Genomic DNA, 144,179 nt, shown 5'->3' on the forward strand with positions numbered 1-144,179 from the left:
AGATGATCGTCGATTGCTGCCCGTTGAAGGTGACCAAATCATCTGTCTCAGGCTTAACCCTTTTCGGCCCGAGGCTATAGACAATAGGTTCGTATACGATCTCTCTTTGAATTTACACGAATTCTGCACTACGACGCAATACTGACACGTCCCGAAAACGCCTCACAAAAGCTTAAGCAAAAACTAATAGTAAGTATAATCGTGTCTATAAGTTACCTAGGTCGACATCTAGCGTGTCCTGTATAAAGTCAGCTGCTTACAGACCTGGTTCGGTTAGCTATCGATCAGTTGTAAGCTTTAAATATTTTCCTATTAGTTGCTTTGATCCGACGGAATTGAAGGCAGCTGACGAGTATAGATATCTCGAACACAGCGAGAAGCAATGCATCTGCAGTGATTGACACTAAAATTACGGAGTCTTTTTAGATACGTATTTTAATTGTACCCGACCAGAATAGGCGATCCTTGCAAAAGTTATCACTTTTTTTAATTACGTATAGATTTTGCGTAGCGAAAATTTCGCTGATAATGTTTAGGTGGGACGACCAAATCGACTGCTGATAGTAACTTCAGTGGCGAAATTTTACGTTCGACATTTTTGCTAGATCTAGTTTTAAGAGTCTCGAGGTGAAAATCCGCTAGAAGCCTTACCGGAAACTGTCTAATCTAACCTTTCGTCTGATAATTTTGCATATTAGAAAGCGGAAATATTCTTCGTCACACTATTCTGAAAAAGAACTTGTCAACCCAACCATTATCGCAAAATTACATTATGACTATGGGAAGTTTTACTGGTTTCAACAAGGAAATTTAGTCAAACCTACCAAAACTATTATGGATTGATGTCGCACTTGGATTTCTATTTCGTTCGAAACACTTTAGTTGCCTGAGCATGGCTAGTAGTCAATAGTACTTCCATCGAGATCTTACTTTCATTTCTCTTGCAGTATCTGACCAAGCATTGTAAGACCAGCATAAATCAATTAGGTAAACATTCAATAGCCGCGATCTGGAAGACTTTTGACGGTGTTAAGCAGCGGCCCCTGTACAGTGTTAAGCAAAGCGATGTTTGGATTCCGCTAACTTAGATGCAACCATCTACTTGTCTCTCTCAGTTTCCGGCTTCCGGTCTTCGGCGCATCGTCTGCCGCCGCCGCCGCCAATGGCTAGCAATGCCGCCATATATTGAGATGCAGAAATCTACGCCTCAGTGTACGTCTGTTTATTCCATTATTTCTGCTATTGCTATCTTTTCCACCAGCGCCACGCAGCGAACATTGCGCCAACCCAGGTCAGGGCAGAGCGTAAATAGCCCGCTGCTAATAGAATCAGTAACATTCTGCAATCAATGACATATTATCGCCTTATACAGGCGTTGTATTCTATGTGCGTGTGATGTCGAACACAGGAGCATATTGTGAGGATCTGAGACTTTGCCGTCACGCAATAGACGGAAACTAATTTGGAAAGCATTGATAATACGGCATAGCTACGCTGAATGGACAGTAATGAAATTCCACGCAGCGGGTGGTACATCTAGCCAGGCAATACCAAGTGCATTTGTGACCTGGTAATCAGCCTTAGTGTAGATATAGCAAGAGTGAAGGGAGAGTTTCGCGAGCTGGATATCTTTCCTGTAAACAGTCATTTGTGGTCGATCTACTTACTGTAGATAGCTACACAAATATACTAATGTTTTAACTGAACGATAACGTTAGGCAAGGCTATCTCTAAGTAGATGCCTACCTTCATTTATATACTAGGTACGCTTGAAAATCGTTTTTATACATCTATTGTTATCTGTGTGTCAAGTTGTACGGAGTGTTGGTTGAAGTTTTATTGATGCGCATAATATAAAGCCTTTTTAACTCAAATACTCTTTCTAATCATAGCTTCAGTTTATGTCTGGACTCGACCACCATATTGTGTCTTTCACTTAGCTGCACTAGCCAGAGGCACGATTAAAAACCATAAACCGATGGGTTTCTATTTCTTCGTAGTCTAATTCTATTAGGCCACAAATTCACACAGAACCAAGTCGGCCACGGTATGAAGAGAACACCAGATAAGACCCTTACGGTTATCTGTAAACAGCCTTGGATTCAAATCCTTTTCAACCTTACAAATGTAACGTTACCAAGTAACTTCTAATCAACCAGATACGAAGCCTCGTCTACAAACAGATTAATATTGTTAACCTAATATGCAACTCCTGACGGCTCTATATGATCGATAGAAAGCAGCAAATAAATCTATCAAACAGTGCCTAGATTCCTCGTATGTCAACTATCGGCTTCCGGCAGGCCGTCTCACTTCGCGCGCACACAGTTCTTCGTGGCAGGAAACACCCACAAAGGAGGTCCTGCAGAAGGTCGCTCTTAATAAAACAGTAAAATGGTAAGTTGGTGGAAGGCCGGTCACGTTCTAGGTATAGTCCTTTCTTGACGTCTTTGCTGCTGTTCATCCTCCGAGAAGCTCGCACACTTTCCCATTTGCCTGTAACCCTTTTAGATCAGCGAACCTGCCGAGGCCAAGAGTTGAGGAGGCCTGGCCTGTGAACTGGGCGTAAAGGTTGCGAATTACTGGTTTCGCAAGCACGCCAGTGGGTATCTTGCTCTCTCCTTCGAGAGCAGGCTAAGCACGTGGGGCGGGGGAGAAGGATGAGGAAGAGTATACGCTCCTCATTTCTAGCCTTGCGGCGTCGAGGTGTCTCTGGTCGTCTCTGCGTCTGCCGTCCTGATGTTCGAGCAGTCAGCTCCTGTGCCTTTCCCAAACCTCCTACGTTCCGCTTCGATTTCTCCCCTGGCTGAATTCGAGAGCTGTGCACTATCTATCTTCTGTACCTATTCCGACTACTCGACTGTCACTGTGCCACCCTACGATACCGGATGTCTATAACTTAAGCTATCCTTGTATATACAGTGATTCTACATAGGCTAGGGTAGAGGTAGCTGCCCACACTACAATGCTAGCTATACGTGACTGTACTGGAAGAGACGAGACGAAAACCCACTACACCAAACGGGTCTAGCCTTCTTGTCTAGTTATGCTGTCAATTTCAGCGCTTCAACTGTAAAACGTCATCATCCATTCATCTACGCGGTTCGCTTCATCAGCCACGGTGGGATTTTCAGCGCCTTCGGAACAACCGGCCTCGACCGCCATCTATCATTAGCTTTACAGACGATCTCTGACTAGCTAAAATAAAACCGAAAGAACGAGCTGGTTATCAGCCGCCAATGAATAAGTGCAACTCTTTTTGCCACTTCGAATCCCTTCCCAAAACCAGCCGCTCTTTATTCTACATATAGTACAGGCCCGAGCAAATTTTTTACTATTTGTAAGTAGCCACGTAAACCGGTATACAAAAGAAACGTAACTAAAATGTAACTGCTATTTCCAGTACTCAGCTTTCTTTTACCATACTTTTGATTGGACTGCAATCTGCTGTGTACATCTCAATGAATTATATGCAATATGGGCTAGAAACTATATACACACACCCTCACACCCCCTCACACACAAGATTTTATCATCACAGGAATAAAAAAAAGCCCAATTGATGGGATCGTGCAGCTAACTTCGACCTGATCATTTGTCCGTTACTTGTCAACCCCGCCTGAAGTCTCTGTGCAGCGTAGGCCGATCTATTAGTAGGACACTGACTCTAGGGGCAAGTGCGGCTTACGAAGAAGTTATTTAAATTGGTGTAACTTTAAGTCCTACTTTAGTTCTGCCTCCCAATCCGCATGGTACCGCCAGTCATTATGTTCTTTGTCGAACAATACTGTTGATCGGCTATCAGGCGTTGAGGTCTCTGCAGCATTATGCAGCTCTAACAGAATGATACACGCATTGAAATGCTACAAAAACGAGTCGGTAACTGTGGAACAATAAAGGTACAATAGAACGAATGTTATATTATCGCACTGGATGTATCGGATACTAGATAAGTTGTAAGAGTTATCAAAATTCCTCCATACAGCACAGGAAGCTAAAATTGCATGCAGGCTCTTTTTGTTGGCAGCTTGTCGTCGATCCGGCCACAAGTATTTTCAAGTTAAAATGGTTTTAAATCGATGAGTAAATTCGCCTTTGTAAAGGGCTACTGCATAAAAAGCATACACCATATTATTTGAATGTCGCGGCCAATTCGTCAAGCGTACGTACATACTTTCGGACATATCGTAAAGTCTATATGTGCATAGGTAGTCGATGTAAATGCCTCTATTAACAGGGCGTATAATCATCGTATCGGAAGTCTAACATCCCTATTTGTCGCGCTCCATATACGTGAAGATAAGCACATGCTCTTATCCTCAGCAGATTCACACACTTATCGACGGCCCTTTATTCATGTTTAGGTAAACATTAAGGTAATCAGTGCCCTAATTGCCATAAGCCTAAGTTACGATAAGCTTTTTAAAAATCTGTAATATTTTTAGACTTTAGCTTCTTCCCTTTAGATGCTATTGCGATGACAATGCCATGTTTACAATAAAAGAACCAGTAATCACATTAACGCTGAAAATTTAGGAACGGGGCATATATGTAGCTCCCTAAAGCTCTCACCAAATATCACATTTTGCTAGAAGCATAAAAGACTCTACGGGGCGGGATAGTCTTCTGTGTGGCAAGCCAGCCGAACTCACGAGCATGGCCAGCAGGCGCCCGCTAGTTGAGTTGAAACGAGTGAGGAGTTTAGTTAAATTGATAGTATAGGGAAAATACGTATTATAGAAAGTGAATCTGCGTTGAGAAAAGGTAAGACCTTTGTAGTACTCGCTCAAACGATTCACAGATAGACGCTCAGTTTGACTTCTGCTGCAGACACACCATGTGTTGCTAAGTTACTGCGTCACTTCGTCGCCATACAATTGAGAATTACCCGTGTTTTACCAGCATCTCGTGTGCTCTTTGTTATAGTTTACTTTTAGCATTGCATCTGCTCCAGCACGAAGGGGCAGCAGAAATAAAACTCGAAAATCATGTCAACCATACTCACAACCTTAGCGGCTTTCCAGACTGCGCCGTGTTCCTCTTTCTTTCGACTTTCTGGATTTTGTATTTCCCGGCTAGTCTCGCCTGCCGGCCTCCCTTTATGCTTGCTAGCTGTCGTCTCAGATAAGAAAAATACTATCACGCCCATTGTCCTGTTGATTCGTCACCTCACGGTTTGTGGGCCAGCGCCTGATCGCGGCACTTGCTCCAACGCCCAACACTGCTCTCCATTCGTGCTGCATTTGAAAGCAGGTTGAACAGTCAGACGCTCGCTCACCGACTCGTTCCCCTAAACAACAAGTGAAACTTATGGCCAGCGTCTATCCATTGCAGAGTCGGTATACTCAATGCCTATTACGCTGTTCATCTCTCGTTCTAGTTCGTCCACCAACACGTTTCTGCACAGGAGGCAGTGGCAGCGGTTGTCTTTCCTATCTGCTACTCTTTTTATTCATTTTCCAAAAAATGGCGGTTGACATAATAACAAACGCTTTTCCCTGTTTGCCCCCCGCTGCTTTGCCCTCAGTCGCGTGAGTAAACGCCCGCTCACCTTTATATACATTTTGCACAAGCAAGCCGATTTGCTTGATTGTATCACCACGGAGCCCACTAACTTAACTAGCTTCCTCCGGCAACGTACACGCATCCAGCTGTGCGGCTTTGGAGAAATGTCCAAATGAAAAAATCCAAGGCTCAGGTACTCCTCAGGCTCTCCGGGTCGCCTGGGCGGGATCGAGCGACCATCTAAAATCACGGAACTAAGGTCGATTGCAGTCATAATCCGAACGGCTGCTAAATCGTCATTCGGACGATGCCTTTCGCCGGTTTCGCAACACCTCGGGACATATAGCCTCATGATAATATTTTTTATCTCGTCACTTTCCTTCTATTCCAATACGGGTTAAGGTTCGGTTGTCTCTTTTTTGGGTAGTGGGTTAGTCCCGGACTGTGTAGAGCTTCAACAAGCATACCGAATGAGATGGTATATTGGAGCCTTTCTTGCGGATATATAACAGGTAGCTGTTCTTTTCCGGATTTGTTTATGGTTTACAATATGATGGACTTATAAATGCATAATCAGTCAAATCTGGATTTTTTCCTTTAATTGTGTTCCATAGAATTTCAGTAAGGACCTGTAGGTGCACAAACTGAGTACAGGCATTTGTCGCTGCTACGCTCCGCTACGAACGGTAAATAATGAACGACATTGGTAATGTTCTATAGCAGAAGAAATTCACAGAAAATTATAAAGCAGACTGGAACGGCAATAATATAGACGAGAATGATATAATTGTACGTTAACTAATTAATTATCGTTAATAAAGTACGCTAAACTATAATAACCATAACTTATAAAGGGAAAGAAAAGACGCAAACTGGAAATTGTTGAAAACATCTGTTGAGGCGATAACCTTTCATCACGACTATATGTGCCTTGCTCGACATTTCCCAATACGAACGACGGTATTACTCACAGAGTAGGCTAAAAGTCTCCGGACAGCTAGAATCTTCATTTTCTTCGGCAAAACTAGCAAGAGCAAGTTGTTGAGGTGGAAATACGCTCATAATAGTGGCGTCCTTTTTAGATTGTTCAAACGCTTCTAGTCCATTTGGTATTAGTATATACGTATACATCGCACAAGTGGCAGGGGGCTCGGAAGCGAGATGACCAGCGAAGCAATCAGCGTTTGCGAACCCTGTGTTTCTGGGGGTTGCGACCGCCGCTGCGTCCGCGACCGAAAACAACTGTACGACTATTGCGTTGCCTTAAACAAAGGCACATGGTTGGTTAAACAAAAATCGATTTATGAGTCCAGGGAGTACCGAATCAGTTCTCCCAAACAAACTAAGAGCTTTTTTCAAACAAAACACAGCTGTTTCAGCCCATAGATAAAAGGAAATGTACAATTACCTACAAGAAGTATAGACAAGCTCGTTGCCCAGTGTGTGATATCCGAAGAGTAGAAAAGGTTCGTAAGCATATAGAGATATATATACGTTATTTGCTAAGGCAAGCGGAGCGCGGATTGGGTCAGGGTATTGTATTAGAACAAAAAGACAATCAAAGCTCTTTTTGGTCGGTGCGTAAGGCAAGCGTTGATCGAGATCAAATGATGAAAGTTGACGAGCACTAACCTGAATCTAGACAATCAAGACTAGCTCCAGTTAACAATGGCATAGTTGTTGATTCCAGCTGTAGTCTCTAGCTTTTTTTCTGGTCGATACGTGCATGTTATATATATATAGCATGTGAGACAGTTACGGGCAACATCGACTCAAGCACATCACGGTAAGATTGCAAGTTCAAGTTCCGTCAGCGTCACAAAAAATAATAGTTTATGCTAATAGAAGATATTTTTATATCCATATATACCGGTAAATAAACAAAGCTATCTATATCTAGAAACGGTTCCAACCTGCTCCCATATGGCAATTCTTCTAGTCTCTACAACGTACAGTCGCGGGTCACTATACCTTACAACCATCTTTCTTGCTACAACCTTGGAATCCCAAGTGACGTTAATGTGATTTACGTCGTTTTCTTTTTTCTGTTCAAAGGCGCTTCAACCATGCGACTGCCTATGTGAAAGTGGGCCCACAGGAAGGGCACCAAGAAAGCAAGGGGCTAACCCTCCGCCATGAGAGGCTCCAGCTGGCAAAATTACGCTGAGAACACCCAGTATATGTGAAGAATGCGGCCTATAGCAATGTTCCATTGCCCTTCTACGGAACTGAGTGAGGTATTTGAGAGAATCCGGACTCGCAGTTGTGTTTCGGGAATCTACGTCGAGACCAACACTCATGAGCTTTTTTTCTATACCGAAAGGGGCGGCCCGTATCCGGCATCGAGAAGCAGGACCGTTGGGGCTGAAAACATAAAGAACTGTTAGATGCTATGAGGAATGCATCGTGCGTCGTAGCGACTTAGTTCGGTTATCCCATCTGTTCACGTCTTCTGTTACCTCTATGTTACTAGTACGTCCCACTGCGTGGTACGTAAAGATGACACCGCTCGCCGGAACATTCCGTGCGGAAGGGCCGGGGTGAATAATATTTCAAAGTCCTAAATGCTTTCCATGGGACTCACTTGTTGTCGTAGGCTTCACGCGCTACAGGAAGACGGCACACCCCTGTTCGTACTTCTTTGTCTCTGTTTTCTCTCAGGAATATATCATTTTCGCTACCCTTCCGTATTCAGACTGAAACAAATAGGAATGCCTGCTGCTCTGTCCAGTTTTCTAGGGGCTGACTTCGGCAGTCCACAAGCCCATTCACTTGTAATGTTAGGAAGCCCCGTTTTACATCGGGCGTCTGCGTGTACCCTTTTTAGAAACCGCTTTTAGTCGCTCAAACATAGCTACGCCGGCCACTCATTCATTAACACACATTTACATCCAGGAGAAGCCAGGTATGGGAAGACACACTAGAATTTGCATGTTAGGGCTGTTTAATCAATAGAGGAGGAAGTAACTGGGAATTGGATCAAGGGAAAGCTGGCGTGCTTGCGCCCGACTCTAGATAACTATAGTCCCTATATGAACCCATTATCTGCACTAGTTAGCCCTTAACAAACCGAGTGCCAACCCTTCGTGTCAGTCGCACAGAAGCCGTCGAGTGGGAGTGCCGGGTCGGCATGCCCAGCAACGAAGTCCCAACGACACACTTTACCTTTCGCGCACTCCGCTAGCTGCCACCCGGGCGGACAGCGTAATAAATGATTCCTGTAGAGCGAAAATCGCCCAGGGAGCGTGTAAACACCAAAACCGCTTACTATGGTTGTTGGCGGGGGCACAGCAAACAGCTGTATAGCGACGATACGGTGACGGTATTGTGGAGCGACGAGCAAACGATTAATCATATGACAACGTTGACCGTACTGACAATGCAAAGGATATGTCATAATTAGCGATGATTTAGGTCTGCAGGTTACGCACATTGCTGCAAGTACATAATTTGTCCCAGAACAAAGACGGAAATGGACGTTTGTATAATTTTGACGGTGTCGATGGGTGGCTATAGGGACGACGCTGGAACGTCCCAGGTTCAAATATCGTTTGCGTCAATTTTCTAGTTTCTAGTTTTCCAGCTATGGTATACAGGATTGCTTAAGCTTTCGTCTGTATGACACGATAACATAGCTTAATAAGACGGTTAATGTTATAATTATACGTAAATTAGTGATATAATTATATGCTACAACTCTGGAACGTGCGACTCAGCCTGGAGACAACAATGATGACATATTTGCGCCAGTATTACTCCGCCATGTAAACGTCAAATATTACTAAATAATTATATTCAGGCTAGAAAATAGCAACGACAACTTCATGAAATACACTTCTTGGGAGTAACTAATATCTATCGAAAGCTATTATACTACCATTGATTATTGGGTGACACTTGTACCCAGTAAGCAAGGTTATTATACAATCACTTTGGAAACCCATACGTTTCTTTTAATCATGGTGATCTTTACTTCATTTGAAAGTTTTTTTTCTAGGTTCTTTTAAGTTTTAAGACGGTCACAATCACTTGGAGTCACACTGGCGGAAATCTGTCTTCTAGATATTGAAAGGGCTATAAAGGACCTTCTGCGTCATTCTAACGTCTGCCCAAAGGTTGAGTTGTCTACTAGTTAGAATTTTTCTAGCAGTTACAGCATATTCTATACTGTAATCTAAGCACGGACTATATTCATGTTAAAAGTTCTAATCAGCTTTTTGCCATGTCAAAAGACTGAGTGAAGCCATTAAATGAATCGATTTTGCTCGACCTCTACATTATACAGTGCCTGTCAGAACAATTCGAAGTGCTTATGATGAATAATTACTTATGACAAATGGCCGTAGAAGGTATCTTAGCTATCTCGCAACTAAAGTCCCTATAAAAATCCTTAGGAGTTTGTAGGAAAACTATAGTTTTGTAGGTTTTATCATTGTTAAATTGGTAGGTGTTCGCCTGTAGACAGAGGACACGGTGTCCATATTGCTTTCTATACCGCAAACATTTTAGCGGTCAACAACAAATTCATTATTAGGTTACAACTATTAATTTGCAAATCTTGGAGTACTCGCTAACACAAATTAATATTTAAATTTTTCTGACGTATCTCACGTATCTTACTATACGTTAAAGCGGTCACCGCTGCTATTGTCGCTAGTTGTCAAAACACCCTGACCCTAAATGGTTTAGGGAATCCGCTATGACGCTGGAGAAATTAAACTGAATAGACGTCAATTTAAAGGACAACGCTACATGCGCTTTGTGCGCGAGAATTTGAGGACAATATACAATTTTCTGACGTTGCATAAGTTACATAAAATTAAATAACTGAACATACTATAGTCGTTGCTTCACGAGGATGTAAGCTGTTCAACTTCGGTCTTCAGCAGAAACGAAGCAAAAGGATGCTCTTTTGTGCTCATTCTTTATCTACATTCGAAACAGCTATACCTCTATACCGCTTCGTATCTACTGAACTACTTAAAGTCCTTCAGCCCGTTAATCTCTCCAGGTCCCTGGAGAGGAGCTAATTAGCTCAATGGGTACAAGTATGCAAAATGTTTATATTATCATATGTAGTTTTAAAATTAGGCAGGTAAGTGATGTTTATTACCTAAAAGGAGATTACTAAGTAGAAAAGTCAAAGATTTGATTTAAATTATTAAATAGTTTTTGTTTTTTTTTTTTTTTCGCAAATCGCGCAATAAGCTAATACTAGAAGAGTAAAACAAATTCAGTCAGTCCCAGTTAATGTCGTATATTGGCCTCTGGCTAACGTTCTCATCAATGAGCACTGAGTCATCTAAATCGAATATTTCTGGTCTATAAATCTAGACAACCCCTCCTAACGCGTTTATTCGGAACGGATTGGTCTATTCCTCGTTCGTGATCGTTACATGTTTTGCTAGTAAAACATGTTGAAATTGCCTTTAGTCCAAGGCTAGTATCATCTACGGTGAGGGACTGGGATGGCATGGATGACTGATAAGCAAGCTTTTGTAGCTTTCCTCTGAAGATTTCTACGCTTACTGTATCGAACTAGTCTTAGGGGATTTCTTGAGCTTCGCGGAGTAGATATCCTCGTCCTTGATTCTCTTCTTTATCTCACCGCGTTGTTTCGAAGGGTGTACCTTGACAGCGCCAACGTTTATCTTAAGGTTATATCTTTGAAGATGCTTAAATGAATCTAACCAGGCAAAACTCTTCGGGCCTTGAAAATTCGCAGCGATAGCTCAGTTTAGGGCAGCTTCTGCTTCGATACATAGGTGAGACATCAGCAGTATGAGAAAAATAGGTTTGGCCAATTGTAGGTTTAGCAAAATAATGCAAACAATTTTGAGTCAACGACGAATTAGACGTTACAGTCTATCCTGTGTAAAATTTTTACACCGTAGCTTGGCGGCCTTTGTGCTTGTTTTTAGCTTAGTGGTGAAAGGCGAGCAACAGTGTAGATGACCTGACTTCGTGAAATGTAAAAAAAAAAAACTACACGCCCGAGTCAGATCGGTTTCCAGGTCTTACGAACACGATCGTTTCGATGCTAGGCGGCCTCTGTCAAAAGTGTGCATGGCATAGACATTTTTATAGCTGACTCAGCGCTTATGCGACAAAATTGAGGACTCTGAAAACCAAACACTTTGAACCGTGCGTGACGAAATAGTCGCGTTCTAATTCTATCCAGGTGAAATGTGATATTACGCTTATGTTCAGGGTCCATGGGACGGCTAGGGTTGGCCGAGCTGTTGATTGAAGTTGTCGTAAACGACAACAACGACGCCTACGAACATCCGGAAAACAATGGACACGTTCGCCCTCTAAAAATTGACCGGAAAACTAAAGGTCAACTTTGGAAGTATGCCTTGAACGCACGGCAGGGCATTTTCGACCAGTTTACCCTATTTTAAATAAATAAGGAATGTGCTATAAATTAAAAAAAAAAATGACGAACCTGCTTCCTTGTTGTCATAACAACCGATTCGTGTTGTGATGTCGGGGCAGTTTTCCCGACTCGTGCTCTGTCTTCTGCAGTGCACTTATATACATATCTGCATAGCGAAATACCACAGTGAAATTGAGTAACGTCTTGTATAACAAATGGTTGTTGCACTAACCCGAAAAACCTAAAGATGAAACAGGTTCAGTGGACTCTTTAAGCGATGAGACGATGGAGACTCGCGGCTGTCATATGAAACAAGCGTGTGCTGTGGTGCACTTTATTAACTCGATTCGTAAAAGCTCGTCGCAGATTAGACGAAACATCTTCTAAATAGAGAAAATCCTTGATTTTTTTTTATGCAGGGCGATTCCGAGTAGTAGATACATGAAATAACTCATTTAGAGCGCCACCTGGAATTCAAATGTATAGTAGGTGAGCGGCTTTTGCTATCTATATAAAAATTATTGTTGTAGAAAAAGAGTATATAATTGAATTCATAAGTCACACACTGAAATCGGAAAGCACACATTGAGGGATCCTAATCTTATACTTTAAACAAGGTTAACAAATGAGCATACCAGTTATTTTCCTCTCCCTCTCCCTCCCTCCCTCTCTCTCTCACTCTATGTATATATATATATATATATATATATATATATATATATATGAGCCATGGTTGATACTTATTGGCATCCACACAATCCTAAACCCTTCTCGTTTAATATCATTCGTACATGGCATCCGTACACGTAGGCATTAATATACTTGCCTGCTTTACACCATCAGCAGGCCATATAGGGCCCGCTCATTGCGGCGGCGGTCCTTTGTAGTTCTGAGGGCAAGTAGTCTTCTTAGGTGCTTCCTCTTTCCCTCAGCTTAACTTTGGTTGTTTCTCGAGTGAAGGGCCCTCGAAAAGACCCTTGACGCGAAGAAGCCTCTCTTTTGAAAGCGAAAGAAAATGTATCCGTTTGGTGCTCCGTTCAGCAATTTCATTAACTCAGCCCGCTGCCACTAATGGTACTGCCGCTCGAGGCGGGCTTGTTATCGCTGTTGTCCTGGGGTAAGGCCGGCACGCCCAAAACATGGTACCTCGCCGAGCGTAAGCAGCTGGTGGTTGAAAAGGGTGAACAAGACAGGGTCTAACGAGGACTAGAAGACGAAACTAATGGATGGGCGGCTCCCTTAACCCGTTCGCAGGAACACCTAGGTAGACAAATAGGTCCAAGAGGTGGCGCAGGGATAAGCCAAAACCAAATAGGAATTAAAATTGTAATTGCAGAGGTCTTAGTAGAATAAAAATAGCCAGTAGTTTAATAGTACTGAGATGTCGCAGTTACATCACCGTGCAACCGCACTTTGTGTTGTCCATTTGGGCTTGTGGAGAAGTAAATGGTACTATAAATGTAATAGGTTCGCCTGCATCTAACAAATATACATACACGTAAAGCGAAGTAGTACGAAAGTTGTGCCAACGAACAGTTTTCGAAATTTAAGCGATAGGTTGGATCCTTAGACATCGAGTGAGGGTAAATCCAATACCGCCAAAAACAGTTGTAGACAGCTATTAACTAATGAATGTATAGTTGAACCTCTTTGAAGACCTTATAAAAGCTTCGAACTTGCTTAAGTTTGAAAAGCATCTGAAACACATTAACTCTCCCATTTCATGGACAGATCCACAATGCGTGAACAGAAAAGCTAAAGAAAAAATATACCATTATAGCAGGCCTTGCGTAAGTCTTCAACGTAATGCCGAACCGGTCAGAGCAAGTCTTTGTTTGAGAAGAAGTATAGCTGAGAGTCAACGAAGTGTCTAGCGATCTGTACACACAAATTTGGTCTAGCTATTTTTATGTTGTACCATATATTTCTAAGTAATTTAAGGTTAACCAACCCGTATATCTCTCATAGAATTATTAGCGCTGTCTTACATAACGCACTGTGATGGACGCATACGTATAGAGCAACGCACGGCCTGAGATGAAACAGTGCCGATCCGAAGAAGCTTCATCGCGTTTTGTTCAGAGACGACAATGCCGGTTCACGTATACGCGTGCTGCGCAAAACTTTATGAAACTTGCCGTCTAAGTAATATTTACGCGTACCGCCTTTATTCAGTTTATGCAAGTTCAACGAAGGGCATTCCGTAGCCCATGCATCCTTGCCTAGCCATAGCATTTAGTGCTTGCACTATAAGCGTTTGAAACCGCGAAGTTTAAATCATCGATAAGAAACCCCAATGGAAGACATCCAGTATACCCGTAACGACAAATGTAAACATGAAGAGCTTGAATCCGACTTTGTATGTACGAATATTCTTGCATAGCTAAATCATACAGCAAGCGAAATTATATGGTATTTTCAGATTACTTTAGCTAGCCAATCGACGTTATAATAGTAAGAATAGTAACGTTCGTTATTTACCTATAGACTGTGTCATTGACGGGACGTCCTAGTCTCCTTCAAGGCCTGGCCGTTTAAGTCATGGCGTCGTTGAAGTTAGGATCGTCGTCTTGTTTTGCAACATGTTGTAGCAATACGTATGTATAATAAAGACTACCTTTATTTTGCTGCCATAATTCCAATGCAGAGCCGGTGTGATCGATAACAGGATGAATCTCTATGGGCGATTCTTCTATTATGAATAGTAATAATAGGGGTGATTTATATTTTTCGGTTTAATTAAGAACGACAGCTAAGATTTTTCAGTTCATTGCTACAACGTATACTCTGCATCTATCAAAATAGAGGTAAAACTCATTCAGTGACATAACTGAATAGCTCATTTCAGCCAATAGCACAATTTTTCTAATAAATTTAAATAAATCCCGCGCATCCTAAAAAAAAAACTCTAACTGATGAGTGAGCGCGAACACCTGTACGAGTTGTTTTGAAAATGTATATACGACCTTGAGGTTATGATTTACCTTCGCTCTACTCTACAAACGAAAATTTAATTTGATAATGGAATGGAATTGATTTAAGGTTTCATCAATTGTCTCAATGATGTCGTAGCTTGTTTCTAGCATCCAGTTACTGTCCGCAGCCAAAGCTTACTTAAAAGAATCAAATCATCTTTTGTGATCTTTTTTTTCGTCCACGTAAAAGTTCCAGTTACTGCAGGAGTGACGATCCCTTCAACAAATGTTGGGGGTTTGGATGTGTGCAAATGAGGAGTGGAACTAGTCGTTGAGTATCTCGATGTATATGACTAACGCAGTCATTCGAGACCTTAACTCTATCATTTCATTTCATTCACTTTAGGTTCGGTTCTGACCCCGGCATTCCAGCTATACCCCCCGAATAGTATTACAGAATGCCCCTGGGTACTGTCTTTCTCCGCTTCACTCCCATTCGTTGGCGGTACAGAGAGATAATTTGACCCGCTTGAAGTATATTCAGCCTCTCGTGTGATGAGCAGATCGACGGCTGTTCTCCCATTCGAGTGGTACCCTGTCTATAGAGAATACTGTTGAAAACCTGTTCTCTTTCAACCGCTAGTGTGTCCATAATACAATAGATCTTTCCAGCTAAACCTCTGAATGGTTAGACGGCTCGGCAACTTGCCTGACCTCATTAGCCGTCGGCCTTTTTTAAGGTCAGCAGAGAATAGAGAGTGGATAGACCTGCTAAACGAGTTTAATCATTACTGGCAGACTTTCGTGAGGCTGCCTCGCATCAGGGACTTTCGAACCGAGTACGCCAACAGACTTACGTGACGAGTGGAGCGCGCTGTTCGTCATTGAGAGACTCTGAGCCGGGCTTTATCAATTTGATGTATACGATATTCGTCCGTGTTCCATGACGTTATCTTTGATGACTTTGATGCAATTAACAGCTTTTCTATTTTTACTTAATTTTATTTATACCTAAAATTGGTACTCTATTCGATGCAATCTACATATATATCTCGTTATAAACCTCAATTACGTGTGCAGGTTGTCAGGGAAGAAGGAATAGAGCGAGAGTCGTGATTCGTATCGATAGCCTTTGTCGTGTCCTATTTATTTGATCCTAGCAATATGGTACGTAGAATAGGACGGGTGGTTAACAAAATAGTTAGTTGCAGAATGGTCTGACGGCTATTGCGAGTTTGGCATATTTGAGTGGGACAACTAGGAAATGGTTTTAAATAGACGAGCAATTTTTCGACTTTTTTTTGTCACGTTTAGATCGCGTTGATTGCTCAAAGTCTCTCTAACAGCCATGAGCTTATGACTACATAATACGCCCGTCTTATCTCTTCGAAACTTTTTATGACAAAAGGTCAGAAACAATGTGAGGACTATTCAACGAGATGTTAATACGAAGTCTCTGTAATTATCTAATCTGCGGCGAAAACGTTATAAACAAGTAAGTACTTCAACAATTCGGGGGGTGGTAGCACTAGTGCTAATCCGAACACTTTTTTCTTAACTCTTTTCTAATATGGCTTATAGATGCTTCCTCTCGACAAATCTAGAAAGAGAGATGACTTTAGCTTCTAATGGCTTTTCTAATATTGAATTGAGAATTATTCAGAAGCCGAACCAGCACTCATCTTGAATAGAGTTTCCGGAAAAAATAATCTCAAGGCTATCTATGATGGAAAAGACAATCCAAGAAGTGGCTTGCTAATTATATTTAGCAGCGTAATTATGAGGTATCTACTGTATGAAGTTCTGCAGATTCGAATCTCACTAGGTGATACGATTATCAGTGATGTTTGCAGTAAATAAAGGACAACATCCCAATATAAATTGCCTCTGTGTCAGAAATGTCTGCCTTCTAAGTCGTCAAATGTATCACCCTTTCCTCCGAATCGCGGGTCACAAATTATAATATTTTATTTTGCCTTGTTACTATCGCCGTCGTAGCTATGGGCTGCAAATCGTCTTAGCTTTTTATTTTCGCTAATAGATCTTGACCCAGATATAGCTGATATTTTTCAATAAACTATCCGTGTTTAGGTGCATTTCAGGTCCAGCTGTGCCAATAAACTTACTCATCACGTTCATTTAGTGTTAACGAAGTACACGGACAGCTAATAAATAAAAAACGACAAATAACACTCGTTTGTGCAAAGTAAGTTTGGTACAAAGGCGCTTCGTTCGTATGAAAAGCATAGAATACGCGTTAAACAGTGATACCATCGGCAAGATAGTTATGCGGTCAACCACCAGCCACACAGCGCTTGAAGGTCTTAATAAACAAACTACTTTATTTGAAAGCTATTTTTTTTTGGTTCTCTTTGGTCAACTGATAGTTACCGAAAAGTTATCGCAAGGTAACTACATGACGAGGAGCTTAGTCTCGAGCCTTGGTCCTACAAAGGCTAGGGGCTCGCGAAACTGGTTTGTTTAAGTGTTTAGTTTACCTTATGCTCCGAAAGGATCGCTCGCAGTATCACAACAGCAAATCTGCAGGACGTAGCGGTATTTGAGGCAGCTCAGCCTCGAGCATTACAGACAGCTCAAAGAGAAGGCATCTAACTTCACTTCTTCTTTTTCTTTACACATGTGCGCTATGTCCTGTTCTTCTATTGCTTTAACCGAACGTTCCTATAGCGTTACATGTAACAGGGTCGCATGTAAGCAAAGGGGCATTCAAATCCAGCAAAAATCTGACCCAGCGTTAGGGGGCTCATACATAGATACCCAGTTGCCCGTTTAAGAGAAATGTGCTCAGCTTATTGGACTCGATAACTGATTGCGTAGCCTGATAGTTCGGTACGAACGGCTCGACTGGTCAGGTGCAGCGTGTCAACCTTTACGTGAATATATTGTGCAATGAGATAAAAAGACCTATTAATTAATGCCATAATCTGCCTATGTTCTATCCAAGTTGATGCTTTTCCAAATTCGACAAAGAAAGAACAGTACTCCTTTCAAAAAGTAACAGGTAGTTTCTGTTTTTCAGGAGGCAACAGTGAGACGACCGACACATCACGATATATCTGTTAGTACAGGGTTCCAATCAGACTGTCCGACATCGATCAAATGCTTCGTACGCGATACGATACTGCCACCCGGAAGTTCCCCGTGGAGAAGTCGAACGTAACTAGCGCTTCAACAAACCAAAAACCTATAATAGGTGAAAGAAAGTGTTTTTCTTTTTGTCTCGTCCGACTCATAAAAGAAAATCCGCCAGATCAGTTCAATTCTACGGATAACATTTGTGTACGTCTATCGGAATCCACACGCTATCTGCAATGCCCCGTCATAAGACGTGTAGTGAGTTCAATACTTTCTATCTACATTATATATATGCAAATAGATATAACGCAACATGCGTCAAGAAAGCAATATTATCTATAGTGCATGTTTATTTTTTTCGACTTTTTCAGGCTTAGATATAATGAAAATTTCATTAGAACCTTCTGTAGATTCTACAAGCCTCCTTTTTTGCTGTTGCTACGCTTCAGCAGTTGATTCTTTGAGGAAATGTACTTTACCACGTACCAATCTACACGGAGGAACTGCTCAGCCTCCTTAGCGAATCTATATCAGTGAATCGGTACTTTATTCGTAAGCATCAGCCGCCTGCGATCAGCGGTTTCGCGACCAATGCGTTAGGTGCTTCCCGTCATGCCTTCGTTCCGGCTGACTTATTTCCGACCCTTTCCTTACGGACCCTTGTCAAACTACAGGCAGCAGAATTTTCTGTGCAGTTGAGTGCAGAAGATCGTTTTACACACGGAGCTGATTTTCTTCATACCCTTCTCTACCACGTCCCTTATTCCTGGTCCCGTATTTGTCGCACTTATTCCTGGTCCCGTATTTGTAACCTCTCGTTTCCTGGTGACATCTCGCTACCTCTATTCCACAATCTCCACTGGCGTGCTTTCTTTTGGGTCCTGTTCGGACCATCGTACTCTTTTTTGTCCACTAAGGTGGATTTTCTCCGTCTGTAACTCACCTTGACAGCCAGCCAGACTACTCAGGCCCGTCTCAGCGAGCGAAAACCTTCAAGCGGCTATGTCGCCGCGAGATAGATGCAAAAGAGTGAAGTCGCCTGAAAGAAACAAAGAAAGCGCTAGGCTGTGCAGTTCTGTCAGAAATAGGACGTTTCATTCTGCATTAACAAAATGTACCTAGGCATGGCTGTGACCATCACGATTTAACTGACACGTGTAATTTGTGATGGCCAATCGTCAAACTATTCGCGCTGACTTAGTTTGCAATGCTTATAGCGAGTGAAGCGAAGGCCATTACATTGGTCCTGTTATCACATGCATTCTAGTGACTGATACGAAATCATTAGATGAATCTGAACAAACTGCCTGGTTACGGTAACTGGTATAGCGGTAGAATTACAGATGTCGTTTAACTGCCGATACACCTGCAGGTACTGAAAAACCATTAAATAGGATTATAGCATTATTTTTAGATTAATCTTAACAAATACAAAGGGAGGGACAAATGTATACAGAAGATGACTTTTTTAATATAATGTTCTACGAAGCGTTTCACGTTTAGCTTCGAAGATTATTGAACGGTACTAAAAGCAATTGAATTCGCAGTGAAAACAAAATCCGAAACAGGTTTTCTGATATAAACACTTGCTTAATGTATATATAACAGGCCGTGTGACTCTAAAGATCGAAATATATTAATTTCAACAAAAAATCTGCATATAAAGTAGAATAATAAATAGATAAACATAAATTTAAAAGAAAAATAAATAGAATAGGGTAAAAAAGTGGGCGCTCATCATAAAACGGGTAATCAGTGCAATACTAATTATAATCGAAAGTCTTCAACTTTCGTCTAGCTGACTCTAAACGCGAACTGGCAGTGTCCTTCGATTTTCCAGGATTGTGTAATTTCTATAGGTCGGAAGAAACAGGTTAAGAAAAACAGCTTTTCTTCACAATATTCTCAACCCCCTCCTTCCCATGCTGACTTCCAGTCTACGGCTTGCTCCGCTCGTAGACACTCAGATGGCTAGAACGAGACCACTTATCAAGCAATCGCTTTAGTCGTGGCTAGCGAAAAACGTGGCGTCACACTACCGCACCACCGTCAACCGCATGATGTGCCCTAACCCCACGTTGCGAGACCGATGGGCATTATTAATGGAATCGAATTTAATTTTATGACATGCGAATGTTATAAGATTAACGGCTTGAACCCGTTGAAAAACTTTGCTGAGGCAGTTGAGTCTCTAAACAATTGAGCTTCTACCAAGCCCGCGCGGTTTTTTCTGGTAACCTGCGAAAGCTCTTTGCCGGATCGTTTTCAACTGCAATGGCCCGTGACCGAAAGAAAAAGCAACCTAGCCACTATCGCTGTGGCTCCAACTCGACTTGTCGTAGTGCATGAGAAGGCAACTCCGTTTATCAACCGGCTTTGTAGAACTAACCGACTCCCTTCAACCTCTAGAAGCGTCCCAGTATATCTGAAAGTTAGATACATTCACCAGCTCTTACAGTTAACTAGCAATGGCACTTTCAACAGCGAAACTTCCGCGCGAGCTCTTCTGACGAGCCAGTATACCGCTGATCCGGTTTTAGCTTAAAAAAATGCCCCCTCCGAAGCGGCGCTCCATCTAAAACAGAGGGAAGGCAGTCTCAAAAGGGCGTTTAGAGCCGCGTGGCTGCAGCTAAAATAGGGTTGCAGGACGAGGCTTCTGTAGAACAGCATAGAACAAGTAGATGACAGGAGAGCGACAATAGATTAAGTGTTCGAGAAGGGGCGTTGACTAGCGTCAAGGACTAATTCACGTCGATCTGTCGGCTGGTCTACTCCTTCTAGAGTCTAGTTCCTAGAGGGATTCTCACACTGAGATTCTAGTCGCTTGCTCACAACTATAACAACCTCTGTATTCTATGCGCGGACTATATCTATCTATAGTAAGAACCCGGCGTTTCGAACCCTCTGAATTCTGTACAACATGACTCGCTAGGTAGACAACGATAGGACAGTTAACATTCGTAAAGAAAACAAGCTGGGCTACACAGGAAACTCTGGCTAGCGCCCGCCCAGATGAATGCGCCCACGTGAGACCGAGAGTCTCTGTGAACAGTTGAACATGTTTCGGAGCGAAGTTCGTTTGACGTAGCTTTATCTTGCGTTCCTGCTCGTCGTGGCACGCCTGTAGCGTTTCAAGAGCTATTGAAGCCTTTTCTGTCGACTTGCCGACATTCGTTGTCGGCGCTGATGACAGTGGCGCTATGAGCGAACGACATCAGCTCCGGCCGCGGCTGATGTTGGTACTGCGTCAAATTTTCTGCTGCATAGTGCCTCCGGGCCATGCAGTGTTTACAGAGTCTCTAGTTGAACTGATGTTTTCTAGTAGAGTAAGGCGCAAATCTATTACACCGTACATCTGCTCTGCAATGTTGTCTTAGGTGAAACATAGGAGTAGTCGTTGATCGAAATTGAAATTGTGTTTGTTCTGTTTTATAGTGCTCCGTAATAGTTGTATGGTATTGATAACATGATTGTAGTCTCTGATACGAGGGATGATGTCATCACTTTCCTTGGTTTGATCATTACGAAAGAAAGTATTGCTGTCGCTTTTGGAAATCGCTTGTACTGAATAATTGGTATACGATCTTTTTGAGTTACTGATTACTGCTAAATAGCTGGTTAAACCGTACATTTCAGATCTTCGCTTTTTGAAAAATAAGACCTTTTTTAACGAACGGTTGTAGCTGATTAGGCGAAGTTACTAAGTTCCCGTGATAACTTGGAGGTATTAGCATAGTAATCAAAGGAACACATTGTGCTCTATGTTTGATCCACTGCATTTCGTGACGAGAGCTAGCCGTCTGATGAAACGCGTAGCGGTGATACTGAACTTGAGACTCAAAACATGGAAGCAGGTAAGTATTTTAGGAAAATCCAGAGTAGGACAGAGAAACCGGGCCTTAAACTTCTCTATTTCGTATGCCAATTCTCAATATTTAAGTGTGGTTTTTTCAGGTGTGCAAGATCCGCCATATCCAATTGTGAGTAGCCGGTGAAAGAGTTAGCAAAGGCTGAAATCGCCTGACCTTGCTAGATATAAAAGGGAAGAGCACTTCCCACGGCTTATTTAGAATATATACTACTAGCTTAGTCTGAAGAAATAATATTATGTAAGAAAACTAGATTGAATACAACTTGCGAAAAAAATCGTCATGATGTTTTATAAGAAGTATCTTAATTAAAGTTTAAAGTACGGATAAGGCAGAGACTTTCCCTTACAATTGTAAGCTTTGTCAATCTAAGTAACTTTTTCGGAAGAAGGTGAAAATTCGCAAAGTTACCTGTTAGTCCAATTTGGCAAGGCCGAACGCTGTCGCTCAGCTGATGGTCGACAAACATTAGGGTAGCAAGTGTATTATTTGTGGACGACCATTTAATGATAACTACAACAAATGGTGAAGCCTAGTTTCCCGAGGGAAAACTGCTCTCTGAATGTGCGTATGACACACGGAACTCAGCGAATGTAGATTACAGCGCAAAATTACTGATTCTGAGTATGGAATAGTAGTAAAGACTGTCACTTGGACTGTTATTTCTAGTCTATTAATAGAGGAGAGTTGCGTTATGAGCTCCAAAATAAACGCTACGTTACTTCTACAGGTCACTCTTTATAGTATCTTATTTCGTTCAGCTTGTCGCCCGTACTAGATAACAAAGGTTGTATCATCCTTCTAATCAGGTTTTTTTTTGAGACTCCTTTTTTTTACAGACCCCTTATTTTCCATTGTAATAAGAGCGAACAGATGTCAATCAATAACTAGGATTAACGTACTTTCGAATTTTTTTGCATTTAAGTGTTTGACCACCTGTTCTGTAGCAAACGAGCCGTGGTGGACGTAGAAGCAAGTTAGTGTACGTTAGATAATTATGTAGGCATTTGTCAATACGCCATCCGGTTGTCGACTCCCAGACCAATCCAAACCCCCAAGGCTCAAATATCTAAGGCGCTTTTGCTTTCCGAATAATTGCATTTAATTCTGTATGTCTCTCCGCCGTGCGCGGACTTTTAAAGGACAAAGGTATACACCGTCAATGGCACCACATTTACGCATAGCGGTGCTGCCAACCTTAACGAGGAAGGCACGCGACATTTATTGGAATCCAAATCAGAGAGAGTTCCCGGAACCAGCCATTACAAGAAGCACCGCTTTGATGTTGAAAACAATCTTACATTTTCACAGCTGCTTGTTTGATTTCCATGCCTTCATCGATAACTAATAATAATAGGTGAGAGATCAACGTAGAGTGCTTTGATTCGTTTCAGATCACTTATATAGTCGAGGGCCTGCGTAATGCGCAGATAGAGTAATTTAAACGAGCCTAACTTGTCTTCATCTCCAGGTGCTGAGGTTGACAACGATGGCGGTTCGTAACGGTTAAGCGTACGTATATGCAGCAACGCCTCACGTTGTTTGTAATTAATCGTCCAGAAAATTCACTGAAAATTTAAATAGGTGTCCCTGGAACTTCTAGGTCCACCCCCTAGAAACAACCTATTATAGGGTCATCTGCTATAGACTTCTACTTACTCTTGACTGGCGTTAAGGACTGGTCCATCACATCTCTAAACTGAATCACAATTAATATATGCTACTCGAAATGTTTCGAGTGACAAGAATAACTTGTTAGAAAGGGAGAAAGTAACACGGATGAACTTTCGCTTATACAAATATAGGTATAATTTGATGGTTTATTTTATAAACAGATAGTGGTTACGATTCACCAAATACTGACACGCTACTAGTTCAAGATCAACAGTAACGTATTTTTTCAAAGTGTAGATTTAAAAAAAGTTTCCAAGTCTAGCCAGCTTCAAACAAATGATACATTTTTGTAAGGCTGTCTACCGGTATTACGTTTAAATAATAATGCGACCGCATGAACACTGTAGATTGCTTTCATATCCAACCCTTCATATATACGTATACGTATATATATAGATATATGGCTTTAATGTGCGTGTTTACGTAACTATACGATGCTTCCATTCCTAAGTGGATTATGTAAAAAAAAAAGTAAATTCATTGCCCATACAAGCAAAGTTGACCCATGTGATAATCTATATGCACTAAAACGACTGACGGACACGTCGTATCGTTTCTTACTAGATACGTACACTTTGCTACTCTACTGTATAACTTTTTGTTATAATTTCTCTTGGCACGAGCACAGGTTAAGGTGTATTCAGCTGTATATAGAATACACTGTATTCTTTGTCATTTTTCCTGGTCTCGCTTTTTTTTTTATAGGAAAACTCACCGTGGAAAGGTGCACGGAAAATATCGACGTATGAGTCGCATAGTTAAAAACGTGGCAGGCCAACAATATCGTGTACCCTGCGGATTACGGCTGTTGGACAATTGCTACTGAAAATAAGTGTTGCACTACTGGGAACCGGAAGTGGAGTCATCTATGAGAGTTGCACAAGTTACTGCCACGACTACTGGCTTCTGCAAGCAAACGAACGTCTTTCGGGGGAAGGCGGCAAGCGTATGCGTAACCAACGAAAGGCTGTGCGCAGTACATACGGTACCTGAGAAAGCGACTCTGTCGAGGTGTTGGGAAGTAAGCGGTAGGCACTAGACTTCACTAAGATGCGGCCAGAGTATCTCCATTCCCTCTATTGACCGCTTCTTTCCTTTGGCCTAGCTGTGTATAACCAAGATCGAGGGTGCCGAGACCTACTACTACTACTACTGCTACTACTACTATTGTTGGATGACAGCTATGGTTTTAGTGGTAGTCGAGCAGTGGGCTACTGCGATAAGTTAAGGGTCTTCGGGCACCTCTTCCCCCTTTTCTTCCACCACCTGAAGATGATGTGGGTTGAGACGAGAAGCACAGAACGAGCAAGAAGGCAACGTAAGTAAGAAAGAAACTAAGCCGATGACCCGGCGGCGTCTCAAATGAGGGTTTTCGGAATGATTAAAACTTTTCGACTCAAGGACGCTATCATCTTCATCACTGTTGCACCACGGACTTGCTGGATCTATGGATCCCGCGTTATTCCGCACAAACAAAGAATAGCGCTAACTGCCGAATGCCGTGGTTGTTCCTCGCCAGATCGGGACACGCAGCGACATCGTTATAGAGAGCCAGCTCCTTTTAAAAAGTTTTCCTACAGGCGGAAGAGTCTTGCTCGCCTGCCAACATGCGACCATATAGTTCCATCATCCTCACATACGGCGTCTTCCCGAAGTGTGAACAGCGCGTCCATTCTCTTCCCTGTGTGCCTAATCTATTGCCATCTATCTGCCCAGCCGCTGCAAGGCCTAGCACAGCATTATACGAGGCAGCTAAAGATCTGAAGTATGGCCCCAACTCCATGTGGGTCCAGTTCCTGAACCTTTTGGGTCCAGCACAAGCAAAAGCCGCGGGTCTAAAACCTTTCTTCAGCTACGCTTTTCTGTTGCTATTACCCAAGCCGCTCATGCTTTGTAGTAAGGAAACGCAAAAGGATAAAAACTGCGAAAAATAAAGAACATCTCAAAATGGGAAAACGCTTATGACCTAACCAACATTTCTCGAAAGCCTTCAAGGAAGGTTCCTGTGACCTTCTCCAGCCGGCTGTCTACAAGCAAAAAATAGTCACCAACCCCCGCAGCGGTGCCAACCATCTACAGATTCAACATGCCCCAACGTACATAGTTCTGGCAGTGACTAAAGGATATGCTAAGTAACCGTTAGTCTTTTCGCTGAGTGGAGCCTCTATTCGACAATGAAAGAACAATGGTAAGCAGTGATAGAACGGAGAGCCGTTTATAACTCCAATGATTCAGGCAGAGGTTGTTGTTGTGGTTCAGGAGGCGAAGGCAAGGATTTGAGGCCGTGAGATGTCGCCACCAAAACGGCGGCAATACTCCCACATTTACTAACATATATGATTCAATTGCTCGCGTGTAAGCTTGAGTATCCGCTACCAGAGGTGCTTTTGTAGTTTTAGTAGCTCATGTTGTCGTTGCTCTTATCGACGGTGGCAGAAAACACTTGGAATTAGGAAAAAAACACAATCCTTCGTGGAAACAGAACTTCCGTCGACGAAATGGAGCGGTGTGTTTGACCAGAGACAGCTTCCGTGATGGCGTATTGTCAGCGTGTCTCTCTATGAATTTAATGACACTTCGTGAGATGGAACCCAGGTTCGAAACCGGGCGCGAACAGACACGCAACTTGTTTCGCGCTGGAAATAGACGCCAATCGTATAAAGTAATGATTAACTAAGGTATTGCAGGGCGTACAACTGTACAACTATTAACTTTTTTTTTACTGTTCATCTACTTACCTGTTTCTTATTGGTGATCATCTTCTCTCATGGTTTATATCAAAAGCACCTTCCTCCATAGATGTGCCATACGATTTACGATAAAATGTCTACATTCGTTGACGGAAAAATCTTGGTGAAAACGCATCTGGTCGCGTTAACTAAAGCAGTTCCTTCCACGAACATCTTAGTGATAAACTACTTTGGCGGATTACGTCTAATCATATGGCACATTATGAAGCGAAGAAACTGCGAGGGGATCAGTCGCTCGTACCTAGCCAATAAACTAGTTCACAATTTATATTATCCGTGTAATCGATTCTTGGTGTACATCCCTATATAAACTTAATTCGTACTCAACATACGCCTTAGAAGCAACCGTAGCTCTCATGCCAAGTTTCATACCATCTCAAAATACCATATAAAGCCACACTGTTACCAGGCCACGCATGCATCTTACATAGGTTGAATGTCGAAAGGGGTTTTTGTCATTCTTCAAAGCTCGTTCGCGTTGGAAGCGACAGTGACTTCTTCATTGTGTAGCTCTCAGGTCTGAGGCAAATCTGCACCAGCTAAATAACTCACTAATGAGGACATACGTAACGTGTGGAGAGGCTGACGCAGTGCTAAGTCGGGAGCCGGGCGCGGGGATGGCCCGAGAAGTTTGCAATGATACAAGAAACGCTTCTCGTACTAGCCGCAACCATACCGTAGCTCCTGTGGAGACTTTAAAACAAGCCTGTTTCGTTACACCTGCCTCTAGCCCTTGCCCACACTCTCCATTTACCTTTATGGATGGTCACTTCGAAGCATCTTACGAGCCTATTCTTCAAACACTTGCGTTAGTACAAGCTTACAGGTATTAGTAATATTTAGAAATAGGAGTCGCCTCCACTTACGGTGCCTGTCAGATAATGAATATGCTGTGTGCAGCTGGAAGCGTAAAGCCTGGCTTATATTTTGATTCTTGCTGTTTGTTCATGTCGACATCGGAAGCGATGGCTAAAAAGGATCTAGCCCTAACTGGTACTAGATAAAGAGATTAGACGAGCATATTAATAACAAAATATTTTGAAATTTTTCAAAACAGACGAAATATGCCTAGGCATCCTTAATATTGACATAGTTTGAAGTGAACGACAGATCTCATTTAGTTGGCTTATTGCCCTTCAGAAGTTTGGTAGGTTGTACGCTCTGCGCATTTCCCCATATAGATAGGATGTGTTCAGGGTGTGAAATTACTATACTTTTACCGGTTCCATTGAGCTAGTAAAGCACGTCTTTTTCTCTTAAACAGGCTACATCTATTGAAGACTCTTTTCAATTTACCAAATTTCACCCACTAGACTCTATATTTTACCTACGATAACTAAATGCTATGCCATAATGAAATATTTGTTAACGTATAGACATGGTAGACAGATTCGTTTAGTCTTCTCTGTCCAACAACTGATATACTTCACCATTTTCGCTGCAAACCTTCTACCTAATTAGGGTATCGACAACCCTTCGGCAGCCATCTCGCCTGTCGTACGTTGTCCTTGTAGGACAACAAGGGTCTACGCTTGCTTCACTGAATGAACTACGAGATACTCTCCGTTTTTTCTATGCCGATGCTTCCAAAACGGGGTGAGTTTATTTCGTAGAGTTATGGCAGCACTAGAGGAACTTGGCAGCGTACACCCCGGACCGCGAATACCAGCGCCATTTCCTTTAGCAGAAACTTCACGTGTCTCGTCTCATTGGAACGCGTCCGCGAAAATGTCCTGCCGACCTAAATAGTCGCTGAAGGTCCTGGTGTACCCGTGTGGTAATCCCTGTGTGGTAATATCGTACGACCGTATCTGGAAGGAGTGAGCAGACCCCCTAAAACTCAGAAATAATAAAAATAGTTTAGCCCACTTGGGATCGCAGGTCATTTGAGATTCATGCGCCTAACGTCTGGCCATCTAGCGTTACGCTTGCTCCCTTTGGCTCATAAATGGACAGATAGTCTCGGGGCCAAAGTTCGCGCATGCGTTCAGACGTATGCACTTTTTATCGAGTCTAACCCCCCAAGGAAGAAAATTTCTCTAAATGATCCGTTCATATAGGACAGTTTCAAAAGCGAAACCGATGACAGGGTCACGGAGGAATAAATAAGCCAGTTCGGTACAAGAGAGAATGGCATATATTGAAAAAATTTAGCTATCTACTTACCTCCGTTGACAGGTGGAATAGACAAATTTGAGAGGTCTCTATTTTCTATAAAAAAAAAAAGATGTGCAAATCTTACTTGTAAAGACACGATTATACTAAGTTGAGTACCTTGGACCGGCGAAAATGAGGTGGAAAGGCCATAAAAATATATATCCTTTAATACTCTGTTGTTTTGTATAGTGACAATAGCAAAGGAATCGTTGCGCATTTATAAAAATATATCCTTCTGACTGAATGATTCTTAAATAATGATTCTGAAATAGCCATGTATTTCTGCAGGAGTTTTTCACGGAACTACACTCGAATATAATGTCATTTGTCCAGATTTCTCAAATCTGTCAGGAACTAAGGTGTTATAATATAGGCTCAAGTTATTCGCACTTCAAAAAGCTTTTAAAGAGTAAAACTGGTCACACGAAAACCCTAAGTTGTACTCTAAAATTATTTCTCCTTGATGTAGAACTTCATATGCCTGTACTTAATTCATTTACGCATTTGCACATGTCTCTTTATGAATCGCTCACATAACTCTAAGTTATTTTCACCGATTGAATATTATTATTGAACAGTACTAATCGTAGCGCTTCACTGGCCGTTAACTTGTACCACAGCATAGATCAACTGCCCCCAGTGGTTGGCAGCCATTCACCACTCGACTAACTTGATTACCCCGAGCGTTGGTTTTATTTATGGCTGTTCCATGCCTATTTCAATAACTTCAATGTCATACGCACATAAATTTACACATATGTCTAGATACGTAAGTTTATTATAAATAAACGTCTCTATCGCACTTACAATCGTATGTACAAAGCAGGTCGGAAATAACGCCTATATTTGGCTTGAAGCAGTCTTTTTGTCTGCGAGGCAAGCATCTTTAGAGGCAACATGGTGAGCTCTCTTTCAGTCTCAATCACTACCAGAGCTCATGACGAGCTCTACAAGCTGAAAATGGATGGTGTATTCTCGTTTGCCCGTTGCAGTCCGTTCTTCTTCATTTTTCGTTCATGAATTCCTTTGCAGGTCCCGCCGGTAACGGCGTCCGCTGCAGACTACACTCTTGTAACCAAGCGCGGAGTGCTTTCGTCGGAAAACTCTGCGAAAAAGGAACCCACTCATGTAGCGCTTTTACAGCTCCTGCAAGTCAGGACCGACGCATACGTGTCGAAGTTTTTGTGCCGTATAAGATTTGTAGTAGATCTTGCGATGTACATATATATATATATATATATGTACATCAGCGTTACGATTTATTACAAAAATAAATAACAACCTGGACAAAAAAACAGTATTCGTGCATTATAGTTTAGCAACACAAGCGATAAGGTGAGTTAGGTTCAGTTAAACACTGCTTGTAAGCTTTTTTATTTTTAAGGCCGGTAGACTACCCAACGACGGCGAAGGCCAACGGATGATGGCCAACGGGCCAAAATGATGCAGTTTCCGATATGCTACGCAGTGCCTCCCTGTTGACAAACTGATTCCCTCTGTCAGCCGTAGACTCACTATTACGAGGCTACGATTTTGACGATTTATACGGCAATCTCATATATCTCGAACAATGGGCATGCCCGTATGATTACGGGTGAGTACGCGTGACAGATTTTATGCCAGGAACGTCTTTGACTAACCTGCCAGTTTAACTGAACGCTGCTGTTCTACACAGTGAAAATTACAGACGTCTGGGCTATTTTGCTATTGATTTGGGGGTGAGCTACTATCCGACGGCAAAGAAGATTTTCGTAGTAGGCTAAAGTGCCTTCTAATTTTTGACTGACTTCCACGTGGCGTATTCGAGCGGTTCGCAAACGTAGAAATTTACGTAAAATGATATTTTTTTACATGATATATACCTGAGTCAGTATTTGGTTTGCTTCCATAATAGTTGTTAAAGCCCTGGCTGAAACACCAGCAAGGATCTCACTGCTTCAAGGTCCGCCAACGGCGTAAACTACACGACAGGTATGCGACCGAGGAACGTTGTGGCCTTTGTTAGCTTTTAGCTGGAACGAAACGTTTTCTGAAAGATTCAAACCAAGTGCACTGTAAGAAAAGCGTGTATTTATTTGCAGCATCAAAACCAACCTTCTACCTTTGCCTATACAGGTCGTTTAAGGTTTATTGCAGGTGAGTCCAATGAATGCATCTAATGTTACCTATGACCACGCTAGCCTTCTCATTTAAGCGTGAAGTTCGAGTGAGTCGCTGCGACAATATGGGATATATTATGATGATTCACACAAGTACTACATCTTGATGCGTTACGTAATCCCTAAAACAACCGAACTTCCTTCAGTATCAATTCAGCAAATCCCGCAAGGCATTATCTTCTTAGCTTTGGGAAATCATACATATCTATAGCTCGACTTGACATATTTACTGTTCATTACGGCGTAATTCGAATGAACAAAGAAAAAAATTATTATTTGATTCAGTGGTGTAGACGGCCTCGACTTTGTGTGAGAGCTTTATACGTGCTAGTCGGCAAAGTTGCCACCACCGAAATCGATTGTAAACTCCAAAGATCTTTTAGTTGAAAAATGCTTAATTAAAAACTACACATTTATGGAGACGTATGAATTCTGCACATTCGAATATGGCGGCTTGAGGGCAGTGGCAAACCTGTTAGCTAACTTACTACTTACATGTATTCTGGCTAGACGGTTTGCCATTATCTAGCCCTCGGGAAAACTGGAACACTTCTGCGGGAAAACAAAGTGACTCTGAAAAGCGAAGTTACCTTTGAAAAGGTTTAAAGAAGTTGGCATTATAATTCCAAGTTACTTCTCAATATGTCGAAAGTGACTTAAATCGTCACCAATGTAAGGAATCACAAGTTTACGTGATAAAGACACCGGGTCGTTAAAGAACATTTTATAATAAAACAAACTTTACACGCAATTTGATGTTGGAAGAAAACATATGCTGTTATAGTAATATAGAGGTACATTAAGACAACAGTGAAAGGCGTTTTCGGTGTAATAAATTGTTTATCATGCTTACAAGTGTTTCCATTCGGTTCTTATGGCAATGGTTTGATTTACCATGTAACTAAAGCGACAGTGCTCGGGGTATATTTATCTATTAAAACACATGCAACTGAAGTATCCTGGCCATATTTGGTGGACTTCGTCTAAGGTTCCGCTGGGAATAAGGATGCTGAAGATTAACTGCTAATATGATGGCATATCGAAAAATATTGCTTCATGATTTCCTTAAATTTAAACTAACCCAGGTCCTTCATTGTAGTTAGAAGGCATGCCTTCACCTGCTGACTATTTATACTCGATACCTTAGATTATATGCTTAATATGTCTTTGGCAGGTATTACGAAATACATGTCTTGCTGTTCTATTGATTTTAGCGCCAGGTTAGAATTGTCGTTCAATTAAATCCGAACCGTTTCAGTGTGTCAATTTCTATACCGATTTAACGGTTGCTACTGACCACCGTAAAGTAACATGCAATGGACGCAGCACATCTTTAAGTGGCATGCAAGCACGACTCTCCCTCTATAAAACGTTTTAACGGCAAGCGTTTGCTCACTTAGGACACCATCTGCTGACGTGGTCTTTATATTCGAAGTCTTTTTAAAACAAATTAGAAGTTCTCAAATAACGCTGCTGAGATTTACCACGGCAAAGCCTACCCTATGAGCAAAGGCAAACACCAGACCAGAAAAAGAAGGCAACCAATTGCCAGGCCGTTCTTTCGATAGACACGTCCACACTTCTAGAGTGTCGCTCAAATCCAAAAGACCTTCAAAATTATGACCACAAGAGATTAGCAAGAATGAAACATCGACGATAATCTTTCTTTCTAACGTAGCACGAGTGTCGAAAGGATACCGTGAAATGGAAATCAACGCCAATTTGATTTTACGTCAACTGGGATTCAGTTTCTTTAGCGAAATTTAAAGCTGAAATACTCTGAAATATGCGGCCCAAGTAAAACCTTAACACGCCTATAGGGAAGTTACACGTATATCGATCCGCTTTCGACGCGTCGTAATGGTAGAGGATTTAAGCATCGACAACGGACTGTCTTGTATACATTTATATTTCTTAGTTGAAGATTGGCACTTTTGTAGTTTATCGTCGTTTCCCATGATACACACATGCGACACATGATCAAACGGATCAGCATGCCTGAACTTTAAAAGTTAAATGAACTCGGTAACACGTAATTAAGTAGGACGAATTCGGCTGCCAACCAACGCTGAAGCCGACTGACCACAATAACGTGGTACTGAAGGCTGCATAAAACGAAACTTCGATGCAATCCATTAATAAGAAGAAGAAGAAAATAAGATAGCAGGCAGAACACGTTTTTCGCTTTCCTTTGCCATGATCGTTTCACGTTTTGAATTGGAATGTCATTGAATAACGTAATGAATTTACATACTATTGTTGTTCTCAATGTACATTCAGTCTGGATAGTACAATGCACAAAGCTCGGGAGACGCCATTGTATACGCACGTTACCTCCCAACTCTGAACGATATCCACCTGTTATCGGCTTGAGTCATTGATATTAGTATGCTTAATACAGTTGTGTCCACTGTTTTCTGTATTAAGATTTAAAGTCTCTAGGAGTCTCTTACCATACCACAACAACTTAACATTTAAACTTGTACAGCTGTTATATATTTCCGTTATGCCATCTTAACCCTATGTATATTTTTTTTTTTTCGTATAGAAATCGTAGTTTTCTGCAGTTTCGCCAGTCTATTATTCTTTATTAGTTTCTACCCACGTAACGCCACATACGTGGCAGACCGCAGTTTTCCTTCACGTGCAATCTTCTACTTTCTCTCTTCCAGGCGGTCTTTCCTTTCAGGCGATTGGTAGACTACTGAAAGGAAACTGACGGAACACTGCCCTGGAAAAGCGCACCCCTTTCGTTTTCGTAGTCGGCTTGCTGTAGATAAACTGGATAACCCGAGCCCCTGTATTATAGTCCCAACAAGCGGGTTCAACTCACCACCTTTTTTTGCCTGTAGCATGATCAGGTGCCGCAGGAACATGCTTGGAAAACAAGATGCGTTTCGTTTTCTGCTGCCGGCAATGCTGCAGCCTATTGTAGCATCTTTCGTTTTTGTGACCCGTTGCGTAACGGCACTGGCGTACCTATATGGAGCGCGTTCAAGTTCATCGTGTCAATTAGAGTCGAGATCGGACGCTAACGGGTCCTCTGCAAGGTGGCTAGCAGCTTAATCATTGCCTACTATAGATTATGGCTCATAAACTTATGCTTTCTAGTTCTGTGGGTGTTTCCTGAGGCGCGCGATGGCCTGCTTGATCCCTTCGAGCAGGGCAGCTTGCGTGAAGCCAGCCGAATGCATCGCACCTTCTGCCAACTGCGCTTAGTGACGTATCCCATTTGCATCTCGCTATTGCGACAGATGGCACATTCAGCAGGGAAAGCCTGCAAAGGTATCAGACCGACGCTACTAAAGAGAGAGAGAGAGAGAGCGTTTGAACAGGTATCCACCGCTATAACCTTGTGAACTTGACATACGAGCAGTATAGGGGGGGTAGAATTATTCAAAACATCCGTTTCTTCAAAATCGAACGAAGGTGATAATAGAGAAAAGGAGCTGTGCTATTCCATAGCTTATCCACTACGACGGCCCGGTTGCACATCGCCCCTTAACGCCTCATGGTACACTTAGAATGCCACTACGAACCGCTCGGAGCACGCAGTGAGCCGGCGGCAGCCAGCAGAACCGGAAGAGTTCGTTTGCCGGAGCACTTCCTCCCTCCGTCTATGTGTTTTGCCGTTTAATCAGTTGCGCTGCAATTTTGCCACGACGAACACTGCATTGCGAGGACGCATACGTCGCCGTGTATAGATACGTGACGTGTCTGTAGTGGAAAATCGTTCCCGAAAAAATCGTATGGTGATTCCCGCTGCCGGGAGATCACAGATGCGGAACAATAGGCCCAATTGTAGTAGTTATAGTAATAACAATCACTGCTAGAGTAAGACAGAAAGATGAATCAGAGATGCACGTGTGGGGGTGGATTTGAATTTTTAGCTGTAGTCGTGCCGTCGTCAGCATGTTTAAAAGTGGAAGATCTGTCCATACGTAGAATACGTTAGAATGTACCAGTACGCAAATGGTGCGAACTTGGAAGCGAAATTATATTTAACAGTAGCTAAAAAAGAAAACTTTTATGTCCCGTAGTGTCATAGTTTACTATACTTATTCATACTCGTTCTGTTAATTCTTTCGACCATTTGTACAAAACCTAAACATTTTTTATACGAAGGATTATATATATATATTTTCACAATCAGCAGCGAGAAATCGATGCCCTTGCTTCGCGTCCAAATACGCCTACGTTTCTTTAATAGTTGTTACGAAACAGGTCATACTGAAAATATTAGGGCGTCCGGAACTATTTAGCGTGTCGAAAAACTCAAATAACACTTAAAGCAGCCAGAGGAGAACGGCGATACCTTGGAATATATTAACGGTACTCTCCTTGCTTATTTCCACATTAAAGCCAGCACTTCAACAGTTTTTCAGGATTGTGTATTTGTTATTTGCATTATTATACCTAATCCCGTTGTCGATTACCTGTGTGGAAAAAGGACGATCAGATATTCTACTCACATTTTCACGTTGAAACAATTGGAATTGCATAGGCTTGTGTCTGGCGAGTACAGGAATTGAAAACACCACTCGATTTGCTTTTGTTTTTTTTTTACTACACTGAATCGAAGCACCCATTGTGTCTAAGCAGTCGTATCGTATACTGTCGATTGCTGAGCCACCAATCTATAAAGTTCTTTAAGGGCTGCTCAGGATATCTGGTAGCGCTGATCTTTTCAAGCAATCTCTCTGCATAACACGTGTCTCTGATATTTATTGCGAGTATAAACGTTACGTTGAGCCAAATTCTATTTCATACTACTATCGATGTCGCTTTCTTGCCCGCGAGACGTCATTCTCAAAAACTACAGGCTGATTTATATATCGTCCATGGCAACGATGTGTTCCAGCAGATTATCTCGAAGGTACATCACGTATGCGTTTATCTATCTTGAACCCAGTTTAAGTAACCCAGTAAGAAATATATTCTGTTTTTTCTTGATCATCTGTACCACCACGGCAACACTATAATACGTGCTTCGGGCAGTCCCATATCGAGCCGGCGGAGAGCGCGTGGTCTGCGTTCTATTGTTCTCAAATGTTACCATGATCATAGCAGGCTTGTTTTCTTCTTGCAGTCTTGATGTGCAGCTTCTTTCTCGGTGGTCTCTCGGCCTAGAATAGGTCAGCCCGCATTTCCACTTTAGAGAATTAAGGGCTACCTGTTGATTTTCAACACTAAATTACAATACGATAATTAGGATACGAAACGAAAATAAATCTTCGAATAACACTTGACCAGCGTATAGGGATAGATAGTCAAAGATTTGATGTAATATTTATCAAATTTGTTCCGTTATTGGTGTATGATCGAAAATTTCGGCCCACAAAATAGCTCCGAACATAATAACAGACAAAGAAGATATTAAAAGAGGTGTTGAACCTAAGAGATAGTCTAGGTTTATAGAAACACTAACTACTGCAAGTGCTTGATATGTCACCACAAATCATGTAACGGAAAGCTAACAGAAGCCCGAATAGTTTCTAGCCGATCAGAATGTTTCAAAATATCTTATTAGAAGTAAACAGTGAATGTATAACAGTAATCACAATCGAAGTACAGATGCAAGCTTATTTCAATCTTGCACGGCTCCTGAATATCGGATTAGTATCAAAGTTGTCGCTATAGCAGGTGTAGATAAAGCCTATCGTAGGACACCAGCAATTAGCACCAAAGTGACACATCGATTCCTTCAAAGCACACACTGACTCTGTAGAGTGTTAATAACAGCCTAAAGTCTTAAAAACAGCCGAAATGTATAACGGAAACCGCCGTCGAGGACTGGGGCCATAACGTGGCGCTCGCTTTAGGACGAGCGGTATGGAAGTATTTTCATGTCAACAAAGAATGTCGAGCGTACTTCGACGACCTTCAAGAAGGTTCATGCAAAAATTGCGCATGACACGCGCATAACCAAAGGTAGATCTGGTCTAAATTCACTTGAAAACACCTATTAGGAACGGGCGCGTAAAAAACATTCGTGAAACTAAATCGACATGATACAACAATGAAAAATATGCTCAAACGGGTTTTTCGTGCTCATATTTTATCGACGAACTTACAACGCAGTAGTCGAGCGGAGAAATGGCTTCTACATAGGAACTAAATAACTTTAGCCACTCGTACAGCGCTGGACGGACGCGTGAACGTTTTTGCGAGCTATCACCAGCAAGAATGTTTACTAATCATATAGCTTTCTTGCTTGATTTGATTTCGCCCAGCCTTGCGTTTGCTTTCCCTGGCCCTGCCTGAATTATACGACGGAAATCGACTAACCTTCTATAAACAAAATGGTTTTTATATTTCTTTAATGGGTAGCGTCGGCTATCCTTGTTTTATGGGTGTGTTAGACAGACGGCTCAATACGAGCAATTTCGAAGACCTAAACACGAGAAAACATTATGAAGTCATTATCCCTTCTACTGTTTGTATTTTTTGAAGGACCAAAATGGTCCTAGTCTGAAATTCGTACCTAAATAACCTTTGTATCTCTATAATTATCGGGCAAACACGTTACCACCTCGCCATTAACAGGCACAGTTCCCCCCAGGGTCTGGCAATTAGGCATGAGGGGGATACTAGATACAGCTGATGTGTCATAAAACCTATCCCGTACTGCTAAGCGTGCCCATTACGACGCATTATTGAATGAGAAATTGATTAACATATTGTATTACAAATATATATGCTTATGTGGAAAATATTATTTACATAATAGATATTTCAGTTCCCATTTATAAATATAGTAGATCTATATATATAGTAAATAGAAGTATGTATAAACTGATCTGAAATGTATATCATGATATACGCTGACGATTCAATTCCTGTTTGATTTCCGGTTTTCGCGAACGTTTGATCGTCATATAATAACTGTATCAGTTGTTGCGATATCTCTAACAGCCTGCAAATCTTAGCCAGATTTCTCATTTTGAACCTCCTAGACGTTACGATATGCAGTAATAATAGCAAGTAACCTTCTTAGAAGGTTCGTTTATTAATACTATTTAAAAACAGCAAAAAAAAAAACAAGTCCTGCTGCTTCCGGACTAACGGTGACGCGGTTTTTTAAATATCCTATATTTCAGGTAGGCAGACTGCTGGCACAGTTCGAACCAGTCGTTTCAATGTCGCTTTCGGCTGTGAAGCACCTGTATCCAGTTGCCTTTGCGCGAGGCTCGACCTGCACGCTGTGAATTGGGCCTATTCGTTTAGACCTTTCGAAAGCAGTTCTATGCCTACTCTAGCAGCACCCGGTGGAGTAGCCACTTATCGGAATCGTCAAAACTCATACGGGAGATTTGCATCAATCGCTTTTGGGTGAAATCAAAGGCCATAAAACATCAATTGCAGGTAGAATCGACCTTATTTGAGCTCTTCAGGCTGCATCCTTTCAAGTTGGTGGAAAGTAGTTGTCAGACGGCAAATGAGGGTCCTTCGCATTTTTTTGTCTATTTTTTTAGGTCAAAAGATTACATTGTGTTTCGCTTCTCACAGTCACCGCATGATGTTTTGAGGAGCAGACCTTATCGGGCCAGCGCACTTAAAGGCATATTATAATAGATATAGTTAGTGACGGTAACAATTGGGGATCTGAAGCATTGGACTAGCAGTTAGGCAGTGAGATAAAAGCTAATTTAAAAGCGAAAACAAAGAAATTTATTTTTGATGAACCGTACAATTTGTCAAATATACGTAATTTCATAATAATATTGTAAACAACAATGCGATTATTGTCTTTCAAATTTTACATCACCGTTTTGGTGTGTCTTCACAAACTCATAACGAAACATCACATTTTTTCAAATTTCGTTTATATAAGTTGGTCATAAATACTAAGATTTCATGTGGAATGCACGTTTTTAGCTCCCTAATATAGGAAGACTAGTTATGTAAACCTTGCTTTTCTAAACTTTTCCACAAACCTAGCGGCGGTAAGTTAAATAAACAGGGCGATTACGGACGGGACACTAATTCACTTGACTTCCCATTCAATAATTTCAATTATTTGAATACGCAATGGCAGGTGTAATTAGAGCCGCATATAGTCTCTATCCAATTTTGCAAACAGAAAATGTGTTTCAAGATGCCTCTGAAAGAAGAACTCTTGATAGTTCAATAAAATTAAAAAAAAAACATCCAAAGACACCTTTTACCTAGGGTCTCCGTCAAACGGCTTTCTGCGCTCTATAAAAAAACTGTTTTTTTAATGGCGTTAGGAATCGAAGATCATATGAGGCAGTTTGTCTTTACCGGTCCCGTCAGAAGGAAATGCGAATTAACTGGGGGGATAACTTGCCCTTAGTTAGGATTGCGATCCAGCTGCTCTTCGGTCCAAGAATCGAATGCGGGAGGCTTGAGCTACATCAGACTTTTTCTAAGAAAAAGTATTTTTTAAGAAAGAAAAATGCTTTTTTTGGCCATGAAAAATGGCCATGGAAAATTAGATCTTCACAACATTGACTCCAATACGTTCTACATAGAAAACATCAGTTTCTGTGTGTAACTCTTGTCTACGTGTAGTCAAGTACGATTGTTTCGCTCTATATTGTGTTAGCGTTCTTTCCTCTTTTTTTCTGAATCCGATTGTTGTCTTCCTGACGGCAATCGAATAGAAAACGCTTCGTGTATTGCTGATTATTAGGAAAAGCCTGTTTTTGAGGCACAAAAACAAATAAAGGTCATTGCTGTCTCGCCAACAAATTTCCAGTCTGACATTGCAATAAAAGCGGCCCATAAATTAATTCTTGAAAACATTTTTCCACGACGACGACAGCGATAACGCAAGGACGAGGTGAGTAAACCAACGTATCGCATTGAACAGCGACGACGATATCATCCTTTTTCGGCTAAAGTCCCTAATCCGTCCATGCGGAGAAACAAGCGGAAGCAATAGGCTCGCCTCTGCAGAACGCAACAAACGTATACGTCTTCAAGTCTTAAAATCCAGGAACTGCTACGGCTGACGCTATTGTGATGCACCAAAATCGTCGGTAAAGCCCCAATTAAGTGGTCGATATGAGAAGATTGCTTTGAATCAGCCGTATCATTGGCTGCGTTCACGGTGAAAGATATCAGAAGACAGAATACGGTTTCTCTCGAGAGATAATGAAGCCGGTGCCCTTGCCACACCCACAACGGACGCACTCGACAACAAACCTGATTTGCAACTCGACGGAATATTTCAAAATTGGCGGGCAAACATGTTATGTTTGTGACATTGTAAAGTGGTCTATATCTAACGAAGCTTTCTGCACTTATATTGAGCAATCGTTGGCACTGCAATCGACGGTGGCTGAAGAGTGAGTCTGTTGTCAGTACGTTGTTATGGTATTGTTTGCGCACTATGTGTTTTAGAAAATTTCTGAAAAGCACCGTAAATACCAAAACGGTTTTAGATGGACACTACGATAACAAATGTCGACACCATTCCAAATAATCGAGTGTGGTATACGACGTCAATTGTTGTTGTTGTTGTTGTCATAATCGTCATCAGGACTATTATATGGTGCTTGCTTTTACTGGCTTCTCTGTGTTATAAGGGATTTACGGGCTAAAAGATTTCTGAACAGCCCGGTTTGTTAGACCAGCAAAAGTACCACTGAATGAATTAGATTTACAATCGCAGCGCATTGTTGCCGAGTACGAGCGTATCGGCTAGGAGAAGTTCCTTTAATCGTTTGTTTGAAGTTTATTGAAGAGAAAGAAAGCCGGTCAGGCCAGATCCTAATAGGCGGAATTTTGGCACGAATTTTGAATAAATATAGAATAATCTTGGAAATGTCGTTTTTAACCCCATTGCTTCATGCTGTACTAAGGTAGGATCCAACTAGATGACATTACTCGGACGATTAATTCCAACAATGTAGCGAGTCGAATTTCCGAAGGTAGCTTGTACTTTTAAATGTGTGCAGCAGAAGATCTACCTGACTGCTCTAGATAGAGTAAGATCCTTAGCCATCATAGCTTTTTTAGTTTGTGTCTACAGTTAAAAAAAATGACCGAAACACGGAAACCTGGCGTAATGGGAAAGAAGATATATAATAGCAAAATTACAAGTAGGGCTGCGCCATCTTTCATATCCTAATCAGCCTTCCAGAAGCTTTTGCAGAGCTTCGCCTCGAGATTTTTAGCATTGGCTCAGTTCTTATTATAAAGGACAGAAGATATTTGCGAAAAGGTAAAAGATAGTGCGTTTGAATAGCTATCACAAGAGCCTTGCTAGCGCGCCGTAATGACTATTGCCAATGCTCCATCTAGAAAATAACACCGCGTGAAACATCGAAATATACTCCAGGGCCCAACGCAAACCTTGTGTATATTTTTTAAACACATAAGGTAGCCCGCAAAGAAGCGTTGTGGTTTTAGTAAACAATAGAATATTGGATATCTAATTTTAGATATCTCTCTACCTCTAACAGCAGCGGCTGCAATAGCAATCCAGTCGGAAGCTGGCCTGTGTAATGTAGTCTAGGCCATTGATCAAACCAATCGACATTAATTCTACGCGATCACCTAAAAATTAACTCTACCAGAACTACTACGGCACACACCGAGTATATTTATGAGATAGGCTACCACATTTGTACCAAATTGGTGCTGTAATAGAAAACTAGTGATTACCTATGCATAGGGCCAAATTAAATTGGATGCAATAGAAATCGAAAGGGTTATAACAATGTTGACGTGATACGTGATGCGTTTATCCGCCGTGTGCAAAAACACGGTAACTGCCTTCGAAAGGCATAAAATGTATGCAGATAGTCTACGTGCAATGTCTGCAGGCAGAAAAATACACAAGCGCAGATAAAATTACCATCAAATGCTTCTCTCAGGCATAAGTCAAAAACTACAAAACGCTTGTCAGGAAGTTTCAGAAGAAGAAGCTTTAGCATAAAAGTCACTAGCTCGTTCTAACGTTTACAAAACGTCTACATCATTTATGGTTTTGACAAGCCGACCTGTTATACCGGACCTACATTTTGAGACTTTGCAGTGAATAGTTAACACTGTGCTTTTGTCGGTATATTATTGGAAAACGCATATGTCTCAAAGATTGAAAAGCAAGAATTTTCTAAAGGCACTGTAGAATTCGCTGGTGACTCGAGTCGGAATATTTTAGGATTAGTATTCGACAGAAAGGGTTATAAGGTGAACGAAACGTTTCTGCTAATCTGGATCAATCGACTCGTACAAAAACCTGCAAAGGGACTAGAGCAATATAAGTATTGTCGTCTCATATACAAAAGACAATTTTATCTAGTTATGTCTGTGAATATGTCCGCTCTAATGTGATGCTTCCTATAACAATGAGAACCTCGTGAGAATTCTACTCAACGTTTTTTGCTTTATGGCGCAACTTACGTAAGTGGTACAAGTAAAAGTTATCTGAGTTATGGTGACAAAGCCGAAAGTTAACAGATTCAATCTATTCATTTAATTACCCTCACAGTAAACGAAGGCGAAATACAATTGTCTAAAAGTTATGCGACTGAGTTTTCGCTAGGACTGATTACGAACGCGGAAAATAAAAACAACCAGGATAAGGGCTCCATGGTGCTTCCCGGTTTATTGTAGCGTCTACTGCTGATTAATCCTAGAGCCGCCACAGTTACTTGATAACTAAATCAATTTCAATAACATAATCGTTGTCAATTTTCCTGGCAGCAACGTTCAGTTACGAAAAACGCTTCATGATCTCGCGTCATTGATTTTGAAATAAAAAATAAAGCATATACAAAGGGTCGCGATTGTAATAGAAAGCCTCCTAAGTCGCAAAACCGCGCAGAAATCTCAAAACCCAACTCAAAGTTATCACTCGGCGCTAATTATTCAAGGACAACTTCACGGCACCTCATTCCCGCTAATCTGACCCCATCATGTTCAGCACATACTGAGTCATCATCTAATCTGAAGCGAACCACTACCTGTCAGTAGCCTCTGCCCGCATTTTCTGGTACGTCATAGAGAGCATTTCTTTTTACTATCATCAAGCTTCCACGCTAATTCGACTATTATCATCATGCTGAACATACCATAGCAGCTCCTTACTACTATTTGATTTGCACTCAAAAATTGCAACTTGCTTTTTGAATAACGTTGACGTTTAAGTTGACACGCACCCGAATGCCGCTACCGCTGTATGGCTTCTCAAGCCATTTGCCACTTGGTTTCTTCAGGAAAGTAGCGGAGCATCGAGGTGCAAATGGTAGATGCTTCGGAACCCCGTCGAGGCACAAGGTAGAAAAGCACCAGCTAGCATGATCTCATGAATATGTGCCGTTCGGCCAAACGCAGGTTAAAACGGAGGCTGTTGGAACAAGCCCGGAAGCTATACGCCGTATTGGCGTATCGCGACAGGGTGCACGATGGACAAAAAACATGTTATCGCAGACGATCATTTGGACCCACAGTTGGAGAGATTGGCAAAAATACCTGCGATAATGGCGACGGGCTACGGGGAAACTCGACGAGTCGGCAAATAGCGTTCGCGAACGAAATTGTGAGGCTACCGCCTGGGAGAATCTTGTAGGGCGTGCGATAAGGCGGGAAATCCGCCCCGGGCGTCGAGAGCTGTCGCAATAAGAGAAGCATTCGGTACGCAAACAACAGCAGCAAACATCTGTCTTATCTAATCTTGAGGAGCTATAGTGGAGACTTTCGTTCGCGCTCACTGCGGTCAGCTCGGTCAGAAAGATAGGGACTATAACGCTCGTTTGGCGTGCTCCCTGTCGCAATGGTTCATAAACCATAGGGACAACATGAAGCTAAGCAAGGAGCAAGTTTATCGCTCGCGGGTTCTGCTATTAGGGAACTAAGGAATCGTAGTAGATAGTTGTAGAGAAGTTGTTTTTATTAGAGGTCGCATAACGCGAAATGGATCCAACGATGGTTAGGTTGAATCTAATTACGTTCAGTGCTCTTTTATCAGAAATAAGCATATACATACAGAACTGTATAATGGGCATTTACCTAGCCACGCAACACTAATAAACGCATGTTCCTAATCAGTTTATATGCATAATGCAATCGGCGTGATGCACCGCTCAGCCCGTCACAGATATACAACATATATCACTATGTTATCAATAACTTAAGTACTTATGTGTTAATAGTGAGGTTCACCGACATATTGGACGTATTGTACAATGCCCAAAGTATTAGTCACTTAGCATCAACAAGGTACTAATGTACTGCGTCGATGAACTGAGCGGCAAGTTCTCGACCCAGAAATAACAGGTTAATTTACCAATTGAAACATAGTGATTTTTAACATTGTTTCAATGTTCGGAGCACAGTTTTGTGTAGAACAAATATGAACATGTCTGTATTGCAACCCCTATTCCAGTGATTACCACCGCACCATAGGTGGTGTTCTTCACTAGAAGTACCAATGCTGAGGCCTTAGCGACGTATGCAAAAAACAATGTAGTCATTTATATGAAGCAATCACTTTACTGAAGATAATCGACAGTAAGTTTTCTGTCATATCAAAACTATAAATGCATTCTCAATTAAACCTTTGAATTGGTACCGAGATGTAACGAGCCTTTTCGCTTCATAGAGCTCAAGAATGAGTGTATTTAAACTGACCCTACAATGATATACACAAAAAAATCGCAAATGAAGATGTCGACGTAAACATGTGCAGCCTACAGGATCTAGTCGACTTAGAATGGTTTACAAAGGGCATTCGTTTTCCATTAATCTTCGTGTACCGCGTTGAACTGGAAAATTCCAGCAAGGTTCCCATTGAAGGCTCGGAACTTGATGAATTGAATGAACCCCTTGATGAATCCTTCATTTGTCATGAGCCTTCTCGACTCGTATACGAATAGGCCGAGGTCGGCGTAAAAGCGGATAAAGCGTCATGGAAAAACCGTCTAGTCAAGGGGCAGGGGCAGTGAATCATAACGAAAAGCTATTTTCCGCAATCCAGCCATTCAAGTGCCAAATCATGCTTTTACCCTCTCATTAGCCGTCTAAAATGAATTACGAACATGAAGCAAAATTAATTTAATTAGATCAGAAATCGGATCATGGGCGTTGCACTAATTTCATTGCTAAATCTATTATTGTGTACATATGTGTTTAATAATATTTGACACCTATTTAAAAAAGCACAGGGCAAATGATGATCGATTGCAAAAACGTCTCAGATCAATTCGAGTCTACATATTTAAAGTAACATTTTTTTGTTCTCTGTCAAATGCAGCTAAAATGAACTAGCTAGAAGCTAGAAGAACTGAACCGTACATATGGTTTTCTTATTCGTTGATGCAAACGATAGGAGATGTATTTGAAAGGAGAATGCACGTAGCTTACAATTTTATATTCAGGCCCATTTTAACAGCCTGTATATTTTATGCACAGATAAATTACATAATATGTTCAGCTTGTAGGCCGTCGTAGCAAACATATCTGGTTATATCTTTTCAGACAATTTTATCCCATAAGCAGTAGTACCTCGAGCTTTTCATACACACAATATCGCGAATATATATCTTACTCCCATATCATATTGATTTTATATTAGCGCGCTCACTCATTTATGAGAAGAAGCTTACCCTATAGCAAAACGGTACGTATATGGATATTATTCGGAGAGCTGAATTAACCTGTTTGATTTAGACAAATAAAGCGGCACCTGGGCGGCAATAACTGAGCTGGACCCTTATTTATACGATGCAGTCCCATAGATTGAATGAACCTTACCTTTCTACGTGTGCATCAGCCTTAATCAAGAAACGCCACCAGAAGGCACTGTGGTCGTTAAAAGCACGTCCATACGCAGAACTTAGATCAGCAGACACCTGAAACTGCTACAAAACCCTTGTTCCTATGACCACGTGGTGCAGGCCGATTTGCATTAAACGATTGTAAGCACAAGCAATAAGCATTGTGAAACACAAAATACCAGAACATCGTACAGGTTTCACTAAAAATAAGCACAGGTTTTTTGGGTGGAACGAAATATCAGATACATTTATTCATTAATACTCGATATGCTGTTCGGTATGCGTGATCTTACTTTTCCCTCTATTGATTCTCTTCAGATGTCCTTCTATGTGTTAATGCTGATAACGAAATTGTTAATTGCTCGCTGATGTTGGTTTATTTGTTTATTTAGTTATTATATCGAACAATACGTTCTTCTTAATTCTCCATTTATAGGTGTTTCTTTTCGTTAATTAGTCAGTGTTTTCATGTTAATGAAGGAATTAAACCATTGATGTACCTAGTATTATATGAGCGACCATGGCATTTAGTATCGATGAAAATGGGGGGAATCCTCTCGGATGCGATTCGGACCAGATTTCGCCTTTAAGCCTATGACGTTGAGCGTATACTCCGTAGAAAATTCATGCTGACTTGTTGCAGCAATAAATGAAATTCTACGGAAGCATTGCCTGAATAGCGTCTTCGATAGCTTATGAGCCCTATTTGGTGGCCACTAAGTCACGAAACCAAGGTTCACTGAGCGCAGGTGAACCTTAGATAGATGTCTTGCCGGACAACTGTGTATCTCGCGACATGTAGGCAGTCTTAAGAGGTAACCGTCAGGGCCAGGTCATAGACTCTTTGCAGACGTGGTCCAGTGTTAGTGCCGTAAAGTGGATTGACCACACTCTCCTTGATTGACTACAAACAGTACAGCCCAAATAAAGACCGCCGGAATTGCAACAAATTCAACTGTTATCGCGTTGTCAGTTAAATCCTAGTAGCTTATGTCGCTCTCTCATCGTTTCGACAATTCCATAGTCTATTGCCAAACTCATAATGTTCCTCGATATTGCGTCTGTCAGATGACGGTAGAGTGGCATTGATTACTGCTAATCTTTCTTTCATCTTTCGATATCAGCATCAACCCATGGGTTTTATTGTTTCAATACATACGAAACTCTATCAAATAACGAACATACTCGACCATGATGTGGTGTGTAATGTTATGACCTTTCGTTACTGAATTTTTTGGCTTACTATCAAAGCTTCATCCATATTTACGATAATCTAAATATTGATGCAGATTTAGCATCATTCTCATCACCAATTATGGGATTGTTTTCTTATACACAGCAATAGGCGCTCGCATACGTCGAGCTTTTCTACATGTTTTTCTATTTAGATAGGACTTTTATTATAGTTCTTGATGGGAGACAAACTATAATATTCGTCGGTCATCAATAGCGCGCCCTGATCGTTGGCGTCCGTTTGCAACATACCACGGGACATCTTTAACTGACTTGATGATTTCCCAAAATGTGGAACCTGTTACGTTTGTCAACATCATTTTCGGCGGTTGGGTTTGTTAACGACTTAATTCTAGCATTTCTTTCATATTTATTACACAGTATACGTGCGTCGTTTCCTCTGTATCCAGAGTTTAGCTATTCTTGTCATGTCCGTGTTGTTCTGTCGACGCCTTTTTTTTGTCAAATTTCTCCTTCGCCCCCTTGTGTATTATAGAATCATTATTTTTCTCTATCTTGCGTCTTATATTTTCGCTATCTAAACAATTCTATACGGCGCTCCTACAAAGTAGATGCTAGAAGGGACTGAACTGGGTGATGGCTGAATGTGGACAGACCTTTTGGAAGAAAAATTCTTTTGGGCTTAATATTTATCAACAATCATACAGCAGACGAAATAGGTGTTGAATCTCGCCTGCTACACTAATGACTTTGACTTGAACACGTCACCTTAATCCGTAAATGATTTTCTTGGAGGTATAATTACCCTCGTCAATATTTTGTTCGGTAATACAGCTGGGGGGTGCACGCACGAACACACTAGTTTTACATGTTATGCATATATGTATATATCCATCTAACTAATATCATCATCATCGATCCTGAAATCACTTTTACTGCAATTAACGCCACGGCTTTTGCACTGGTTGCCATGGATACCATCTTATTTTGTTTACAAACATGAACAATATCATGTTATCGTCTGCTAGCCGCCGATCATAAGATTCGCAATATTTTTTTTAATAGTGCTTTGTATCCGCAATGACATAGTTGTATAACTATATAGTATATAAATCATACAATTATTACGGTATTAATAGTTAGTAGAGAATCTTACTCATATTATTAATACTAACAATAATCAAAGTGGTGTGTCGAAAATGCCTAACGCTTGAGGGCACTCTTCGTATCTCTTGCGGCTGTCTTATTATATTTTTTCCATGTAGGGAAAAAACGGAGATTTACATGAAAGCACATATGCCGTCTGCAGGCCATATAGATGTTTGTGTAACTAGGGAGGACATCCTTTAATATATAGATATAAGCTATTGTTATATATTGTTTTTTTTTGGCCTTCTAACTATAGACAGACGACGGTATCGACTATTTGTTATTATCAATGATTAACATAGATTAGAATTGAACTTCATAACTAATAATATTACCAATATTATACTATGCCTCGACGCCGTATTTTCTGCGTCCTTTGGCTTAGTATCGTCATTGTTTTATTATATTAAGCCACTAAAGCTAATGATTGGTCATAGTGCACTCCATTTCTTATCTCTACTGTCTATTTCTTACCTACGCATTGTTCGATGCATTTATGATAGACATCTGCGTTATCTCTATGTGTAGTTTTCTTTTGGCTGTGAAGATTAGCTCCGTCTTAGAAGCCAAATCTACTATATGTTGTTTTGCTCTGTATACTAATAATAATAGTAATGCGTACCGTGTTGGTTGTCATGGAAACATGTACGTGACATTTGACAACAGATATTTTTTCAAGGTCTACGATTTCAAGGTTGTATTCACAACCTCGGTATAGGACTGAAGTAATATGTATATATATATATATATATATATATATATATATTTTTTGTTTAATTTTGCTCCATGGCTTTTAATGAGGACAGTTATTGATTCATCACTATTTTAATGTGATCAATAATTTTTGTTGTTTCAGCCCTTGTTACAATTCAATATCCATTCATTTATGCTTAATATACTTCGTTAACGTCATCATTGAACTCATAAGCTTATAGGTCGATTTATTTATCATGTATTTTATAATAAGTTTATATTATAGCCTATGACAATTAGGTCATCTCATGACAGTTTACAGTATGCTTTTTCAGTCCGTAAGTGACCGTCGTTATTTCTTAGTATCTCTCTCCATCTCTCTTTCTATATATATATATATTATATATAGCGCGCCAACCTCTATGTGAGCCGTAAGGTCACGTAACAGGCTTTGGCTCGTGCTGAAAAGTCGCCATATAAAGTACCTACTAAAGTAATACATACTACCATTACGATGGGAAATGTCTGGGATACGGATCGGGAGATGGCACAAAGGAGAGGAGATCTGCTTGTCTTCAGTTTTCAGGGCTGTTTAGTTATGTACTATTGGGATAACATCAGGACGGGCATTAGGCTTGGATCTGGATGATAATTGGATACAGAACAAACCAGTAGCAGCATCAGCGGAACAGTTGTTTATAGACAGGGAACAATTAATTAAACATCGTTCGATTTTCAATGTGTGTATATATGTCTATGTATGTATGTATGTATGTATGTACGTGTAAATGTCTTGCGACGTGTATCATGGTATCCGCGTCGTCCTCTCACATTCATTTCTCAACTTTGTGTGCAGATGAGTCCATGGACCCCACTACGACGTCCTATTGGTTCATACATCCATATACTAGTTGTCTCGCATGCGGTTAGTACTACATATAATGAAATATTCCTGTCTTCTATCCCTAATATGGATGCCTAGCTGACCGTTCTGTCCGTGAATGTGCAGAGTACCCTGTCGTCGTGACTCACGTCCTAAGACCTTCGTCTGCTAACGCAGGCCTATATGTTTCGTACCCTTTGTCTCCATGGCGGTTCAAAGCCACAATTAATTCCAACTTATTAGTGTTCCCGATATCAATAGCAATTCTATACCGCCAGCTTGTCGTAAAGCCCTTGACCAGTTAGATGCCTCCCTACTGTTTTGCAATCAATGAACGGTTCTAGAAGTTGTCGAACTATCAGAAACTGCGAAAGGTAGACTAATCATTATGATTTGTTTGTCGATCTCTTCTATCTTTTTCAGAAATGTTCCCCTAACCTACACGGCCATTCATCTGCTGCCTGTTGCTTTAGTTAGCCACAAGTGTAAACTTGTGGCTAACTAAAGTAACGTCAGAAATGTTGGCGGCTGTGAATGAATGACAATCATTATGTGACTCTTTTTTTCTTTGCCTTTTTACTTTTATTTTGCTCTACGGAATGCTTTCTGCGTATAAAGGGTGGTGTTTTTACATTGGCCACCCATGAAAGTTGCAGAAATGCTCCAAAATAAAGCCGAAGCACTACTTCATCCTACACAACCCTTTAATTCGCTCGCGCTCAGCCAGAGTCAATGCTTTGCTTTTCTTATGCAAAACAAAAGCTGGCATTGTTGTTAAGGTCATTGTTGTTGATAAACGGGGTTCCTGTTATGTCGGGCTTCTTGTGTCGATTTCGTTGCTTATTCTCAAAGCTGCAAGTAGTGTTTTGCTTTAGAGGGACCTGTTTTTCGTGTCTGCTTTGTCCTAGTCGCATCGGACCGTTGCCATGAGCTCGTACTGCGTCCGCCTCGGTTATCGGCTTGTTCGACTGGTCGCTGTCAGCAGCTTTGTCCGAGCTATCGTATTGTCTCGCTGTGGTGTCGCATAAAGTAAAAGCTATTGACAGAGAATCACGAGTGACAGGAGCAAAACAACAAACAAAGTCTGCACTGTCTTCTGGCCGTGTATAGGGAGCAGCTGTCAGAATCTAGGTCCGTTTATGTCCCATTAATCAACATTACTTACTACAGCTTTTCGATGCAACATACGTCACCACCAGAGCTATTCCAGTAGCCGCATATAATGCGAGCTGGCACTTGACCTTCCATAAGAACTGGCACAGATTTTTTTTGAAAGCCGAGCTTTTAGGTACTCACGTCGGCCATATTAGATCCCAATCGAATTGTCACACTCTATTAATTATTAAGTTAACCAACGCAGCAAGCGAGCACAGTGTTAATACCCTCTCGCCCGATAAATTTATTTTTCCATCGAAAGGGCTCGTGCCTGGTTACGCGAAAAAAACTCAACCTAAAGAACCCATTTTATTGGGTTCGCCCATCACCCTGGTAGATGCCCGAATGAATGCGACAGTCAGCTGGGTTTCATAATTGCTGTTGTACGCTAGACTTGATTGGAAATGCGGGTGCTAGTGTGTTTATTCTAAATTAGCATAGTTTATAGATAGGAAGGTGCATCGATAGCAGACTTGTTGACGGATCGTAGTTGCTTCTTCGTTTAATTGATGAGTCACTAACTGGCCTCTGATCTGGTTACGTGTTAGAGTCACTCTAGTCTGACTCTTTGTTTTGCCATGACATATAGGGGTCCACAGGGCTGAATTGAGAGGCCGTTAATACGTTCAATGCCTGTATGTACGTCTGTTAATGAGTGAGTGTGATATTCTTATATCTGCTGAAAATTGCCGTTTTTGATTAGTGTTGTGAACGGGTATCCATGCTTGTTTGGCCTGTGGCCTTATTTGCAAGTTTCTAAGTCTATTCGCTTGCCATTCTGTGTCGATCTTCAATTGGGTCGAAAACTGTTTGGTAGGAACTGTCATTTGTTATTGTAGTTCATTCTTAATGTTGTGGTTTCTTCAACCCATTTGAATATGCGTTTCAGCTGTTGTGGGACGATGCGCAATGAAGTGGACCCACGAAAATCGCGATGCTCGATGTTCCACCTATTCTTAATCATCTCAATAATGCGTGCTAGGGTTGTTCTCAAGTCTATATTTGGTAGGTGGCATGATTTCTAGGTAGCTGTCTTTAGACATCCCATTGTTGTCCTTGTTTCTCGTTTTTTGCGTAGGATTGCGATGTACCTAAGATTCATCAATGTTTATGTTACTGAGATCCAGTAACGCTGGTCATAGACTCCTAGTAAGTGGTGAAATGATCAAGTTATATAACCGTCTTGATAGTGTGTGGATACGTTACTGAGCATCTTCCTTACTGGGTGGTATTGGCATATTCCATTGTTCTGATAAGCCCATTGATCTACTTCGAAGATCGGCACCTCTTAGGCGTCCTTCGGTGACGACAGATTCCTCACACGAAAGAACTCCCTCAACAGCCTTCGGGCTGTTGAGGGAGCGAGCATTTCCCAGTTAGCTTTGGCGAGTGTCTGTCGTACAAATAAGCCTCGATGGACTTGAGGCGACAAGAGAACGTAATCCCAAGACTGGCGAAGAGCTTCGAATCTCGCGCCCTCTCAAACGGTGTCGCTTCTTGACGGTAACGTGTTAAACATGCCCAGACAAGTGTCACCTTAGCATGTCACACCATTGTAATTGCCAATTGCAAATGTCACAATCCTACAGTGATGCTGGTTGACAGCCTAACAACAAGTATTGTGCTTTTAGATCGATCATTCGCTTTTCGAAGAGGAAGATGCCGCATGTTGTTGTTGTTGTTGTTGTTGTTGCTGATAGGCTGCCGTACAAAATAAATTGAAAAAGTTTTTGTTTACTTGCTTTTTCTTATGGAAGTGCCTTGTCGGTGTATTTTTGATAATTATTTCAACTTTTTTTTTTCTATGAAATGTACTTCCATTTTACGGTTTAAAAGTGGTTGCTTTGTCTTTTTAGCAGTATTCTTGTGTATACCTGCTATCATCAGCGACACTTTTCAGCATATTTATTTTTAATTTTTCTCCTATTTTTGTTTTTTTTTTTCATTTGAATTTTTTAACACGTTCCACTGTTCGTATGCTTTGTATGTAATTATTGGCTTTTATTCTTTTTTTTGTTTGTTGAAATTGCCTCCGAAAGGATCGCCGACTTAACAACGTTCACCTGCGTCTGTATGTTTTCGAGACCGCTTTTTTCATCTTTTTTTTTTTATGCATTTTTGGGCGAGCTGCTCTACATTGGCGTCCTTCGGTGTTTTCAAGTTTGAAGCAGACGACCGCGCGCCCTGTTGCGAAGGGTCGCGGTCTTGGTGTCCATGGTTCATGATTTCAGCGTATTTGAACACTGTAGCGCGCTGTGACAGGTTTATGACTATTCATAACAAGTGTGATAATAGACGAAATCTAAGATAAGGGAACAATTAGGGAGCTGGTGGAGTGAATCAAAATGTAGTGGTCGAAAGTGAAGTCTATTGATTTCACGGAGCGTGAGGTGGGAAAGGTATCATTTCATTGTCTATTAAATTACAAATGGGACCCAAGATGCTGGAGAGTTGACTATGTAGTTCATGTTATCAACTTGTCCAAAAGGGTGAAGGAACGGAGGTGGTCAGGGAATATCATTAGGAAGGTATAAACGATTGCTTCTGTCCCGGATACTTTATGCGGGAGTTTTGAGCGACATCCCTGATATAACACGGCTTTGCACGTAGCAGAAATATCTCGTAGGGTCGGCGTCAGGGTAAGTGAATGGGATTCGAAGTTGGACGAGGCGATGTTACGTAGAAATTTACTCATTCATTATTAATCGTGTAGTTCAGCTTTAACTGAATTAAGTTACAATGCCGTTGGCTACATTTGTTATACATATATTACAGATGTTGCTATACACTGATGACAGCACTAATTATTCTAAGAGGGTTAGCCCATTTTATTCAGGTTATGCCTTATTAATTCTGTTGTTATCTCTGAATTTTAGCTCGTGCCGGAGACTAATTAACTGATTCTTTGATTGGCATGGCAGTAAATTATACGGAGTATTTGACAATTAGTTTATATCATACAAGACTAGTGGGTAAAACGTAACGCTCTTAGACAAATGTATTAGACAATTTAAATATTTGTTGTCTTCTTCAAAACAAATCCTTCTCGAGAGGCTCGATCAAAACAAGGCGAGACATTTAGGAAGTTGTCAAACAAGAAGCAGACTTCAATCGAGTTCCAAATACGTATGATGTTAACGAAAAAACGAAAAAGAATTAGGAGAGAATTTAAAATGTAGGGAAACATAGATTTCTAGGCATAACATACCAAACGTTTCGTGTGTCTTAATTACCCCCTACTAATTAGGATGATAGTATAGCCTCACCATTAGGTGTTTCTGAGAAAAGATGCACAACAAGCCTGGCAAAATGTCGACAGTGGTAAAAAAAGTGCCAATTAAAATAGCTAAGTAGTATTGAAAAAATCATCACCCTGATCATTGTTCTTCAGAGGGAAAGATAATAGTTAAGTAATCATTTCAAGTCACAGTGTGTATATATATATATATATATATATGAATGGGTGTGGCATAGCATTGATGACCTGCCATTTTCTTTGAAGGCTTGATTTGTATTAGTAGTTACCATTGTCGACGTTATCCCGCATGTACCATTTTATAAGTATACTGGATCATTTATATACAATGTGTTATGGCAGTTATATATATATAACCGGCAACTAGCAAGTGTAATCTGCAATATTTTTTTTATAGGTGGTATCCACTGAGCGTCCGTATGCCCTTTTGGTGTTAACACCATAGTCATAACTACTAATATATAGACGTCAGTGTTCATCACGTCAATGTATCGATTTTGCAAGTAACCTGTCATCAATCCCAGCATACGTTCCGGGTCGAAAACGGTAATTACTCCTGTCTTCTAATCAGGATTATTTTTTCTCCATTGATTTTTCGTATCTAAGCGATATTACCGGCTGTCCTCGTTGATGAAGATAGTAGTGCGGGAAGTTGCTCCGCAGTATTGGACATATGCACACAGCAAAGAAGTTCATTGACGCAGTAGCATATGTAGTGCTATTTTTAGATAGAAAGACGAAATAGCAGGGATTTTTTCTATTGGGTAATATTTTTGGTCGATGTAGCAGATGTTACTCAAGACCGACTGTGCAAATATCTATAGGAAATGTTATCCGTTATATCTATTATATATTATCTATTATATAGTATCTAGCTCTTTGTGAGCGTGTGTGCAACTGGAAATCATTTCATTTGCGCCATAGGTCTGCCCACATCACGGTTACCCTTAAAACAATCGTAATCGTGTATAAATTGTCGTATATAACTAAGTGAAGATCTGTTATTATACTTACTACTGATGCTGCTCTGATTATTATTATTATTATTATTAGATATTGTGTGTGTATGTATATATGTTATAACTATGATTTGTCAGCATGTAAGTTATCGTAATGCTAATAGCGAGAAAAAAAGCAGCCCGCGGATCACAGCGATGATTTGACAAAATTAAGTGGCCACTGAATCGTTTTTTCTGCCCCGATTTAATCGCATCAAAGTAATAGGATAATGCATATCCTTAGTTCAAACCGGTGTCTTCGTGCAGACGATCACCATTCTATTACTGGGCTTCTGTGTCAATGCCAACATTTTCCAGGGCGGATCAACGTAAGTTGATAGATTTCAACCCCTACCTTAAAAACTAATTTGACCTTAATACTATTAAGCTGATCTTGAATCGTCGACGCATGGTATAGTCATAGTCGCTTCGTCCCATTTGTAACTGCTGGTACATTGTCTTGAACCTATTGCCTATCCCTATGTCTATGGTTTTGTTCAGTGATTTATCTGGCTTGTTATTATTTGCCAATAACGTCTTCATCTGCTCTCCAAGGCCTCTTTGTCATGCTTGCTTGCATTGCTCCGAATCACACAGTCCGAGCTTATACTTGGATGTCCATCTATTTGTATATACAGCGTTTGTACATCGAGTTTTCCGCCAAATAGGCCATCATGCCTTTATGTTGGTATTATCATTGCCCTAAGTGGGTGCGCCCTTGATGAGAATACATTCAGAAACATGGGTGTGCTGTCCAATTTAAGGGATGAACTTCGATTCCAATATGTTTATCAAATGCCTAACACTTTTCTGGGTATTGGTAACCAGCGGGTTTTATTCCCTAGCGTCTTTTGGGAGATTTATGGCTGCCGGCATCGTACTTCACATGTTTGCTGGACGATGAATGGCAATTGCTGATTGAGACGAAATGGCTGTTGTCGATTGCGAAGCCGCTACTTGTTGCTGACGTTGTTGTACGGGAAGGTTGATACATTGTCGGTGTTTATTGTTGGAAAGCGGACACAGTCGTGCTAAAATGAGGTGAAATCTTTATTGCGTAAGCACATAAACTTGCAAAGTTGCAAACAAAAAGTTGTATATGTATATGTGGGGCTGTCGAAAAACTATTGACCGTTTTGAAGCTAGAGAGCTCAGGTAATGTAAGTCGTGTAGTGTGGTTTGAAATCTGAGACTGAAGGTAGCAGGTGTTCTAACACTGTTAAGACAGTGCATCTTGAAATGAACGAGCGAAATTTCTGTAAAATTTTTCGGTGCCTTACAGTTTATCACAACAAATGCTACCTAGGCTCATAAAAAAATGGGTCGTTTACGGGCCAGGCGCGTTATTAGTAGAAAAAAACCTAAAAATAGCTATATCGGTCTTTCGCTTCTAAAAACCTCTATGTGGAACATGTTCCTCGTTGTGGTCGACCACTTACGAAAGAAATTAGTGAAACAAATAGCAGAGGTGAGCAAGACCGACATGGGCAACCATGACAGCGATAGGAAATTTAAAAACGTTTACCGTTAAGCTATTTGAAAACATTCGAAGGAAACTGGGTGCAAAAGAAGTTCAATGCTTGACTGCCGCTCAAAGTAATGTAAAAGAATTAATTTGATTGTATTGCCTTCTTCGAAACGGAACATAATAGAGCCATTTTTAAAGTGCTTGATTACGGGTGATCATAAATAGATCGCATACAGTAACAATGTGCAGAAATGGCAATGCCCAGATTGACGCCAGAAAAATGTGTTGCTACGTGTTTAGTTGGATTGGAAAGGAACTTCAGATTATGAGCGCTGCCGCCTGGCAAAACGACTGTTTCGGATCTCTGTTGTTTGCAATTAGTAAGATTATAATAGACGACTGAGAACGAGCGGCCGGAACTAGTAAAGCTATTTACCAAAAAAGGCGTCGTTTTCCATTATAGACTATATGTTGCAGTAAAATTTGGGAAAGATGGAACCTTTCAATGCATCTGCTGTATGGTCCGGATCGTGCGCTATCCGATTGTCATCTGTTTCAGTCTCTGCAGAAATCCCTAAGTGGTGTTAATTCAGCTTCTGATTTGTCACAATCTGTCGCTCGGAAACCATTTAAAAAGTTATACTGTGATGAGGTTATGGTGTTACCAGACGGTTATCGATCGAAATGGCGCATATTTAGTCTCGCAAGATTATTGTAAATTATAAAAAAATGTTTGCTTCGATCTTGGCTCAAAAAAGGTCAATACTTTTTGGACAACTTAATACATACTTTAGCTATCTCATTAGTTTAGCCCTGTTTTAAATTTAAATTCTATTTAATATTCGAAAATCTAGATATATTTTAAACGAATTCTCAAGAAGTCAAGTTCAACTGAATTGACTTGCTCTGAATTTGTAGGTAATTCCTAAGTAAGCGATTCCTAATTAATCGGTACATACAAATGAGATTTTTCACGACAATATGAAATCTTTCTGTTTCCAATAACTTTCAGGTGGTATTACTTACATGACATATTTGATACAGCTTCGCGGTCGAGATTCGTAACTTACCACTTCCCGCGCCACTTCACCCTGTAAAAAGGGAAACGCGTTAGACATGAGTCGAATTTATTGTTTATTTATCGAAATTTCATTAAATTCAAGTAGTGGCGACAGATGCAGACAAGTTAGCACCGTTTAATCGATTATCACGAACACATCTGAAGTGTGCTTCACATGAATTCCTTTTTACGTGATAAGGAGTTTTCATTTTTATGCACAATAAACACTTCGCGGTATATTATTGATTGTAACGGTTGACTGAGACAGGCGTCTTTTCTTACAGGCCAGCCGGCTCGAAATAGTAGCAAACTGTCACGTCGAGCTGGGGCGTTACACTGGTAATGTAAATGAGGGCGGGGCGTAATGGATGGCCTGTTCCTGCGTGTACTGGGCTCCGAATATAGGTATGAGGTAGCCTTCCGAATTTGCGTAAACGTTCGCTAATGACCTTATACATCAATCGACGTTGTCGCAGTCGTGTAAATCACACATTGTCCTTTGGAGATACCTTTCGCTTGAGACAATTCACGTCTATTCCTTAGTATATATATATATATATACTAATCTCTACAAGTGGTAGTCACTATGTCGCTTTGAACGAAACATGAGGGTAATTGTGACAGCAGTAAGTGGAAAGTAAACTGTGACGTGCAGTTAGGTCAATGCGATTCGTTAGAGATTATTTTAGCCTACGAAGCAGACGACAGTTTGGCGGCGGGTGTCGTGGAAGCCTAGTGAAATTGAGACGCTTCTGCACCATATGCTTTGAAACAGAAGTTCCAGTAAGAAGTGCCCATTTTCGTCATAAATGATAAAACCTTGAGCATTTTCACAACTATCATTCGCGAGATTATACCAAAGAGGTAGGTTGAGAGATAGATTCCAGCGGAGTTTGAACCTGCGATCCTTTGTCAACATAACAGAAATTGTGTCATTTGCAGGAGTTAACTTAATATTTACGTAGCAGGATAGGAAGTTGGGGTAAACTCGTAGCAGCTAGGTAAATCAAGTAACAAATCTGAGCGACTGACGTTTACGCATGCCTTGTCTTCTTCAAATTCTCATCGATACTTGCTCGTAATAGTAATAACAATTATAGTCTAGGCGCTAAACTTATTTCCATTTACGTACATGTTTACAGATGATATATACAGCTAACGTTGCGTATAAATAATATCAGCTAATGAAAAGATTTGAATGTCAACAACCTAGCTATTGCAGTCTATATTATAACCTTATAGCGCCATTGTCTCACACATAGACAGTAAAGGTAGCCTGGTAGGGTCTATTAATGGCTTTTATCCGAAGCACCGCAGAGCATCAAACTGTCTCGCGGTTGGCCATAGCCACCCTGTCCAGTACCCATTATGCTTGACTTTTTTCAGTTGTTTACGCATTGTATGCGTCACCCCTTCGAAGGTAGCCTGCTTCCGGAAACAATCGATTTCGACTACTGAACGTAGCGACGTTATCCTAACTACGTTTGTGCTATCGATTTGCCATTCCTGAATCCTTTCAAACACTTCCTTCTTCCCGTCACTTAGAGTCCACGTCGTCGGCACAGTTTTCTTTCTCCAGTCAACCAGGATCAGTGGGCGGTCCTGGCTAAATAGACTGATTGCGATTCAAATATCCCTTAAGTAACACGGCGCAAGCGGGCAGGCGTTGTCAAGGCGGGTGCGGGCCCTCGATGACCCGCCCCTTGCAGAGTCCAGCGACTCTGTGTAGCGGCTCATCAGTGAGTGTTGCCAGCGTCCATAGACCTCAAGAATCGGCTTAGAATCTGGCAGCTAGCTGGAGGCGTTGAAAATTTAACGGATATGGCCCTGTCCTAGGGGGAATAGAAATCGGCGACTTCCCAAGTCTGTTCTATGCCAGGCTTCATGTACACACAGGCAGAGTCATAGGATGGATTTGCTGTCATATTCTTCTTGGATCGGGAAGTCGACATTCGCGTAGGTGTACACATATAATAATAATAATATAATACACAAAATATGAGATTAGTTAAAACAACGTCTAGGGCTTCCAGTGCGTTAAAAACGACTTCGACTGGGTCCGATCCTATTCGATTCGAAATCCTGTCGTCGAAACTAAAGATATACAATGGTTCTCCATCTCCGTGCTCCGGCGTCTTTCAGCCGGACGAGATTTCAGCAGAGATGCCGATATTTGCTCTATCCCTCAAAAGGACTGCGGTCAAGAATTGGCTTAGCATGATCCAGTGGCGATTCACTTCACGACAAACAACGGTTGACAATGAGTAGTTGCTATGCTTTCTGTCCAGTCTGGGGTTCGGGATTCCTTCCAGCCCCATGATTGGGTCACAAATGTCTTTCGGCCTTGGTAAATTATCTCGCAGACGGCCAGTCTATGCAAGTAGAAATGCTTGTATTGCAACACGCAATGCTCGACATGCAGCCCACACAAACATAGATAAACTGGCGGAGCACACGGCCTTTGAGGAGTAAGACATTGCAATTGAGCAAGGTTTAGTGGTCATAGCGGTGCCGATCGTGAAGTTCTAGCATGTTGTTCAAAGGTTAATTAAAAGGTGAGCAATGTAGTTATACCCTGAGGCATGCTTATATATTCAATATAGCTCAATGCCGTCGATTGAGTGGTCAAGGACAGCCAGGTCAATTTACCGTCCTAGTACCTACATTTAAAATTCTTTATGAAGAGGAGAGCTAGCCGACCGCTTGTTGTGCTCGAAACTGGAGAAACTCAATATAAACATTATCGTTTTGCAAACCAGTCGTCAGGAATGGTTCAGTGATGAGCTAGAGCCTATCTGGTCTAATGGCAATTAATCTGCTTATGGGCCAATGCACAGCCTTAGAAAATAGGAGAAGTAACCCCCTTGTCATCTTTGGGAGCCTGCAAGGCGTGGAATCAACCTGTAAAACTTTCTCAATACCTACTGAGAGCATGCGCTTTCTTTTCTTTTGCCACTCTTGTCTAAATCTTCAGGAAAATGCTTCCGAAAAAAGATGTTGTAATCTCTATAACGAACTTCCACTAGCTCTCAGATCAATTGTCTAGGATACAGTTGAGAGTAATGGGTCGTTCAGCTAGAATAGATTCTTAAGGGCTACTATATACAATACAAAAATGTGGTTTGATAATTACTCGAATATATTCACAGGGCCGAGCGGAATGGCGTAATCGATAGCCTATTCTGTACACTGCGTCAGTCTAACGTTAGCATAGGCTTAATACGGCCCAACGTCAAAGAGATCGTTAAGATAAAAAATGTAATTACTTCCTACGGCGGTAGCAGCATCTGTAATTGTGTGTAAATAATATCGACTCTTGGACATAAAACATCATTACATGGTCACGACGGCGCCCGTAACCATAGCAACAAGACGCGGGTAGTAGCAATGGTCGTAACTAATGTAAGAAACAACACATTTGGCACAGCTCCTGGTTCCTAAAGAAGCACAGACAACTTGGGTCCATATGTCACAAATGTAAGAACCCACAACCGACGGAAAAACAAGGGCAAATAGTGCTCCACATTGAAGCTCATGTTCTGTAATAGAAGCCTGCTCTTTGCGGGTTTTGGCGTGCGATTGGAGTGGGCTCCTTTTTGATGTGGGCTTTCTTCTGAATCAGACCTACGATAAAGTTTTACGACTCGAATTCGGGATGATCCAATATACAAGGAGAAGTATTAGCCGCGGGTTACAATCTTTTTTCTTTCACAGAATTAGGCAATTGGTAACGACTGTTGTATGCTTCCAGTGACTGCTTCAAATTTAAGGCACAAAATTCTTTATCTATGAGTGCAGACTAGATGTACAAAGGGATTTCCTACTTTGCTTAATCGATGAGCCCTTGCTTCCGGTCTCGCATTCCGCTACAGGTAATAAAGAAAATCTTAAAAAGTCTAATTAGGCCCAAGTATCTGTAGATAGGGTAACTACAATATTACAAATCAATATATTATCTGGGAATGTTTAGTGTGATCTCGTCTTAAAATAGAATGGTCGACTGGAGAATTAATCGTATTTTTTTCTTATGTGCAATATGTGCACAAAAAGGTACGACTATTGTGAATCTGATTTTGAACTCAAGCTCTGATATGAATAGCAAAATAATATAATGGTCTCCATCTATGATCATATTTATATTCGTTAGCGTTTTAGCTGAACTGCGTTTTCTAACATTTTGTTTGTAACAAAGAGCATCTGCTGCTTTATTATACCCATACTGATATATTCGATCTGAAACAACCTCTGGCCACAGCCCACTGTCGGATCGAACGTTGCATCCTGTTGGGACTAAATTGGGTCAGTATCATTGTTTGTGTCTGTTACTGCCTTCGATCGCCGCTTCACGATCAATCGGTCGCTCTTTATGCACCCGTCAAATGGAACAGAGAGTCCTGCTTCAAACGTCAAATAGGTTTCACTTTAGTCGTAAATGGCTATTGTCAGGTCGTCGGATGCTAGTCATCAATTGAACAGGCGATATCCACAGACAGATTATTAAACTCGCCGTTGTATTTTGGCGGGCCCGCCTTATATGCCTTGGGTATGATTTGCACATACGGACAAATCCGGCTGATTAAGGTTCGATTGCCTCGATCAAAAAAAGCTAAGTTATAAAACAAAAATTGTTATTGGCTTAATTTACGGGCCTTCAAATATGCATAAATGTCAAATATAAACGTTTGAGTACGATTTTTAACGGTTGGTTCTCAGAATAATCATTGGCGTATGGATAAAGATATGGCATTTGCCCATTTACTAAGCAAATAACGTCCTTTGGCTAAAACGGAAATTATTCATATTACGAAGTATTAGGTAGGCATGTCTTACAACTGACGTGGGAAACTCTTATCGTCTGTAGGGAGGTTCCCCTCCACATTCATTTGTTGCCTCGGAACACAAGCAAGCAGACGCCATCTTCTGATCATTCTGTTGCAAACCACTTTCTAGTAGACGTGTCATATCTTTGTTAAGTTGTTTACTCAGGTTGACAGTAAGCGAAGTCCGAATCCAGTTTGTAAGGAACATAAATAAACAATTCATAATTAATAATAATACACTTCATTATACTGACTGAGTTTTTTTTTACTTTTACCAAACAAAAAAGGAACAACGCTTGTACTAAAAGTCGCTTCCAAACGAACCAAACTTAGATTATTTAAGTATACATGGTGTGCTTGCTTACCGAACTTGAATGTGGTCGTGGTACGAGAAGTTGGGTAATAGGCATGATCGCCGCTGTTTACACCGGTATTTCAGGGTAAGATGCTTCTCAAGGCTAAGATTAAACTAACTCTTGTAGCCATACTCAACGTTCGCCATTACCTAGGCGTATTATGAATATAAGTGTGCTTGAAAAGATTAGTCTTTGACTTGAAGTACAAATAACCCGTTTTGTAGACTAACCAGTTGCTATGACGGGAATCAATCGCCAGCAGGTGGTGTCCATATAAAGGCGAGATAAATGGGTAAAATTCTATATATATAATCCATTTCCGATGTACCGTATCACATACAATGACAACCTTCTGTAGTGTATTCACAAACTTGTCCCATATTAGCGCTAATATGGCGACGGTTTGCGCTTCGCAAGTGAATAGTCATTATCTAACGGGGTGAACCGACCCGCACCTCAGATTAAATTGTTCGTTTAAAAAAAAAGTTAGCGCGTTGTAACTAGAAAACCGACTCTGTCTAATACTAAATAAAGTAGGATCAACGTAGCCGTTTGCAACTTGGCCTAACATCGGAGTCGAACGCTATAAGGATGTTAAAAAAGCAAGAAAAAAGTTACTTCACTTCAACTGAGGCTGTGCGTATTTGTGCGGAGTACGTTATACGAGCTATACGAAGCCCGCTAACAGTAGGCACTTGCTACCGGTCATATTGGGTTTCGGTTTTTGATTTTTTTCTCCTTTTTCTTATAGTTGCTAGTATGTTCTTTCGTAGAAGAAAAAACGATCCATGGAACAGCTTCACAGATACGTTCGGGCGCACAGATATATTAACGCGAATATCTTAGACAACCTTCAGTTTGGTGCACACAGAAGCTTTTAGGCGCCGTCACTAGCCTGGGAAGCAGTCCGTCTCATCCCCAATTCGGCTGACACCGCAGACGCACAACATCAATAAGGAACACACCTGTCGCAGAGAGCCTGTCTTCGCCTCACTGGTCGGAGTCGTTACAACTCCGACCAGTGAGGCCATACGTGTGACAAGTATCGGAATATAGCCGCAGTATTAATGGCAGCTGAATGAAAGGAGCATCTTTGGAAAGGATCATCATCTAAGGAAAACCCTGCGCTGTGAACGACTACCTTCGTTTGGCTGCCGGAAAATGACTGAAAGGTGGAAACGAAGGCACGTCGTATGGACGCGCACGCAAACATAGAAAACAGGGAATAGCTGAACGAACCGAACGTGGCACAACAGCTGGAGACGAGGATTGCCATTTCGTTCCCCCATGATCCCTTTCGACCCCAAGGGTTTTGTCGGACCGTCTATTTATAAATGCGCTCAGATTTACGTACGCATATTGGTATACCACACAGATATACGTACTACCCAACGGGTAAAAGTGTAGCATGAAGCTGCCCAAGCAGGAAGGGAATGCGGACGAAATGGTCGGAAGTAATTTTCAGTACTATTCGTAGCGTCTCTTCCTCTGTCTCCTCAAGCTGCCAACGCGGGCAGTAGAAGCATTCGTAGATTTGGCAGATCTACAATGGCCGATCTGTTACAGCCGCAGGTGACGTCCGTTTCCATTAGAAGATAGAAACCTGTCCCTTCTCAGCTGCTGGTCGACTACGGCGTAGTTCAACGGGTCCCGATGACAATTTCATCCATCGAAGTCGAGAGGTGAAAGAGCGTCGCGATGTCTGTCGGCACCTATCAAACGGAAGAAAACGAAGCCGGCTTGAATCGCAGAAGACTTTCTGTTTGAGTTCTGAGTGTAGAGACGCAGACTATGCTGAGTGGAGCGCTAGTCGACTGTAGTCTCAAGTCGTAAATTGGATTGGTACGCGACGTGGCAAGAACGTACTGCAAAAGCGTAGATTGGAGGAATAGAGCAAAGCAGTGGGGAAAAAAAGGATAGAGGGGGAGAGGGGTGGGGACAAGGGCAAAAAAGCAGAAAATGGGATTTTATGCGTGAAAAGAAGAAGCTATGGAGAAGGACGGTGTCGAAAGGAGAGCGGTGGGATATATAGCGATATTTCGAGGTGGCAATAACGCTGTAGGCTGTGAAGTCCTGAGAGTAGCACAAACAAAAAAAAAGTTAACTGCTGATCTTGCATCAAGGAGAGAAATATGACTACAGAAAGTACGGACTGATAAGTACTGAGAAAGAAGGGATTTGTATAGCAATAAGCCCATATTCGTTTTTTGCGACCAATGTCCGAACCGTCATTGAGGTTTGATTCCTCTTAAACTTAGTATTATATGTGAAAATGTGCTAATAGTGTAAATATGTATACGTATATACAGATAAAAATACTGATTTTTTAAGAGAAATGTCCGCCTCGCAATTGGATGACACGCCTACTTATACAGTAAAACTCGATCTCATTTTAGCTAATTTTAATTGTTTTATATACTTGTCATACTGACCAAGCTGTATCTAAGAGATGTCATCTCACTGAAGATTAACTATTTTGCACAAAGTAATCAAGCTTTATGTCGTTCGTTATGTGATTGGACTCGAGAAGTAGATCAACAGGGTTCATAAAAGCTGTCTACGAAGCGGATACATGTTTTCAGCTAAAACAATACTTTAATTAAGACTATTTCATTACTATAAACAAGTTAAATTTTTTTGCGAAGATACTTTCGCCGCGCTAACTCTCTCTACGTATGTGTACGCGTCGTCATAGACGATTATTAAGTGACATCTTAATATTTTTTTCGACGTCTACCTTTTCGACAGACGTCTGATGGTGCTTTGCTGATGAGATTTGCTACTGTGAATGAACTCGGCAAAGGATCTTCATTCAATAGGCTCGTGGTGCCAAAGAGGATCGCTACTTCTGCCAAATGAATAAAATTTAGATTACTCTCGTATAAACAAAGAGAACAACTCATAATTTTATTAAATATTTTACCGATACATTGATATATAGACGCATGCACTCCTCGAAAGTGTGCAGGCAGCTTTTACTAACACTATTAGTTTAAATGAATTCTGATGATTTGACTCCTATAAAAATGCCTATATATACACATCAAGTAGCAATTTTCCTACATTTATATAGATTTTTTTCTCTTTAAACAGAGAGCAATAGAGTTGCTCCTTATTTCAAGTTGCGTATTGCCATAGACTTAGACACGATACCGCACAAACAATGAAATGTCAATAGACCCCGACATTACACACCACATGCTTACCATACCCATTTCAGGTTTATCTCACACATAGTCATCAATCTAAAAAGTTCATTTGAACCGACGTCAATGAACAATAATAATAAGCAAACGGAGTGAGCAACTGATCCACCGTTGCTTTGATACCGCATGGTGTGATTACGGTCCGGGTCTACGAGAGGGAAAAGATAGCGAATTAGCTAGAGTGGGACAGAGACCTGCTGGCGGTAGGACCGCCGATGGCATCAACCTAGCTACGTGTATCCCTACCCGCTGGCCACGTATGCAGGCTCCGCCGTACCTGTCCTAAGCATTACTTTGTCTGTAACCGAAGCAAAAACGTACTAAAAGTGGTCGAGATATAACAAGCTGTAGAATGCGCTACGTGCCCACGGCAGTGCCCTCGTAGTGAGCAAACGATTACCCAGGACAGATGAGGGTTGTGAGCTAAATAAGAAAACAAAAGATGAAGATACACAACATGGAGCTCACGACAAACGAAACAAACTATACCGAGATTTCTCGGTTTGGTTTTAGTAGGTTGTCCCTTTCCCTTAGCCCTGCAGGACTTTCAGGTCTTTTGCTGTACACTGTAGACATTGTTGGTCCGGTTAGGTAGAAGAACGCCGTGGTAGTAACCTTCAGCTGGGCAAAATTGGGTTTCGTTTAGAACCTTCCAGCCCACGGCTCAGCTAGGGTCATAAGCAATAATAATAGCAACTTCGGTGCCTTAACAGATGAAAGAAAAAGACGAAAGAACAAGAAACTTAAAAACGGGGTAAGAAAATATGGCAACTAGGTATGGCAAGGAGTCACTAAGGTGAAAAGAGTACAAATAGGTTCTACTTAGATGGACCTGTTTGACTAAGTTCTTGCTATGTACTGTTGCTACAAGGACATCGTACCTGTCACGGAACACTGACCGAGTTAAAATTTGCATGACATGGGGATGTCGGTCCCCGTAGCATGAGCCATCATCAGCGATGTGTCTGCTTCACGGCTAACAGAGACGCTAGATCATCACCGACTTTTGTTCTGCCATCGCACAGTGCAGCAGTATAAGATCGCAGCACATCTGTAAAGATTTATGAAAAAAAAGTGTTGCAGACAAGTTGACAGAAAGAAAAAGGGCCTGGCCTTGTGGTCGCTTGATGCACGCTAAGATCCCAAAGCAATAACCTACCAGCACCTATCCACCCACCCATATGTCATACGAACCTGCAATATTAGATGTAAAAATTTTTTTCTAGCGAAATTTTTTAGCAAGGACATTAGATAATTCTATAGCCAATCAGGCTCGCGGTAAACGATCTCCGACGCAAAGCGCAGCCTGCAAACAAATCATGTCATGTACAATATATAAATAACCCATGGGATTAGGTCACTATTTTTACAAGCATAGATACATACAACTCTACCGAATTAACCCCGATGTTCGCACCTTCCGATACGGGCAAATGCCTACCTGAAACTAGCGTACGCTTTACGTTGCTTTTAATAGGAAATGTTCTTTTAATATCACGACTCTGTAATACTACGGGCGTTCAGGTAAAATCCGATATATAACAAGAAAATAATAGCCTTATACAATTTGATCCTTAGCTGTTGTTGACTGTCGAAGACATTCTGTCTAAAAGAGACGAATGGCAACGCGTACAGGGCGATGTGTCAGGCCAGGAACTTTTGTTTGCGTGTCTGAGTGATCTGCTGTGTTGATTGTATAAGGCCAAAGATAACATTCAGTATTCGTCACGCTGGCTCGTCACTGGGCAACTCCCCATCGCGCAGTAATAATTTTAATCGTAATAGCAACGTCTTTAAATAGATCTTTATGGATATTTCAATTCCAGCCTTGACACAGTGGACTAGTGTAAGAGATAGAAACAGTGATATGCATCAATGCGTTCTACTATGACCACGTATTATATCATACTAGATTGTGTTCTTTTTTTGCATGCTTCGTATAGTAGATGAGCCTTGGCGACAACTATCATTGACCCTGAAGATGTTTTACTCTCGCAGTGTTAATAATAAAGACGTTTTTGTCTATTGACACAAGCTGCCTAGCATTCAGATTGTCTCCCTATCTAGGCCTTTTTGCCTATTTCGTCCTATGTCGAAAGCATTCCCACATGCGGACTTTAATTCAGAATAGCATTGCATTGTGTTGCAGATTTAAGGTCGTTCAAGCTATTTCCATAAAATCTATGGCTTTCTGAAAAATGAATCCGTTTAACGCATAGTATCATTATATATTTCAACATGATTTACACCTTTCAAACCCAGTCTGTATGCGTACGCGAATTGTTTATATTAACTATAGATTTCCAGAGATAAGATTATCTTATCTTAAAATATCATATCGATACGAATCGTTGTTATCGGTGTCGTGAAAAACTGGTATTTCGGGACGAGAAGCACGAGAGTACGCGAAATTAAGGTACGGAAAGGCAAATAGTCGCATCTGAAACCGATAGTTTTTCCTCAGGGATATGTGTAGATCAGGCTCGAAATATAGTTTGAAATAGACTGACGACGTTTATGCCGAAAAGACCTATTGTTTTCGATACGGCCCCTGCTTCACCTCAACATGACTGTATCACCATCTGGAAGCAGTAGGCGCAGTAGCTTCCCGTTCGATCGCGGTTGGGGAGGACGCTGGCGATATTTACTGCGAATAATGTAGATCTACCAGCCTGGCCTCCCTGCGGCTATAGCTGCGACCGCTACTCTAGGTGTAGGGAAACTCGAAAAACAAATTTATGAGCAAAGCAAGAAGGTTTTTTAAATTCGAGAACTATATGTCTTTATTACTGGTTACGGATCAATAACAGGGTGTTCGGAAATGTACGCAATCCTGTCAGAAGTTAATCCAAGGTTCCAATAGGATTCAATACTAAAAAATAGGAAGCTATTTAAAAATATTCATTCTAGAGAACATTAGGTGTTCTGAAATAAACATTACGGTTCGACCACATGGTTGATAAAAGGAATAAAAATTATGTTATTAAAATAATGATTAAAAAAACCGTCGTTAGCCTTCTGTTAGCTTGATATAAGGTTACCTTCTGAATCTATATATTTATTTGTACTTATCTGATACACTTGTCTCATATTACTATAAGTATTATTAAGTGTGTTCAATTTCCGTCTCGTGAAAATTTTATGAGATCTTATATATCATGAGAGATAACCGATTGAATACAAAAAGTACGCGTATATTTAATATTCATTTAAAAATGTATCTATCTCTAACTGATAAGCGTGTAATCAATTTCGTGCTTTACTAGCTATAATACTGAAAACTGGCCATCGTCGCTAGCTTGTGTAGTAAATGTCTAACATTATATCCCATTGTAAATGTGATCTTGATTACGAAGTGGTATAGTCACGATCATTAAAGATCCCACAGTAGCTAATAATAGAAGGAAGGGCCGTCAACCACCTTTTATTAATCCTACGATTAGAGGTGTCAACCAAGTGTCTAACGTTTTGGCCCCTCATTTTCGCATATGGTTCGTAATATCAATGAAAAAACACTGCCTATTGTACAGTTCCATGGCTTCATTCAGTGTCTATACGACTGCTACTTTGTAACCCAAGATGTTCTACCCAATGAATGGCGTATATTCGGCAACAAAAATTATATTGGTACTAATTCGGGTTAAGTTTTTGTGATTACTCTATACGCTTATAAAAGGTTTATCCTGGTCTTTGAAAAATACGTGTATACGTATACGTCCTTTTGAGTTCAGTCCTTTAGGTTAAGGACCCGGCTCTCAAAAGCATTCGAAGATTTTAAGTATATATATATAGTTATTGCCATGTGTGGACACCTAGTAAAGGTGGATGCCTACTAGAGAGTACTGCCCTTCTGTTTTCTTATGGCCGCTTCTTTTTGCTAAAAAAATAACTATCCCTGTGATACTTTCGGCAAGTTTCGCCGAAATACTTAGCGGCAATAACGTACATAAAATACGCATCATTTATCTGTCTGTAATAGTCTACAGAATATGATGCATTTGCCAGTCCATCGAACACGTAACTGACGCTTTTTGTACCAGAAAGTAGTTACTTTTATTGCTATTGGAGTTTGCTTTTATGGTTAATTCATTTGATCATTCTATGGGAGCGACTCATTATTATATCTATGACGATTTAGGACATCCGAACTTGGATTGGTTCTGCAGCATCGAAAAATCAAAAAATGACGCTTTTTTGTTAAGTACACATTATCTCTTGCAGTGGAATCTTATACATAAAGCTTTCGAGATATATAAAAATCATTTCTTCTTGTCACTGCCAAGCAACAGGGTCACGCCAAGATCTATTTGCGCTAGAAGAAGGATACTGCACGAACATGTGCAAAGATCCACTTAAACGCACACTGATTTGTCTTAATTAACAAGATAAAACTCTGTTGGTATAGTTTTACTTACGCCAATACGATTACAGTTTTTTGTGCAGCAGGCATTGTTAGAGGTTTGCCAATACCGCCAAAATTTGAAAAGGCGAAAATCGGAAGAAACTTTCTGATTCCGATATATTTTCTGTATATAGTCCACTTTTGGGACAACTGCAATAGTAACATCTCTGCCTACTAAGTTTCTGCGGTGGTCTCCGTTAATCTTTTGCCACTTTTGACAGAAGCGTTTGATCTTGGTTGCTCGCCCGCCCAGTTCTCTACTGATCGACCGCCCACATCCGTTCAGTCCTGCAAAAGGGGATATTTAACCGTATTGTATAATAAGTATATTATTATTTAGTTGTCATTCCTGTAAGAAAAAACCACCGGCGGTAGTCAATGTTCATCTCAGTACAATGTATCGATTACTACCTAAAAATAGCAAAGAAATTACAAGTAGTATCAACTTCGAATAATATATATTATCTATATTATATAATAAAATAAATCATAATACTAACTCGCAGCAAAAAGACCCGTTACGTCGCGATATATGGCGTGCTATCTTTTCGCCCAAAATTTAAGTTAAAATCAATTGATTGATCATGCGGTACGTTCACATATGTGCATAGTAGTTCAGGAATGCGTCGCTAATAAAAAAAAAGTCCAAGACCAAAAACCATTGACTCCAAGTAAATCAGATATTTTCCATTAATTTTGGGGTGGAGTAATCTTGCAATGATCTGCTGAAAGAATTTTTCGTGGCCTTAACGGTTGAAGTCAAGTGATACACGCTCTCCAAAATTTACTAACAAGCTCATAGATAATTAGCTGTCTCACGCTCTCTGTTAAATTCTGTTTCGTCTGTAGTAACATTTTTTAACATTTGGATCAATTAACAAGATTACACATTTGCTAAGAATTATGAGTTATTAACTCACCCGATCGCCATTAGAAAATAGGCGTAACTTGAAATTCGGCAATTCTTTTGTCACTCAGCGACTGCTCTGAAGTATTTTTAGGCCCAAGATTGCGACCAGAAAGGTCGGGATCTTGAGTCTAAACATTTGAGCAGCCGACATCGGGTCTTTTCCATTGTGAGCACTGCAATTCATCTGTGAGTAAAATTGGACATTACCTATTTAATTTTTAAAAGGAAAACCATGTTAAAGACAAGAATCTATCTAAACTAAAGAAAAAGGTTTCTATTTTCAGTGAATTAGAAAAATAAGGCTAAAACGGATTTGCCATAGAGACCTAAATGGTAATAGGTTTTTTTTGTTACTGCACAGTTGTGTTACGTTTCGTACTGCAGAGCTTTTCAATTGATCTATAATTATTTAACACGAGCTTAGTAGGATTGTCCCATGATTTTCCGCAGCGTCCATTCAAAAATATAACAATATTATTGCTAGCGAATCCATGTTTTAACTTAATATCCAATCTATTTTAGTTTGTTGTCAAATGACTTTGAACTCAAGTACTTTCTACTTAAATTATTCGAGCTTGTTAAAGTGGGTTCTCTACTTACGTCTGTATTCGTAGACAAACAACAGGCCGGGTATTGACTTACTGCATGAAATCTACGCTACATCGTCAATGTATATACTCCTGCCTACCCACACACCAGCCCACATTCATGGTTACGCTAATATAGATTTACATGAATACAATCAATAATTCCTTTGTTTTTATGTTTTTCGCCTGCGAGTTCATCTAAATAACGGCGCACTTGTTGACGGACGTCAGCCCGCCCTCGAATAAGCCCGTCGAATATACCGCAGATTCTATGCCGCTCGATCTCGATTCGACTACAGCGAAGCCCGCCACCGATGAACCTAAAGAGCGCGCTCAAAAAAGCGTTTGCAAGGGTTTCCTTTGACCTTTCCATGCAGCAGTCCCGCCTTTTTGTCGCACATATCCGCTTATCCCTACGCGAACAAGATTTGTGGCAGGCAATAGAGTTCCAAGCTTCAGTCACGGTTCGGCCCGCTGTCATTCTTCTTGAACTGAGGGACTATGTGAAGCGCCAAAAAAAAGCAACGCAAGCTTTATTGTGCTGGGGGCACGCAACATCGTCTAGTAGTGTCACGAGACTCGCCTCTTTGTCAACTGATCGTCCTCCTTTTCGGCCTGTTTTGTCTATGCACTTTTATCTTATATAAAAAGAATTCCCACCAGTCTCCAGGTAACAAGCAGCGGCATCTAAGCCCTGGAGGCCTAAAGCTATCAGCCCTCTCAAATTCATCGACCTGCATCCCTTTTGCTAGTGCCTCACTCCGAACATTTTGGTTGGGTTCTGTGCTCTACGTAGCGATCTTGCCTAAACAATCACGGCATCGCTAATTACCGTAGAAGGTAATCAGTGACGTGTAGCCTTTTCTTGTTGGGAGAACATGGCTTAAATGGCATCTACAACCGGTGGTCGTTGCGGTGGTAAATGGCAGAATGTGTACGACATGCCTCCTGTCTCTTGCGCCTACAAATTTGCTCATGACTTTCTTGCTCAGAAGGGACACAAGGTTGGATGACGCACAGCAGTGTGAAGTGTTCAAATAAGATCCTTTGGTGCGACTCGTTATCTACTGTTGAATGGTATTCTATACGGTATGTGCAACACTTATACGTGACCGTCCGTTCCGATTTCTGTGTGGGCAATCATTCGTTGTTATCTGTGCTGTAGTGCATAGTTTTATAGTTTCTATCCTTCTTTTTTGTCTGTTTGCTTCTTTATGTTAAGCCTGGGATTATTCTGATGGCTAACAATGCGCCCATCCGCACGTGACATATCAAATGTTTATAGTGTTTGTTCAATCATGTATAGACAACCAGGCTCGAGTGATATTGAATGACGTCAGTATATGGGGTATCGTCGCATGTCGTTAAATGCCAGTCTGTGGGTACCTGGAAATGCCTTTATGCTCTCCGATCTTAAAGCAGTGGCGATGCCGTACCAGTATGAGTGTACACGTATCCTTCTGCCCCTGCCTTATATACATATAATTTCTGCCGGACAGCTTGCAGGACGTCTTTGCACGAAAAAGTAGACGAGCGCTAGGCTCAACTCTAGCCCGCATATTTATGCTGCTTTCGTTATATATCACCGTGCACAGCGTCACTGCAACGCAGACCAAACAAGCAGATAGAAACTTGGTGACCATTCTCCTTGGACATTTGCTTGCCATGTAAGGAAAATTCGCACCTACTCAGACAGAAGCATCGTCTGTCCACAAGCCACATCAGACTGTGGGTTCCTCGCTCGACCTCTCTGACGCAAAACTTATTGCATCAGAACAACACCCCAGGCTTCCGTCTACATAAACCTAGTGTTAGGTGAGGATTGAAGAATACATAATACGAGCTGCAGATACAGGAGCAACGCCCAAAGGAGCTGCGCACGTAGGGTAGACATCGCTTTGCGAAAATCAGCGGGCTGGTGCAGGAAAGCCCTAGGCAGTCAACCTATGCGCCAGCTTGCTGTCGAGCCTTCAGCAGCCTAAGTAGCGACGAAAGTGACGAAAGCATCACAAAATAGGCGTCCTGTATTTCTTTTTTACCAGACGCGTGTTGCTATCCCGTGTTCGTTCATCACAAAGACCAGTTTACTACAAACATCCCGAAGGCTTCGTTTTCCTAGCGAAGCTAGCACTGCGCTGGTCGCATTTTAAGGCTTCATGTGACACTGTCATAAGCCCTTTGCCCTTGTAGGAGCAAACGAGCGAGTAGAGCTGAACAATGGTGTACGAACTTTTTGAAATAAGGAAAAGTGGGGGATTTCCACGTTCATGAGCATGGCTCTCCGTCTGCTGAAAACGAGTTTTTGCTCTTACCGAGGACAACAACAACAACAACAACAACAACAATAAAGGTTCGGATAATTCTTATGAAGCCTCGCGCACTCGTTTTTCCTTTAGAGTTGGTCTAATTTTCCATCATTCTCAATCACTATCATCATACTAACGGGCAGTAGATGGAGTATTATTTATACACTAGAGGAAAGCAACACCTCCATTCCCTGCTGTTCTTGATGGCAACTGAGAAGGTGCGCCACGTGCGAGACGAGATACTTGCCTTGCTTTGCAATGCTTCTCAGCTGCGGTTTCGTAAAAACCCGACATTGTAACACACGCGTACTGTGACAACAGTCCCAAAAGCTCATAAGGCATGGTAGCGTGCTTACCCCTATTGTTTTGAGCAGAATTAGGCTAGGGTAAAACAATGTGGTTCATTGAAGATGCCACAACAAGCTACTTATTCTTTCTTTGCTGCTGCTTGAGGTATTTTAGTAAAAACAACCACAACTACGATAATAACAATACGAGAGCGGTGCTTTTGTCATGTGTGAAATAGGTGTGGGCATATCCCTGTGTGTGCGTGAAGGGCAGGGCAGGGGAGCATTGAGGGTCGTTGGCGGAGAGTTCCTTTGCTGCAATAGCTTTGCAAAGAAACAGAAGAAAAACACTAGTTGACTCGGGAGTTGAAAACCGTGTGAAGTGTATTGATAAACACTAGAAATTGAATGCTTTATGTGACAGCTCCGTTTAGCCTGACGAGTTTGATAGGCTTTGCGGCTAGGGTCCTGGTAAAATCATGTAAGGTTTTACTTACCGAAATGTTTACGGGCTCATCTACACTGACCGGAAAACAGTGGCTGTTGACGTTGGCCGACCGAAGCCGGAACATTGTCAGATAACAAAAGAGGACAAAAACGTTTATTTGGCATAAAAGCTATATCTGAAAAGTTCCGAATAGGTTTGTTACGGGCCGTTCGAAGATTGCAATGCTTGCTTGTGGATACGAACTTGTCCAAGAACAATGTGTAAACTTTCGGCACAGCTTTCGTAATATAAACGTGTGCGAAATAAATTTCAATATGCTTGGTACAATATCCGGCTTCGGAGTTCTGGGTTTTTTTTTTCAAAAATAACCACAATTTTTCGACTAAACGGTAGCGTTTCTGTTGACATTCGGTCGACTCATATTCGGAACTTCTTGAGTTAAATTGAATGAAGACAATGGTCACGATTTCTAACGAGGGCCATTAATTGTAGCCACATTATCGGTCGTTTTTAAGTACATTAAACATCGATTTCATATTTATTTATCATTTGCATTTAGCGTCCTTTGAAATAGAAAATGATTTCGGAATAGGATGTTATCGAGCGTCAATTTTACCGAATAGAAGATGCCCGTGCTGAGATGACTGGCTGAAAAATATTGTACGGGAATCTCTTATAAATGTTAGACAAAAGTATTATTTTCAAATCATTTGAGTGGCGCGCTTCGTGCTACAAAACACTGTTGGTTCATTCAGCAAAGCTATAACTAACTAAGATTTGCGCGACATTTTCTCATATCTAATACATAGGATGCGTAGATACACCTAGATACATATTATCACTTGGAAAATAGTAATATCAGACAATATCTGCGAGTCTAGGCAGAAAAAGACCAAACGGTAATCACATTGATACACAACGCTATTTAGCGTAGAGGCTCTTCCTCACGGGATGCATCATGAGATGCCTCGCGGGGTAATAAAAAAAAGGTTTGCCCAAATTCGAATGGTCTTGTTTCAATTCGCGTACTGCGCAATATCCGTATTCATTTTGCCCACTCAGACGAACCAAATCAGGTTTTAACTGTTTTTAGGGTAAACCCAGTTGGCAGCAATGTTGGTAAGGGTGGCAATGATCAATTGGTAAGACCGAATTGCTCAAACTGATAAGAACATCAAGAAGCCAACAAGAGACAGCTGTTTGCAGCACAAGGGTTCGTAACGCTGAGGGAAATCCCTTAACTGGGGATGTTGACGGAGTTTGTTGTGAACCTATTAAGTCCTTAATGTCGTAGAGCAAGTTTTAGTTTAACAGGAAAGTGTACTTAAATATCTTATATTGTTTAATGTTAAGGCTTTGTCACGTATGTTGCTTCTTGTTTAGGTCAAAAGTTTCCAAAAGAGCAAAACCTTTCTTTTATAGGCTACCATATTACATTATATACATGTTAGAGTGCTCCATCACACCTAAATTCATAAGTGAGCTTGTATAGAAAATGAATGAAATTTGCTCATGTTGGAAATACCGTGTCCTACAACTCAAGCCATCAAACATGGCAGTGCACCGACGTGGATTTTCGCAGTAGATGAAATCATGGAGGAATATCATAAGATTGCGCTGAACAAAGCGACACTTGAGGTTATCTTGATCAAGCCCCGACGTGCAGAATCTACTTCTGGTGCTGTCGAAAAACGTGATTTTGGTACACTTCGAAGAACAAAAGATTACAAACACCCATAGGTTGGCGGGGTTTGTCTCTTCCCTATGTACGCTTTGAGGATGGTTGAATTCAATACATGGACCTGTCTTGTAATGTATGTTAGGCCTCCTCCTGGTCATTGTTCAACTGGATGCTTCTGAAGGCGACGAACAGATAATAAGTGCTTTCTAAATATGCTCGTTCAAGTCTTCCTTTCAGTGCATTCTAGCTCACCACTTCGAAAAGCACTAAAATTACGGAGAAATGAAGAGCCCATAGTTTTAGTCCAAGACGTGTATTCTTTAAAATTTTTACCACTGGGTATCATGAGATACATTTCTTTTTTCTATATATGTGGTTTCTTTATCAATCCTTTAATAACGAAGGCTAATCTTGTTGCTTTTGTCGATTGTTATTTGAGCCTTACTTAATAACTTTCTAAGGACAAGGTCTATAAAACTGTTTTTTTAAATTACCTTAGTTTAACACTTTTTTTTTTTTTTTTTTTTAACTAACTTATACTATGGATGAACGCTAGAGTTGCTTTTAACTGCCTCGTTTTTTGTACAGACACATAGATGTACATATAAACATACGTCTGTAAAGCTTAAGTTCGTTCAGGATTGTGCATTGTTACCGTATGTATCTCTACAGGCCTACCAGCAAAGATGCACAGATGCAAATAAATAGAAGTCTTGGTTCTAAAGAATCACAAAAGTGGTAGAAATGATGGGGCTAAATACAAAGTACAGCTCTAAAATTTAAAAAAGTATTGAAGGCAGCACATTAATGTGGATTGGATACTGTGAATAAATTTACTTGATGAATTGCTCATCTTAGCCCGCGTTTACTTTAGAGTGGCATAGTCTTGGAGAATGACAACATGTCATTATCGCTCTGTCACAAATCTCTGTTCTGACGCATCATCATCGTCGTCGTCAACAGATGAATGGACGGCAGGAAATCCGCTTCCTGCAATTTGTATAGCCATTACCACTATCGGCTCGAGCTGGGCGTGCAAGCTCTGCCTACTAATACTAGAAGCAGGACGTTTTGGGCTGGTTCCAAAGGTTCTCTTCGACTTGCAAAAACCCGAGGCACGTTTGCCAGTTGCAAATGGTGCACCACTCCACTAGCTACCACATATATCCGTGTATGTAACTGGTTTGCTAACGTTGATTCTAATCTTGGCCTCGGTTACCTTCAGAAACAGTTTCGTGACCAGCGCAGTCGAAGCGGGATTCCTAGCCGCACTGTCGGCCCAGAGTAACCACAATAGTTGGGTCAGAAGCCCAGCAACGATAGGGTAAAGGCCATTTGGCGGTCTGAAGAGCTTTGGGAGCCGACTGGCTGGATGAATAGAATCCTTTGCACGAAACGGGTCTGAGTACATGATGCACGTGAACAAATCGAAAATTCTGACAAGCGGCCGAGTTCCTACGTAGTACGGAGCAGGGGGCAGAATGCAAGGATGGACGCGACGAAGTGGTATAGCCGTCAAGGAAGCACTAGGTTACACTTCCTATTTCGGGCTGTGATCCTATGCTTGATCTATGTAAATGTGTACGTATTCAGTACAGGCAATGACTGAGTGGTGCAGCTTTTTCAACTGATACAGACCGGAAGCCAGTTTACGGCATACCTATATCCATATATGGGTCGATTTTGGCGTTAAGGGCTTAAATGTATGCTCCACATTATATGCGCTCCTATCTGTCTAATTTAAAATTGCCATTGTTGTCTCCAGCATTCTGGCTAAGCAGACGGAAAGCCCTTCAAATATTATATACACAGATCTATATTGGGTGTGCCGTTCAGCTGGTACCCACTCAATGTTGTCCCATTACGTATCTTACAACACGTAGCCCATGTATCTTAGGGTGTGGAGAAATTATACATCTACTTCAGAGGGACATTGTTGAAACACTATTCAGTGTTTACAAGGAAATCACGCCCGATGAAAAACTGAATGACGCACAGTTCGTCTTCCTTTAATGTCTCGATCGCTTCTGGCAAATGTGGGTGTACCGGTAGCCCGAAGCTTAGTGGTATTGACTAACCTACCTATTACAACGATTTTTATCCATCAATGTGATTATACGTTGTCATCAATAGGGGTTTAGGTAAACTGCTTCTGCACCGCTGAACGTATGAGCACACAGATGGTCTTTTCACAAAATGGTTATGTAGACAGGCGCTACTCAGCTACGACATTAGATTTTGTTCCCCAATAGGGGGTTTGTTTTTGGGTTCCTTAAGAGACCAAAGCGAAAGGGTGTTTCTGTTTACAAGGGGGTAAGCGTTAACTATAGTAGAGTGTAAAGTTTTAAATCGTTTCGACGGATATAAGTACGTTCAGCAAGTAAGCTGATTTGAAAATACGTATTACATTATATTCGAGACTGAGTATTATTGTATATAAGAGTATTGGCAAGCTTTGTTTCCTATTCCTAGGTGGAAATAGAGGTAATGCTCAACGAAGTGGTACCGGACGCAAAGATTTATAATAGAACATTGTAAAATTTTAAGGTCCGTTCAATAAAAGAGTGTAACTGTACGGATATTACAAGATCTGTCGCTACGCAACAACGATTCCACTTGTGGATCTCAGAATGCGGCAGTATACTATTAATGATTCTGACAAAATGAATCTTTCTAAGACCGATCCCATTAAACTTTAGATAATGGGAAATACCTTCCCTATTAAGCATTCTCTGCCTTCTGCATATATTTTCTACGCCATAGGAACATGGCACGATACGGGATATCTCGTTACTATTTTGAGGTATAAGGCTGGAGTCATTGTGTAGCTTACATAGGCAAGATAATAGAAATGGCTTGCATGAATGTGCCTCCCACACTGGGCAAGTTGCATGATTAACGAATGTATATAAGTACACGCTGACCACACACCCAGAGGCAAAATGCAAGAGAGATTGAAAATAATACTACGCTTATAGAAGTAGTTGGCAATCTTTTCGTTTCGGAGTTCTCTTCATTTCTTATGATCATGTGTGACGTTTTAAGGTGTGTGCTCCTTGCAAGAGTCCTGGCGGGCCCCTACGAAAACAAAGGCAAGCCCATAAACTTTGCTAAGATACTAAATAGTTTTACTACAGCCCGCCATAAGGCGTGACAAAATTTTCCGGATCGACAGAGGAAGGAAAATGAATAGAGGGATAACAGCCATAATCGTTACCGAGCCAGCGAGAAAGAAAAGCCAATATCTGCGAACATTACTCGTTCATCAGGGAAACAGGCACGACACGCAACGACTGCGTCGAAGCGGAACTTCCATCGCACGCCAATTGAGAGAGCGAGGATGGTAGAAGTGCCTTAAGAAGGCTATTAGGTGCTTTTTTCAACTCTTATATGGGGTTATATGGGGCTGTGAAGTTACCTCGCTTGCATGGTACAGAGATGTCTGTTTCGGATCACATGGATCATTGCCAATGCCAAAACCCGTTCCAGTTTTTAAGTTACCGCAAGTACTTAGTTTTGATAAAAATTCACGGAATTTGCAGTCAGAAAGTCCTTAAAAAAGCTAAAGCCGTTCTTGTTTTTTTCCGAACCTACGATGGCGTATGCTTCAAAAATATATCTATACTATTCCAGTTCATCCGTCATAAATTAGCAACGAGCTGATCTAGTAAGTAATGAAGTCTCGTTAGTCTAAGAAATATCCTTCTGTTATCATACATGCGAATATTCTAGCAGTTTTATCCGCCCGAACCATTCTGTGCGAACCAATAACTAGTTGTTTTTTTTTATTTACTAACATTCGACAACACGCGACCGACAAAGCATTACACTGCTGGCGCGGCTGGCCAACACGTTCTCCCGGCTAAAGAATACCCCTTACAATACAGTCGAAATGCAGTGTTAGTGACGTACTGCTTCGAGGATCTACCTCCCAGGACACGAGCGGTCTGCGTCCTCTGGCGGCATAGTTTTTTACAGTTCTTAGCTTCAACGAACTGTAAGAAACCTCACTTTGACTGTTGCAACAAATGTATACCGAGTTGTCAAAATGGAAGGGGCATACTGAGACAGTTAGGCGAGGGGCAGAAGCGAGTCGTTCGCGTATAGCGGACATACTGCCCGTTACTGAAGTCAACCAGGTGGATAATAATGCCACGGGTCTGACTATGGTATTACTTGGAGAAGAAGTGGTAGTCAAATGACGACTTTTGTAGCACGAATGTAAACGACGTTCAGAAATTTGTTAACTCTTTGATGAATAGCGGAGTCCTATAGGAACGTGCAGGCGACAGTATCTGTGAAGCTTGCATGACAACATACCCACCGTTGTGGAGTTCTGCAAAGTAAGTTTTCATGATGAAATCGGAGAAAAGCTCAGATGTCTAGAGATGAGATCGATATGTGAAGAACTGGGCCATACTGTTACTAGCTGAGACGTTAATAACGGTAATGATTGCTTTGTGAATAAGGAGAATTTAATTTTAGATTACCGCTAGGCCGTTGAATGCTTATAATCTGATAACGTATCGCTCTTCTGCTTTATGGTGTGGGGTCTGTAATACTATAGGCCGCTAGGAACCACAGAACTCGGTGATATTCCTGGAGGAAACGACCTTCTAGCAGAGGTCTTTAGCTTTATTGTTGCACTGTTTTACCAATAATGTTGCCTTCACGACAAAACTATATTTTACAGTCTCAATTTTAATATGCCTACATAATCAGTCCAGCGTTTGAAAACTTCTCGGACGACTGATGGCCCGCTGTCTAGTGGAACAAGTAATTAAATGTATATATATATATATATATATATATATATACTTTGCTATGCTAATCTAATACCTGCAAGCGTTTCCACATAATACAAGAGATAAACGCGGCCTGGTGGTGCCACTGGATAATCCCTCTTGTTCTACGCACGAGTAGAATAAAATATAATTAAAATCAGATCATAGTAAAGAATATTACATTAAGATGCACTCCTTATGGTACCATGCAATTTTTGTGAAGGAAATTAATTTTTTTGTAAATCAAAAGTCTTCAGTTTATTGTTCTTTTCGCCAAATAAACGGCCCATAATATCGTATATGTAATCAGCGATTTTGTTGCAACACGTCCCAGAAAGCATTTCATATCTTACAGGTGTACCCTTGAAGATCCGATTTAAAACTGAACGCTTTCAGAACATACATCAATCGTTCTCGATTCCTTTTCAGTTCCGTATGAGGGGCAAGAACATGCACGTTTGCATTGCACAATACATAAAGAGAAAGTATTGTTATATAGAAATATAATCCAAATTTCAAATGTTTCGGAAAAATCTACGCTAAACAATACTTCAGTAGAAGGATTCGTCGACGAAATGTCCACGTATTAGTTCTATTCAAAGGAGGCGAAACTCGTTTTGCTGCAACAGACGATCCCCACTAACTCTATGATGATAATGAACGTAGTATAGAACAATTACATATCGGTTGTCACATAGAGAATCACTCTGGACGTTTTAGTTACGAGGTGTTCAAAGGTCGCCGTTAGCCCCAAGGTAAACAACGCTAATGAACGACCTTTTTGCCTTAGGACTTGTGGGCGTTTCTGGTAACTCTGCCAGTCGTTGGGATCTCCAACGAATCGACGCCCCGACTTTAAGAATCACCGGATGTAGAAGGCTATTCGTTTAGGAAAGGTAGTTCGAAGAATTTGAAAAGGCAGAATCAGCCTACAGGGCATATCATTCCACCAGTTGTTGCTGTTGTCACCAAAGAGGATTTACCAAATATTATAATCGGCTTTGGCTTTTCAGTAGGCAAATCAAATAAGGTCAAGACGAATCAGGCTTAGTGGTGGCAATGGGTATTAAGACATTTTGCTCAATAGAAATCGGTTTTTCCATCATTTTTTCTAATATTCATTGTAATATGTGTAACAGATTCAGAAATTTCACTAATGTGTGTAGCAGTTTCGTACATAGAAGGATACATTTATGACTTATTTGAAACATATTTAATGGAAACTGCTCAGTAGGTATCTTCACTCATAGTAATGCAAATACGCCTAACGCAAATATAAACCTTGATTGGGGATGCGACAAAATAAAGAAATTGTAAGCTAATAAATGAAGGAAATCCAGGCAGCCGACGCAGGCCCATATAATATTATTTTTCCAAGCGGTATTATATATGAGGCAAATGTTTATGTTCTTTAAAACCGCATTAAAGAAAACGATTTAATACCAGTAGAATATCATATGGTTTTGCCATGTTCGCTTAAAGGGTGGTTAAATTTGAAAATATAAAGATTCACATGAATTAAGAGTAACACCGAGCTCCTAGGATGTTTTCGTACATACGTTTCTGTCAAAACGTCCGACGTAAATCCAAATAAGCAGAAAAATTATATGGATATTGACAAATTACTAATGAGTCATGCAGGGATAATTCAAAAGTCTCGCGCGCAAAATACTGGCCATCGACAACGGGCATTGTCAAGCCAACCACTTTGAATCTTAGTACATAGCCTTTTACCCTCCGAATTTTTATTACTTAGTCACAGTACGGTAAGCTACGGATAGGGTGCTTTGATTTGGGCCTCCTTCGTTGTCTGGCAGCTTTGAACTAGTTTACCTTGGGGTCAATACGATTAGGAAGAAAGCCGAATCAAAACGGTTTAGTTAGGTTATACATTAGGTTGTCCAGAGCTACTTAACGGATCGGAAATACTGAACAATCATTAAACTATCCAAAGTAAAACAACAATCTAGACCTATATATAGATATATATCATATATATGTGCATTGGTGATATTGCTCTGTGTTATCGATTGGCGCATATGCTTCATACGCATCATGAGATACCTGGAATTACTGATCGTTTACATTAGGGGTAGCGTCTGATGATAACAATTGTATTTGGCACTCGGTGTGAGTATGAGCTCCAGTTTATGCCTGAATCTATTCCGTGCTGTTACTGAAGTCACTTTCTCTGCTGCTCACACGCGTGAAGCCATCGATTCCAGGTTTATTTTCCAACTATTTGGTTTCATTTTTCATTGCCAATGCTTTCGTTACCGTGCCGTTGCATCGATATGATTTGAAAAATCTCATACTCAATATTAGTCGCTTGCAAAATTAGATATATAGATTTAGATGTTTACCATACTATACAGTAGCCCATATAATCGTTTCTACTTCTTTCTTACTTCATTTCGACTTCATTCTTAGTACAATACATGCAATATAGTAACAGGTATATGCCATTGTAGGCATAGCCTTTAAGGACATACAAGCGGGAATGACAAGCTGCGCAAACTTTGGTTCAAATGACGGAACTTGATAATTATTTTGTCCAGTGAATTAATTAATTTAGGTTATGTGGCAGTGGACATTATAGGCGCGTTGTCTAATTAATTGAAGAACCGCAACTGGAACACTTTACGAGGCCAGTCACCAAGCCCCCGTATAGCAGCAAAAAGGACGCCCAATATTGGCCTGTTATAGCTAACGAAATTTTCAAGTACCTAATTTTACTTGGGGGTATGTTGTGCGATAATATAACAAATAGTATCCCGACTACAAGGTCAATGTAACAGTTGTTACTTTAGGTTTTAATAGCAGAGCACGTAATATGATAAAACGCGGCTACATTAAAAGAAATACAACTTGGTTTAATTTAACAAATTTAGCCCGGTCTACGAATCAATGGAGTATTCAGTTTCTAGAGCAAGACGTCTTTATAAGAATAGATGAAACTAAAAGCTGAAAAATCTCATTTGACAGTATAGCCCTCACCGACTTAAGCCTTACCGCGTTAGGACCTACTGCCCACTGCTGGGAGAGAAATCCATTTACGTTTAAATGTCCATGTTGCATATGGTTGATTCCAAGACGGATCACTAAGGTGCCCTGAAAGTACCCGCAGAGAACGGTTTGCTTCTGGACGACGTGCCACTATGCTTGCTTCATGCTTCTAGGCTGGCCTAGAAAAACGTTTTTTCCTATTTCTTCTAAAAAAAATATACCTATGCGAAACTATCATCGAGGAAATTACCGAGCCAGCTCAATTAAATTAGCTAAGACCTCTTTGTCTCTTTACAAAGGTTCGAAGAAGTCCACCCATCGTGTTCACAAAAGAAAAATATTTGAATATTTATTGGATGGTACGACTGGATAGCCAGAACAAAGAAACTAATTGTTTTCATCGACCCTAGGATTCAAGAAAAGTTGTCTCACAGTGTTCGATTGTTCAGATCCCTAGGATATTTTTACGGTAAATGGCATGAAGAACTAAGGACACAACTTGGCAGTTACAGCCTAGCCATTGAGTTATACGGGCACCTAAAACCTATCAGTCATAGCAGAGAAAGGAAGTAGGACTTCCGTTACGGATTCCGTAAAACGCGTCTGCGCGTACATTTTGTGGTGCTTTGTTGTGAAATGTTTACATCGAACACTATTGTTGCTTCGGCTTTGATTTGAATGAAATATTTTTAATTTCGTAAGATAAAAAAGAAGTGTATTTATAAGTATCACGCAGGCTTAGCAGGCACCTAATCTTAGGAACACATTGTGGCTTAGGTTTGAATCCAAGCACAAACTCTGTTTAGAGTTTGTTGCGCCTGTAAGCCAGCTGTCTGATGTAATGCCTAACAGCAACGTCGGTCGTAGAAATCAAAACATTTTGATTTCGTTACTCACTACGTCATCACAAAGAGCATAGGTATTGATTTATTTACTTTACCAGTAATGCTCGATGCAAAAGTGTGCTAGAGGGTGCTATTGATTACTACGTAGCGTAGTCGAGCATCATGGGGTGCTGGGTTTATTATATATGGTAATGGTTTTTTTTATCAGTGTCATGACAAAGCTCATTTGGCGACATTACTCATCCTAGACACGAATTTACAGATTACCTAACTATAGGTACATTGTTTAAAGTGATCGTAACCAACTACTTACATTAGCTCTATGCTTGTACAGATGGCTGCGTATTTATAAATCTCAAACATCCAATTGAAATTTCGCGGGGTACGTACAACTACGGGCAAGCAGCTTATAGAAAATTTGCCTATTAGTCTATTACTGTTTTCACCGTTAGCTTTATCCTTGACCACAATCAGTTCCTGTAGGTGTTTTACCTAAGTCTAATGTTTGCCAGTTATGGTAGGACGAAATATACTTGAGCGTAATGCTAATTAGGTGATACGTAAAACAGATACGATGATGTTACGCATGATGAAGATATAAGTCTTTTTAGTTTGGATGACTGCGTCATTCAGTGGGAAAATCCATCGATAGGTAAACATTGCAGCTGGAGCTTCACCACGAAAAACGATAACCCGTCAAGAAAGTATCGATACAATGAACGCTCCTTATTAACGGTAGATTGAATCGTGAAGGCGATATGGCGGTCTTGTCGCTGTTCTAATCTACCCGTGCACAAACCAAATTTAAGAACATACAAACTTGTGCTTTGTGTTTCGTCAGCGCTTCGAAGTGACTTCCGGCCGTACTTTTTTCTTTTTGAAGGAGTAAAATTGACTAAAAAAGAGCGTGCACCATTTTTTCTTCCATAATAATCAAGCGCTCCCAGACCGTTCTAGTCGGGGTGCTGAGTCTACAAGTCAGGAGGGCAACCATCGCTTCGGGCGACCTGCCGCAGCAACTATTGAAGAAAACATGAAAAAGCATAAAGCACTGTTGCTAAAGGGTTGCCCAATCAGACTTATGGATAAAAGTTAGACACCTTAACAAGAATCGTGTTGGGCCATTTTTGAAAATCGTTTGAAGGCTAGGAGGCCCATAGCAGTTGAACAAATGCCAGCCCCTCGACAAGTGTCTTGAATGAATCCTACGCGCTTGCTTCAGAAAGGAACCTAGACAGAAGGATGCTGCAATATTTTGTTCAAAAACCTTCTTCGACTATGGGGAAGCTGTACATTATGAATACATATTTAGTAGGTCTGCTGCGACGAAAAAGTATAAAAAAGGTAAAGAGAGGATTTTAGGAAAATTACTGAATGTTGGAACGGAAAAAGATCCGTATTCCACGAGGGCAAGTTGGGTGTTCCTTACCATTATAGTATACGGGCTCACACGTTATTATTTATACCGCGTTTTCTCGCTGAAACTAAAGGTATGTGTTGATTTGGCCTCTCTATTTGCCAAGTTTTTTTCTCCTCTTAAAGCTTAAAAAACCGGCGAACTCAAGCAGCTTCGAGAGGATCAACGAAGTCCATGGAAGAAGTACGGTAGACCCGTGGTCCGTTTTTACGCCCGGATTTAAACAGCTTTGAAAATTACAAAAAAAAAACGGTTACATATGTGCATTAAACCCAGCGGGGACGACTTAGCAGAAAAGAATCGAGACTTGACCCGCTAAAATATGTATGGTTAGTCTAAGGAGAAATTATCGATGTATTTTTAACCCAGTGGTATACTGTGCCATTCGAGCGAATAAACACACTTCACTATAAAAGCATGCACTAGCAAATTGCTGACATCGTATGGATAATAATAAAAATTTAACAATATAATAAAGTGCATGTAAATCTCCAGTATTGAACTTGTTATTATACTATCGTTTATAGTATGCACGTAAGTTTCATCGGGACCCTCGCAACCATTAGAGGCGTTCGTTCATGATCAAGTTTATTTAAATTTCTGCTCTGCGATAATGTTCAGATGGTCTAAACGTTCCACAAAAACATTTTGTCAAAAAAGAAATTACATTAGCTCATGCATTTTACCCCCTGTAGCAAACAGAAGTTAAGATCATACTTACGATATACTTAGATAGTTAGAAAGTTAGTCGCACATTTTTGCCGGATTAATCCGGAGTTTCAAAGCAAACGATCTATAGATATATCGTGAATATCATTTTGTTTCTGTCAGAAACAATTAATACTGCATCTATGTAACATATAAAGATGCATATCGCTCGTAGTATGAGGCGGTCATGCCTATAACAATGTAGGCGTTCAAAAATGGCTGGTAAAAAATCGTTTGTTATCGTGGCACGGTAACCAGTTTTTGATCGTCGGGTTAAATGAAGCCAATGTACAAACGGCTTCGATAATGGAAAGTGCAGTACTTCCGTGTGTATCGAAACGCAGTTATATAATTAATTTTATATATATATATAAAGTAAAGCTGAATGAAATACGGGTGAGTCCGCATGCGTCCTAGAGAAGATGAGTTTACGACAGTTTAGAGCCATGTTTTAATACAAAATGTATTCAGATGTATAAACGAATTGCGTCGATAACATAAAATAGATACATATACTGTACACAGACGATCGGTACAAACATGAAGCACGTATGCTGATAGTGTTAAAACCATAGCCGAGGGATCCTAAAAAAGAATAACTTGGATTTGAGTTTCGTATAATTAATATTGAAATTTATTATACTTAATATACCCATTTTGGTCAGTGTACTGCTGGTAGCAGTGGGCTATTGATTCATAAATTTCAGCAAGCTTCTAAATCTTCTAGTTTTCGGTGTGGGCTTCATCTTTAAGGTATACTCGCAAGAAACACCGATGGCGTCCGATCTGAAGAGTGGGCAGTTCTTCAGTCAACTCATTTGGTTAAAAGATTCATGTCAATGTACTTTATCCAATGAAAAACAAAATCCGTTATTTTCATCGAAGTCATACCAAACGCAAGGGAAAGCAGGGGTGAATTTAAGTACTAGTCTCTATACGGTCAAAAACAAATTGTCCAATTAAATTACAGTGTAAATTTATTGGAACGTCCTGTATATAGCCGTCCAGCTTCGAGACCTTTGCAAACGAGTTACGAGCGGAAGCGAACATAAACAAACGCTTTCATAAAGACAACCTCTATTTGATGTATTATACGGCATTTTAATCTTGCTAGCTAATTATGCAAAGGACCTTACATCATTTCATTCAGTTAGCTATGCTTGGTTCTTCAATCTTCACCTATCGTTCACATGCATGCTTTAAATGTATCAATCACTAGGGTGATTCTATATCAGTTATCAAAGTGTTTATGATTATTTCTTTCTCCAGGCGTTGATAACGTCTATTCTAGTTCCCTTGATAGGCGCACAGTATTTTTATCACATAAATGACTATAGGGAAAGTATTGTCAATTAAACTAATATTTGTCAGGTGGCATACCGAGCTATATACGTACAAAAAAAATTTGGCATATTAAATTTTATATGCTACTTTACATCATACATACGATGATTTCACGGATCTGACCCAAGCTAGGTCCTAAAGCGGTTTTTGGAACGGTAGACTTAGGATTTATTGGGTATATGTGCGACTTGCATCATGTGTTAAGCACCAAGATACTGTCATTCTTTTAGTTACTGAGCGACGCTGGCAAGCAATTGAATCTGCGGGCAGCAAGCAACATGATATAAGTAAGAGAATTGCCTATATTTCGTACAAACGCAGTGTTTACTAGGTTTATGAAACTCCGATACTCTTTGTATAGACGATGGTTAAGTTAAAACCATCCACTGCATGGAGCATCGGCGCATAAATGTTGAAATGATCAAACACTTTTTAAGTCTCGTCCGCCATGGCGTTTTTCCAACACAATTTGACATCGGTATACGCGAATTTTCGAGTCTATTTTTCTCCGGAATGTTTGAGGGGACTAGATTGACACGCGACGGCGGTCCTCGGCGAACAGTGGTGTCACTGCAAGAAGATGGACAAGCCTGTTACACGTTATTTGATGTAATCCCAACGTTCTCTCGAGAAAAAAAGCCGGTTCGCTTCAAATGCTCAGGACTCTCCACTGTGAGGTCATCTCAGATTAAGCTCATTCCAGTGGCCGTTATATAAGATCAGCAGCCCTAAGTAGGTAAACCGACTAACATATGTCAGCGTGTCTCAACGGTCGGTCTGAGAGATATAGCGTGTCACAAGCCGCATATTTGCCTCCTCTCTAGCGGTTCATTGCTCCGGTTTTTGGTTAGGTTGATAATTAGTCCCGATTCCTAGACTAAGGAATACAAACTCGCTAGGATCTGCTGCAGATGGAAGCGACTAGTCGCGTAAGTAATTAAATCGCCTGCTTAGAAAAAAATGAAGAAAGAATTACATTTTTGGGACCTACGTTTTACCCTGAAAATCCAGAAGCAAGACTGAGGAAAGGAGAGGGTTTAAGCACTAACCCTAGGTTACATCTGTAGCCTAGGAAAACGCTGGCAGTTCTGAGACTCATTCATCAATTGCGTCACCGTTATCAGGTTAAGCGCGTTCGCGGGAACTTCGACGTCGAAATAAATGCTTAATACTAAATTCCTCTAGGCAGAATCGAAGGTAGTTTTGAAATCTACAAACAGTGCGTAAATATATTGCCGGGAGCTACGTAAAATTCGCTTGATATCGGCACATGGGATCCTGCGTGGTGTTTTGGTCGAACGCTTCTACCTGAATCCGTAATGCTCCTTGGATATCACGCTCACACTTTCTAACAACACGTTTAGTCTCCTTGCCAACAGACATGGGAGAAGTTTAAAGCAGATGTTTTTATTCATGATTCTACGCTATGCGGTTGGTTGGCTTAAATCGCCTTTGCCCTTTGGGACATCGGGGAGCATTGCACCCCCCTAATGAAGAAGAAATCGTGCGAAACGAAAACATTCATTAAGTAAAGCCGTCCAGTACAGCGCAAGCCCAATGGTGATCTTGCAACATTCATTTCGAATCTCGGATCGTCCCGCTGCCCTTTTTGAGCGTAAGCTCTCAAGCGCCTGAATCACCTTCAGAACGGAGGATTCATGTCCCGACCTGTTGTGTTTATTCGTTGTCAGTTCGTTCCACGTTGCATTAACTGATGAGACTTTCTGTAATAAGGTGTCACCAAATGAAAATAGTAGAGTGGTCCATGAACACTGTTAAAGCAGCAGGACACGATGTAAGTCTACGTGGGGCAAGCCGTTTATACAGCTGACGCTTGGCCTCCTTTATGAGAATAGCGTCCCGCCATTTCAAGTATTTTCTATGCCAAATGGCATATGTTTTCCGGCAGATCACTTTGAACCCGGCGGCCAGTGGCCCCGATGCTGGTTGTAGTATTGCCAGTAACCTAACGGCACCTACGCACGGAATTTGTAATGAAACTGCGCCCGAATGTTTTCTAGGGCGAACTGGATTAATCGAAGATTGTAGGATTTCGACGATATGACGTGAATAGACCTCAACATCCATTGAGTTAAATATTGGCACGACCTTGTAAACCCCTTCTAAGAGCTTACTCTAGTCCAATCACGTTTCTTGCAGAGATGTCTATGATAGAGCTTTTTGCAGGACCGAGAAACGTTAGTACCTCCTTGAGCCTAACTATCCCGCAATGATGCTCCACCACTGTGCCGTGAAGGCCTAATGGCTTAAGGTGAACTGGTCTAGACGCGCATTGAAGTCTATTGCAACGATGACGGCAGTGTTGGAAGCAGGGTCTGCTACGACCTGCAGGCCGCCGAAAAGCTTTTCTACGAGGGCTCTTTATCACATATGTGTCGCCACGAGCCGTATTCTGCGCCACATAACGCCATGACGTTGCCCTCTACATTGTGTGGAATCAGGTCTCCAACTCAGTATAAACCCCCGAAACTTTGCTACTGGGGCGGCCGTAGCCCATTCCTTACTTTCCAGGACAATAAACGGAGTAAAAGCCCGGTAAGTCCAATGGGCCGGCTGCCGGTTTTCCGTTAGCGTAGGGCTACGACTGAATCCCATACTTCCGGAGCGCTAGTGGAGGCACCGCCGCTGTTCAACGAAATAATCTTTGGCGTTTCTTATGATTCTGGTCTTCGTCTTTATGCTGAAAGTGTACTCTGATTAACTGCGAGGTTTGGAACTCCTGTTTCTTGCCATGATTTATGTTTTCAACACAAACAGGACCTGGTTCAAAAAGTCTTCGACTGCCGGTGATAGCGAAAGATGTAGGAATCTTATGGTTGATTCCGAAACGATTTTGAATCGAATCCTGTGCTGACGAATTTCTTTAAAAGTCTGAATCAGTGACGATTCTGTGATGCGATTTGTGCAAGACTTGCAGATGCTCTGGACTGTAGGGTCTGGCTTGAGCGGGTCACCGGCGTTACAGATGTTTTCCTGCGACTCGTTCACACGCCTCCCGTTGCAGTCCTTTCTATCCTCAGCTTCAAAGAAGATTTGATTCGCCTTGTAATGTTATACGCGATCTACCAAGCTTCAACACTTCTATGGCTTTATCAACCACTCTCGGCGGCTTGACGCTGTGTGATTAAGAGACACAACAGCTGCAGCAAGCATTATAAAACCTGTTTGAGTAAAATTTACAGATAAGGCTTTAAAGATATGGAATTTCTATCACCCTTTTTTTTTCATTAGCACTCATATTATACATACATTTTGAGGCGCCTACCTCAACTTTCTATTTTCGGATGGATATCCTTTATCCGAAACTGAAATGTGTGCCATGACAGAAACGACGGCTGAAAATCAATTATGAAAAAAGTCTTCCTTCGTTTATCTGATTACAATACTTATTTCTCCTTTAACGTAACATTGCCTTCCTTTTTATAGACTCTGGACGGTACAATGTTCAACAAACTAGAGATTTCGTTTTTATTTCTGTACTTCAACTTCACAACATGCGCAACGTGAAGTATACCACTTGAATTGCGTAGTCCCCAGCTCAATCACAACTCATGCCAAGACTTCGATTACAGATGCTTTTTAGCTTGGTAACCCCGGTACGCCGATACTTAGTCACGACAACAGCGGTGCTTTCCGTTTAGTCCGGCGTGAGGTCGTTAATCGCAATGACATTCGGAAAGGTCTCTCGTAGACCCCGATAATCTATTCCCGATGCTGTTCGTGATACATTTTCCAAGCGATGTTTCGTATTTGTGGAACATCCTAATCCATAGCGCTCTCTTCTCCGACTTATCGGTCGGTGTCTTCTCTAACCGCCTTGGTTCGTTCTCGAACGTCGACGATAATTGTACGTCTACGCTTACTAAACATTTCTAGGCTGTTCCTTTCATTCCCTTAGTCCCGCTGGCACATGTTTCTTTCATTTCCGAGGTTACTGGCCAACCTCGGCACCTCTCTATTACCACCCAACACGACATTGCGCCTCCTCATTCACCCATATCGGTGACATTTCGAACTGTGTTAGCTCCTTTTGATTTGTCGCCACGAATCTACATGTGGGTAGTGAAGTCTGTAGAGCGAGGGGTGATTCCTGCGAAGAAATGAGGAGTAGAAACAATATGCCTCCCGCTGGTGAAACCTTTTTGGCTGCGTTCCTCGTCTGTGTAGTGGGAAGGAGAGATCAGGGGATAAAAAAACGAGGGTAACGTCAGAATGAACAGCTCAGGAGCAAAGAGAAAAAACATAGGAAGCCGTAACAGTGTACTAGCGTTAAACTGTAAAATTGCGTTCACTGTTATTGATCTAGCTGCATCTAGAGGCCAGATGGCAGGCTCTGTTTGCAGCGGCCTTTTCGAATCGGTGTGTTATTGCTGTGTGAATATATGAGGAACCCCTGCGATATACATTATTGGTTAAAAAAAATTCATCACATTGGTGAAAAATTTAAACTTGTAGTTTTCTACCAAATTAGACTTAGCAAAAAATGATTGTTGTTAACTTTACCCGAAGCGCAACGCCAACCAGTCTGCAAAAAAAGGGACCAACGACGCAAAATGATATGATAACCTGTCAAAAGACATCAGATATGGATGAGGATGACTTTGTATTATTGTATAAAGTCAATGATAATGCGATTTTGCATTTTCATTTGCTGGATGTCTGATTTAATCCTGACAAACGATTCTTCTTTTCTGCTTTGTGCTGTGTCAGTACGACGCAACCAACGTCGATTTATCGACGGCTGACGATTTTCTGCAGGTCCATGCAAGCTTTTGCTGTGATTAGATACCCCTTTTAGTAATCCTTTTCCACCAGGCCATTGTCGAGTCTTTTTTTCCCCGCATTTACTGGTGATTATAGCACCACAATTTCTTATCGTTCTTCAGATCTTTTTCGAGCTAAAATGATACAACATCTTTACCATTGTAAATAACCACGGCCTTTTCTCAATCAAAAGGACTTTCCGATCCACTTTCTCTATATTCCACACTGTAGCATTAGCCTTTTTTCCAACAGGCAGCAATAACAACGCAGAAAATCACTGTACCAGCTGCAAACTTTACAATCGTATGTATGTTCGATTTCTGTCAACGTTGTATATGCTTCATCCTGGCTCCATTCGTGCATTATCTACGATTTGTTCTATAGACTCTCACGAGGTTCGAGAAAAGCGGGACTAACACTGATGAGTCCCGACAGATCTGTTTTGAAGTCTCCTGACCAAATTGTTTCTGGTCCTCCATTTCCCCTATGAACACGGGTCCCACTTACACAGTTCGCCAATAGTGCGACAATCAGAGCACGTAAAATCTGTCCGATAGACGACTACGGGCATATGGCGGTGCGATTAACAGGACCTGTTGTCCCGTTCAAAAAAGGCCTGTGTTAGCTTTTTTATTTACACGGATTTTGCAGCACAAGTCGTTGGTGGGGGGCTTGAAGCAGTGAACTCTGGTCTTCTTAAACCAAAGGCATAGCAATATAAACTACCGCGTTGGCAGTCACGAGTAATACGGCGGTCCTAAGAAAACATGCTGATACCGTTGGGGAAGCTTAAAATAGATTTTTATGCAAAAAAAGTAGTACATTGGGTATAACATTGTACAGCATAGTGTATTTACGCTTAATATTCCAGCAATGCCAAAACTGAAAAGGAAAACAAATTTTACAAGATATAAAAAAAAAAGGCTAAACAGGACTAACAAATGTCCCGATATTAGGACAGATCTTGAAAAAATAAATACATCGATCTGGATTTCGCTGGAATTAAATTACTGTAGAACGTGGTTAGAGAACTTTAAAAAAAGTGAATTGACTGTTTATGTTGTTTTACATTTATTTTATTTTTTATTTTTTTAATTTATAATTTTATATTTTCTAAACATAACATTGACCTTTATATTTTTTTTCCGTTTCCCCTTTGCGTCCCGTAAACACTTGCTGATGTAAATGGATATATATAATCGCAATAGTAGTTTTTATTAATGAAGAGCTTGTTAAGATTTCTGCACCGATAATTTTTTCCACAAATGTACCTGCTCAGCTTTAGGAAGCTAAAGCTATATTTGACTTCGACAGAGTTGACTCAGAGTGCTCGGCGAAAATGTGGAGAGTCTTCTAAAATCCTTAGGTCGAACCTTTTGATCTTCGATGCGTTTCAAAGGTTCTCAATATAAGGCAATCTTAGACCACATCTAGGTGTGACTGTTAGGCCAGTTTTCTGCTTGGGCTCTTGAAAGTAACGCTTTCCTCCAGCAACATTTCCACCACAGCTGCTTCTATTTTATTCAGCGTACAGCGCCATTGCAATTGCGATGGAACTGGCGACTGCCGCGCACAATTTCGGAGATTTGAAATGTCTTTGCACACTGTGATCTTCGTAGCTACTATGCTACTCTTTGCTCTTGCTTAGTGTAGGTTCCACCCTAACCGATTTCCCCGCCCCAAGCTCCCCCACCGAACTCCTTAGTCAACAAGGTCTTCGTTAGATCTTCGTTTACAAGATAAATGTATCTGGGCACCAACCCAAGGTCCAATAACAAATGAGTCCTATTAAATGCGACTACTAGCGAACTGTCGAAGGCAGCGTGCAAGTAACTCCATTGTAACCAGCATCTATCAAGACATCAAAGTAGGGTAGAGGCATCTGGATCGTTTATAGAAGCAGAACATTCAGCGAATTTTCTTTTGCGCAATCGACATCCCTTGCTTCTTCACACAGAACGCGCCTTCTCAACCGTACGGTGTAAGCAATCAACAAAACCAAAAAAATAAATAAAGAAAACAGATGATAGTAACATTGTTCGTGTATAGATCCTCGAATTCTAGTTCCTCTTCGTCTTAGCACTGCTTCGCGGCACAAGTTGCAGGGGTGAAATCAGCGTTAGACGAAGGTTGTTAAACACTGGACGGCAACTGGTTTGAGTGAAGACGGGAAACCGACGAGTAAATAAGACAAATCGTAATAAAAAAGGGGAACTAGCCACCATCAAGCAGAAAATGTGCACATTCTAATATTTCCGTTAGCTGGGTTAGCTAGGCTATAGCTAAACGTATAGCCGGGAGCTTAGCATTTCTTCCTGCTTTGAGTTAAATTATTAAAACTAACTAAGTTAATATAATAACTTAGGTTGATATAATAATTTACTAACAGGTCATAAGAAACACCGGGTGCATTCAATAAAATCTCCAACAACTGATCTTGTGCAGATATATATATTTCTTCGATTAGATGTGCAATTTAAGTTAAGCAATCACTGTTTTCCTTAATTATGGCTGGGCTTATTCCAAATAATGTGTAATACGTTCCTCAATAGGAAGTCCATTTTCTTTCCTCTCGTTTTGCTAATACACCGATTACGTAGAATCTAGTCCCCAAGGGTGATACACGGCCATATTACGGGGCTATGTGGTAAAACTACTGCAAATCTCCCGTTTTATTCCATGTCTTTCTCAATTTGCAGCCCCAACATAGCCCATAGAAACTACACGACCCTAAGCACCAGTCTAAAGAACCCTTAATTTACAACCGTTCTTATGGTGCGGTACCGTGTTCGTCTGAATCACTGCAATTCGAGAAGCCTAAAACACGGCTGGTGACAGATTGGTACATCGATGAGGATTCTACTCGTGACCCGATGGGGGTTATTCAGCGCTCATGTCTTGCGTATCTCATTCCAGCTATTCCTACCACTTCCGCTGAGCTGTCTAAGGTTTTTTGAAAGAAGAGAACCCTAGCTGATAACACGTTAACCCCTAACGTATGGCGTCTGCTCGTACCGTTGTCGCTAAAACCAGCGAATCGTGCCAGTTTTATATCCCTTCCCTCTCATTTCCTGTCCGTACCACCCAAAATAGCATTTTTACCTGTGTTTTGTCATTACCTTAGAAACCTTGCCAGCGGACCATGGATTGCTGTTCCTATATTCCTAGAGCAACGTTCCCTGAAGGGACCCATTTTTATCCGTAAAACTATTTTACCTGCTGCTCCATTCATCGTTGCGTGCCTGTTCTTATGCCATTTTTATTGATTGTCTTCCCGACATCGCTACACAAGACCTGCTAAGAAGACGAAACAATCATGTCAGCCGTGCGAAAAGCTCGCCTTTTTAATTGGCCAACCTGCTAAAAAGTAGCTTTTAGCAAACAATCACACGACAGTAACCAAACACGCTTCCAAATATATGGACATAAACAATCTCCTAGAAATTATGGAACAGGTATTCAGCAAAGATATAAAGAGACGTAAAATCGGTAGAGTGTGGATGCGGCTCAGTGGAATTAGAGATCTACTCGCTTTTTTGATTTCCCATTTAGATATATTTTATTCAAACATAGAAGCTGCATCACTTTGAAAACACTGACTTCAATCAAGGATTGCGCGCCAGTTTCTCATGTGGTTTTCAACGCAATCGCTATAGGGTAGTAAGGGGCTCCAAGTATCTATGTCAAAAACTCAGGGATTCAATAACTGTGCACTATAGGATACCGATAAAGTGCACAGGGCGAAAGTAACTTGTTTTAGTATTCTTATATGTATTACAACATTTGTGCCAAAATATTATTGTTTATTATTACAGTGGTCTTTGGAAAGCGATCCAACGTCTCGGTCAAGGATTCGATTAAGCTATTCACTATGGCATAAGAACTTTTTTTTTGATTTTCACACCGACACTTTTTATTTTTAGGTTAAATTTTTAGGTTTTTTCGTATTATTTCTGGTATTTCGACATCTTTTTTCCATAATTAATCTACCTGGTACGTTTTGTGTTGCATTCGCTTCCGTTATATTAAATCGTCCCAAGTAGTCAGAAGACAAAAGGTCATAACGTATTGTTAATTGCTCCTTTTCGTACGATGTCTAAAGCAAGTTAAAAAAAATTCACTTAATTTTACCTATTCTATTAGTTCATTTCATTCTCTCTATCTAGAACTAAGCACTTGAAATCCCTTTATTTTATATAGAAAAATCTCACAAAAAGATACAAGGGAAGAATTTTGACTACCTTTTTTTTTTTTTTTTTTTTTTACCTAAAATAGAACCATATAGGTAGGCAGATAATCAAATTCTAAGTTACCTTAACCCAGTAATACCAATTCTAAAATAGACTCATATAAGTTCGACTGGCTGTTACGGCCGGAATGAAGGTTACGGTAAATTGGGGCTTGCATCTTATACCTATAATTGTGCTATCTGTATATGTGAAAAGTACTCGTATTCACCAGATGATTAACAGAACTAGGAGATTTACACTGAATACTTACAAACTTGAAGTTATCTAGAGGTAAGGTAGGTAGCTGCGCGATTCATATTAAACATATCTGCGAGGTACGTCTATCATTCAACGTATTTTCCAATACGCATGTCGAAGGTTTCAACCAGTGAGAAAAATATTGAAGCGGACTTCGTCGGCAGTACTGTTTAGCTTCTATCAACGTCTAGACTTATTTAGGTTTTTCTCTAACAGACCTATAAGACGGAACGGTAGTAATATGCCGTAATAGACATTGAAAGTCGAGCTAAGAATCGCCGCATGTTCACGGTTACCATGGCAATGCAATTAATATATTAGTACCATATATACTTGTTGGTCGACACCTGGTATAATACAGTTACCAACTTCGACATTGCGCCACTGTTTCCGATTTTCCTTTACTTACGCGTATCATGCGCAGTAAAGTCCAACCTATACAAACACTACATTACAATTGGTTTACGCACCTTAGCCACTCCTCAAGTGTTCTCGGGTTTTAGTCTCTTTGAACTTCACTACTACCCAATTATACAATCGTTACTTTGGTTTGCGTGTATATGTGCGAAAGCCGTTCTGTGGTTTTTAGCTTCCAAATTTTAGAAATTATGCTACGGTCCCTTTGGCAATCCGTAAACGGGTTTCGGGTTTCCCACCTCCCAAATAATCTGTTGGTATTCGTCTGTCACCAACAGCTCAATGCTTAGGGTGTCACTGCTGTAAGATGAGGACCGCAATAGCAGCGCAATTACTGTGGCGGGTGATTCGAATTCAAATCAGGCAGACGAAACGGGTCAGATCGGTATCTTTGGGTCTGATCTGTCGATGGAACAATAGAATATCCGGCTACCTCGGCACTGCTAAGGGGGAAACGGATCATTCAGTTTCATTTTTGCAGCTGGGGCGATCTGACGATAACGACAGCGGAACGGGAGGTACAATCAAAATCAACGACGCTTTAATTCGAAGGGCTAGTGATTGTACGGAGTTCTCCATTTGAGTCCATACCGACAGGGCAAGCAAACGGCATCACTGTCCACGGTGATGCACGTTGTCCTTTTTTGAAGGGGCTTTTGCGTCTACTGCAGCCGTTGAATCGAATACATTTATTATTAAGTGTTGGGCATTTGTGCTTTCTCTGATCTCAATAGCCCGTTAATGACTGATCCACAACCTGTTAGTTAAAGAAAAAGATAATCCTCTATTAGAATGGAAAATATCACTTGTGATCGAACAATTATATGGGTGTAGGCTGTGTCTGTGCTACTGCATTTGAGGATTATCCATGTGTGTATAGCCAATGGTATCGGCGTGTTGTGTCGATGCTGCTCGTCCGATTCAGTACTTGGCACTTCAGATATAATGGTAGTTTGGTAGCTAGTGTTCACTGTCGAGTGGGGTCCGATTAGAAAAGGAAAGCTTTAAACTTACGGTAGTACAAATATATCTGGGGCCACCAAAACCTTCATCTGTACTTTTTTTTTTTATACGCGGGATTTGACTATGGTTTGCATAAACCTTTGATAAACAAGTAACATCGTCCCCTCTATGACAACAGAGAATTTGATAAGCCTCCAGGAATAACAATGAGATTGCAATTCAGTCGCTATTGTGTCGTTTTCGAGATTGGATTCAGCACTGTCTCCCGCTGCGTTGTGAAAAGTCTACAGGGATTCAGGAGCGAAAGGCTCCGCGTTAGACATGCGCCGTTTGAACGGCTCATACCTGTGTAGTTGGTATTGACGTATGACGTTTTCTTTAGTGGACCGTGCGTCATAAGTTACACAAAAGCTAATTCTTGTTTTGTGGTCCAGAATGGTTCAATATGACATGGATGATCACTGTGAACCGTTCGTCAGAGTCCTTTTATTGATAGGTATTTGCGTATCGACCCGTCAAGCAGCTAACGTATTAGATCTGTTGGCAGTGTAAAGAAACCGGACTGCTATTAGGCACAATGTTGAAATAATTCGCCATCCGAAAAAAGCTATAGAGCAAAGCCTGTCAGTACATAACTGCAGCTACACTATCTTCATGCAACACAATTAATTCACTTATGTACGAAAATTAAATTTGAAAATATATATCGATTTTGCTGATCGCTCGCGTCATATTAAGCAAGTCCTACCCTAGGGGTACCTAAATTATTTGCCCTTGTGTTACCTGTTTGTAAAAACTGATCTAGGCTGGCATCTGTGGGTCTAGAATATATGGAACGTGTTTCAGTCAAGAATTAATTGCACAAGAGGGAAAGATTAATGTGCTATACATTCATTTGCAAAGATCCTCTATGGGGTATGATGGTCTGCTTGCTAGTAAGTTCTAACCTGACTTGAATATTACAAGTTTAATGCAATTCCATGTTACTCCGCTCGTTTGCCGTTTTCATTTTTTTGTAAATCTTTAATTTCTCTTATAATTGAATTTTCGCTCTACACTTTCCCTGTGCAAAAGTGTAACCATCAACACGAGTACTCTATCGCTTGTCCTATCGGATAGCTCACACGGGATAACTAATGTACGACGCATTATTGGTACAACTCCAACAATTCTACAGCATCGGAAATGTCAACGGATCATTTTAAATCTGTATGTTTTTTTTTGTTGCTATTTGCCGTGCCATTCTTTGCAGCTTTTCTGTCTGTCTACAAGCCTGACTGTGATGTTTCTGCTGGAATTAGAGCAACCTGAGGCCCAGGAGATTCTCTTTCGATCGCGTTATCAACCGCCGAGACACCAAAACACGGATTTAGATCAGTTCAAGAGCAGATCGGGGTCGCCTTTAAAGTTCTGGACCTTATAGCTGAGTCCGGAAGTCGATCAGGCGCTGCCAGTCATAGGACAACATCAGTGGCAGCCAGTCACAGGGCACAACCATGCGACGGTCCTGTGCGATGTTAACGGCGATAAGAGGCCAACAAAAGACCCCGCAAATCGACCAAGCTAGCCGCAAAAGAAGACGAAGGAAAGCATGATGGCAACAACGCAGACGACAAGTCGAAGTAAAACAGTTGTCGAGCCGAAAGTAGCCGGAAATGGAAGTTGTCCATTTTGGCGCTGAGGCGTGAGAACAGCGGGACCAAAAAGCAGTGAACAGTAGGAGGAGGTAACCATTCGGTAACCACGCAAACATTTGCTGGTGTTTTAGTAGAAGAAGCCTACAGGAATGTAGCTTAAAGAAGGTGTTACGATATGGTGTAACACATTTCAGTAGAACGACTTTTCAGTAACAGCTCCGCTTGCAGAGCATTGTTGAACTTGAACTCTTATACAAGTCACCTGCTCCCTTACTCTAATTATTTGGGGACATCAATGTGCGAATGGCCTCTCCAGCCATGACGGAGTTTCATCTTTTTTGCCGACTATCACTTACTACCATAACATGAACTGGAAGGCCTTCAGTTATGGAAATAAGATCATATACTTGCTCGTCTTAGCGCAACTGCCGCTTGAGCAACGAAAACAACCCAAAAAAGTAGACCACATATGCCTGCCACTGAGTAGAGATGTTAAGGGAAATTAACAAAAAAAAAATAGGCCGAAGGACATTAGGGAACATCGGCAACTGGCAAAGTTGAACAAACCGGGTGTATTAGCCTACAGCGACTTGTTCGCATGGCGTAACCTTGCCCTATTTTAGTAGAAAAAAGACCAAGAAAACTTAACATGCAAGGAATGGTTGTTGGTTCATGGAAGGGCAAGCCAATGCTAGTGGAACGCCAATCGGAGCAGTAGGCCACGCCCAACGGTTACAGCTAAACTGAAGAATACTTCAGGTCCACATTTTGTCTTCTCTTAATGTGTCTTGGCCTACTTGGTTTGGCTGGCTGACCAGAAATCCGTCTTAACGTCTCAAACAGTAAGCGCAAAACTGCTCTGCTGTCGCAGCGCAACTCGACAGACCTGGCCAACGACTTTACATCGTGTATGGTCTTGCATTAGAATTCGTGTTATAGGTGTTGTCATTGCTCTGATTGTTGTCGCTGTTCTTATTACCGTCTGCTACTTTTGCCAGTCAGGCCTAGTTGCTTGTTGTCAATAACAGTGAGCCTACAGCAGACGCTTAAATAAAACGTAAATACCAACATCAGTACGTGTTTGCAAAGTGCAGACCGAATGGTTGACAGAAGTAAAAGAACTATGACAGGGATACAAGCGTTCTTTAAAGTAAACGACGATATCGATGACAACAAAAACTTTTAGAGTTGTGAAAATTGTCTTCCGAATGGTGTGAAGAAATACAATATATGCGGATAGAAAGGCACTAAGCGAAACGTCCTTTATTAGCGCGATATACAATGGATAAACGCAGAAATGAACACTCGGATAGGCTCCGCTTGTTTCCTTCCATTGCGTGCACAAAGGCAGCGGCTCATTGTGTACGACCATTCCAGATTCCAGCAGATGAAATACGGGGGGCGAGCCTGTTGATCATACAGTATGGGCCTGTGTGGTAGGCTCGACGTGCTCTGCCGCGTTACATGACGAAGTAACCACACCCGAACAATACTCGAAGAATAGGCTACGGGGGGATACGGGATTTGGGACAGAATAATTCAAGCTGTTGGATAAGGGTCAGGTATATAATAACTGCTAGTATGGAACTTCTCGATTAAGACGAGGCTTTCATTGATTAAATGGGCACCAACTGATATTATTAATTGGCTCATATATCTATTGTATATATATATATGTGCATATGTTATACGCTAATATCTTACAGAAATGCTTTAATAAATTAATGATTTAGTTAAAGGCTGTTGTTATGATAATAGCAAGCGTTTGTATTTATTGTTTGGCTTATCTTATATCATCATAAATAACCTATAATTCTCCTAGCTGTAAATAGTGTCTAGTGGTTATCTGTAAGGGCTAGCTTAATCTTGTCCTGGTACAACGGGCAGCATTGCACGTGACCGAGTAAAGTAAAAGCAACATTTCCTGCCCTTACCTTCCTGATATGGACAATAACATTTGATAATGCGACAAGGACAAACATATGTCCTCGTAGCATGTAACTCCGCTTATTGTCCATAACTAATTTTATTTTCTTTCATATAGATCCCTGCTTCTTTAGCAGTGAAGGACTGATGAGGCTGCTTAGAGAAATGCTCTTATTATTCATCACATAATTAGAGAAAGAAAAAATGTTCACTATCCACGCTCGATATTTGCTTGTGACAACGTCTTTTGCTCCCTATCCGCGGTTTAGCGTAGATATGATTGTCGGCACTATATGATACTACTCGGCGAGTACGGTACGCGATACGAGTCGGCGACCCCCCTGAGCGCTGTATGAGCTTCCGGGATGAATAGGGCATCCTTGCAGTTCGCCGTAGTCAACTTTTCTAGATTTTTAGAACATGACCTGGAACAATATCGTTAAACGGCTTGTCACGTAATGATTTGAATACAATGTCTGTTATGAATGCTATTTGAAGGTGCCATATATACGTCTACTGGATAATCGCACTTTTAATCCTATCCTACTTTTTGGATAAAACGGCTTCGACGGTTCTGTGCAATGAATTTCTTTAACTTCAACCAGTTCAATATATTCATTTCATCAGCAGTGACAAGCGATGTAGTGTAGATTCTGGAATCTGCCGTTATTGTTACTTCATAACTTCTCGAGGGCTATCGACTCTTGACAGCATTAACGTTCAAACTCTTACATAGCCTACATATAATACGAGATATGGTGAGGGCCTTTTAAAAAATGCCGCGTCTATAACTGCCTCACTTTGGCGCTGCTTGTTTCGCCAGGTCTGTCTTTACCTTCACCCGGCTCACTTATATTCCGAATATTCAGACAAAATTTATATTTTAAAATTCACTTTGTCTACATCTTCTCAAGCAGCAATCTTGGAAGTTACAGAAAAGTTACTCTACCGTGTAGTTCTTTCAGTTCCATTTCCCGAGCTCTAGCCCAGAGCTAGAAACGTGATTGAGTGATGTGGAGACACTTCCAGCAATAGTAGTTAATTGGTAGCTCGGGGGTGCGCAATTTCGCCATCCGTTAAACTAAATTCCTTGAATTGTTCAAAAGACAAACCTCCCTATAATTGCGATGTGGGGTTGTTCCAGAATTGTAATGAGAGGTAGGTTAACCCGCAGCTATTTTTAATTTTTCATGTCACACCCCGATTCTCTATTGCTTTTGTTTCAACCGAGATTTCGCGGATAACTCCTTGTTGCCCGATCGCCTGGAGACGCCTGTTTTCTTTTGCCTTTCCTTATTACGTGCCCGTCGAGCTTATGTCCGTTTAACCAATTGCCTGGTGCAGTCTAGTGGAAACCTGCCTCTGTTGGTGATGCTTTTTCCGAGAAGGGTAATTGTGGCCTTAGTAATTCTGAGCTAAACTGTGCTTTGCGCGGGCCTACTTTGCTGAATAACTTTCACGAGACGAGGAATGGAAAGCGGAGGACTACGTCAGCGCTTTCTTCCCCGCCGTGTCAGTTCCCCGGCGTTGCTTCCTTTGGATAGTCATCGTGAGGTGGTGCCGGTGCGTGATAATTTGTTGGACCATCGCAACCACCAAGTTGCAGCGCGCTATTGTTAGAAGGCGAATGGCATCTGGGATTCGCTTGTTTTTATTAGACCTTTGTTTTTTCCCAAGATAAACACCTCAGCAGTAAGCCAACAGCAACGTGATGGAAGAATGTGACGAATAATTAAAAAATCATTAAAAAAGAAATTTAATTTTTTTTTAGAAACTTACAAGATATTTCTAAGTCCATCCCCTTTGCCTTTCTGATCCTTTCTGCGCAATTGCGTCTGCGTGGAGTAGAAGTAGCCACAAGTCTGGTTGCTTCTATCGCCTCCTCGGACCATATGTGGCGAATATCCAAAGATCTATAATAACAATTGCGCGAGCCTCAGAGGTAGAAGAACTTTGGGAAGTGGGTTTCCCAAGCAAGGAGGCTCTCAACTACGGCAGCCGACACAGATATTTCCGACAAGCCAACAATACCTACGGGTTTCAACATCCACCTTTCTGTCATAGTTGCTTTGCACTACGATGTCGGTTGGATAGGAGTGCTACACCTTGACTTGGTGTTAGCAGTGAGAGTTCTAACAGGTTGCGGGGCGGGACGCGACTGCGGATCGCCATAGAACCGAAGTTGAAGCTTCCAAGTACGAAGCAACCTGAGGGGTAGATACAAGCGTAAGGATGACGGATGGTGAGTTCGCCTATTGTCGTCCAGTCAAGTATAAGGGCATCCTTTGTGGTCGGCCATGATTGCCACCTTTTGGTATAGTGACATGAGTTGCACCCGTACCTCTGTGGTCAAATAATATAGCTTAAATGCTGCAGACTGGAATAAACGAGGGCGTGAGCTTGATGGTAAAGGCAATGAAGACCAGTGGAAGCTGCAGTCGGAGAGTAGCAAAGCTCGAGAAGTGGGAACTGCAGTGAAAGCCAGGGGGAGGGGGCAAAGGCTGCAACGATGCTTTGGTGGCACAGGGTTATTTTCTCCGTGCATGAATGAGCATTGAGTGAACCTGTCGGTCCAGTTGCTTGTCGACCTAGGTAAGGTGCTCTTCGTAACTTCCTGCAGTTTTGTACACTAACGTGAAGGCCGGAAGTGCTGCTGAGCGTTGCTTTCTATTATGGAGACTTGACCATACGGGCTTGTAAAGGTGATGCCAGGGGCGCCTAATGCTCCAACAAAATATATTTTTTCCAGCATGATTCGAAACAGATTGTGGCCTTCGTTTGACCATTCAACCATGCGACAAGCAGGCGGCATATCCTAGATGTTAAAATGGATTACTTTTACAAGTAAACCAGGGTTATGTCTATGCCAACATGTCTTTATACAAAAGACTTATTTGCCTTTAAGTGGAATCATTCAATGGTAAACCTCTAACACTGACTATATCAGGATTAGAATGGGCGAAAGTCAAAAAGTTCTTCAGTTCACTATGACCAAAGATTAGTGGATATTCTGGATTGCAGTTAAATATATGGAATTGGGGCTGCTTTTTCTAAACAGTATGTGTAATATAAAATGCGTAGATGTATATCGGTAAAACGTAGTAATCCGAAGATAATTGTACGTCAGTTAATTAAATGGCATGGATTCACGTGTCGTAGCATCAGTAAAATATGAGCCTAAGGAACATATGATTTTTATAAAATAAAGGTGAAGGTATGAATGAATTTCTAGGCAGAATTTTAGGCCTAAAATGAGGATACTATATGATATGTAGATTAATAGATCCGATTTATCTTTCATATCCAGAAAATAACGAAAACAAATGCTAGGAATTTTCCGCTATGTACTCGGTTCGCATAACAGTAGTTAACTACAAACAATATGTTGAAATGCCATATTAGTATATTTGTCCAAGCAAAGATTAGCGCGTATGATTATCAATGGACCACGCTTTCATGGCCTATGGAAACGTTTGTCCCGCTAATCAAACAACTTTCCAGAATATCCAAATATCAAGCTGTAGTGAACAAGAAAACTTACGGCCTTAAGGCCTTGAAGGGAACGTATCGCGTGGCGTACGTCGCTAGAACTCAAAAAAAGTTCCATTGTTTAAAATAACTACGAGTTGATACGATAGTTTGAAAAGCCTTTTTAACTTTTGCTTTTTAACATAGCACATTTTATTTTTATTTATTTATTTATAAAATCTTTAACATAAAGTTATATGCAGTTCATATTTGTTTTTGAAAATAGATTAGAATGTTCCAAATAATGCAAATTATAAGATTTCCCCTAGTACATTTAGCGAGTCAGAACTAAAACAGTTATGTCAGCGCTTTATGATCAAGCAAGCGAATTGCTAGTATCAGCTTAGTGGTACACTTTTTTTTTTTTTTTTTCCAAATACAATTATTAGTAGAAAAATGAAAATCCACCTGAACAAACAATCTATAATGGTTTGTTAATTAAAAATGACAATTGAGACGGAGTCGTGGCCATTTCCTTAACACCCTGTATCGAAGCTGTGTACGTAGTATGTTAATTAGGTTTTATTTAATTCGGATACAAAATAGCCTTCTTTATTCAAATATACACCGCAACGCCCCTGAACAAACAAATCGCTTATAATTCCTTGATAAGCTGTACTATGAATTATGTAAGGATTTGTATGTATTTATATACGGATCATCTCATTTCTGATATTTGCTTTGTGTAGCCGTCATACAAATGGAATAACGAAACGAACATGTCCCGGCATAAAAAGTGTTTTGTGCTAAAGGTTTTTACATTTACTTTGGCGTAAATGAAGGGAAAAATTAGGCGGGTATTTCAACAAAATTTAGCAACTTCTAGAGCATTTAAGTTTTCTAGGAGCCACTTAGGTTTTCGGGATCTCCACAGCATGTGTAAAATGAGATTAATAAAAGAGTCAGATTTTCGAGTCTGGTATTTCTATCAGGAAACGGTACTGACTTTTTGAAAAATATCAACTTGTTCATATTGTCTGCTTGCTTAGCTTTTCGAGCAGTCTAAAACCCACCTTTGAATATTAAGGTCGCCTTCGCTTTAAGGTACCGAAATATCCGGAAGGGATTAATGAAGCAACACTATCACAGCAATGGCTTAACCGCAATGGGAGTACGAGATAATTAACAAAAGGACAAGAGATACCTGCCAACACGAGAACAATAGTAAAATATTTAAATTAGCGTTTTGAAATGAAATACTGTATGTTACCATATAAATATAGTTGCGACACTACAAAGTCACAGTAGTCAATGTAATGTCCATTATTTATATTTTTCTTCTGCCTCACGGTGACTTTGAATGTTCTGAGCGATTTTCTTGAATATCTTTGTAGCCTCAAATCCATGACGAAAATAAGGGTAAAAATTGTAAGCTATTGGAAATCTCTGCAGCACTGAGTGGTTTTGGTAAACAAAGTCTGAGCTATCTACATGCTGAGGCTGGATCATAATTAAATCGTGATAATTTTAATTTCTGGTCTTAAACACTGTCAGTTATGATACAGGTAGAAGAGATCCAAAGGGCCGTCGTGTTCTATCTCAGAAACAAAACGCCCAGCTGCCACCTAGGTACTTGCGATGGAAAACCCAATAGCTTACTCTTTTTATGCCAAGACCGCTTTAATAAATAGGCTGGCTTATTCTTTCTTTTCCCATTTTCAAACTATTCTTTACTATACGCGCAATCGCAGGCTAGCTCAGGCCGCCGATTGGCCACGATTCGAAATTGTTGTTTGACTAGGTTCTGCAAACCTGATATTTTTCCGAGGAAACAGTTAAAAGTGTAGGGGGAGGGGGGGGGGTATGTAGGAGACACAAAACATGACGGACGCCTTTAAGAAAAGAAGGAACATGAGGCACTGCTCAATAGCAAAGAGGCGTTCCATAATTCCGAAACGAGATGACACACCCAAAGCGCTCGAGGAAGCAGTTCTGTTGATCCCGGGAGGAGAGGATGCCAAATGAATGCATCATTGCCACATACGCAGAAACACAGTGAATAGCAAAGGTAAAGAGATTGCCAGATGGCGCACTAAGACTGGAGAATGCATTTGCTCACCTAGCCCAGTTAGCTATGGCAGAGAGCCTGAGAAGCAACAAGGAGGAGTCTGTTAAGGCAAGCGATTCACAGACAGACTATACGGACGCCCTCACCAAAGTCAATAACTCTGTGTAATCGCCGAAAAACCCGAGAAAGGAGTTCAAGAACACCCATTTGACTTGCAATAACGCCATAACAGAACTCAAGCTCGCGATCTGGTGGCTCCCCAGCCAGAACCAAAAAAGGTACATACTCCTGAAGGACCTTAAAGGAGGTTCGTGAAAAAATAATCAGGGGTTGGATAAGCGAAAATGCGAATTTTGCAAACAGTTGAAGGAACTCCTTAAACAGAATGAAGGATTATTTTGTGAAAACACCAAAAAAAGCAGTGTACCAGAAGGCAGCTAGGGCAAAGCAGATGCACACCTGAGCTACAGGCGCAAACACGGATACTGCAGGCGTCCCTGCGTCCCGAAAGCAACAACAAGTGTTACAAGTTCAACCAGAAAGTAGAGAAGGAACACCTACGAAAGCTCAGAGCGGCAGATGGACCTTGCAAGGAAAACCGAAAAAATTCTTGATGAGTCGTAGACTCTCGGTAGCCTGGCACGTCTTGTCACCGAGATGCGGCCCAAGGTTTAAACGCATATTCACGGATCTATCCGAACGTATCACGTTCGCGTTTACTAACGCTGTTAGGGCACGCCATAGGCGAGCGATAGTAGTCATTCAGGGCTTCTAATAAAACAAAGAACTGATGGAACAGCCCTCTGCATCGTACCCGTTTACCACAGCAGTTATGAAACTATCCTGTAAAATGTTGCTGCGCCAAAAGCAGTCGACAACAGAGCCGACTGAGACTATCCCCTCATAAATACACAGACATCTGGGAGAAACTTATATAGGAATGGTGCGAGCAAATAGGATAACAAGCGATTTCATGAGGGCTCCCTTAAAGGTCATCGAGAACATTAAGAATATGGCGGCATCATAGATAGCAGGTCTTCCGACGCTCCACATCTCAGAGCTGTTGAGTAATTGAGGCCTGCTGCCAGAAAGTTGACCGTCTTGTTGAGCTCGTAAAGAAAAAGGGCCTGCCTTTTTGGGTATGAAGCATTCCTCGTGGATGAGAAATCCAAGACCAAGAAAAGGAACACTGCATCACAGAGCACTGTCAGGGCAAGGACGAAAGACAAATCGACCTTTGAGGCTACTCTCAACGCTATCAACGATCTCATTGAGTTGGGTGAAACTGAGGTAAAGATAGACAATGTTACGGATATTAGAGATAGGGACCTCATCACAAACGTACGCGAAACTAGGACCGGCGATAAGATTACTATTGCAGATGTAATACGCAAAGGTGCAAGGGAGGAAATAGATGTTCGTGAGGTGATAAAGCTCGCCGTAATGCAACGCGGATCCCTCTCCGGACGTACATGAAATAGAGGTCGCTTTACAAAAGAAGCTTAGGCTTTCACCAGGAACGAGGCCCTGCACACGGAAGGGGTAAATGAAACTGTCTTGTTTCTTTGCCGTGGTTCGTTGCCAAGAAGTCTTTTCATAAAATCAAGCATCATTGGGAAATGCTAAAAGCAAACCTAAACAATCATGGGTCAATTTGCTGACCCGCTTCAATTGCTAAAAGACAGAGTACTACGCAAAGCACCGCAATCAAAATAGGGCAAATAATCCGGCGTTCCAAATGCAGTGCAGTTAGCCGTGTCACCAAAGACTGCATGAATGGCACTCTTGATGACTATAGATGCATCGAAGAGGGGCATTTTGCAGTCTTTATGACGTGTTCCTTGTACCGCAAAGAAACGGTTAAAACCAGCCTATTCCTCTTCCAAGAAAAGACTGCAATAGCAAACGCTGCATTAAAAGACAAAAAAGTATGTTGACTGTGATGGGCAATGGTTCAATACACTAGAGAGGGCTGGGATACTTAAATTGAATGCCGAAGATCTTACATTTAAACTCGAACAGCTGTCAGTAGGCCCACGAGATGCTCAGCGAAGCGGTTACATATAGACTTCTGCTTGCTTGGTGAGCCAAACCTGGCAATAGCCAGAAGATCAAATTTTTAAACGAGAGATGGCGCGGTAATGAGCAAGCCAAATCAATGGGTTGACGATTAGAAGCACTGAGCTTAAAAGTAGAAATTATTTCTTTATACCAGCTTTGTTTGTTGAAGCGCCTCCCTTGAATTAGTGCCGAGAAAGAAAATAACCTACGTAGCGCATGGCTGAGGGGCCATTACTTACATTCTGAGAGAACAAATAGGTTTATTTTCGCCTTCAAACAAACGAGTCAGAGTTTATTTGAGCATTCTTTTAAAAGCTCAGCAAAAGTGATACGAAGTCACCCAATGTTCGGCTAATTCACAGATAGATATACGCAGAATGGCAGTGACATTATGCAACTGCTACCTCGTACCTAATTAACAGAAGTAGGATCTCAAAAGCCTGCTAAACTACCTAACGGAGAATATAGAGACGCAGGAAGGCTACAAAGAGGTAGTCCTTATTGGCGACTTTAACTCAAAGATTGCAAAATGGAGAAATCCATATTAGCTCGCCAGAAGACGTTCCGTAACAGGAACGGACTGCAAAGCTAGATCTGCGTGGTACAAATGATTCCCATTTTTGCTTGAGATGACCACTAGAACATTCTGCTAGCGATCACGGAATAGCAGGTATCCGAGTAGGAATTGAACCGGAAATATCACAGATTTGTGATCTAACGAACGTGGGTCAACGAACGATCGCAACAGCATTACTTTCCATTTAGACGGAAGTATCTTTTGCGAAAAACGGGCCGCACCCAGTCCCTTTTCATTAAGATTGACAAAGGACAATATAGATAGACTGGATGGACCATGGATGAAAAGTTGTTTCAGAGAGTATTTGTAACACGCCCACAAGCAGTGTGCTGATAGGATGCCAAGATTGCTGAGGCTTGCTCCGAATGCATCCGACGGAGATACCCAAGAAGAACAAGACACACTTGGCAATGAACAATGGAGAAACCAGCAGGAATGAGAAAGAGGAGCCGGCACAAGCAAGGAGAGTAGACGAACGCTTAAAATATGCTCGCGAAAGGCTCTACAATTTAATCAGATGGAAAAAGATGGCAAAGTATAAAGAACTGATCGAAAAGTTGGACAGAGACAAAACTGATGTACTCTATAAAATCTTTATGAATGAGATAAAAAGGACGATCTAGGGTCTACTAGCGGATATGAAGGAGAGTGCTTTGCACTCCTTCCAGGAAACTGCGAAGACAATCGATAATGATGCCAGCAAACAAGAAACACATCTCGGAGGTTACTGCAGAAGAAACCGAAATGGCGAGACTGTGGCTAGCCTGAGGCAAGGTATCGGCCCCTAAAGACCCATCTGAGAAAAGAGGTGGCTTGTAGACTTTAGAAATCTCATATATCGAGTTTCAAAGACGGCCGATTTCGTGACGCACGGAATGAGATGGATCGGACCCTCATACCTGAGCCATATAAGGAAACAGACCCATAGATTTACCATCTAATATACTTTCTGAACACCAAAGCATATGAAAAATACAACCATTACCAAACTTTAAAACAGAAACCGCAGAAACCAAGCACTGTACAAAGCCCGATGCAGTTTTTGAAAAGGAAAGTACACTCTCACCACTATCAAGGGGATTTTCGATAAAGCGCACCAAGAAAGACAGAAAATGCAAAAGGTGAAGAAATGTGTGCTCCTGATCCTTTTAGACGTGAAAAATGCCTCTGATATGACGAGCTGGGATCTCATTATGAGGGTGTTCGAGGGTAAAGAATTCTCGCTTCACCCACAGGTAGTCATCTGTTAATACCTTACAAAGAAGGTGTTGAACATCGGCCACAAAGGGCGCGACATCTCAGCAGCTTAACCGTAAGCGTTGACACCAAGCTCCACTTTGTGAAATCTTACATTCGAAGACCTCCTCTGGTCTACCGTAAAGAGCCGAGTGTGTCGCATACGCCACTGACCCAGTCCTGCTAGTTGTTGCCCGAAAGAGGATGTTCTTCAAGAGAGAGCAAATTTTGCACTAGTCAATTTAAAAGCTTATTTGGAATTTCAAGAGCTTATTTTCGAGATTATATCAGAAAAGAGCAAGAACATTTATTTGAGTGGCGGTAAGCGATGCCGGGCGAGAATTCTATAAAAATGGATGAAAAATTTAGATATCTCTAGCAGATCCTCACTCAGAGAAAGTGCACATGTGCCACAAATCCTACGAGGCTGATGCCCAAAATACCAGAGTCATCGGAAAGTGTAAAATGTTTATTGGAGACATTAGCCGAATCGGTTGCACCCAAAGCTAGACCTGTCTAAGCTGAGGTGATAGATACAGATTTTCCGCAGAAGGAGCCGTACCGAACGGCCATCAGTAAAAGCATCCAAGATCCCCCCATAGAATTTAGTGTCTAAGGAAGAAGTCGAGCGTTAGCTTAAAGGGGAACTGCAACTCACAGCAGCGAACAAGGCTGCACAAGGTAAGTAACAAGATCAATAGCGCGGGGTGCACTACGAGACCAAACAGGAGCATTGCCACTAACTGATTTTAACTATCACCACAAAGTATAACCGGTTACGCAGAACCTACGTATCAGGTGACCTGATACGTTCTGATAGGTTACGGTTTTAGACAGGTATGGCCAAAATTGGTAAAACACGGATGTGGAAAACTACGTGTGTTCTTTGTGAATTCGAAGCAGAAAGCGAATTTAAGTATACAATATGCTACCACATACTATTAAATGCGATATCATAGAAATTCCATTATGGACGACCACCAAAAGTCATAGGAAGCAAAATGAAGTCAGAAATGTTGTGGGATATTGGTTCGGCTTTCCTTTACGACATTGTATCGAAAGAGGGGAGTTAGAATATGATATATGACGATGAATTAAAAAATCCTGCACGTATACCGAAGTAGAGCCTGCGTAGACGGTACTTCACCAGCTTATCTAATCTTCAGAGGTTTCGAGGTAATATGATAAGGTCTTCGGATCGTACAAGGGTCCTTTAAGAAGACCGCAGTTAGTGTGTAATCTCGATTTGCCGAATGGGACCCTCAACAACACCGCTGGGTAAGCGGCGCTTGAGCTTAACAGAGGTGCCACACTTTTCCTCAAACTGCACAGGTAGAAAAATATGTCCGGGTTATCCATACATTTCGCAACTGAATTCCCCGAACCTCGAAGGAAAAAACCTAAGGTAATCAAACGAAATCTACAGTAAAGTTTCTAAGCTAGAAATTACGGGCGGTTATTGAACTTAGGTCGGCCGCATTGGTCTATGTTTCAATGCATGCAAAACTAATAAGCTAAATTAGACCTACCATCGAACTAATTCTCATTATCATTATAAAATATTCACAACGTTATAAGTTATCAAAGCGGTACACGGTGTTGCGTCATACCTAAGAGGTGGCCTACGCAGCAGGTTAGATTATGCAGGCGATATCACGTATCCGATGAGTCGCAAATTACTGGGTTGATATTTCAACCTTGATGGTTATACCCTACGTGTTTTATATCACACGACACGATCGTATTGTGTTAATAGCTTTAAGAAAAGCTAACAGGTACGTAAATTTCATAATTCGTGAAGCACCAACTGACGCAAAAGATCAGGCACATCTGTTCATCCTACGATTACAGGTTGCTGCAAGGTAAAAAAAAAAGATGCAAACATATACGAATTGTTGGCCACTCAGATTTGTTATGAGACGCTCGGTAACTGCACAGAACACATAATACAAAATGGCTGATTTAAGTTCAACTTAAAACCCAGTTTTGATCAATAAAAAAAATGTTTAAAAAAATATGTATTATACATAAATTTGAATAACATGCTCTTTTTTCATAGGATCGAATCAGGGGGGTGCTATTTACTGCGGTATGCACAGATAAAATAAAGTAATTATTCAGGATGCGATAGGATAGTTCATCTAATTACTTTATTTGTCAACGTCACGTTCTTAAACCAGAAGTACGACGCTCAAAGCTGTTCTCTTTTATACGTAGGCCAAATAATATTTTTACTGATCAGCGAGAACCATTAGAATTTTACTTTCAACTTCCGTCGTGCATTTCACCGAAGTTTCAGTTATCTCTTCTAAACATACACTTGTATAGCATTTGTGTATATAACTTTATATATCTACACATTACATACCGCTACCACTGAAGGCGGCAGAGACCTAAAAGCACCAACACTTCCGGAATCCATTTGCGTGGTCATTTTTTGAACAATGGAGGTTATCGGTATCCATTTATGTTGATTTTGTGGGAGATTTTACTGCAGTGTGACTCCGCAATACATTTGTTCCTTTTGTGAGTGTGCTATCTATTACAAATCCACCAATGACCTTAGCGGTTGCTACGCGTATCCGAGAGCTGTTTCATATAGGTCCTGCAAATTTTCGTGGCTGTGTTTCGCAAAAATTTTCAAACTTCCTAATCTCTAGACCTTTTCCTTCGCTCTTCCTTTTTCCGAGCACTCATTCTTCAGAAATGTTTGTTTTCGTAACTTTTCTGTTGTCACCACTGGGATGCTCTGACCAGACAAAATATCGCATGTGGTCATGTGCAGATAGACAGCACTTCTATTAAATGAGCTTTTATCCAACTTTCTTCCTTCACTTCGGTAACTTCATCTACAATAACTTCTTTTCGAATAATCAAGAACCTTAGCGCGGTGCTGATAATCTGCAATTTTTTTTTTGTTCCACTTTTAGAAGTAATCTCTCCTTACCGACTTCGCCTTTTGATTTTCTTTTTATCCACCGTTTCGGGAGATTTGCTGACTTCGGTCACCGATGCTGCTTATCCAGACTTTTCTTCGTACTTGAAAAAATCGACAACTGAAGAACTTAAATGCTCATTAAAATACGCATACCTATTATCTAACAGCACGACTTGAATGAAATTACTGTTTTTGCTACTGAGTTAATATTTTCTTCGCAATTCGTCAATACTTTTTAGTATTATTTTTGTTGTTGTTGTAGACGCCAACATAAGACACCAGGTGTTATAACTGACTTAATCCGGCTTTAAAACTATATAAACACATTATTTAATGCCGCTTGCCAGTGCCGTTTGCACACACGGCAGTGCACGGTTTTCTTTGAGTTACGACCTCGTATATAATCGTAGCCGTCTTCTGGAGTTTTCGATTCTTACACAAAACTAGCTCACTTTGAAGTCGAGTCTCAATGCAACTTCAACTCTTACCAACACCCTTTTCGCCGAACGCACACCAGATCCACACATAGACTACCACCAACTTTAGCACGAACACTCCTCTCAATTCACTTTTTCTTAAGCAGGTCGCCAAAGTTTTGTGAACTGTTAGCTAACCTGTAACCGACTGACTGCTAAACGTACTTTAAACTTACTTGTCGCAAATTTTCAGCCGCCCCCAAGACGGGCAGTTACAGCAGGGGTTGGCTGAAGGGAAGATGAATTAATATAGTTGAATCGGCAAGTACTTGTAGAAAGAGATGGTTGGGGTTGTTTCTGGTAACTTTTGCCTTGGGGGCGGCTGGAGCGACGTTGGCGATATACACCACCAAACACGTACAACCACGTCTTACCCCATGGCGGTTGGACGCATGTCTGGTCCTAACGAACAGACGGGCCACAAGCGTGCGCGAGTTCCGCGTGCGTTCCCGGCACGGCGAGGAGCGCTCCATTGCCCTAGGAGAAAGGAGAGGGTATGCCTCAAGAGTCTGGTGAGAGAGGGGTCGACAGGAAACGGTATGCCTCGAAAATATCTGGCGTATGGGAACCCTGGACGAGATGATGCCTGATTTACAAAGACAGAGCAACGGCTAGTTAAAAAGATGGGGATATAAGAAGACAGACACGAGCATAAACGAAAAACTATTCCTTTTATCGGTAGTTATTGGATTGACGGGTTTCTTTTGAAGGGGGAAGGATTAAGTTGTCGTAACTTGTGTGTGGTCGTAAGTGTGAAGCCTTGATAAGACCGCTGTAATTCATTAATAGAACTGGTGGTGGAAAAGCGTACATCGCTTGAATAGGCTCACATGGACCGAACAAAGTACAAGCACTTAATAATCTTTTGTCTTGTTTTGGGAAAGAACACACAGAATGGCACGCTTATTATTGGACAGCGTATAAAGAACGTGTGATGTGAGTGCATTGAGTCGCGTATCAATGGCTTCCGTTTAAGGTCAAGTTTTTTTGAAGGAAAGCTAAAGGGACACGATTTAGTGGTTAACATGAAATTGCATTGTCATTTGTGAATGATGAGTCCCACATGATTCTTTTAGGTCTACTCAGGCTATTTCTATTCGTCCAAATTGGGGGAATGACAATACCGCCGAGTACGAACAGATTAAAAAAGCAAATATTTAGATCACTTTTAAAGTGGGTTAGAGAAAATTGCTAAATCCGCCTTGAAGATACGGGTATTTTCGCATTTTATATACAAGGCGAGCTACAAATGACAGCCTTCCTTATTTTGCTGTAAAAACGATAGACGGACCAGAAATTTAAAAAGCTTATAGAATTTCTCAACTTTGAAGATATATTTGTTGGGTTAATCAGTTTGTGACTAATTATCTAGTCGTTCGATCTATATTCACTTTTATAAATTTTATACAAAAATAATTTTTCAACAAACTAGACAAATCTTTTTTTCTAGCAGACACAGCAAGGTAAACTTCAGATCTGCATACATTTTTTAAATTCAAATCACTGTTTGTTCCGCAGCAACCACACCACTACTCAATCGTGAAAAGGATACATACATTGGCACGATGCCTCCGGCAGTGTGCGATATTAGGCCGGCGGGACTAGAGCGATTGTTAGCTATTAGGAAATGCGAAGTAAATTGGGACTGGACGTTATAGTGTGGATTAGAAGCTGGTTGTTGTCGAAAGTTAAGTTGAGCCAGTGTTTTACGCCGCGACACCCTAGCTATCAATATCTATTTGACAACAGCCTAACACCCAAAGAAGGCGGGGTGAAACGGGGGAGGGGGGGGGGAATATGGGGTCCTCCAATGTCACCCTGATAACATCCCTCTTGTCATTATTAAACATCGACGACGACGAATATGTGGAGTGGCAATGCAAAGACCCCAGAAATTGCGTTTATTGGCCAAACCAACCTGCCTATTCGCATGAAACGGCAGTGGTAAGGACCTTCGGGCTAGAATGGGGTAGCCCTATTGGTCAAGTACCCACAACCGTGTTATGAAAGTTTCGACAGGAACTCACCTCGTTGTCTGCGTCGGCTGACGTCACGACACATTTTATCGGAGAATCTGTCGATTCAACGCAGTCTAGAGGTCGGCGCAAAAATGCTACCCCGACCCGATTTCTTCACTGGGGGGACAGCTGCGGGGCGTGTCCCATAACAGCTGCATTGCTGCGTCGAAATACCTTAGGGCTGAGAAGAAGTGATCTATAACACGCCAGCAACCAAAACAGTGACATCCATGCTTCGCTTGTTAGTAGCTTGAGGAAAGAGACGGTTGCGTAACTCAAAGATGGACGGTCGCAAAATGGAAGGGTACACTGTTGTGCTAAAGGTCAACCAGATACATAGTACATAGGCTAAAGAGTGTGTGTTTGTGTGTGACAAGAAGCTATGTACTGTGTCATTTTGTGTCGTAAACAGAAACAGAAGAAAATAGTAATGAAGATAATAATAAGAAGAAGAAGCACATGGGCAAACGAAAGAAATAACACACCATCATCATTACCTCTACCCGATGCAGTTCTATGTTATTATTAGGAGGGCTGTGTCAAGGACAACTGCTGATTTTCCCTGTAAAGGAGCTTTGCGTAATGCGATGAAAGCCACAGCTACGAGCCCAGCGCTCTCTTTGAAGCATAACTGTTTGTGCCCTCCGGTCCCACTCGCGTTGGTGATGGTTACTTGTGGTGAAGGCGATAACGTTGACAATGATTAGAAGATGCAGAGCAGTTTCGCCCATGACCTCGGGGAACTCATGGTGCGACGAACTCACCGGCAACAGAGTGGGCAAACGCACCGAAACGGGGGGCAAACGGACGTGGGCAGTACGCTGGTGCTTCATTCCAAAAAGCTATCATTTAACGGGTAGACCAGTAACGTGTCATTTAGCCTCGTGATGACCTCAAGCAAAGCACAATGTTAGTAATAAGCTGTCAGAAGACGTAGACCACTCGAGGCGATAAGAAGGAGCCATGTTTGACAAACAACGCTTCTGTGCGGTGTCGCATCGTAACTCAGTTAACGATGACAGAGACGTCAATATAAAAAGAGCGTTTCAACTTAATAACTTTGTCAGTAACCGTTGTAACTAATAATAATTATTATTCTTATTGTGACAATAATGATTTCCCATTCTGAATGATAAATATTTATTACTATTATTAAGTAAGCACTTTAATTAAGTCGTGACAAAATACCTTGCAACGAAATTAAGCACGCGAGTGCCAACACCGAAGTCGGCCAATCGCCATGCATCGAACACTGGCAAGGGTCCACTCGAGGGACGATAATAAAAATTAAAACGGAAATAATTGACTAAAAAAGTTTTTTTCGCCAGTTATTTCCGGTTTTAAAACCCATTTCTATTGCACCACAACGCTCAACTTCAAGGGTAACGGCACCCGTTGAAAAAATCCCTATTATTCGTCATCCATTCATCAGACCTTCACACACATTACGTTCACTATGCCCTCTGTCATTCAGGTGTAGGCTAAAATGTTTTTCAACTAACGAAACTATTAAGCTCTCATTATTAAGAGAGCTAACTCAAACTATTAAGAGAGCTCATATAAGTTAACTCATTTTGATTTACACCGTTAATTTTTATGTTTGTCAAAAGGTGTATATAGAAAATAGGCCACGACAGCTGAGCCTGGTTACCTTCGTTGGTGTCGATATGATCTATGTGATTACCGTACATTACAAGCATTTTTCCCCTATAAATGTATGCATTCTAGCTAGATAGACAGTCAGCCGAAAACAAATTGGTCGCAATCAACAGGAACGCTAACGTGACCAGTGAGATCCGTAGCAAAAGAAACATACAATAGAAATGCAAGCGTGGATTGTTGGTCGCTCTGTCAAATTTTGTATTTCGTAGTTCTATAATTTTGTATACATATGGCAACAGCTAGAGATATGGCAGACGTCAAGCAACCAATACAAGCCAATAAACGTGTATTAAAATCCAAGGTAGAACAGTTTTAGTTATTGATAAACTACGGTGTCAACCGACGATTACGTTTTTACGACGTTTTTATAGCTGGATTTAGAACGGATTCAATATTTTTCTACGTACCCGGAGCTTCACATGCACTGAGGGGCGTCTATATCTTCTCCTATCAATGTGAGAAATATTGTATCGTAATTAGCCATCTGAGCTTGTATATTCTACGGCGAAGCCGAATACCTTCGGCGACATGCATATATCGAAAGATAGCGTCTGCGTGGTAAAAGAAAATAACATTTCAAATAAAGATGATTGAGCCGTCTGTCGCTAAACACTTTAGAAAGTCTCCCATATGTGTAAATCTTTTTCAGTGCATACCTAACCCGTCTAAAATAAACAAAATAAATCTCTCGCTTTTTGCATGCGGTACCATTTTACCTAAGCACTTGTTTCGACGATACCCTTGCAATACCCCGGAACAAAACGAAAATTGCCTACACCCGTTATTCAAGTTAGGCCGTCTCACATGCTTCCGAGTTCAGTGGGCAAATGCATTACTACCTTACTATCCTCGATAGTTGAGACATCTCGTTCTGATTCAACAGCTATGAGCAACCCTGCGCGCCATGCTACGGAAAACAAAAACATGTTACTGGTAAGGAGAAAATAATCGTCCATAAAAGGGGCAATAATCGTATTTTTTTTGCGCTGTGAAAACCGACCGACAAGATATTCTCATCGAAGTATCAATAACAGGCATATAAAATGAACGTAATGAGAGAGTAAATAAAGACACCGTTTTGTTCTGATGAAGTAACACTTTTAGAAATCGATTGGATAGGTCAACAACCACCTCAACAGAGTCCTACTTCGCTTCGAATACCGAGAGTTAGCGACTTCGTATCGGCGCGAGAAAGATCCCAGAATAGAACGGAAGAACGGTCCAGACATAGCAGTAGAGAGTGCTCCCGGCGCATCTTGCAAGTAGACCAATTATTCTCACAGGAATTTTTAAAAAAAAAGTTCATAGAAGATATATTGAACGCTACACGGAACATATCATCTCAGACCAGCCGTAGCAAACATTCGCAGCTGCATGTATTTTGCAATTGGGTTCCGAATCCGAAAGTGATTATGTCCAAGTTAAAGTAAAGTATCACCGCGGGTCACCGACAGTTAAAATGTTACAGGATTGATTCTAGGGTGATTTGATTTAAGGGTGACCGAATACCACAGGCTGCTGAGAAGGTAGCGGTTCGGAAGGATTTAGAAATTACGTTCGACAGGCAAATTAAACCCAAGAATCATATCACGGCCGTGGCTACGGCTGTCCTTCGTATCACTAACTTAATTTTTAGGATGATTTCAAAATGAGAAAATCTGAAGCGTTTCTAAATATATGTGACTACTTAGTTTTACCCAAGTGTATGTATTATATCCATGTACTACTACCCTGCCGCCAGAGGGAAATTACTCCAACGTGTGCTATGATGGACTCTATAAATTTGTTTTTAAATAATACAATGATTTTAGAGACGAAATCATCCTTTCGGGCATAGCTGAGCAGTAAATAATAGAGTGAGTGATTTTTCTCACAATTCAAGAAGGCGATCTGCAAAGTGACTGATCAGTTCAGACGCCCGAAGTAGTACCAATCGTTATTGTATCTACGAACATGGCAACCTCAGCAATATTTTCAATATTAATAAGAGCCTTCGAGTTGTTTTATCGTAAAGTAAATTCGAAATAGGATATAGATAGACAAGAAGATGGACCTAAATTTCAATATCTTTTTTTTCAAGAGGGTCTTTTATATCTCTCCGTTTTTATAACTATGGTTACGGGTAATAAGAACGCCGAAAATAGCTCTCAGAACTAATTGACTTGAATATATTCAGTGCTAGAATATGAGTAACCCCGTAGGTGTCGTCCTTTTGTAGTTTGCATCCATCGGTGCTTGTTTATTCTATAGGAGTATCGAAAGAAGCAACTCATCACATGGGACAGTATGATGATCTCTTTCGGCTCCCCTTATCAGAAGGAATAATCATCGTTCCGTATTTGGACGTAGCGAGTGGCAGGTCCATAGGCTGCAGACTGTTTTCCCATGTATCCACTAACAGCTTTTTTTTTTTGTTTCAAATCACAGAATGTACCTCTTCATAGCTTGTTACGCATTCGAAGCATCGATCTTTTAGCACGCCCGCATAATTACAGCCAATCGTATCCCTACGATTCGTGGCAATATTAATGCGCCAGAATACAACGGTTTATATTTTTAGCCTGCGTCACGGGTCATTAGTTGTTTCTCTGAAAATCACTTCTACTTCTATCTTTGTTGTTGGACCTAAACGGAAATTTTATTTACATGGGAGGTATGCATAGACAAGCTGCATCGTAAGTGTTTGCGAGCCGACTCTGTTATCTGAATGTCTGCGGTACCATAAGACTACGAAACCGCGAGACGTTTCACACCTATACGGACGGCTTCCCGTTAATTCTCGCGCATCTCTAATTGACAGTGCTGGGCGACGGCTGCTTACGGCTGCACTTCTGTAGATCCTCCACGATCGTATGAGTGAAGTTCGCCTCAGGCAGCATCATCGAACTGGGAAGAACATCATAAACCGCTATTGTCTCTAGCACTAGTGACAACGGGACCGAGGCTAGCAACTTAATCATATTGCTGCTCGTTTAACTTCAGATTAACTAGCATCCTTTGCTCAGGTCATCATTTGCCCCAAGCATGACGGAACGTCGTGGTCGCGTTCCTTCGTTCATCTCAGCATATTTGCATAGCTGGTTTTTTGTGCGCATGATGCGGCGAACAAGCCAAAGGGCCATCACGACCCACAACTTAAATTCGTAAGCTTATCGTTACGGTTGTTACTTTTGACTATATAAAAAATTCGCTCCTTCAAGGTCTAATAATTTTACACTTTCTTTAGAACAGCTCACGATGTCGGTGGGCACTTCAACTACAAGGCCGCTACGGTCTATATTGGTCTATATGATACTAACAATATACTCCTGGGAAAGTTTCCGAGATGGGCATTTAGCCAAGTGTGCATCGGTAAATATCGTATGCACCTTGACTTGAACAAATAGTATGATTCGTTCCTCTTCAGCCAAGTTGATGTTACGCCTTGGAAGATTTATTCCTTGTGGAGGACTGCTCTTCCTATACAAGAGCTGTTTGATGCTCTAAGTATGCCGTATGCGAAATGTAACTTGTCGATTATACGCAGTTTCATTGTTGTTTGTTCATGAAAAGTTTTTAGTAGAACGCTGCCATCCGGTAATCATCGTTTTTTTTTTGTGTCCTGGTATTGGTTGACATGTCTATCCTGTGTATCGATGTGATGAAGAAAAATGCTTTACAAGAACATACGAGCTGTCTAAGTAGTACGATCTATAGATATTTGATTAGGAACGCAAAGTTGATTAATCCGGTAAAATGATGAAGAATATATAGGAGAACAAACGTGAATGCTGTACACAAAAGTGTTTGTCCGTATAGGTAGCTTATATAACAATTTTGTTTAAAAAGTGTGACATATTGTTATATTACCCTTATTTCAACTATCTGCAAATGCGGAGCATCATACAGGTGGCGCGAAGACCGTGACGAGGTCGTAAACGAACCAAATTCGCGGTTCCTTTGTCAGCAAATCGAATCAACACTTTCTCTCGACACTATGATAAAAGGCACATTAATAAAGTTTGAGTCAGGAGTTTGTTGAAATACGTTGTTTTTTTTTTTAGCCGTTTCAGATGCAAAGGGCCTCATTTTTACACTGATCCGCTGAAAGGGATTCCAGCAAGCTCCTGCGATATTCGCGAACGGATACTATTGCAACGTAAGGATCCGTGCTAGCAGGAATTTCGCGTTAATCAGCCAGACGATTGTTGTTAAAACTGCGCGGAATGAGGTGACTCAATGGAAGGGGTGAAAATAACTGTCCCGGAAACACCATTTATTATTCACTATATGAGCTGCTTTACCCTATATATGTTGTTTTACGTCCAGTTCACTAATTAAAGATTATCTTCTGCTAATTTCGCCATTATAATTTATTAACTGACTTTTATGCTCTTTGTTTACCCGTGCTGGGGGTGTACAAACGTTCAATTGTCTCAGTAAGACACCGAAGCGATAACAGTGTATACCAAATACAACACAAGCTAACAAGTTAATTTACAGTGTGTCGTTTTGTGTAATCCATATTTGTGTACATCTCCTCTTATATGAGAGTCTGTACTGGTTTGGAACGATATAGGTTTATACATGTCACTTTGTTTTTATGTTAATTACTATTCAAAATTGTCTTGCAACTATATCAGATATATTTTGAATGTAATATTCATATAAGTAAACTAACTAAATTGACGAATACGCCTTTTATAATCAATGTGCATACGTTTTTACGTGCACCCTTGAAAAGGATCCCTATAATCTTGCCAATTCCATATCTATTATACCACCGAACTGGTAATCCATGGCTCTTTTACCTTTTTGATTCTGTCCTACTTTGTTTTACTGTCACTTGAATCACATTGCTCGCGTCGTACGTGCTTTGTTAGTATTTCCCTCTTAGTCTGCAGTTAATGTTTTGCGCCAGCATTGCCAAGTGTCGTGACGCATCACGACACACTTTCCCTTTTCGCTCGTTTCGGACAACGCCGACCTCTACACAGCCATTAGCCGTAATTTTTTTTGCCACTATATGGAGTATAGCTGTGCAGGTCGACGACTCAAGCAGTCGCCTCTCGTGATTATAACGTGCCCACCAGGGCTCGCAGACCTGGGACTTGCGGACTGGCCAGTGGAAACTGCCACTTCGACCCAAAAAAGCGACCATGGATGAATCTGGCGATAGCGCCTACCGATTCTGCCGTCATTCTGTCTTCATTATATGTTTGAGATTTGGTGCCCGTCGTTTTTTCGTTTTGCTTTGCCCCTTTCTATCAAGTAAACTATTTAGCAGGCTAACCTTTGCAATACACCCCAGCTCTTCCTTCGTAGATATGGACCCGCTAACAAGCGGTCCCGCGGCTCACTCCACTCCAGCAGCACTCTGTCGTCGACATCGATGAGATAGATATTGGTTAAATTTGGCGGCTTGATTTGAAAAATTCAATTCTTTCACAGCCCAGCCAGGCACTGAAACTGGTGAAATCGGCAGCTGTCAGTGTAGCAGTCGGTTTCTACTAGGAGCTAGCCCTTCATAGTCGTTTAAATTCTTTCGTCCGTTTCGATGTTCTTCAGTTTTGTTTCGTTCAGACCTGTCTGTGAGATCGCTTGTCCATGTAACTCGCTACGAGCGCCTCTAGCCGGAGGAATAGCCGAGTGTTTGTTATCTGTGGTTCCGCAATAAGGCACGGCTCGATATGGCGCTAAATGTATATGTCCTAGATGCTCGTTGGTTCCATTTGCTCTTCTGCGAGGGCGCTCTAACATGGCATAATTTCTTGTTTTCTTTATTTTTATTTTTCAGTTCCCTCACTGGTTAGGTATATAGATATCATGGAGGGCCGCTCAGGGGGGTCAATGCTTTTCATGTTTGGTAGAACGCCTCGTTTCGAGATTAAGAACGCAATCTGTGTCTGCTAGACCCTGAATTCGGAAACACGTAATAGCCGGAGCCGCGATAGAGACTGAGGATTGCGAATGCCATTAGCGAAAGTGGCGCACGATCTAGAGGAATGGGAATGTTTTTGTGTGTAGGGATCGCGCACTCGAGGATAAGTGCTCTACACGTACATTTGTACGCTGGCGAGCGAGGAAGTACTTGTGCCGTGATGTTTCTCCAACACTGAGCCTCTGACTATGTACGAAACCAATGCTGTGGCCGCTGTTGTTTTGATGGCATGAGCGTAGCAGAATCAATGAAGAGCTAATGGGGAATGTGTGACTAGCTAGGGGACTGTAGACGGTACGCAGACGTCAACGGGAATAAACGAAGCACAATCAACAAGTAGTGACCACTGGTAGGGACAACGGGACACAGCGTAGAGAAGATGCCAAGGGCATGCAAACGTCACTCGGGTTTCCTTGCATTAGTAGGTTGCCAGACTGATTGATATATAAATAGAAAATAGAATACTGAAGAGTACATGTTAGTTGATGGGTAGATAACGGAAATGGAAAAATAAAATAGAAATAGTTTCTAGTTATATCGAATGTCCGCTCAAGAAATTGTGGCTATTGACTTACAGTAACTTTGACTTGACATGAATTAGAAAAAAAAACCTAATCTGTTTCCTCGATCGGTAGTAAACTGTGACCCTTAAAGAACGAAGAAAATTATGGTTTGGAAAACCGAAAAAACTGGCCGGTCCTAGGTAAGATATTTTGAACCTGAAATACTTTAAAGTGAAAGACATCACAACAAGAGCTCTTCCAATTTACCGTTATATCTCTTAAAAGGTCACCATGCCTTACACCACATAACGATGGTTTACGTGTCCCTAGCAGAGATTATACGCAAACCTTAGTTTACTCTGTTGCCAGCACACACAAGAGTATAAACATAAGATCCGTTCCTAATCGCTCCAACCCCGCAGAAATGCGAAAGCTAGTATCATAAAAAATGTTACTCCTATTTTTTTCACTCTATTTAGTCTATAGGTTCGTGTGTGATCCTGATCCTCGTCAGTCTTCCGCGTGACATTATACAGCTCTGTATTTTAGTTGACTGTATAAGCACCACTACGCAATAATCATGATTATAATAATTTTGTTACTCTAATAGAAGTCAAATTTAAACACTAATTCTTATTTCATGTCCTTTTTTTTGTGACCCAGAATAGATATCCCATAAGTGTACATCAGCCCGAAATATATAAATGGCAGCAGTCATTTCTTGTTCGTTAGGCTACTAAAAATAGAGAAACGCGTACAATTATAGCCAATCTTTTATGGAGAAAAGCAAGACGGTTTGCCGTGTCTACGCTACTACGTCCGTACTTACTTGCCATATAAAATCTTGAATTAACGATAGCGTTGAACAGGCGAGAAAAAGCTGGCTGAGGATGTTATGGCTGGATATCGCACAGGCTTCGTAAGAATAAAAAGACCTTCACCAGGAAAAATTTCGCCTTCCACAAACACTGACTTGGTGGAGTACTAAGCTATTTAAAGGAAAAACAACTAACAGCGGTAATATAGTACAAAGGAATGATTATTTTCCTCTTATGTACCTATAGTAGCTTGCCCAATGGGTAAACAGCTTTTTCAATGCGTTAATAGCTAGACAATGCGAATGCGAAATATGAGGCGGAGAACTACCGTTCTCAGATCAACTATCAGGCTCGGATCAACAAGGACAGTTAAGCGTCTGACATATGTGCGCATTGTCTCCCATATATAAATATGGGTTTCATGAAGTAATGGTTAATGTGTGAGTGCTTAGTGTACGTGTCATAAAAAAACCACATGTGGTACTTTAGAGTACCCCCAAAGTTTTGGTTGGGAGGTTTCGGGCCTGAGGAAGACGCAACGGCAATGTAACCAAATACCACTCTAATTGATCAGATCTATATTAGTACATTACTAAGGATGAAATATATTTGAGGGTAGATTATTAATGTCCAGGTAATTCAATTACTTGAAACGGGCTTATCGGTTGTCGAGAAATTTAGCCCTTGTGTCATAAAAATTAGATGTATATGACATGCTCTGAGCGTAAGAAGCGCGTTGAATAGTTGAAAAATCTTAAACTGTCAATGGTGCCAGAATAAGTAATATATTATCGCGAAGCTTGTAGACACGTTTGTGGGGCCATGATCACCTCAAAGATAGTGGCATCGAAGGTGAACAGTTTGGCATGGAAGCGAATAGAATTCTCCTGATAGGATTCATAAATCGAGATCGTACATGGCACAAGCGTATTAAAAATAGTCGACGTTCAACGTACTTTTCAATTACAAGAACAGACAATATCCCGTGAGGTGACCTGAAAGCAAAGATAGAAACAAACAATTTTCCAATAAAAATTCTAAAAAATCATTTTACTGTTGCGAAGCCGTAATAAGTACTGCTTGCGCCCAGAGGGCATAAAATGCAAGTCCTGGTAACTCATGCACAATAATTTTCTTATTACTCTGGTTGATTTTATTTAATTGGTAGCTTGTTGGTTATATATATCAATATATGCCACTGCATTCCCAGGATTGCAACAATGACGAGCGACTCGGACGCGGTGAAAACCAGCTTTATACCTTGCGTTTCGTCTAAGACAGATCCGTCAATGACTATTACTATTTTTAATCGATCACGCAAAATGCGCCAAGTATTCGTCTTGTGCTTCATTCTTTACGCACTGCATTTATAAGTAAGCGAAGGCTAGCAGACGTTTGTGATGATGGAACGTTACTGTTTGTTTCCCTGTTGTCTAAATCGGGAGTCGATTACGATCATATCTTGCCAGTGTCACGCAGAGTACGATCGACACTTTCCATTAATGAAGGTAGGACGGTGCGGTGGTGGATCAAGCGATGGACCGAAGAGAGCGCCCCATCTGCAGATAAAGTGAGACCACCGACCGCATGAACAACTAATGACACCGTTGTGGCGCGGAGCGGTGCAACCCGTCCGTTACAACAACCTTAACGCTACGTCGTGCTCAACAACTCGGCCTTCTCGTTGGGAAACTACTACATTTCGAAACGAGAGTTGCACCTTCATCTTTACGAAGTATACTTGACCATGACAGATTCACTGAGGAATATCGTCGTCATGAGATGATTAACAATATTGAAACAACGCTGTGATTTAAACGTACGCGAAGCTGCTCAAGTTATGTAAGCGGGGTCTGGGAGAATAGACATTGCTGATCGTACACCCCGTATAGTATAATTCGAGACTTACCCGGTAATACTTTCTGCGCCCTCACCTCAACAGGAGGGCAACGGGCGTTCTCTGTCGAGTCGCTGCTATTATTATGATTCTGTTTCACCAAACTAGCGCCCGCCCAAATGGGCAGTTTGCTTGGATAGCGTCTGCTAGATTCATGCAGCATAAAAGTGTTCCGGGTGCACCTAAACAGCCGAGAGGAGCGGTGTCACCTTGTAGCACACTGAACGAAGCCTTTACGGAAAATTGCGGCATTGAAAAATCGCCCGTCACTTTCTGCCTAGACAAGTTTATCTTGTTCACACCGGCTTAAGTAAACATTTGTTGATATTTGTTGTTGCCTGGCCGGCTGGTTAGCTGTTGTACGTGAAATAAGGTCACACTGCAAAAAAGAGTAGCCGCTGAGCGACCTGGTAAGCCTTGTCCAAAGCCGGCTCGAATCTCTCCACAAATCTTGTATAATGTAGAGAGTAATTATAGGAACGTATAGTATCTTCAGTTAACCTAAGACGATTGTAATGGTCATTGGCTAACTGAGACCTGGCTAAAGTCCGGTACGACTCGGTACGAACAGGCGTTATATATTAGTAAATATCATGATGAAAAATGGGAGTTTCACTTTTAATATAGCACAGATGGAGTAAAGTCGTTTATGAAGTAGGAAGTAGTGATCTACGATATCAATTGGTGCCACCAGGCACCTCGTACAAAAAGTTGCTCCATAGCCACCCAATAGGGTACGTAATATTATGCAATGAAAATCGTTACTGTCTTCCCGGTTCTTCGTGCCGTGATTATGTGGCATTGGCCTTGACGAAGAAACGCAAATAACAACAGGGAACTTGATTCAGCCTCAAGTAAACACATAATTACTTTTTCTGTGTGGGTGCGTCTACATGTGCCACATCGTACCGTCAAAAGCTTGAGACTCATCTTTGTTCACTACCAATAAGACTCCGATGAAATAGAAGCTTCGCTGTTTTAACACTAAAATATTAGAAGAATTTTTCCCTCAGGAACCTCTTAAATGCATTTTTCCAAATGTGCCTTATAGATTCAAATTTCTAGGACATTGCTTCAAAGTGCTCTTAGTTTCATAGTAACGTAGCTTCAGCGATTCCTTCGGCTGATATTAGCAGCATTTTTTCTTTTCTTTTAGAGATATCTCTGCCTTATTCATTAACTATCTGATGTTCCAGGTTATACTCAATTTTCGAACCCAAGTTCATATCCTTCGTATCTTTGCACGTGAGCTTTCAAACTATGTTTCTGCAGCTTTTAGCTTTTCTTCACTCTAGCAGGGTTCAGCAAATTTGTAACTCTTGTATAAAATCCTCACTGCGGAGCTTGGGTCTTCTGTGAAAAAGCTTTCCGTAAGCAGGTTTTGCGCGGGTATTTAAATTTGAGCACGCGACCAATGCAAAACACTTTTGTGATACCAGTCTTACCACCCCTAAGCTATCTCCAGGACGCCATTACGAACAAATGTTCCATACAACTAAGTCCTAAAAATTGTTGTCCTAACATTATTGAGATTATCATTATTGTTGCCGTCATATGTACCGCTGCCCATTGTGTATGTCTAATGTATCAGAGCTCGTGAAAGTTTCCCGTTGTGCCTTCATCTACATCGACAAGTGAATCTATGCCTTCCCTGCCTGCTAGGTTTTCTGCTTCTCATTGTCGCCGCCGTCCTTGTTCCTCTCTTTAAGGGGCCTTCCTTTCGATGCGTCGAAACCTAAGTGACAATCATCGTCGCTACGTCTGCTGTACGCAGATGACACGTCGATCACACCGTAGCTCCTCTACCCCGATTCTGCCGGCTTGATAGGCCACGTCCTAGCGATACGACAAGAGTAACGCATTCTCTCATTTCTTTGTCTTTCTGCCTTTCTGCTGTTGCAGCCACCACTGCCTTCGTCACTTTTTGGCCTGCAAAACTTATGTCGCTAGGGGGGAGGGGGGGTCTTCGACACCACGAAAGCAACCTCTCGATAACGGGCGATAGCATTAAGTGTCCTGGTAATTGCAGGCCGAATAGGGGTTGGCCAGCACGCGAGCCTACGTCCCGTGCTGTTTTTCAGATACTAACAATAACTAGCGGCAGACTGCTATAGGATGGACGCAGGGAATGATGTCTCATCTGAGCTGTCCAACACGGCTTATCTGTGGATAGAACCGAAGAATGCTCACGAAAAGAAAGCATTCTCTTAATAAATCTCAACGAATATCCTAAGTGACGTAGATTACAAAGTTTCCATTATAACTATATAATACTAAATCTTATGACTTTACAACATAGGATAACTTGGACAGAGAAATGCCCCAGGTGTTTCACACTATGGGACTCTCTGTTGAGCGCCTGTGCGGCGGTTGATTTATGCAGAACTTTGAGTACAGCAATCAGGGTTATTAAATGTTGATTGCAACAGAAATGTTTCTATTAATATTTATCAGGGAAGTAGACGTCACTTATACGACTTTCACAACCAGTTGTCCCAATGACCTCGGCATGGAAGAAAGAAACTCTTTTGATATTTTTGATGTTGATACCGTTTCCGCGTAATATGTTTAGACTTATATTTGCTGTCCTTCTTTACAGTGTATCATAATAGGAAACTATGACCTGACTTATAAACACAATATCTTCGCCACCCCGTAGACGTTGTCGTCGCAAGGTGTCTGCAAGTCCTTACTGTGATAAGCCTGCCTTTAATCAAGAGCCAAACGTGAACATAAATCGAGACCAATGGCCGCTGGCTTTTGTACTAAACTCATAAGCCTCATGAACACACATCACTTATAGATGACGCTTATGCTCCTGGTACCCTCTTCCCTTTTACTCGGTCCCCCTCTCCGCAGAGTCGACAGCTACCAAAGCCTATGCGCCGCCCACTGAACGGAACATTGCTAGGGGTCTGCAACAAGAGGGGGTTGGGTTTCGAGTCATGGTCCCGCAGGCATGACCTCGTCTCGCTGGTTAGCTGTTTACTTTTAGTGGTGAGAAGTGGGTGGAAAAAGGTTAGCAGAGCTAGAGTTAACGGATTTTTTCATTATCGGTGTCACGTCTCTCGGTAGCTGGGGTGGTCCTCTGTGAACGTTTTTGACGAAGACCGAAAAAGGCGGTACCGCTAGTGCGGCCGACGTCTATCTAAGGAACCTATCGTCCATTAAGGAAATTACACCGTAAAGTAATTGTTAAAGAAAAGGACGTGCAGGCAGCGACAAACTTAAGTCTCAAATATCTGTCGCCTATGAATAGATAATTCAATACATGATGGGAAAAAGGCGTCTATAAGAACGACCTATGCATAGGATTGTTTTAGGTGATTTAAAGTGATTTAATAATATTAAAGTCCTTCGAACTTGCCTAAAAACGCAGTCTGATTTTAGCGGTTCGGTATTTACTAAAAATGAAGAAAGCTGAGTCGATATACGCAACGAAGCTGTTCTAGCTCGTCTCTAACTCGTCTGTATTATTGTGGTGCGAACCAATAAGCTCGCAGAAGCAAGAGTCGTAATTTAAAATTGTGTGTTCGACGTATAACTTGAATTTTTTTTTCCTTAACATAGATTAAAGAAGAGTCCCCTCTAGACAGAAGTTTGTACGTACGGCATATGATGACATGACTCTGAGCCTGAAGTCCAATGATAAAACATATAGCGGAACAGTAAGTACCTTACATTCAGGGTAATCTGAACGAATGAATTCGATTTTTATAGAAATATCACCACATTATAGGTTTTTCGAGTTATTTAACGAATACTACAATGTGTAGAAGTACTTTTCATGAGATAACAAAACACCTATGAACTTGTCTGTTCCGGAGAGTTTTCCATTTGCGAGCTCTTTCACTGTCAACTAACCGCCTACGACGATATGTGTACCACTATTCTCTAAGTAAGAACTATGGCGCATTGTAAGTAACTAATTAGAAAAGAACACAAGCCCAAAACTAAATAGGGCACAGGTACTGTTCCGTATGTGTTTCATCTGTAGAAGAGGAGCAAACGAAAATCTGACGCTTAAGAACCGTACTTATCTGCTGGGTCCCTTAGGAAGATAACGCATTTATGGCACGTATATGCTAGACAGGATTTGGCATTCGCAAACTAAACAAGTTGAACAAACATAAATCGTGAAATGATTTCTCATGATTTTATGTGTTTCAGGTTCATGGAAGGTTTCACCTGAGAGAAACAGAGGCGCCTAATTGAAAAATCGTTCAATAAGCGATTTTTTTTGCATTTTTTAGGCGTCTTTAACAATGGCGCTAGTGATGAAAAATTACTACTACTATTATTTTAAATGTGATCAGAAACTACTGAATAGAATCAATCTAGTTGAACGTTGAATTATACCGGTAATAATAGTCAAAATTGACGACAACACCTAATTTTCTAGGAATAATTATCATTTTGCTTGCCTCAATGGGCAATTATATACAGATATATCGTAGTAATATAGACTTGATAGATAATACATAATAAACTAAAATGGGTGAAAAGTAATTTCCCGAAATTTCGCCATCTGTATCGTAAAAGTCTCATAATAATAAATAAATTACATACAAATAAAATATACAAATATCGTTACTTAATATTTACGTTACAGCTTAGCGCATATATACGTTATAGAGTATTTTTCAATTAGCTGGGTGAAACCGTTTGTCCCGTTTAGCCTCCATAGAACCATACGCATTGCATCCGTCACCATGCATTATTTTAGCATGAATGGAGATGTCTCGAGAGTACGACACAGTGGGAACTGCTTACATTTCTAAGGATTTGGTAGTTTTTTTTTGCAAACGATTTCACCGAACTACCTGGTTTTCGGTCCTGGACAGGCTAAGTACAAAATGTCTCAAAAGACGTTTGCACGGCCGGACTCATTGCTGCAGCAACACCCGTCGTTTTCTCATTCGTGCTCGTATGGAAGGCCAAAGAACGCCTATGCCTGAGATGGATACTTGTTGTTTTCGAGTGTCGTTCTCATCTAAAGCGTTAGTACTTGCTTCCAGTACAAGCCGAATAGGACGTTGCGTAACAGCTTACCTTGCAACTACCCTCATTATGCTGACAGAAACTTCAGTTGAATTGCCACTCATCCCCGAGACGGCGAGCACTTGTATAGCATTTGTGTTTCAACCAACTTTATTCGGTGAACGAATCGAATTAGGGATGATCATCGTAATTTAAGCTGTAGAAGACTACCTGTATTCGATATTTGCGTTCTAAACACTGACTATGCGAATATTTCTTTTTTTTTTTTTTTTTTTATATATAGAAACAAAGGTTATCTTATTAAGAACAGGATAAGGAAAGCGTCCAGATATTAAGTGTTATAAGCAATGTTATCACAAACCTAGCATTTCGAAACTACAGGTGCCCTTATTTTGGGACGCTTTTGTCCTTTTCGTATTTCTACTTCAGGTTTTAGGCTGGTAGGCATATCCATATACGAGCCTAGTGTAACGCCTTTGCTAGCTGCTTACCAGCGAACACGAATGATCATTATATATTTTAGTCGGTACGAAAATGCTAAAGCAAAGCCTTTTCAAAAGCAGCTATACATACATACATACATATATATTTGTAGAGCAGTATTAGAAAGTCGAGCCTCAATATGCGGTTATATTACATATTGTGAGACGGCTAAAATGTTTCAACTCAACTACCGTATATTTTTTACCGACTAATTTTACTTAAAAAGATTAAGCTATATACAGTAGCTAAGTTCGCCTTAAAAGTCAAATAAAGTAGAAATTTTTCACTGTATGTATTAATTTCTATGTGTGTTAATATTGAGCTACGCGTTCTGGTAAAAAGTAAGTTACAAACAGAGCATTGAAAGATAATGTTTGTTTCATTGCAAAATATACAAAGGTCCTTAGTTGATATTTGTAGCACATGTGCTGATCTTTGCAGAACTCGGATTTGTAAACAAGCATCTGAGTCTCTGACTTTGTTACTTGATTTTTGCGTTCATCTCTCGTCCTCATTGAATCGTTTGAAAATTTCTGTCTGTTTTTTTTTTGTTGTATAATCTTTGATTTGGTACATGTTACCTCATTGCATATTACTAACAGCACAGTGGTCGTAGTAACGGCCATTCTAGAAGCAATACGTGTCAATTTCGAGTTGTTTCCGCACCTTGGCGTACCTCTATATTTCCATGGGCCATAACTAAAGTGACGAGCCCATCGCCAGGAGCGATTATCTCGCAGAAGTAGTGAGATTGCCAATAACAGGCCATTGCATTAGAACCATCAATGCAGCAGCGCAACGGTGCAGCAGTGCTCCAGTGTAGTTGAATGTTGCATCAAAAGCTACCTACCAACCTCGAGACTATCCTTTGTGGCCGTCGAGTTCTTCTCGGTAACATGCCACCTCGCTACTTGGGCTGTGCCAACGCAATGTTTCTTTTTCCCACATAAGCACATCACTTCTTCTGCCGACGTTCACTGCATAATTGGAGACCAATATGCGATGACAGCATGCAGTCGACTTGAGGTCATTAACTATGGGGCAAGCATGAAGATTCAGGGGCCAGTGAAAGATTAAAGATAAAGCGGATGATATAGTTGTCGGTTTTATATTCAGTAGCCAATAGCGTACAATAAAGTTTCTTTTGTCCATGGTGGCCGCCACATGGTAGATGTGCCCGGCACGAAATACAAAATTGTCCTGTTATATATATATATATATACTTCTAATCTGTCCTCTTTTGTTTGAGTAGTAACAAAATCAGCACACATCGCCTATTACCATTAAATAGCTATTTTCACCTTTCCTTCCATATATTTCTATACTGGTCTTTTTGCTTCCTCTCGAAATTTTTCGAAGGAAAATTTCGTAAATTTCCTTTAGCAACGCTTATCATGATGTTATGTTCTAGGCACGCATTGAGAGCGTATAATCTCTCAACGGTGATGCGCTGAAGAGGAGAGGTAGGCTAGACGAACCATGCAAAAGGTGACAAAGTCTTCCTTCCATGATGTCAGTCTTTTTCTTGACATCCAACGCCTTGTCACTTGCCGCGCCTCGGTACTTCTAGCGACGTCTTTCTTTCCGTGCTATACGTGTATTCCTATATATACGTGCATTGATATTAGGCGAAAGTATGTGCTCGCGTGCGAAGGACGGAAGAGGCATAACTGAACGTAACGGAAGGGGCGACGACTTCCCACCTCGCTATCATATTTATCAACCGCCATCCTCTGTTGTCTTCGGCGCTTTACAACTGCTCAAAAAAAGAAACTTCAACTACGACAATACCAGTAATATGGATTTTTACTCCGCCAAACGCATCCGTAGTTCAGCTAATGGATTGTCTGTATTCTATGAATTCTCTGCGCGCTCGAATTCGTACTCGGCCTTCGCGAGACAAAGAATCGGGGACACATAAATAAACGTGTTAGATAAAGAGGAATAACGTGGAGGTGTAGGCGACCCATCGTCCTTTATTTCCATTGTCATCTGCCAAATCCTCTTCGGAGATGCGAAAGTAGCCGTACCAGGCCCGGCCCCATTTTTTTCCTCTTCACGCCTGTGTCAGTAATGCAGATACGTGTTCGTGGCTATAGACCTACCGAAATTATCGATACTAGATATTCGATAGGCACACTCGCACATATATGAGCAAAGGCACGCCTTTTTCAGGCTATTTGGTATTTTGCTGGCTCTCGCCCATATTTATCGTGTCAACGGTATGGTTACAGCTTAAAATCACATCAATCAAAAAACGGAAGATGTTTTTCGTGTGCTACAAACGCTGCTAGCAGCGACAAAAAAGGAATCGATACAATTTCAGCATCGCAGTGCAGCAGTGTACTTGTACAACGAAGCCGTTGCTCAGTTTAGTAATTATGCTTTACTGACACAAGCTCGGTATATTCATTTGGCGGTCTTGTTTTTCCTAAGGTTAAAAACGATTGGGAAAAATCCACGTCTAGAGCAGCGCTTAGCTAATAACACCTTTTCACTAGATAGACTTGCAAATTCTGAATTTTACTGATTTGCCTTACAGAACTTGAACTCTGAACTTAATGATTTTGAGCTTTCGGCGTACGCTGCCACTAGATCATCAAAGTAACTCAACTTTAAGGCGATCTTTCTTTTTTGACCTTTAAGAGCCTTTAGATCTGCCGCCTTCCCTCGATAAGGGATTTGAAAACATTCCAGGGTTGCATTCTAACGACTATATAATTCACGACATTATATCTACAATCCAAGCATCAAACAGCGGTGATGTAATTTATGTAATGTATACCATATTCATATATTCCATGAAGTTGCCAGCTTCTAGTAACCGATCAAATATGATTCCTGTGGAGAACAAAATATAATTTTCGGTGAATTCAAAATGGTCGATATACACGATCTCGCGAAGAACTAGCGTACCTCCCGAGAACGCCTCTCCATTCCTAAAGCAAATTATGTCGCTAACATATAACTCAAGATTTTATTTCTTCAACATATTCGTAGCGTATTATTATTATGACAAACGCATACATTATGTAGATGTCACCCACTTCTCTATTGCTAGAAAAATAGAGAAGCATTTTATTATTTGAAAAAAGAAATTGAATGGAAGGCGCCTTGTCAATTTGTTATTAGTATGATCTGAAAACTCTCAAGCTTAGACACCTTCCTTAAGCTTCCTAAAGCAATCTCCCTTGCTTCGGGTAGTTCTTCTGCTTGCATTAAACACATACGCATTACACGCATGGTTAATCGCAAGACACTTCCCGTTTGGACCTATATAACTCTACTATGAACAATAGTTGACATTGAAAAAAGGCTATTTGCGTAAGTATCTATTATTTGTTCATTCAGTCGTGAGGAGCAAAGCCAGGGCTCTTGACGTGACTGGGACGTACTTAAGCTCCACGGGCAGTGACAGCTAAATCTTACCAGAAGAGTCTTTATCCTTGAGAAGACTGTTTGTGTGGACACACCATATACTTATACACTACATTCAGAACTTTAGAAGCGACAGCTTGTCTGATGGATGACGTTGGGTAGGGCATATATTACAGAATCCCGATCGATACGCCACTGTTTGTTTGTTGATGATAGCGTGCCCTTCCTAATGTTTGTAAAGCCAGTGGGTGCTCCCGATGGCGTAGTCAAGACAATTTCAAGCGGGCAGAAAATTAGACCATGCTTATGCTATGCATATAGCGGAAAAAACGCTACACAAGGTTATACTGAATTTGTATTACTGATTTCTGTTGTTCGTTCGTGCTATCGTGGAAGATCGTAAGAGAAAGCCCGCGAGCAAATGAATGTATTATTTAATTCTGGTCATTACTTTCGTCGTTAGTTCGCCACCTTTCAATTCACTAAAAAATGTTAACACAGAGCGAAAAATCGATAACGTCGAACCGAAAATAACAGCTTCGTTGAACTTTACTCGGCTGTAAAAAATGGCAAATGTTTAGTCCTACAAAAAGAAAAAGTTTTTGCAAATCTCTAACAAAAACCAATCTTACATATCATATGATTGTGTTATTAAGATCAGGTGATGCATGCCATTGAATAGAACTCTTGTAAAGATGACTCAATGCCCAAAATCATAGCAGTATGGATAAGTGAGAACCAAGAGTTAATAGACGAACGCAGATATTAGCGAGGGTTTCAGTTTTACTATGAAGTTCCCCCCTCCTCGTAGTGATGAGTTCTCTTTTTTTTCTTAGCCTTGAGCCTGCTTTTGGGTGACTAAATTGCTCTATAGCTGGTCTGCAGTGTGTCATGTCTACCCTGGAGTTTCTTGAACATTATAATGAAAACTGTATGCTTGTATGTGCTAGCTTTACTGGCGGTCGTGATTCTAAATTAGATGGACTTTGTTTTATGCTTGAAACGATCGGCCGCCTCACAACAGCAATGCAATTAGACGTTTACCTAGGTACCTTCCTATTAGGTACGCTGCAGATGCCCTGGAGTAAATATATTTGTTTTCATTGTACAGTAAAATACTACAAATACACCCGGAAGAATGGGACTGCCGGTAGTACATGTATTTTCCAATTTGCGACTCGATAGCGTGCCATGGTTTTCTTTCTATCGTCTGAACCATGCTTATGATTCCGGTAAAATTCAGGCTTGAAACTCAAATTTAAACTAAGATTATCTTATACCAGCTCACGCCATTACCAGCAATTTTAGAAGCAAAAAACTTTTACTTGCTCTGAGAACTTTTGACGACCCTTATAGCATACCATATGCTATACAATATAACTCGTATTAGACAATTTTGTTAGCACCTTAATAATAATATGAATAATTTATTATTATTTATGACTTCACTATATGTCCTCACGACACTTGAACCAAAAGCCTTCTGACTGCTCCTAATATTGGCCTCGTTGAAGTTTAAATACTGTGACGGTTATCACAACAACGGCTAGAGTCTTCTGAAACAATCACATGTAAAAAAAAAAAAAAAAATCTTTTTGAGATCTACCGAACTTCTGAAGAGCAGACATTTTTATCATCTAAATTAATTGGGTTCATAAAAAATTTGTTTCAATATTAAAGAAAGGATTGCTTAATGTTGTAGCCATTAGATACAACTATTATATTGTTAATAAAGAAAGCCTAATATATATATATATATAAAATTTTTTTTTGATAACCGGACCCCTTATGAAATCTCTTCGAAACGTCTAGCGGTCGCTAGCACCAATGTGTTACATTTTTGATGATTATGGGCATTAGTATATCTTTTCTTATACATCATTATGAAAAATATTACACATATTTTTACGTAGATTTGATATTTTTTAACAATCGGCCTTTCAACGCTCTTTTAATATATATATATTATACATATATATAGTATATTACAAATACATAGATAGGTTCTATAAATATCAACTCCAAGATCCTGCACTTAAGCATGCATACCTCTTCTCCATAATTTAAGCCGGCATTATTAAACTGAAATCGCTATTGCATTTACAAAATGTAGACAAACATATAAACGCACAAAATCTACAAATATTGGACAGTTACAGGCGGATTTGGCGAACTTCTGAGCTTAGAATGATAACCTGCCATGTAGGTACATGTGTTTTTTTGCAGTTGTCTCGAGCCTCTAACAGCTTCTGACACTATCCACGTACGTGCTATCATCGTTTTGGTGTGCAATCTTTCCACGGCCTTCGAAGTAAATCGACAGTGAGATACGCACGCCTATTTGTCGTTCCTTTTTACGGCGAGGAAACTTCCGTAGATGCAGCGTTTGATTCTCGGCGAGTAGGTTAATAATAACATGACCGTGATGTCCATTGCAGACACTACCATTACCCTGCGTCCAAACCTACTCGACAATGCCACTGAATTCGATGTCTTTCCAGGGCCATTCTCCCAGTCAAAGGGCCTGACGGATTTCATATTGAAATGTAAAAGGTTCCGATAAACGTTGCTGATCGACAGGTCGATGATGCAATTAGGCTCTGCAATCTGACTCGACGAAATGAGGGCTTTTTGCACACTTGACCAATTGAAAATACCTAGGTAGCCAAGTGTAGAAGCAAATTAAATTTACAACAATTAATTTCATGAACAGTCCGTTCTCAAACATCCGTTAACTGTCCGCAGATTTGAGCATTGTCATTTAAGCGAGCACATTAAGCCGTGGGCGACTCTTTGCTCAATGCTTTTTTGACTTCAGCAATTAACAGAAAACTCAAAATTTACATCTGTGATAGAAAACCAAGGGTATATCGTAGTGGTAGCTCTCCCTACTTTTAAACGTGTACTGTAATATGACATAAGAACTTAATTTGGCAGTATTTTTTTTATCGGTGATTCGTAGTAAAAGCTTTTAGGACAAAGAAATATCAGGTTAAACGAAAAGGCAGTTCGTTGTCTTTGTTCTCTCCTGCGTAGCTCTAGTGAAAAAAACAAAGGCTCCTCCACTGCTCAGTCGAAACAGAAGCAACGAAAGTGTCATTTGTAATGTATCAATCCGTAATGTTTCTTGCACCTAACATAGGCGCCCATTTATCATAGGACCCAATGAGGGTAGACAGAGGGCATTATCTGTCCAACTGCTCGATTTTTCATCGACGCGAAATACTTACTTTTCGAATCGTGTAAAACTGAAACACGGTCCAATATGAAGCGGTCGGTAGATGGGAAGCAACAAATACTTGTGACAATATTCATGCAGCAGCTAAAATGATTTGAAATAAAAAAACTTCCCTGACGCAAACGCCGGATGCAGCATTGTCGTCCTGAACTCGTTTACCATACCACGTAAGTAAACGGCGGTTGTTGTGGCTGTCATCGTATCGCTGTTAATACCAATCGTCATGTTTCTGCTACGAAAAGGTACCTGCTTGCAGGCAACTACTGCTGCCAATGAGAATAGGTAACTTCTTGCTGCAATATTGTCTCTGAAACGTGTATTCATGCAAAATCTACAATTTTGATATTTTTTGTTTTTATCGCTCTGGATTGATTTCTGTGTAGTGGACGCGAATCGTTCACACAGCAAAAGAAAGGATCTGCTTATGCATCATACCACTGTCACAGGTTCTTTAACTTTTAAATTCTAAAACTTATCAAAAGCTCATGTAAAAAAAATGACAGAGTTGAGCCTAAATCTAGCCAACACTGACACGTTCTACGTTTTGTAGATCGACTGTTAGTATAGTTGAATATGGCTTTGTCCAGATTACTCGTACTATGCAAGTTGTGTTAGTAACACTTTTTTTCTCTACGGTGTTCAATAGGGGACAGCAGAACACCTATCGAAGGAACTTAACGTAAAAAAAGATGATCCCGCAACTTAATTATTAGTTTCTGTTCTGTATCTATGCAATTCGCCTCTTTTTGTCCGTCGGCCTTTTTTTAAAAAAAAACTAGTGCAAAGGAGCTTCTACCACGAGCGCCAGCGGTCTGAGCCATTTGCTGATGCCGCTCCTACAGATGGTGATGATGATCACCACCATGGTGACTTTGGTCTTATCAGTTCCTGATTTCTCCGTTGAAGAGCAAATTCAGAGCCCGACGAAATACCGCCGATGTGCGGCGCATAGGCACCCTTCCGCGGCCGTGCGCAGCGGAACACTGGGAAATCACATTCGCTCAGAGGGAATCGCATTAGAGTTCCGTCCATTCGCTGGTCCCTCAGCCTGTCGTTATAAGTCCGTCCACCAATTCGACTCCTAGCCTATTTCCTGCCATTGCTGCTGCCGGCAGTGGTGGTAGTAGTTGAGCCCATTTTCCTGAATTTCCCTTCTCAGACACCGCTGCGCTAGCCATGGCTCCTCTACGGTTTCACGACTCTTTCGATAGAGACTTCAGCGCCGCTAATGCTATCTTGCACTTCACTTCTTTCATACACGTAATCGGAGGTTGGGGCTAATGCAAGAGCCAAGTTATTGGCTGCAATGGAACCAGAACTGAAGGTAAGGATAGAGCTGTTAAGGATGAGTACGGGTTAGGACAGGGTAACACAGACATGAAGCGGTAGGCAAGTAAAAAGACGAAGATGACAAGTATTTGTACTGAGAAATGTGCAAGGCAAATTATATTTGATTCCTTCGCACTTTGCGATCGTCAAACGAGATTACCGGAAGACGGCATTGGCGGGTCGTCCTGCTCCTTGTGGGCCGCCATCCATTCCACGTGCGCAAAACGCTGCTAGCTGGGAAATACGAGCCGCTAACTGCAGACCGGTAGCAGATGGACACTGAACGTGGGGCATACGAGCTGGTTGTATGAAAGTACAGGATGGCAAATGAACGAATTAGCGTTCTTTTACGCTTGTTAATTTTTTCCCTATTCTTTCTATTAGCTATTTTTCTCTTTATCGTCATCATCGTCGTGTTTTTGTGAAGCCCCTTCCTAGCTGGATCTTATCGGTTGTGGGCCTACAAAGCCCCAGAAAACGGGGTTGATTAAGAAAGGCGTGTCCAACGATGTGAGCCAGATGAGCGTTAACTACTCGTTGAAAAAGGAATCTATGCATAGACGCATATTCTAGATGCAAATTGTTCCACAGAACCAACCGTGGCAGAACGTTAAAAGATTAGGTATTCTGTAAGTGAAAATCTACAATGTTCTGACGCCGCATTTTTTCTGATAATAACTGGAGGAGGATTGACAACTTCAGGCGGTAATAGACAGACTGAAACAATAACTTTTAGCTAAACGTACAACGTGAAAAACGCCGTCTAGTTTTTGTATTCCATTTTTAACACTTTTCTACTTTCAGAACCTTTGCGATTCTTGTAAAGATGGAACAAGACAGGCAAGTGGAGTTGTAAAGGTCCTGGGTTCAGTATATATTTTCAAGAAAAAAACTCCTGATTTTTCGTATTTTAAGGTAATGCAAATATATATTGTATATTAGTGGCAGATAATAGCGATCTATTCGGTTTATACTTATATTAATACCTGGGCCGTAACGCTCAAGCGTGCTACTTTCGCTCAAATTGTCTAAGATAGTTCGTGCTTTTAGAGTTAGAGTTCCTTCGAATTGCCAAATCTCCAGACACGCGATGACACCCCTTTCGAAGCTGCCCACTGTTTGCTATAACAAGATTGTCCATAGGATTATCCAAACATACACACCATTTTCATATTATTCCTGGGAGCTGCGGCGCCTGTTTTATTTGCCAAGTTATATTTTTACCTTCTCCCGTTAATCCCAGTACGGATGCACCACGGTATTCTATGGAACTGATCGCGTCCTTAACTGTAGATTTCTTTAAATGAAAACAGACGTTCAAATGTGTGCGTTTCTTCCCCTAGGCTTAGAACCTCGGCAAGCATTACAGCGAGTCACCATCTTCCTGAGCTGAGAACATATGTCGATGCCGATTTAATAGTAAGTAAAAGCTTTTCGGGTGCCTGTATGTTCACCTGTCTGTTCGAAGTGGCGGAACATGATTGTGGTTTCAACCTGTAGTCGCACAGTCAGTGACACTCGGATCCGCTGAGGTGTACCCTTCCGAGGAATGTCTGCCCTTGCGTCTCTATAATTTGCCAGTGACGTTTTCCGACATCAGCTAAGACATCAGACATCCTACGTAAACGAACGCGTGAGGTAATCTCTTTGGGCCCGCGCGTCACATCCAGATGCGTGAAGTAGTGCTCCCGTGAAAACTGCTCAAATAGACAAACCTCAGTGTTTAGGTTACACTTAGCAGAAGGCCATAAGGCTCGAACTGGCGCTCATGTACCTACCCCTACGGTCAATCGCATCGTAGATACCTGCCGCTGTCTCCAACGCCCGAATCTATTGCCCAAGCCTTGAGCGGTAGATTCACCGGCAACACAACCCCTTTTATATTCCCCAGATACTCCAATCACGGTACTTAGCGTCGCAGCTTCGCTGACCGCTTCCTCCATCTTCAAATTATTCGCGTCGTGACAACTCGGTTTCGCTTCCCTCTTGCTGCCACCAACTGGCGCGAATTTCGTCTGCATAACAACAATAGCGAAGAAATTATCGATGACTTAATCTATTGTTGGATATATGTATATGGATATCCTACTGTCCAGTAAAAGCTGGCCCTATATCACTGACTATCCGTGATCTTGTCTATGTATGATTTTTCGTAGCGCAAAAAATATTTACCAAGTTAAAAAATCAATAGCCTCCTGCCAACAACCCAAACGACAAACAGCTGTAAATTAAAAAACGTCCTTTATAAACAATGTACGATATTTATCTGTGACTAACCTTTTGCAGAACCCTGTATACTTACTAACATGTACTCAATTAGCCACTTTTTTCTATATAGTTCTTTTGTATATATGTTTCATATAGCTTTGAGCAAAGCAAAAGCTGCGATCCATTTCAATACGCATGGTGAAATGATCCGATTCTTTCATCCGCTTACTTCATATATATGTTCTAATCCAACTGAAAAAAAGCTGAAGAGTAGTCGTGAGTGCTAAGGGCTTAAACCAATATTCTGCCCTTTCGCCTCGGTCCATATGGAAACATTATGGGCTGTGGCCGCACACAGAAACTAAGGCTGTTTGGTTAAGCGATTTTTAAAACCATTTGCGGCAAACGCATCCGGTGCGCCGATGTCACAGTCCTAAATGACCACGCTACACGTAAAGGGAGTTTCTG

The 144,179-nt window shown here is 41.1% G+C and overlaps 4 long non-coding RNA genes across 16 annotated transcripts in view; 1 reads left to right on the top strand and 3 right to left on the bottom strand.

The window, feature by feature from the left end:
• LOC147757895 (uncharacterized) overlaps positions 1 to 3,890 on the top strand; it is a 7,298-nt gene extending 3,408 nt beyond the window's left edge. For 2 of the 3 annotated variants that reach the window (XR_015321468.1, XR_015321467.1), the window contains exons 4-5: positions 1 to 87; positions 1,116 to 3,890. The exon at positions 1 to 87 is cut by the window's left edge and continues 40 nt beyond it. This is a non-coding gene — a long non-coding RNA (uncharacterized LOC147757895). The remainder of the gene's footprint in view (positions 88 to 1,115) is intronic. The other variant, XR_015321469.1, reaches the window with a different exon arrangement.
• An 8,825-nt stretch (positions 3,891 to 12,715) lies between these two features.
• On the bottom strand, positions 12,716 to 27,159 carry LOC147757896 (uncharacterized). The gene is made up of 3 exons (XR_015321687.1): positions 26,616 to 27,159; positions 18,839 to 18,934; positions 12,716 to 13,144 (listed from the first exon to the last, which is right to left on the bottom strand). It is a non-coding gene; the product is annotated as an uncharacterized LOC147757896 (long non-coding RNA).
• Positions 27,160 to 45,471: 18,312 nt separating this feature from the next.
• Positions 45,472 to 115,689, bottom strand: LOC111244277 (uncharacterized). Of its 9 annotated transcripts, none has more exons than XR_015319986.1 (4): positions 114,211 to 115,686; positions 66,392 to 66,543; positions 57,077 to 57,141; positions 45,472 to 55,613 (listed from the first exon to the last, which is right to left on the bottom strand). It is a non-coding gene; the product is annotated as an uncharacterized LOC111244277 (long non-coding RNA). The 9 variants fall into 9 exon arrangements; XR_015319987.1 differs by having other exon boundaries at positions 66,374 to 66,543; XR_015319988.1 differs by lacking the exon at positions 66,392 to 66,543 and having other exon boundaries at positions 114,790 to 115,687.
• LOC111244276 (uncharacterized) lies at positions 91,460 to 97,876 on the bottom strand. 3 transcript variants are annotated; one of them, XR_015319995.1, is made up of 3 exons: positions 97,503 to 97,876; positions 96,219 to 96,299; positions 91,460 to 92,397 (listed from the first exon to the last, which is right to left on the bottom strand). It is a non-coding gene; the product is annotated as an uncharacterized LOC111244276 (long non-coding RNA). The 3 variants fall into 3 exon arrangements; XR_015319994.1 differs by lacking the exon at positions 91,460 to 92,397 and adding an exon at positions 94,102 to 94,966 and having other exon boundaries at positions 96,122 to 96,299; XR_002670832.2 differs by lacking the exon at positions 91,460 to 92,397 and adding an exon at positions 94,107 to 94,966 and having other exon boundaries at positions 97,503 to 97,875.
• Positions 115,690 to 144,179: the final 28,490 nt, after the last annotated feature.

Source organism: Varroa destructor, unplaced genomic scaffold (assembly GCF_002443255.2).
Source record: "Varroa destructor unplaced genomic scaffold, Vdes_3.0 BEIS01000002.1, whole genome shotgun sequence".
Lineage (NCBI taxonomy): Eukaryota > Metazoa > Arthropoda > Arachnida > Mesostigmata > Varroidae > Varroa > Varroa destructor.